This window comes from Triturus cristatus, chromosome 5_1, assembly GCF_964204655.1.
Source record: "Triturus cristatus chromosome 5_1, aTriCri1.1, whole genome shotgun sequence".
In the NCBI taxonomy this organism is placed as follows: domain Eukaryota; kingdom Metazoa; phylum Chordata; class Amphibia; order Caudata; family Salamandridae; genus Triturus; species Triturus cristatus.
The window spans coordinates 161,287,722-161,431,900 of record NC_140587.1 but is presented as its reverse complement, the minus strand read 5'-3'; the positions used below and the strand labels follow the sequence as shown (position 1 = coordinate 161,431,900).

Below are 144,179 nucleotides of genomic sequence, written 5' to 3'. Positions count from 1 at the left end.
ATATACAAGATACACCACATTGTTGAAGAAACAAGACATACTTAAATAAGTAGTGGGTATGATGATACTACAGGCTAACTAATATATTGAGGTATAAATAATAGCAGTGACATATCAAACATGAAACAGAATAGTGTATGTTCATAATTTTCATTATCTGGGTGTGTCTTTGCATGTATTATTGATCCACTGGCAAAAGCTGTACAGCTGGCAACACTGATATCAAGTCCTAAAGATGCTCGGTGCTGAAGTGCCTCAATATAGTTATCGAGGTCCACAGTTTTGTTGAAGAACGTACTTTTTCCATTATGAAAAATTCTCAATTTCGATGGGGCCGCAAAAAGGAAAGTTATGTTTCTTGATTTCAAAATCAGAAAACTTTTCAGTCTCATAATGGTGGCTTTGGCGCAGTACTTTTTTGGCTCCATTCCATTCAGTTATTTTGATTTTCTGCATGCAGTTAAGAATTGCTTCCAAGTGTTGAAATCTAAGTTGGCGAAAGAGCAGCGGTCTTGGCAAACGATGGCTAAGTGTTTGTTGAGAAGGTATCCTGTGTGCTCATTCAATCTCGAAGTCTTTATCAAAGGTAATACCAAGAATGTGGGATACGAGCTTGCAGGAGCGAAGCACAACTTTTGTCATTTGTTTCTGAGTTTTCGGATAAGCCAAAGATTCTGACATGCCCTTGCCTATTTTTGTCTTCTAATTTCGTGAGGTCTCATTACAGAGTGTCTACTTTCCAACACAGAAGGGAGGTTTCTGTTCAGACTGAAAATCTTCGGTTTTACTTATTCTAGATCAGAGGTCTTCAAACTTTTGGATGCCGAGACCCCCCTGTCAACATTTTGAGGCGTAAGGACCCCCTCCTGACAAAAATGTCTAAACCTGTTGACTAAATTGCGTGGGATGAAAATGTAAATGAGGTTATGTGATGCCGCGTATTTTTGGATAGTATTGCTTCATTATTTTGATATTTGTTACACACAGTAACGCTGAGGAAAGATTTCACCCAATCAGTACCCATTTATAACCAAAATACAGCAATTATCATCAGAAAGAATTCAAGTCAACCTTTGTGAAGGGCCTTCCACTCTGCAGCAATACGTGCTGCCACATTAGAAGCTCACCTGGCCCTGACCGGAAGAAGCAGGGGTCCCTTAAAACCCTGGCGGTTTTGTGTAGAGTTAAGCCGTTTACCCATGCTGCTTTCCTCTCACCCCCTCCCTTCCATCCCTCTCTCCTCTCCTAACCCCGGATCCCTCTCTCACTTTGCAGGTCATTTTCTTTCACCCCTTTTTACAACTTCTGAACTCTCCCCATTCAACCTCTCACTTCACCTTTAATCACCTCTTGCCATTCTGTCCTTTCACTGCCCTCATCTCTAACAGTCTCTCACATTTATCTCATGGCCTCTCTGGCCCTGTCACCTCCCGTGCCCCTCAGCACTTCTCATTCACCTAGTCTCTTCATTCAAATTTTTGTCTATTTGTATCTTACACCTCTACACCTCTTTCACATCTCCCCTTTGTTCTAACAGAAGCCCTCACCTTTGGATCACACTCACTTCTTGCGTGTCCACACTTCTCTTCGGCAATTCACATTTCTCCTTATCCCTGACCTCTTCAATCAAATTCTCTCACTCCCTTGCTGTCCTCTCTCATTTTGGGTGTGGATGCAAGTTCAGAATAGGATGAATGAATGTATGATTACTGATGGGCTTGTTTGAGTGAGTTGCATATTGAGTAGTGAGGGGGACAGGTGAGTGAAGTGTCACATGAGTGCAGGATGAGTAGTGTACTCGTGTGACTGCAGGTTGAGGTATAGTGTGAGCAGGACAAGTGCATTTTGAGTGCAGAGTGATCACTGTGAGTGCAAGGTGAGCGGGTGAATGGTGCAAGTGCATGGTGATCAGTGTGAGTGCATTGTGATCACTGTGAGTGCAAGGTGAGCGTGACAATAAAGGGCGAGAATGAGGCATGAGTTGTCTGAATGCAGGGTGCATTCCCAGACCCATGAAGTAACTCAGCAGGTTATTGACGGGGGCGTAGACTTTAAGATCTAAGTTAAACTATTGCTGCATTAATCGGGGATCGAGGGTGAAGGAAATAAATAATGTGCTGATCCTGCAACAAACTTCCAGTCCTATGGTTAGGGTAGCCAGCAGATTATTTTGATGGCCCAGTCGGTACAAAAAAAAGCAGTCACCTAAAGCGGTATTTTCAACGCTTATCTGTGCATACTTCCCAGGGCCGGCTTTAGTGCTGGTGGTGCCCTGTGCGACAATGTTTGTTGGTGCCCCCCCAATGACCACCCCCACCACGGATTCTCTCACTAGCACCCTTTAACAGTGACCAAGTCTCCATAACCAAACCCTCGCAGATGCATTGAATTAGTTATATAGTGCCACTCATACCAGTGTAGGGTGTCCGAGCACTTTGCATCACACACATTACACAGAGACAATCAATCATAAGTGTGTAAATCAGTGTATAGGAAATGTTACATAAGCCAAAGGACTAAAATTATAGGAGTCACATGTCATCCATACTGGTAGGCAGTATAGTTCAAGAGTGCTTGGTGTGGAGAAGCACAAACTCAGAGTCGAAAAAGAAACAGCATAGTTGGGAGTTTCCTTTAATAATAAGAATTGATTTCTAGCCAAATTAACCCTTTTTGCAACATTAATCAATGGTCTAATAATGTATTCTTTGTAGTGTGCATGCAGTTCTGGGATGAAAGTTAATAGCTCACTATTCTATATTAGGACTTTAAGTTATAAATTGCAAGTAACAAAAGGATGTCTCTTTTGAAAGCAGTAACCTGCTGATCTCTTCACATCATACGCACTCTGTAATCTACTTGGTACACGTTCTTTGCAGCAGGCAATTAACCCTCTGCACTAACTTCACCTAAGTCAAAACCTCAACTATACAAAATTCTGATCTCTCTCCAGGAAGATAATTAATCACACAAGTTATCTTGACATTTATGTGAGGCCTGGTAATTGCCGGGGAAAGAAACGCTGCAGCAGGTGCTTCAAAAGCACAATAAACTTTCACTCACGGCGCCCCCAGGAAGCCAACTTTGTATTCCTTTCCATGAAATGCATTCTCACACTATGGCAGTGAATGTAAAATCCAAATGTAAGGAATAGGCACAGTGGGGACCCAGGGGGTACTGGAACCAGCAAAAAAACCTAAGCCTCTGTAAGCAGTTTACAAAGGCATGTTAAAATGCAAATGGTCTTTAAAGACCTGTGAAAAAACACGGGGGTGCCGGAGATAGGAATCCAGACACTGCCCAGCTGAGCCCCCAGCAGCTCAAGTTTCACTGCAGCAGCCCGGGCTGAGACACAGGACGGGGGAAGTGTGGGGGGGGGGGGGGGGGCTGAAGCCCTTGGGCCTGGGCAGAAGTGTGACTGGGAAGGCGCGACCCCCTTTGCATCACTCCACGGCCCCCCTGGGGGTCGCGCCCCACAGTTTGAAGACCCCTGTTCTAGATTCTGCTTCTTCAAGATGACTGGCCAGTGCTTTAAAGCATTTCTAAGGTCTACCATCTCAGTTTGTAATGTGCCAGTGTTTGTCTTAGTACTTAGTGTGAGATTTTGAAGGGAGTTTAGACGTTGAAGGATTATTTCAGTAATGGCCGCCATGTCTTGTTTTCCTCTTATGGGTGCATCTAGTAGCAGTGGTTCCCTTTCACTTCTTTTCAACCCAGAATTTTGTTCTTTTGTATCTTTAGTATTTTTTTGAGTCTCTCTCTTTGGTGTCCACAATTTAATAACAAGATTAGTATAAAAGCAGAAAGTTGTCATGTTTGTGGTCTTGACGGAAAAGGCAGTGTTATAGGGTATTCCCAGGTATATGGTAGATAATATTGCAGGACTCAAGATGGCCCTAGACAAAGAGATCAGCCATCCACCATTGGATAGAATGACGTGTGCGAACCCTTGTACCTCACGGGCTTTTAGTAGCCAAACTCACATATGGGCTCATATAACAATGTAAATACACAGTTTCAGATAATGAACAGATCGCAGAGGGATACTATTATAGATCCAACACAATGATATTTATTACGATTAATGACTTTGTGAGAAGCAACCTATAAGGAATTCGGAGGTCATGATAGTAATATAAGCCGCCATTTTGTTTTTCACTCATTTTCGATCTCGGGCGTAGAGCAAAAGCAATACACGTGGGGAAATAATGGGGCTATTATAGATGGTAGTCCCAGATGTTAAGTTAGTAGAACTGCATCTTTCCAGGTGGGTGAGAGAGCTATAAGTCTCAATGATAACATTCCACTGAATTAACAAATGTTGCAAATATGCAAGCGATACCTGGAAATCCGATCGTCATTGAGGTACACTGGCACAGGGTTGAAGAATCATAAGGTCCGATAATCAATTTTTAAACTTTCTGAAAGTAAATCCGAATTGTGGAATGGAGATCCGCAGAGTGAAGGCAAGTTGCAGTGGATGAAACATGGTAGAGCTGGAGAATCAGGGCATCATGGCACCTCCCATTCCAATATGTTTTGGTCATGGAATTCAGCAATGAGCCCTTGCCTGAGCTCACAATGTGTTCCGCTTTATCGGTCTTCCTCTTTTTTTGGATAGGGATTCAGGATTCTGCTAAAGGAGCAGGAGAGTTTCTCCTGTCTGCTGGAGCTATGATCTTAGGCGGTAATGTTGCAAATGCTAGCCACCCCCCCTTAGCCGTCTCCATTTTACATCGTCTGACCACATTCTAACCTCCCTGACCTTCAAAACATATGCAAAATTCCACATTAACTATTCTTTAGCTTTGTTCTCAAAATGTTTTTCACATGTTCCATTTCTTGAAAGGTATGTATGTGGGGAGTCCTACCACGGCATTCCATCGTACAAAATCTCCTGGCCTGATATGAAATGTTGTCGATGTACTGAGCTTGTAATAACAACACACCTATCCCTAGGTCTGCTGCTTGCCCAAATCCTCCTGCATCGCTTTTACCTATGCTCTTTTGACCCATTTTCCTTTTTCCATTTCCTACGTCCAAAGTCTCAAACTTACAAACAAAACTGCAGTTGTCATAATAATTTTGAAATGTTGGCAGAGGGAGAGCTTGCACTGAGGTACTTTGCAACATTGTATCACAAGCAAAATATATGCCCCAATTGTTCGGTAATCGAAATGTTCCATAACTTTACCACTGGATCATAATATTATCATTGACTCGTCCACTTGCCAAATGGGATCCAACTCAAACTTTGATGCAATAAAAGAATGCGCTTTAAAAAAGTTGTGCATGGCTACACAAGAACTGGGCCACATTATCTACCAAAATTGGTATGGTGGTATAACCCCCTCAGTGATCCAGTCCTCTTGTGTTTTCTTAGATCTTAGAATACTTGTGCAAGAGTTAATCCGTGCTCAGCCACAGAAGTGCGAAGTATTGAAATGGATGGATGATCGTGTTGCTCGGGTAGGAGGTAAGAAAAGAGGTGTAGGTTGAGCAGAGAAATGAATTTGTTCATGGCGAGGCACTCTATGCTCATGCAGACCTGATCCATAAATGGGGAACTATTCTTTCATACATCTTTGTCATTTCATCTGTGCACATTTCAAATAAATGTGTTAATTAAAATCGATATTTCATTGAAAACCATCTTGAAAGTGGTATTGATTTTGAATGATATATCAGACTTTTTGATATTAGTTGTACATTTTTTATAAAATATTGTGCATAATATCTGACACCCTAATTTATTCAGCTAGCCCCAGAACTTATCCTAGCCAGACTGTAGCCTTGTTCCTACCTCACACCTGTGACATCATCCAAACCTTGCCTTTAACTCCAACATTACGTATGTAGTGTTACTAATCCTAGCACAAACCCCACCCCTAAACCCCTACACTAAACTTGGTTTAAACTCCTACCCGGACTCTTACATAGCCCCTATGCAAAACCTACTTCAAACCCTGACCCTAAGACACCTTGAACCCTGCCTTAACATTGTCTATCCTTATACTATCACTGACCAGAACATAACACAAATCCTGACCATGACCCTTACACATCATTGACGCTGACCTTTGCACATATTCTGTGCCTGCTCTTCAAAATGACCTTTACTGTAGATCTGTCCTGGACACAGTTCTTTACCCGATGCTTGTCCTTGAAACTGACCTCTGCTTTAAGACTATCATTAGCACTGACCTTTGCCCTTAGTCTAAACTTGCAGCTAACCCTTAACCTCATCTTATTTTCCTAATTTCGACTATATATTTTTCTCATTTAAATTCCTAAGGATTTGTTTTTTATTTCAATGTTTTTCTCCAAGATGTATTGCATCGAAGGGACTTGACAGTCTCTTATGCCTGGATCACAACCGGACAACAATACTATTTGACTCAGTCAAATTAAATAGGCAGAGGTGGATGTCAGCAAAACACTAACGATAATTTCCATTCTATTTCATTAAATTTCATATTCTAAAAACCAGTACAGAAGAGCAGAGGAAGAGAAGAATGAGTATGCAATACCATCCTGAAAGGTATTCACCTATGACCAAACTTGATAGTGTTAGGGCCACATGTATGACCGTCAGGTTTTGCGACTCGCAAATTGCGATTTATAGCGACTCACAATTTGCGAGTCACAAAACCTGGTTGCATTGGGTCTGCCTCATTAATATTATTAATATTCATGAGGTAGGTCGCACTTTGTGACCCATTGGGAACAGCCAGTGCTCACACGGATGGTGGTGGGCTGGGGTCAGCAGACCACCATGTCTGAGACTGCTCTTTAAATAAAACAGTTTTTTTTTTAAATGCCTTGAAGGAAAACAGGATGCATTTAAAAAAAATTAAAAAATGTAACATTTCCTTTCCATTTTTTAAGAGTAGGCAGTGGTCTCATGGGGACCACCTACTTGAAGTAGGCGATAAACTGAGATTGTTCTGCAACCGCATAGCCGTTGCAAAACAATCGTACATCCCCTGCAACTTGCTATTAGGAACGGATGCCCTTGGCACGCCCCTTCCTAATAGCGACTTACAAAGCCTAATTTACAAGTCAGTAATAGATTACAGTCTCGCAAAATAGGGTTGGTACATGGCAAAAGCTGTTTTAGCAGTCACAAATGGGCCAAATCTACATTTGCAAAACAAAACGGTCGTACAGGTGCCCCTGAGTTAAGTTTGATGTCCTTTTCTGGAAATAATTATAGCTTTCATTTTAAACAAGACTCAATAAAGCACTTTGAGTCTTATATTGTGCAGATTCTGTGGACTTTGTGTTACTTAACTAATTAAGAGCCAAAGTAATTAGTTAATGCCGCATCATACAAAAAGTACCTACAATAGCAATGGCATTTATATCTGAGATATATTAAGCACTGGACTATCCTTGATGGATATCGCTGCAACGTTTCCTTACCTCGATAATGGTGTCTCCCGACAGGATGCAACAGTGCTGCTCTGCATCTAATGCACAGTCTCCATGCAAGACGGGCACAAACCCTGAGATCAAGGAGTCCTTCACAGCCTCGGTGCCTGCCTGCAACACCTGTCTGCCGGACATCTTCCAGCCTCCAAAGGGCTAAGCAAATAAAGAGAAGAAAAGAAACTTCAGAGCAGACATTCTTTTTTAAACACATATTATGTTGTTTTGTATAGACACTGTTAGACCTGGCATCATTGGCGCGGGTCTCCCTTCCTCTTTTCGCTTCCTATCTTTTATGTTGGCTGGATTTAGATGCTCTGGGTGCTGTGCCACTGCTAATCAGTGCCGCAGCGCGAATGCTCCCTGTGTAAAGAAGACTGTATGAATTGGAGTAACCATAATTGCTTGTTTGGTTTACCTGTCAGTCCCTAGTATAAGTGCACTGTGTGTGCCCAGGGGTGGTAGACCCAATACTGCTGGTGGACCTGCAGCGCTGATTTGCGCTACCCACCGAAGCAGCTTTTAAAGTATGTCTGTGTAGCATGTTCTCATAGCGAGTTACCCTCCATTTCACCGTTTCCTATTGTGAAGCTATCCGTTCTCATAAACCAGAATGGGCAGGCTGAGTATTACATTCCATAATCCTACCTGCCCCCAGGAACCTGATAGGAAATTCGAATTTGATATGTTTAAGCTCAGGACATTGAGATACATCTTTTAGTAAGGATAATTTGCATATCCAGTGTTCGAAAATGCCTCTTCTAGAAGCTAGGTATTTTCTTGCCTAAGCTTTCCTGTAGGCTTTGCTAGTATGCGTATTGGCCGTCTGGTTCTGGAGCAGCAGGGCCAGCTGGGTCAGACCTGACTGGAGAGAGAGAGAGATCGGCATTCAGAGCATGGGAAGGGGTGACTCTTTGATCTGAGCAGAGCCGTGCCTGGCAAGGTGAATGATGGCTCCACCTCCCACTGGGCGTCTGATAGCAGACCCCCTGATTCTCAAAGGGCAGGATGTCGCCTCGTAAACCAAGTGCTCCCCGACCCCACCGAACTGGTTCTGGCTGGATTCAGTGATTTATGACTTTAGAAAACAAAGACTTTTAGGTATAAAAAGCTGCGCTGAAACTTTTTTTAAGTGTGTTCCTTCTGGATGTCAAGACGAAACTCTGTCCGAGTGAACAGAGGAAAGGACTTTGAAACTTTCACCAAGCTTGCTGAAGAAACTACCCGAGGGCCTGAATTGAAAGAGCCTCCTGCTGAAGTCTCAGGGACATTAGTCTTCACCCCATCAGCCATCTGAATTCCTGTGCGAGGGATTCTACTTGCAGGTGAGGCCTCCGTCGAGTAATCTGGAGCCTCTAGTTCTACTGTGAGGAACGCCGACTGGTAACCCTTGTTAACTCTGTGTGGGCCGCCGCAGCTAAGAGAGAGCTGCTGCCGCTGAGAGCCCACCTTAATTTGAACCTTCGGAACCTTCGTTGAATCTGTGTGGGCCGCCGCAGTTAAGAGAGCTGTAGCCGCTGAGTGCCCGCCGCTGTGCCAGCCTGGTCGAGATCATCCTTTGCCCTGTGGGCCACCGCAGCTAAGAGAGAGCTGCTGCAGCTGAGTGCCCGCACCTTTGCCAACTTTGCATCATCGTGATTCGTCCTGTGGGCCGCAGCAGCTAAGAGAGAGCTGCTGCCTCTGAGTGCCCGCACCTTTGCCAACTTTGCATCATCGTGATTCGTCCTGTGGGCCGCCGCAGCCAAGAGAGAGCATCTGCCGCTGAGTGCCCGCACTTTTTTGCCGACTTTGCATCATCGTGATTTGTCCTGTGGGCCGCCACAGCTAAGAGAGAGCTGCTGCCGCTGAGTGCCCGCACCTTTGCCGACTTTGCATCATCATGATTTGTCCTGTGGGCCGCCGCAGCTAAAAAGAGAGCTGCTGCCGCTTTGTGCCCGCACCTTTGCCAACTTTGCATCATCGTGATTTGTCCTATGGGCCGCCGCAGCTAAGAGATCTGCTGCCGCTGTGAGCCCATCACAGAGCTGCACGATGAGAGTCATCGCCACCACCAGCCCGGGCCACCGCAGCCGCGTGCTGCTGCGGCTGAGAGCCCACCTGTCCCCGAGTGCCCGAATCATTGTGAGTGCACGTTGCGGACCACTGCAGTCAAGAGTTGTGGTCGCTGGGAATCCGCCTGTCACCGTCTCCGCTTCTCCGAGAAGCTGCGTGCTGTGTCCCCGTCCAACGGCAGGTATCTGGTACGCAACGGGTCGCATAGATCCAGGCCTTGAATTCAGTTAGTGCCACGTTCTGGTGAATACGTTATTGCCTTTTTAAGTCCATACTGATTTACGTGCATTGTTGCTTGTTAAAACGGTTTGAGAGTCTTGTGTTAAACCTTAGATAAAGATACAATTTTTCTATACCTACTTGAGTTACTGCCTTATTGTGCATGGTCATAAATGCTTCACACACTGCCTCTGAGATAGGCCGAACTGCTCGTGCTACGTTACCACAGGGTTGAGCAGGGGTTATCAAAGGGGGTAGCCCACTTGCCCTGACTTAGGAAGAAGAGTCCCTATTTGGACATTGGCGCCAGCCATTGCCAACTAGAGACCCCCATTTCTAACAGACACAATAAATCTAAGTCAAACCAGCACAGTATACAATGTATGTCCTGGACATTACTATCAGGATATCATTTTGAGGACGCAACCAATCTTATAGTTGCCGCGGAATAGATTGTTATCAGAATATCGTGTTACCACTGAGACATAGCAGCAGTACCTAGATATACATATCAAGAAGCTGTACTTTAATAACTAATAATAAACAACAAATAAGACAATGAACCCATGCTCTTCCCCTTCCCTTCTCGGTCCTACGTGGTACCTAGCGCTAAAAGGAAATGTAGTATTACATGAATCAGTGCTGTCATGGGGGCAGTGGCGTAGCAAGGGGGGGTGGGGGGAGGTCCGCCCTGGGCGGTACGAGTTTTGGGGGTGGCGCCCCCCCCCAGTTAATACCCACGGGGCAACGGCCATAGGATTCGCCAGCACCCCATCCCACCTCTGCTTGTACATTCGGCTGCCGCAAGGCAGCATACGTCGGGGCTGCCATGGGCGGCCTAAGGCCTAGCTACACTACTGCATGGGAGTATCTGTGTGACTATGACTCGGTTATTTAGAGTGCGGTGAAGGCACTTCTCGCAGAAATTCCCAGGTGTTTGTGCATTGTATGGAAGCTAGCAAAGCATGGAGTGCAAGATAGTAGCCTTGAGGTCTATCAGTTTGCGAGTGGGGGTAACGGGGGGAAGGGTGTAGTTCGCTAACAGCGCATCTTTCTCAAGCATTGTGTCAGTCAATCAACCCTCCCACACAACGGCCCCTTTTGGCATCCCTAAAGAGGGTGCCACTTATGCACTCTACCCATTTACGCCTACCGCCTCCCCATAACAAGTTAAGTATTATGGTATTCAACTCTCGAAATTTGCTTCTGGGGAAAATCACCGATAATGTAGCAAACTCGTACAGCAGCCGTTGCGGGGCTACCATCTTGGCGATCGCTATCTGACCTGCTACCAATATTGGGAAAGACTTCCAGAAGGCAACACTGGATATCAGGACTGCAATGGCTGCTCCTGTATTCAGTTTCTGCCTTATATATGCGGACTCCCAGGTATTTTTTCAATGTTGGCTCGCAAAACATTCTAAACGCATCAGGAGTCTCATTCTGGAAGAATGTGATGTACAACATTATAGTTTCTGCCAATATATGAGCAGCCCGGAGATGTCCCAAAAGTTGCTTAGTAGCTGCTCTGCCCTCATTTGGTCTGTTTACCTTTTGTTGAGTAAAAGCAACATATCCTCAGCATACAGGGAAAAATAATGTGTAGAGCTGCGAGTCTGTATGCCTGTGAAGTGAAATCAGAGTTGAGCCCTGCTCACCAGTGGTTCCACCGCAATGGCAAGCAGCAACCGGCATCCCTGTCTCGTACCTCGCTCCATTTGATGCTGCTCAGAAATCACTCTGACCCTTGCTGTTGGAGCAGAGTATAATAGTCTTGTCCACGCAATGAACTCCGGCCCCAGACTCAGGCCGTCCATCACAGTGTAAAGGTATCCTGGTATAGGCCTTCTCAAAATCTACTGACTTCAACCAGACCTCCATAATTATGTTCGGAGCATCCATCAGTGTAGGAAGTAAACTCCTTATGTTTCATGATATATTGTGGCCAAGGACGAGCCCAGACTGGTCAGGGTGGAGTAGCCTTACGATGTGTGGTAATAGCCTCGTGGTCAGCACTCCACTGAGTATCTTATTATCGGCGTTCAGCATCGATAAAGTTCTATAGGCTGCCACGTCGGTTGGGTTTTTCTCAGGCTAGGGTAAGGGGATTACCAATACCTCCCTTATCGGTTGTGGTACAGCATGACCCTCCTCTGCTGCTCAGCAGACAGCCATGAGTTGGGGTTAGCGTTTTGACATAAGCTGCATAAAATTCCACCCAATGTCCATCGAGCCCTGGTATTTTCCCTAGGCCGTCCTCTTGACCACCCCTTTAACCTCTTCTACTGTTATTTAAGCCCCTAGATCCTCCGCCTCCTCTGGTGTGATATGGGTCAAGGAAAGGTCTCCCGGGAATAGTTGTAAAGGGACCTCTCACCAGTTGCTAGAGTATAGCTTAGCCTAATATTGTACAAAGGTCTCATTTATATCTTCCTGCTTATAAACTCTGTCACCAGATTTTGAGAGCCCCTGTTGTTGAGGTTAGCTAACCAAGTCAGTAGCATCCCCGAATTGTCCTGCTCTGCATTTGCCCTTATCATGTATTCCTTGTAGTCAACGCAGCAGAGGTACTCAACGTGCTCCACCAACTTATCTTTCGTGTCCAGCAGCTCTTGCTGCAATTCCAGTTTCCCAGGTCTTTCTTTTTTGATGGCTCTAAGGGTTGCTTTTTGTGTTTCTACTTCTTTAATCAGCATTAGATGGAGCACAAGTGATTCCCATGTACACTGTTGTCTTATTACTTTCTTGAACACCTCCCACTCGCAAAGCACTGCCAAAGTAATTCTGGATGCCCTCACCTATCTAATCGTGAAAGATTGGGTAATTTAAACTTTCGACTTTCAGTCTCCAGGTCAGTAGGAGCATAGGTGTTCTATCCCATGCTTGAGTCAGAAGTAATGGGTTATGATCCGAGATGATCTTAGTCAGGTATTTAGAGTTTGTCACCGCTTCATAGATGCCCCATGTGGACAGGAAAGTATCCAACTGACATGTACCTTGTGCAGTGCAGGGAAGTAGGAGTCACATTCCCTTGGGTGACCCATCCTAAATGTATCTATAATCTCCCATTGCAGTCGCAGAATTTCTTTGCCAGTCGTTTGGTGGGAGACTCCAACAGGGGTGGCTGGGATCCGTCCAGTATCGTATCAACAACACTTATAAAGTCTCCCCCCAGACATGACAGAGTGGGGCATATAAGGCGGTAGCTTTTGTGAAATATCTAGAATTGTACCCCATTCCGTGATCCGATTCTGATAGGTTTACACCGTTAGTTCTAGGCCTTTTAAACCAATATGGCTGCTGCGCTCGGGGCACAGGTCCAGTGGTCGCTAGAACATCCTCTTCTGCGACCCCAGACTACTCTCCTGGAACCCACTCATGATGTGGCTGGGGATACCCTATATGTTGTTTTTGGACCCCACAAAGACTGATCGAGCCCACTGGTCCATCTACAGTCATGCAGCTGGTGAGTGGGGGGGGACTGGGCGTGGGGGAATACATAGCTGCCAAGCAAGGTTTCAGATTGCTATGTGTGAGTGACATTTCTACGACTATGTGTGACACTTTCTCCCGAGCAAAATCAAGCAATGAAGAAGACAGAAACATAAATATCACAAATTACACCTATTTGAGCAACGAGAAACTCTAAGGAGCGCTTAAAACAGCTGCAAAGCACCAGAAATGGAAGGGAACAGACACTCTGCATCAGGGCAAGGCTCAGGAGATTGAGGGCAAGGCACAAAAGTTACAGCAAGCCAGGGCATTGTTGTGTGTAAAATGGTATGTCCCCCTATGACAAAATCCAAACATATGGCAGAAGCTGACACTCCAAAAGATAGCGGGTTAATCTTTGACATGGGCAAAAAAAGGAGTTTGCAGTTTCATTTTTTTGTTTTTTATTAGTCCACCATTTGTTTTTGGCAGGAGGAGCTCTTCTTTATCAGTTTCCCAGCTGAGGACGCATGTCCCATTCATATCAAAACACAAAAGCCTGGAACAACTACTAAAGTCAGAAAGAGTCATGGTAATAATGTGGAAAGTGTCTAGACTAATGCCCATTCAGAAATGACATCCCCCATTTGTAACATTGAAGAAAAGTCATTAGCACAAAGGAAGCTCTATATAAATGTACTGTAACACACACAGGTAAGAGCTTTCAGCCAAACAAAGAGAATGAAAGAGCTGCACTCCAGAGACAGTGAGTTCAGGTACCTGCAGGTCTGTGGCTGATGCTGGGTTACATCTGTTGCCTTAGGTGATAAAATAGAACGTGTACGGTTTTAAACAGTTGTTTGAGCATGGATTCAACAAGAATTACTTTTCAAATTATGTTGCTCAACAACACTAACGTATGTTACGAATTTCAGTGCTACAGGATTGTGAATGCAAAAGAGCTAATAAAATACAATACGGTCTTGTTTTAAATTAATTTAGGAAGCAGTCACTGCATGGGACCTCTATTCCGGAAAAGCACAAACCTTTCCCTCGCAAAGCTCGAGGTTAGCACTTCAGTATGCAAGTGAAGTCACAATATCAACTTATGTAAAAAGTGTCTTACCATCATGAAGTATACATATCAAGAGCCTGCTGACGAGACCCTGAACACCTTCAGAGGCAACAGTTTGGTTGCCTGGCTCCCATAACGGTTAACCCTCTCAACCAATTCTGGCCTTGTGCTTTCAGTGCTCTATAACTGAAGGGGTCGACTCTGGCCTGCAGAGGTGCAAGGCTGGCTGCAGGCAGGCTCATGCCGCGAGTCACAGCGGGCCGCTGCAATTAGAGTTTGCCTCCCGGGGGTCCGGCCCGCCTGCCTCCGGTCATAGTCATGTTGGCCGGTCAGCTGTCCTGACTCCTGTGAGTCCTGGGCAAAGCCGTCCAGGCGGTCACTGGGACACTGACTTCTTCTCTCCATCTCCCCCGGCTGCTGTAATATACTGAATGAAGCGGGGGAGAAGTAATAGCTACAGCCAATAGGTGGCTGTGGCCAGGGCCGGTGCGACCTGCAGGAAACAGGGCTGTGAGCGCCTCGGCCAACGCCATGACTATTTGCAGCGCTCTGGCCATGACTATTATATGCTCTGCAAACTAGCCAGCCGAGCCGTCTTCTAGCTCCCAAAATAAACTCCCCGTGCTCTGGCAACAGGATGTGACGTCTCCTTGCAATGACGTCAGGCTGCTAGTGAGAGCTGTGGGGATTGGAAGCACAGAGATACACTGTAGCAGTTGAGTGAGGGCTGCCAGCAACCTTAGCTCAGCTGCAAGCCCAAGCCTGTTGCAGCAGCATGGGGAAGCCATGAGCCGCACGCTGCCACAGACTCTGTTTTATCAGCCATTTTAGTGTCAGCTGACACACAACATATGCGTGACAATGTATTTCAGTGCTGTAATGCGGAGTACCACACTGAAAGCGTTAGTCTAACGCATGATGCATGCAACTTGGCAGGACTGGGAATATCTGCAGTTCCTCTACTCAAGGCTCAATCCTGGAGTTTCCACCTGTTTTCAGCCAGCTCCATTCCGGACACACAATTGAGCAAGAACCCACCACCTGAGCTCAGGTTACCTTTCCACAGGGGGGCTCACCACAACTGCAGATTCAAGCTCCCCCGCCAGGCCCACAACAGCCGAGGAACTCTGTTCATGGGTTTCCCACGGCTAGCCAGAATGCTTTCACTACCTTTTGATGCTCTCTGTGAACCCACACACCCACGGCCTCCGGGCCATCACCTACGCGGCTGCCCCGGTCAGTCAACTATGGCTGAGGTGTCAAGTCGCTAGAACACCAAGGCTAGGCTTGGCTACAGGTACCAGATAGGGCACTGCACTCCCAGGTAAAGGATGCTCAGCAGCTCACCTACTGCCCTGGCACAGAGCCTCCAATTCCGCTTTCAAGGCGTCTGTCTTTAAACCACGTTTTGTCTCGTCAGTTCGGGCCTGCAGCGAAGGTACTAGTACGTCTGACAATGAGACCAGGACAATTGCAGTGGCAGGCTGCCTTGATTACTAACTAGTAATCTCATTAATCAAAATATTCTACCGCGCCTTAGTCCATACGACCCACATAATGTATGGGATGATGAGTTAATAGCCATTATGCATCCATGTAATAACGTGTTATGTAGGAGGTTGTCGAACCATAGCAAAACGTTATAGAATAGGTGGTTGAAAGTTTGATCAACTCAAAACGGGATAATGCAATCTGCATAGGGATACTGATCTATAAAATTACCGGACTTAAGAAAGTCTGTAAAGCAGCTGCCTAATTATCTTTGAACTAAAGATATTTGATTCCACTTTACTATGTGAATGAGAGCTCCAGTAGATGCCAGTCCCCAAATTAATACTTTTAAAGAACATTTTCTAGAAATTTATGGGCATTCATGGACAAGGCTCTTGGTATTTGGGGCTGAAATGCCTCAGTTTAGAACCCTAGATCTACTGATGTGGGACTTTGCAATTTCACATTTTAAAAGCCAGGAGGAAATTACATTTATAGTGTGTGCCAGTGAATTAAAATAATAATGTAATTAAGATCTTTGGGCGCCTCTCTCAGGACAATGCCATGGAACCTACCAAGCTCAAGGGAAGCAGAACCTTCTCAGTCCTGTAACTCACATTATGGACTATATGCTTGAAACTTTGGATGAGAGATTTGGTACCTCATGGGTTTATTAAAGATGATCATACAGAAGGTCGTTTTGCCTATTAATGTGTTCCATCTTGTGAGTCTGATCTTCAAGCAACCTAAAGAGTTTCATGAGAAACTGCATAAAGATTCATTTTGCAGCTGCTGTCCTGCACATTAATGACCACCGGTTCAACTCCAGTCTCAATTAGACACGACACCGACACAGGGGTATGAATCTTTTGAATTACAAATCTCCGTTTATGCTATCACGAGTTGTTACGCGTATTACCTACTGGCGGTCGCCAGTAGGTAGTTATAGTTAGGACCCCTTTTCCATAGCAAATCCGCAACATTCTATTTTGAATAACTTTGGCGCCGGTCGACGAATCCTCGCGAATGTTTCAAAATAGGTGGGGCGCTATGCTCCGCTCCTACCCTGAAAGTCTCGGGGGGATTCGTCAAGCGGGGGCTGAGATAAAAGGGGGGTCCCAAAACGCGTTTTTCCCATGCATTTTTCCATAGGACCTTTAGACAGGGCTACAGCCCGAACGGCTGAACAGATTTACTTAAAATTTGGCAGAGAGGTAGTCCTCAGGTCAAGGAAGTGCCTTTTGTAGGTTTGGTGTAAATCTGTTCGGTAGAATCTGAGAAAATAGCCTTTAAATCAATATATATATATCTGAGCCAGCTTACGGTGCGCTTACGGTACGCTTACCGTACGCGTACGGTGGCGTGCGCGAGCGCGATTCTGATTGGCTCTTAGATCTTAGTAAACATTCGAATCGGCCGAAACCAGGAAGCGGCGTCCGCCATTTTGTCTCTCGCACTGAGAGGGATTTTTAAAATATGAAGCCCAAAAACATGTAAAGGGGCTGTTTTGACAACTCCCACCCACATAGCCATGTTGAGGGAGTCCCCAAAGATCCCCCAAGAGCAAAAACGGAATTTTTATTTTTTCGGCAATTTCGCCGAGTACGCTTACCGTACGCGTACGGTAAAAAAATTGAAATAAAAAAAACACTATCCACACTTACCCCACCCCCTGTGCTTTTGGTGGCCGCAGGCCACCAAATGTTCAGGGCTTTTCAGAGCTGTTAAAAATTAAATATTTTAAACATGGAATTATAAACTAGAAATAAAAAACACACTATCCCCACTCACCCCACCCCCTGTGCTTTTGGTGGCCGAAGTCCACCAAATGTTCAGGGCTTATAACAGGTGTTAAAAACCGTGCACGGAACGAACTGCGTTAAGTGGGCGCGCACGCCACGAATGGCGTAAAGTAACTTAGCATTTAAAAAACCGTACAAATTCACTGAAAAAACCATAGGTTTCACACACGTTATAGTTAGGAATTAGCATTTAAAAAACCTTGCAAATTCACTGAAAAAACCATAGGTTTCACACATGTTATAGTTAGCGGAAATTTTACTGATAAAAAACCAGTGAAATTGCCCCGTTATAGTTAGTGCTGGCAACTATAACTCACGCGACCGCAATCTTCTGCTGATGACATATGTGTCTTTATGAAAAAAAAATATTTGTAATATATGTATAGCTAAAAATGTATGGAAGAAGACCTGGGCAAATAAGTGTCTAAATACAGTATTAGCATCAGCAGAGGATTGCGGTCGCGTGAGTTATAGTTGCCAGCACTAACTATAACGGGGCAATTTCACTGGTTTTTTATCAGTAAAATTTCCGCTAACTATAACATGTGTGAAACCTATGGTTTTTTCAGTGTATATATATATATATATTCACTGAAAAAACCATAGGTTTCAGGGGCGTTATAGTTAGCTGGACTTTTCACTCGTACAAAACTATTGAAATTTCCCCGTTATAGTTAGTTCAGCTAACTATAACTCGCGCGCCCGCAATGCACTGCTGAGGACGTCACATATTACATCACTCATGACATGGTCAGTGACATCACTCATGACATCACTCATGACATCTCAAATGACATCACTCATGACATCACTGATGACATCATCCAGTGAATGTGTGTTTTTCTGAAAATTACATATGTTTTATATATGTATATCTCAAGGTCGATGGAAGAATAAATGGGTATATAAGTGTCTAAATGGATGATTTGTTTTTGAAAAATTGATTGTATAACTGACTGATTAAGTGTGTCTTAGTGAATACATGGCTTAGTGAGTAAGGTTTAAATATGTAAATATCTGTATCAGTCTCTCACTTTGTGTATAAGTGGCTGCATGGGTTGGTGAGTAGCTACATGAGTGTCTATATAGGTTATTAGTTGGTTTTTTGAGTATCAGTATGAGTGTCTGAGTGTCTGTATGGTTCGGTGGGGGGTATTATGTAGTGCAGTGCGTAGTCCCCCGTTATAGTTAGCTGAACTAACTATAACGGGGGAATTTCAATAGTTTTGTACGAGTGAAAAGTCTAGCTAACTATAACGCCCCTGAAACCTATGGTTTTTTCAGTGAATATATATATATATATATATATATATATATATATATATCCTGGTACCAACCAAACTTAGCATTTCTCATGCAGCTGCAAAAAGAAAGAGAAAGTAGCTACATTTGATGATCTCTCAGTCTGCTGTTAAAAGGTGAGGAAGGTCCTTACTGAAATCCCGACAGCTGCAACACCTTCTTTTACCAACTGCTCTGTCACCAAGTGGTTCAACTGGAAAACAGAAAAAGAAATGTGGAGTTGAGTTCATGCGAGCTGCCCCAGTTTGCCAATACAAGAAGTTAATACAGACAGGGTGTAAGGCGAATGGTTGCAGCTGTTTTTTTCCACCTGTCTTATTCCACCATTGTTCACTGTTTCCCCCTGATGATCATCTGGGTTTTTGTATCTTTGGATGTGCTCTGAAGCCTACTAATCATGAACCCCAAAGTATGGGCCAGATGTACAAAATATTTTCACACTCTCAAAATGCTCCAATTTAGATTTTGCAATTGCAAAAATGCTTTTTATAAAGTACTAAATGAATTGTAAGAGTCTGTAACTTTCTTTCAACTCCTCAAATGGGTTTACAATTGGATAAAGTTCCGCGAATGGAAAGGGGTGCGTTGTACATATCCCTTCCAAATAGCAATTCTAGCCATATGTATCAATGGTTTAGGAAAGACACAGTAGTCGCAAACCACTGAAAGGTTGCCCCAGGATGGGGAGGGTACCCACTTGCAAAAGTGAGGGGGTGCTGTTGTGGTGCCTTACCTTATGTGAAAATTTTAAAAAAATGTTGGGGAGCAGGCAGTATTTCAATGGACCACATATAACTCTCAAACATACTTTAAAAAAATGTAAACGTTTCTCTTTAAACACATTCCTGTGTTCTTTAAGGAAAGCGGGTTGCATTTAAAAAATAAGTTTACTTTATTGAAAATCAATTACAGACATGGTGGCCTGCTTGGCTTTTCAGGGCACCATTCCTTGTCATTGTGGCCAATTATATTAAATTGCAATTTACAACTTACCTAATGAATAAAAATTAGGCAGGTTGTATTCCGATTAAATCGGATTCTTTTTTTCTTTTGTAGAAACCAATCTAATGCTACATAGATTGTAAAAATATTTTCCGCTCACAAAATTGCGCCCTGTATTTTGTAACCAGTAAACAGTACATCTGGACCTGGGTTCTACCCTTGACTTGGTGTCTTGTTAAAGGTAATGGCAGGTGTCCTGCAGAAATGATTTCACATCATTCACTTTTAAATTGGTACCGCCACATTCTCAACTCTATTGTTGCGTACTTGATTTTAGTTGGACCAGCGGGCTGGTTGGTAGCTGCAAATCTAGACTTCATCCCCTTAGTGAAGCTTACAAGCCCCAGTCCTGCCGACATATTCTCCCATACAAAAGTGCATACACATGCACTTTAACACAAGTGTCATGTTGAGCGTGTACAAAAAAATGACGGATGCTTGCAGTGGTGATGGGAACACAGATGACATCAGGCAGGTGTGTCTATTATGGTTTTTATTACAACCACTTCCTTTCTAGTAATCGTTCTTCTACAAGTCTACCTCTACCATTGCACCCAGGTCGTGTCCTACATTTTAGTGTGATCTTCTTCCATGTCAACTTCTTGTCCTCCTCACATCCTTGCAGGTGGTCTGTGGAGTCCGATGGATACTGGTTCCTAATACTTCCAACTATCTTGCCTGCCTGCATAGAGAAACCGCAGTCTGCCCATCTCTCCTTGAGAAGCATCATTTAGGACTCCATATTTTATTCATCCAAATACTTATGCATGTGATCAAATATTCATCTGTGTGCAAACGTAATAATCACTGTGTTAGTACGCGGCTGTAGTTACCTGTAGTAGAAGTCACATTTATATGACTGAACTTTAATCAAGATGTGTGCTAATGTTAACTGTATCCAGTTGACTAAATAGTCTCTTGTTTATGCTGAGAAACTGATAGGTTAGAGTCTTAACAGAAATTAAAAAATGTGGCCGTGGAAGAGCATTGCATGAAGATGGGAGAGAGCCTTCTGCTCCAGGCAGACCTGGCCATTGGTCCTCTCCATGGCTGTGCAGCTGTGGGCTTCTTTGTGTGTTGGTGAGAATACGGGGAGTGTACCTGCTTCCATCAGACTGTGTACTCTGATTGGCTCATCTTGAAGGAGTTGGCGGAGAGAAGCTTACAGAACCCTCCATTGCTTATTAATCGTGTGTCTCTTAGAATAGCTTTGCAGATTCCACCCTGGCTTCACAGAGGGAAGAACTTTCCTGAACTCTGCTGATTTCCCCTGCTTTGTGGGGATTGAACTTCATGCTTGAACACCTGAGCCGATCCTCCTCGGAACCTTAACTTGGTTTGTCTGATACAGACCCCTTCCACTTAGAATATCCCCTTGCCATTTACGATGCCTTATTTAGCGTAGGGAAGTTCCTTTATGGAATCTATCTACTTCCTGTTCTGGACTCTGTATATCATTATATTGTGCTTCATTTTGATCCTAATGCACAAATTTAGCTTACATGACTGAATTGATACATATGCGTATCTTATAAATTGATCTACTGATTGATTAAATTCGTCAATAAAACCTTCATGGTTTGGACACCATCCTCTATATTCTTTTTGTGTAGCCAAATCGTGTTCACTGTGATTGGAATAAGTTGCTAATGCTAGCTCCTTTCAAACATTTTCAGTTTATTTATTTATTTTTATAATTTTATATAGCGCTGAATCACCCCGAGGGGTATCTCTGCGCTTGAAACCGATGACTATCTAGGCCCTAGAATTAGAAAAGATGGGTTTTCAGCAGCTTTCTGAACTGTAAAAGGGGCATTTCGCCGCGAAGGTGCTGGGGGAGACTGTTCCAAAAGCTCAGAGCCAAATAAGAAAAAGCTTTGCCTCCCGTGCGTGCCCTGTTAATTCTCAGAATCGAGAGAAGCCTTTTTGTACCCGATCTGAGTGAACTACCAGGAATGTAGATGTTCAGTTTCCTAGCAAGATAGGAGGGACTGAGCCTATTCAGTGCCTTAAATATCATACAGCCCATTTTAAATTCTACTCTTTTTTTAACTGGTAACCAATGCAGTTTGGACAGCAAAGGCAAAGAGGGGGTCCTAGCTGGTGACCCGGTTACCAAGCGGGCTGCCGTGTTTTGTATGACTTGTAATTTACCCAGTGAGGCTACATGCGTGGAGAGTAGCAAGGCATTACAGTAATCAATCCTGCTCATGATGAGTGCCTGTATCAGGGTTTTTCTGGTGGAGATGGGGAGCAAAGGAAAGATTCTCCTAAGCAGACTCAAAATATGGTAGCAGGTGCTGACAGTAGTATTGATGTGGGTATCCAGAGTGAGTTTAAGATAAGTATAAGTATAAGTGAGTTGATAACTAAAGGTCAATTGGACCAGTGGCGACTTCTGTATGATGACTATACTAAAGCCTTTAGGTACACATAGGTCTGCTGGAGCAACTGTTACAGAAAATGATGGTTTGTCCCTGAACTGTACAGAGTAGGAAATATTCCGGAAAGAGCTAGAACTTGCCCAGCCCATGGTCCATGGCCAAAATTTGGAGTATTGGAAGTATTTTGGCGGTTCTGAATGCGGTTGCAGTGTCCAGGAGGGAGTATAAGCAGGGATGTGGATCACAAATTGTGTGTGTGAAGCTTGTGCTATTTGTGTTGAAGCAGTGTGCCTCATGGCGAGTTGTCTACTTGAAGTCAGAGAAGGCAGCGAAGCTGGACGGAGAGCTAATTTGTTTCTTTATGTATATTACTTGTTTATGTTAATGCACACAAGGTTATTGTTGAGAAAAGGAATGGATAACAAACATACTGTTGTTCAACTTGTCTTTCAAGATTTATGATGTTGGTCGATGAAGTACCATCTGCAACACAATTAAGATATGGAACTATAACTTACTACTGTGAGTGTACTTATAGTGATTGGTGGTAGATCCTATTGCACAAAGGAGAAGCTGCACTAGTCATGATGATTTCCTAGTGGTCGAGATTTCACTACTGTGTGAGTGAAAGTTGGAAAGTGTTATTAACGGTTTACCCCTTGAGTGAGTGATAACTAGGAATTTCTTTGTAGAACATCGTAGAGTTATTTGTGCTTTCTTTGGCGTAGTAAAGGAGGGAGAGCCACTGCAAGGTGCTCCAACCTACATCATCTGGTGCCGCACTGGTATTGATCAGTTGGTGTGAGTTCCACTCTGGCATTGGTCGCTGCATCATCTGGTGCCGCACTGGTATTGATCAGTTGGTGTGAGTTCCACTCCGGCATTGGTCGCTGCATCATCAGGTGCCACACTGTGAAATGCTCTCGCAGATGGTACTATGCTGAGATTGGACACCAATATTGTTATGTACTGAATTCATGATTTGCTGGAACTGCTGGTTCTTTAAAACCAATATAGTTTACTCATGTTTGTCTGAAATCAGTGCAAAAATGAAATGTTTTAGGGTTTTGAGAGATTTTGCGAGGGGTGATGGAAGGGTTCCTTTCCGAGAGGGCAAGGAGGCTCATTTGGAAGGAATGCTAGGTCATTACATGGCCAGTGTCATGCCCCACACATGTATTTAGCTTACCCGATGGAACAAGATCACGGAGAAAGAAGTGTCTTTGCAATGTCCTCGATATGATACGTTTATACTGAATATAATTTCAAACTTGAGACAAGTGTTATATGAGGTGAAGCCCCACCTAGACCAGCACGGCATGAGCCTTTGAATGCCTCGGAGAATGCTGCAAATGCTCAAAGTAAGGAAAAGTATCAGACTTGAGCCAAGAGGGCAGTTTGTAGTAGGATGGATGCAAAGTGGGATGCAGAACAGCAGGTGCACAGAAGAGATATGGTGGCGGGAGTTAGATTATACCTAGGGCCCCTTGTTTTCCGTTCTTACTGGTTTTTACAGATAAATACAGACAGAAAAACATTTATTTCCGGGTCTGTAAAAACGCGAATTGGGTTGTTTTTATCATAATTCTGATTTCTGTGTGCCGTGACTGTCAAGCCAATAGCTGTGTGGGTTGATGGGAAAGGGGGTTAAAAAGGAAAGGCCTTTTAGTAAAGAGGCTTCAACAGCAGTAGATATACACAAGGCTGATACTGAAATTTGCATGTTTTCATACAAGTGGATTGATTTACCTTCAGTGGGTGTTCACAGCACTGAAACCTGGCAGGCGGTCAAGCATGAGTGCATAGTTAGCAGCTACATAAATGTGGAAATATACTAATTTCAACTTCATTTTTTCACAAAGTCCAAAATAAATATGGATAACTATAGATAAAATTAGCAAAAAATAAATATGAATAAATACTGACGGAAATGTCAAAAAATATAATACCATAAAACCGGGAGCACTAATTATACCCAGTATTGCCAAATGACAGGCCGAAGAAGAAAGCACAAGGAGATAAGGATACAGGTACCCAGAGTGAATCGAGCACAGATACTGACTCTTGGGTGATTTACTGTCCTTCCGACCACCTACATACAACATAGTCCAATCTGCTGGTAGAACTGGTGGACATCCCCCAGAAAACGGTAATGAAACGAACACGCCTGTTAGCCCCGCTCTGACTCAGGTTAGCCCAACAGCTACAGCTCGGACAGCCCAGACTCAGGTGGACCCACTTGTGACAAAGCTAATTGTTACCACTGGCCCAACCAATCCATTACAATCCGTGACCACCCCTATTATAACAGCCCAAACTGGAACTAGTCCCATTGTGACTTCCCGGACTGAGATAGCTCCGGGTCCTGGAGAGTCAGGCATAAGAGCAGGAGACCCTGTTACTGCTACTGTGCCCACGACTCAGAACTCGCAAACTGCTGCATGGAGCCCCAATCGAGTATCCGAAGCTTTTGCCCCGAAACCCACCTCAGTGTCCACTGACCCAATTTCTCGAGGTTCCACTGGGTTTTTGCATACGAGAGCAAGACCTTCAAGGGAGGGAACTTCCACAGCAAGTGCAGAGAGTGAGAGGAGGCTGGTAACAAGTGAAAGGATGATGGCATGCATGAGGAGAACCAAGACCGGCCCTGCTGTTCTTCCTCCCCTCATCTTGGTTGGGACTGTGGCCTACGGACACCAGCCTGGTGCTAAGATGGGTCCCAAGTAATTGCACAATCTCTGGCAGGTGACACACCAGTCTGGCTTTGCCCATATCTTGGGCTGTGTCTCTCCTCTCTTGTCTGAGGCACTTACCTTTGTCACAGACAATCTGGTGAGGCAGAGACCCTGTCGCAGACGGTCCATCTCCGTTGGGAGGTGTCCTGTGGTCCCCTTTGATACACCATAATCTTTAGCTTGAAAGTGTCCATAGGAACTGCAGGCAGAAAATAAAAGGTTGTGATGAAAATGCAGCAAGTCAGCAAACAATTTACAAAAACACAAGACCTTAAACGCGTGCTGGGGACTGTTGGTTTGGCGAGAAACACTCTGCCTAGGAAGTGTGAAGGAACACTGCATCAGACGCTGGTGTACATCATGGCTTGTGACCAAGAAAGTGACCAGTTAGCCGAAGAAAGCTGAAAAAATTCTTCAATTTTTATCTCATAATGTTGCTAAATTTTGTTTCAATAAATTTTTGTTTAGTCTTAACACAAGCCGGCGTTGATAATATTCTGCTCCTAGACATTAAAAAGCACACTGTCTGCATCTCTGACCACACTATAGATGTAAAGGTTCCATGACCACGTGTTTGCTTTTGACTCATATATTTTCAATGGTTTCCCGCTCAAATGTAACCACATACTTCAGCCTCTGCTCTCAAGCCCTACAGATCAACCAGCCTACTTAAGATCTCATCCTTTCAGGCTTTGGGGTCTCCATTGCATCCAACTTGCCTTCTCACGAACGTACCGCCGGGGTACAATCGTTTCCAAGACACTATTCATTCAATCAATCAATTCACTTTGTTCGTTTTTTGCATAAAACAATAAAAGTCAGATAGAAACAGAATATACAAGAAAGTCTATCATAAAACGAGTCTGCCAAATAACAACAGGTGCTGTACATCAAAATTAAAATATACATAAACTCAATGTATAATTTATGTTTCAAAAATAATAAAAAGACCATACAAAGACTAAGTACAGGGTAACAAAACATCCCAGGACACCAATCAATCACGTGCGAATCTAAAGCCATTGGCAGCCCCCACTTTTAATGGCAATATCACTTGCCTTCAGAGTACATAAGGAAAGGGCTAGATATCCAGCAGGTCATATGTTACAAGAACATTAGAGCACATTGTTAACAATCTACAATGTTCAAAGCTGCAGAACAAGAGCTATACAAAGGGATTCACAGTCACCTCCCAAAATAGCCTGGTAAACTCTGCAAGAGCTTCAGCAATGTCAGTGAAACCATGTAGGAAAAGCTTTTTAATGCAAGCAGCACCTCTCTGTCCACATAATGAACTGACGACTGAAGGAATCCACATGCTCAGGTGGTCCCTAGAATCTTGACACTATTACGGACAACATCATTAGGCATTTGAAACAGGCCACTAACTACATAGGGTTAGAAAACTTTACACAAAACTCGGGCTGCCAGACTGGTTGACAAGAAAGACAGACAGCACCTCAGGGCCAGTCCACCCCAAAAGGACCGAATTCTTCTTAAAAGTAGTGGGTACTTTAGGCAGCACACAGCGCTTTACTAAATTCATATTTTCTGGCGCAATGCTGGCAGCTTCCTTTTGGGATGGAGTTTCTAGCCTCCTCTTCTAAATAGCAAGATGATCCTGAGACACAGTGACTGGCAGAAGCACTGAAGGATGGAAACCCTTAGCCACTGAAGAAAGGCTACTGTTCCTATTGTTTCAAAAATCTGTATCAGAACACTCCCTCTTTATTCAAAACCGATGCGTTTGGAGCGCGCCTTAAATAAAATCATCCACAGACCTATACACAGATAATATCCAAGATGGCTTGGAAAAGGCTCCCCACATTAGAGCTCCTCCAGGTCTCCAACACCCCTACTCCATGTATTTATGCCAATCTGCTACATAACTGATAGAACCTTCACGCTGTCCTGGCGGGACAAGAAACATGGATCTATGGGAGATATTGAAAACATGGATGGAAAGCGAAGCATGTGGGATTCCTCATAATATGTCTCTTTCCAATGTATTCCTATATAATAATGCACACACCTATGGTAGTAGCTTAGGCTAGCAAGTAAACTGTAAGAAATGAAAGCTCTACAGATAAAGGGGAGAGTCTAATCACAAATATGTTTGCACGCTGTAAACTCCAATGATCTAAAAATAGTGTTATATATTTGGAGCTTTATGCGGGCATGTGTGCCATATATTATCCATACATTTAAAGCTAATTCTAGAAGAGGACCATGAATGCCTCATTGCCCCACTCTCCTTGCTAAAGCTACTTGAACTTGCAGCAGCCAAAGAAAGCTGGTCAGTCCCTCTTTCTTGTTCACCAAGGTCATGGAAACAAGAAAGACCACCAATCACAAGAAAGACCATCAATACAGCAATCAATCATTCAGTGTGCTGGCAGCCCTTCTATTGCCACAACCCTCCATGAAAAAGCTGCTCCCGGCCAAGCCGACTGAGGAGCAGCCAAGAGACTTATCAGAAGGGATTGGAGGAACGGGGTTTGTCAGGAGAAGGCTCGCTGGTGGGATCAGAGCTGACGTTGCTGGGCGAAGGTCTCCCTCACTGGCCTAAATTCCCACTTCGTGTAGACTCTCAATAATTCTGCGGACAAGTATTTTATTTTTATTTTTTCAATAAAGCACTTACTTATCATTAAAAGCTTTAAACTACAGGCTGCCTGATGGTCCATCTCATAAAAGGCCTGTTTGGTGCAGGATTGAAAAGGACTTTCTTAAAACATTTTGATTTGTGTATGGAGAGGCACAATCTGTGTCCACCTATTCCACATACAATGAAACGTAGAAGGGATGCGTGAATCTGCTAGAAGATAAATCCTGCTATTCTGGATGAACTAGTATTCTTAGTGACAGAGTACTGGAAAACTCAGAATATAAATGACGTTTGGAATGGGAATTATTTACAAGTTTCTGGATACCTGCAGGCCCGGAATTCTTGATGCCATTATTCCAGGCCTGGACACACCGAACTCGAATTTGCAGGTGGATCAGTAATGCAGCCTGCATGGAGAACAGGGAAAGTGCGCATGACTGTTTTGAGCGGCCCAAGAGGGCTGGCCAAACAGTCATGTGCACTTAGGAGTGGGTAAACCACTCCTCCCCTGCCCTGCTCCGAGAGAAGAGCAGCCCGCCCACCAAAAGCAGCACAGAAGCATAAAATGATAATAACTTAAAGTTATTATCATTTAATGTTTCCTTTATGTTGCACTGCTTAAAAGCAGTGGGGCGATGCTCCTCCGCCATAGGGCAGGAGCTGCCACTGGACAGTGGGATGTACACAAATAAACCTCTAACAGGACATTGAGAATCCATGATTTGAGGTGTTTTGCTAGCATGGAACCTGTTTAAAGAAGTCTTCGTGACAACAGTAGATAAAACCATTTCTGTGCTCAACAGGAGTCAGAGAAGGGAGATTTGAACCACTGATCAGTATACACTCACAATGTTTTGGAAAATAATAAAGGAAACGGAAGATTTTGGAAACCAGGTTTTTCCAACTCGTGAAAAGAGTACACAGAACGACCTACTTTGTGTATGCATGTAAAAGGTACTGACGTTTGATCAGAAGTGTTGTACACGACAGGTTTCTATTTTAGAGCGTAGGGCTATAATAGACGGATTGAGAAACTTACAAAAACTAATATAGTTATAAATGGTTGGGGTTAAATCCACCACTATACGAGAGCAGAAATAGCAAGAAAAAACTGACGTGAATACTGTGTAGAATATACTGTCTGTACACAGACCAACATAAAGAGTGAATGTCTCCTAACTTGGAGGTATACGGGTATATTTTGTAACTCTGTGGGAATAGCCAACTTCCATGACTTCCGGGTTTCCTGTGGTGGATTTTTACTGTTGGTTAAAGTTCCTATATTGCTGGACAGACTGATATATTCAGTGGAAGAGCATACAAGTGTGTGGATTCCAGAGGAGGAAAGACCACGATCTGGGCAGTGCGCAGGTAGGTGGGTTCGGTAGGCATGTGGGGGGGAACAATCTGGTTGTGCCTGGGGGCTGGTCTCTGATCACTGTAAGTGTTGTCTTGGGGCGGTTTACGGGCCGGGTTTATAGTCTGGTGTGCCATTTATTGTGTTGATTTCTCTGATATTGCCACAAACATTGCATGCAGCAATTACAAATGTATACAGACCCTCATACCTTGTAAGGCACGTACAGTGTCATGTCTTCACAAGTTGAAAAGGGCCCGGACTTGCAAATGTGGCCCACTTTTCTAGTTATCGGATTCGCTAATAGCGCCACATTTGTACATTTTGTGCCCATTCTATTGTCTGTCCCAGTATCAACTGTACGGGGGACGGGAGAGTGTTAGGAAGTACCCTTATTGGGATGTGGTATGCAAATGACAATGTAAGGAAGTCCCCTGAATGACTTGCTTTGAACACTAGTGTTAGGAGTATGTTAATAGCCCTATTCTTAGTAGCAAACCTGCCAAGTTGACCCCGAAAGTGTGAATTCTGGGGAGATGGTGGTATACTTCTATAGTGGTGACATTTGAGGTCTTGTCAAGAGGAATTATGGCACATACAAGTCTGATTCAAACCGTCTTCTTAAAGGTCAAGCCTTTAAATATTTGCTCTTAAGTGCATTAGTATTATTCTGGGTCTGATACAGCAAAATAAATGAAATACCACTCCAGGGTAGAGTCAGTACACTCCTGCACTGACACAACCATTGAAAAGGCTGATAGCAGCCCTGGCAGTGCAAAATAAACAAAGGGAAACACCAGCGCCCTCACCTATGCTGCAATAACAATACGTGTCTACCTACCAGCTTTTGAAAACAAGCATTTGCAATGCAATATGTCTCGCATTACTGAAAGTTTCAGCTAAATGCGTTGCTAATGAAAATGTTAGTTAGATTTTATTTTGTTAGAAAATATCCCAGCAGTAGCATAAGTAATAAAAGAAAATCAACAAGAAAAGGTTGCAGTACCACAGGCTGCTACTAGCTGTCTTTGTGGAGTTGTAAAGGGACCTCTGTTAGCCATATAAGGTACTGCACTCTTACTTATGCTACTGCTGGGATATTTTTCAACACAAAAAGCAATCAGTCTCGCATTAGTTTGAGTTAGAGCTATTGGCATTGTGTAAATGGCAATGTCTTTTACCTATGTGTTAGGGAGTGTATGTATGTGGTGTGTAGTGGAATTATGTGGGTTATATTGGATTAGTTAGTTGTGTAATTGTGTGGCGTGGAATTGTGTGGTGTGGATAGGATTTGTGTAGTGGAATTATGTGGCATGGTGTACTGTGGAATTATGTGGACAGTAATTATGTGGTATTTAGTGTACTGGTATCATGTGGAGTGGGATTCTGTGTTATGGAGTGTAATTATGTGGAATGGTAATTTGTGTTGTGGAGTGGTATGTTAGGGAGTTTAATTATGTGGCATGCTGTTGAATTTTGTGACATGATGCGGAATTGTGTGGTGTGGATTGGATTTGTGAGGTGTGAACTGTATATATGTGGTGTGTTGTGCAATTGTGTTGTTGAGTTGTAGTGGAATGATGTTTGGGAGTGGAATAATGTGGTTTGGAGTTGAATTATGTGGTGTGCATTGGAAATGTGTAAAGTTGAATTGTGTGGAGTGCAACTGAGTGGATAGCGTTGCATTTTTGTTACAAAAAAGAACAAATAGTTAATAGCTAAGCTCCAGATCTGTGTGTTTGGGTGTTAAAAAAAGAAAGAGTTAGAGGTATTGGTGTTGTAAATGTAAATATCTTACGTATGTGTTATGGACTGGAGTGGATGTATGTGGTGTGTAGTGGAATTATGTGAATTGGATTGGAATTGTTAATTGTGGCATTGTTGTGTGGCGTGGATTGGTGTAGTGGAATTATGTGGCATGGTGTGCAGTTGTATTATGTGAATAGTAATTTGGTGTATTGGAATGGCATTTTGTGTTGTGGATTGTTATGCAGTGGAGTTTAATTATGTGGCGTGCTGTTGAATTTTGTGGTATGATGTTGAATTCTGTGTTCTAAATGTAATATATGTGGTGTGCAGTGGTATTGTGCTGTGGAGTGGAATAATGTGGTTTAGTGTTGAGTTATGTAGTGTGGAATGGATTTGTGTGGAGTTGAATAGTGTGGCATGGAACAGTAATAATAATAATCCGTAATAATAATCCACATTTGTAAAGCGTGAACAATCACCCGTAAGTGTCTCTAGGCGCTGGGCCGTCGGGAAGATTAAGCAAGCTATTGCCCAGAGTCACATGGTGCTGGGCTAATCTGCTGCTGGTACTGGGGATCGAACCGTGATCCCCAGATTCCGGAGTCAGTCGCCCTGGCCGCGGCGCCACACCTCTTCCGTTTGTGTGGTGGTGCGGGAAAATATGTTAAATGGAATTATGTGGCATGGTGTGGAGTGTATTTATGTGGAGTGTATTTATGTGGTATTGAGTAGCATGCAATTAGGTGAAGTTGAATAATGTGGTGTTGAGTGGTATTATGTGGATTGTAATTATGTTGTGTGGTGTGGAATTGTGTGGCTCTGAATTGGGTGTTGTGGAATTGTGTCGCATTGTTTGGATTTATGTGGCGGTGAATGCTTGTCTATCTACAACAGTGGTGGCTGAGTACATATAAAAAGGCCTTCCCTTTAAAAACGTCAAAAACATCAGACAAACGCGTCAGAAAAACAATGTTAACATTCGTACATTTTCTAGAAAGAAAGCTGCGCTGTTTATAGTTCCTGAGTGAGCAGAATTATTTTTTTTATTCCAGTAAAGGAGGTGTCCTTTTGTAGGAACATGTGGGTTATGGTTGTTTGCTTATAACAAATAGCCCAGATGTATTGGTTACATCTAATATGCCCTGTTTACAGGTCTTGAGTTCCCTTGGATTTTCAATTATATTGTCGACACTTTAGAAAATAAAGAGATTAAAACAGGAACCTTTTTACAAAAGCAACACACTATTAAAGAAAAAAAGCCTTGCAAGTTATCACAAATATTTGTTTATGATAAACTATCAATCAATCAATCAAGGAAATTTATAGAGCGCACTACCTACCCGTAGGGTCTCGAGGCGCTTGGGGGGGGGGGGGGGTGCCGCTACTGCTCGAACAGCCAGGTCTTGAGCTTCTTCCTGAAGGAGAGGTGGTCTTGGGTCAGGCGCAGGTCGGCCGGGAGGGAGTTCCAGGTCTTGGCGGCCAGGTAGGAGAAGGACCTTCCTCCAACAGTGGTTCTGCGGATGCGTGGGACGGTGGCGAGGGCGTGGCTGGCGGATCGGAGGTGGCGTCTGGGAGCGTAGAAGTTGATTCGGTTGTTGAGGTAGCTCGGGCCTTGGTCGTGGAGAGCTTTGTGTGCGTGGGTAAGGAGGCGGAAGGTGATTCTCTTGTTGATCGGGAGCCAGTGCAGGTCTCTAAGGTGTCCGGAGATGTGGCTGTGACGTGGGATGTCGAGGATGAGTCTGGCTGAGGCGTTCTGGATGCGCTGGAGTCTCTTCTGGATCTTGGCGGTGGTTCCGGCGTAGAGTGCGTTGCCGTAGTCCAGTCGGCTGGTGACGAGGGCCTGGGTGACGGTCTTCCTGGTCTCCGTGGGGATCCACCAGAAGATCTTCCGAAGCATGCGCAGGATGTTGAAGCACGATGAGGAGACGGCGTTGACTTGCCTGGTCATGGAGAGGGAGGAGTCCAGGATGAAACCCAGGTTGCGTGCGTGGTCTGTCGGTTTGGGTGCGGTGCCCAGGGCGGGGGGCCACCAGGAGTCGTCCCAGGCAGAGGGCGTGGAGCCCAGGATGAGGACCTCCGTCTTATCTGAGTTCAGCTTCAGGCGGCTCGTCGTCATCCACTCGGCTACCTCTCTCATCCCTTTGTGCAGGTTGGCTCTGGCGGCGGCGGGGTCGTCGTTGGTCAGGGAGAGGATCAGCTGGGTGTCGTCGGCGTAGGAGATTATGTTGAGGTTGTGTTGGCGTGCGATGGCCGCGAGAGGGCTCATGTAGACGTTGAAGAGAGTCGGGCTCAGTGAGGATCCCTGAGGGACGCCGCAGATGACTTCGGTGGCCTCTGACTTGTACGGTGGTAGGCGGACTCTTTGTGTTCTTCCGTTGAGAAAGGAGACGATCCATTCCAGCGCCTTCTCCTGGATTCCGACGTTGCTGAGGCGCTGTACTAGGGTGCGGTGGCAGACCGTGTCGAAAGCCGCGGAGAGGTCTAGGAGGATGAGGGCCGCTGTTTCCCCGTTGTCCATCAGGGCTCGGATGTCGTCAGTGGCGGCGATGAGGGCGGTCTCGGTGCTGTGGTTGGCACGGAATCCGGACTGTGATGGGTCGAGGGATCCATTCGTCTCGAGGAAGGCGGCCAGCTGTTTGTTGACGGTTTTCTCGATGACTTTGGCTGGAAACGGTAGTAGAGAGATGGGGCGGTAGTTCTTGAGTTCGGTGGGGTCTGCTGTGGGTTTCTTGAGTAGAGCGCTGAGTTCGGCGTGCTTCCAGCTCTCGGGGAAGGTGGCGGTGTCGAATGAGGTGTTGATGATGTCCCGCAGGTGGGGAGCGATGACAGCGTCGGCTTTGTTGAAGACGTGGTGAGGGCAGGGGTCGGTCGGAGATCCGGAGAGGACGGAGTTCATCGTGTGGACGGTGTCTTCGGTGTTGACCGGGGTCCAGGCGCGGAGGATGGTGGTGGGTGGCGTTGCTGCGGTCGTGGCGTGGGTCGGATGGGTGCTGAAGCTGTTGTGTATGTCCTCGATCTTGTTGTGGAAGTAGGAGGCGAGGGAGTTGCAGAGGTCTTGCGAAGGGGTGATGTCGTTGCTTCCGGCGTTGGGGTTGGAGAGCTCTTTCACGATGTTGAAGAGTTCCTTGCAGTTGTGAGCGTTGTTGTCCAGTCGGTTCTTGAAAGCCGTCTTCTTGGCGATGCGGATCAGTTGGTGGTGTTTCCGGGTGGCAAGCCTGAGGGTGGTCCTGTTGTCCGGCGTGGGTTCCCTTCTCCAGGCTTTCTCGAGGGCGCGGCAGTACTTCTTGGAGCTCTTGAGTTCGTCGGTGAACCAAGGGGCTCTCTTGCTGCCGGGTCTGCTGGGCGGGGTCCTCAGTGGGGCGAGTTCGTCCGCGCAGTCGCTGATCCACTTCTTGAGGTTGTCGGCGGCCTGGCTGGGGTTCGCTGAGCTGGCCGGAGGGTGCTGGCTCAGGGAGGCGGCGAGCTGGTCGGCTGTGATCTTGTTCCAGCTTCTTCGGGCAGCCTGTTGCTGGTGGTGGTGGATCGTCGTTCTTCTGAAGGTGAAGTGGATGCATCTGTGATCCGTCCAGTGGAGTTCTGTGGCGTGGCTGAAGGCGATGTCTTTGCTGAATGAGAAGATGGCGTCGAGTGTGTGTCCGGCGAGGTGGGTGGGGGTGGACACCAGCTGCTTGAGTCCAAGGTTGGCGAGGTTGTCGAGCAGGGTGCTGGTGTTGCAGTCGTTGTTGTTCTCCAGGTGGAAGTTGAAGTCCCCCAGGAGGATGTAGTCGGCGGAGGGGAGGGAGTGCGGGCTGACGAAGTCGGCGATGTCCTCGCTGAATTGAGTGCGTGGTCCCGGAGGTCGGTAGATCAGGGTGCCTCTGAGGGTGGTCTTCGGGTCGGTGTGGATCTGGAAGTGCAGGTGTTCGGCGGAGGGTGGGGAGTTGTCGGTGCTGGTCGTGATGCGGATGGTGTTCTTGTGGATGATGGCGATGCCTCCTCCCACCTGGTTGGCGTTGCGATCCTTCCGGGTGATCTTGTATCCTTCTGGGATGGCGATGGCGATGTCGGGCGTTGATGAGGCGTTCATCCAGGTCTCCGTGATGAAGGCGACGTCGGGGGCTGTGGTGTCGATGAGGTTCCAGAGTTCGATGGCGTGTCTGTGGACGGAGCGGGTGTTGAGCAGGATGCACTTGAGGTGGTTGCTGCTGGTGTTCGGCATGGCAGGTGCTGGTGTCGGGCAGGTCCGGATGCAGGTGAACTTGCAGGCGTGGCAGCTGAAGGGCCCGTGGGTGTGCTTCGGAGTAGCTCGGTAGCATCCCTGGGTTCCGCCGGTGTTGAGTGCGATGAGGGTGGCGGCGTTGTACGTCAGGCGGGTCGGTCGGGGTCCTCGGGGGCCAGGGGTCCTGGCACTGGGCGCGGTCCAGGTGCGGACGGGCGTAGACGGGCTTGCCTTTGGCGCGCCTTCGGCGCACAAACGGCGCGCCCGCTGCGCGTGATCGCTGCGCGTTCGCACGGTCGCCATATATGGCGAAGTGCGCGGGTGGGCGGGGCAGCTGGGAGGCGGGAGCGGGGAGGGATACAGAAGGCAAAAAGGGGAGGGCTTAGCGGCGGTGGCGGGAAGCGGGGAGCGGGGAGGGAACAGAGGGACGGAATATGACAAAGCTGGCACTTAAGGAAAAAAGACGAAAACACACAGAAAAATGCAAACAGAACAAAATATGGTAGACAGACGACAGCAGGGCACAGGAGCAGCCACGGACCTCGGGCTCGAGGGAGGGGGCGTGGTCAAGCGGCAGCAGCCGGGCAGCGAGGCACAGGCGGAAGGGGCACACGCAGCAGCTGGTGGCCGTGCGGCGCGGGGGTGTCCCACAAGTAGGTCACACTCACCTGCGTCGCACGGTCGCCATATATGGCCAAGTGCGCGGGTGGGCGGGGCAGCTGGGAGGCGGGAGCGGGGAGGGATACAGAAGGCAAAAAGGGGCGGGGCTTAGCGGCGGTGGCGGGGAGCGGGGAGGGAACAGAGGGACGGAATATGACAAAGCTGGCACTTAAGGAAAAAAGACGAAAACACAGAAAAATGCAAACAGAACAAAGTATGGTAGACAGACGACAGCAGGGCACAGGAGCAGCCACGGACCTCGGGCTCGAGGGAGGGGGCGTGGTCAAGCGGCAGCAGCCGGGCAGCGAGGCACAGGCGGAAGGGGCACACGCAGCAGCTGGTGGCCGTGCGGCGCGGGGGTGTCCCACAAGTAAACTAGTAAAGTTGGGATTATTTTGTAAATGTTTGTTAAAAAAATTAATATAAAAATAAATTGATTATTTCACCAAAAATCCACACTATCATATTATAGTAACAGAAAAGCAGCAAGTTTCTTGAAAACAGACATAGCCTTTGACTGCTGATCCTTATCTTAGAAGGGCTGTCTCCTTCCTGGAGCACCCATAAAAAGCTTGCGAGAAGCATGAACGCTTAGTAATAAACTCTATTTAAGAATAACAAAAGCCTGGCTCTCACAGAGCAGGGACACTTGTATTTTCCAAAGCTTTGTGTTCTAGCAACTGAAAGGTGTGCTTCAGAAAAACATTTCCTTTGCATTAAAGCCAGAAAACTGCAATAAGTGACAGTAAATGAAAGATGCAAGAGGCTGTTACTGCACATATAAGAGGTATAACAAGATTATTTATAAAGTGCCCTCCCTCCCTCCTATGTCCGCAGAGACAGAGCGTTTTGGACACCTTGTGTCTTTAATGCAGCGCTAAACTGTCTCTGCAGACATAGAAGGAGAGGGTATTTCATAAATAATATGGTTCTTTGAAAAGTGTCACACTTCACCTTAGTGGAAGTTGTTTTTAACATCTAAATGGCTGCAAAACTCTCGTTTTTGAGAAAGAAAAGTTGACTGTGGGGAAAACTACATTTAATGGATGTTTGCCAAAAAAACACTTTTTTTCCACGTTTAATCTTTCTCTGCCAACATGCATTACTAAACCCTCCATTTACAACTCCAATTTCTCAGGGCAATTTAAACATGCAACAGGAGGGAGGGATGTTGGCGCTAATTAAAGCTGGGTGGGGGTGTCAATGTAAAACTCGCAGCAGACAGCATCGATTAAAGAAGCAGGAGGGAGCGGGGGGGGAGGGAAGGAGCGTCTGTCAGTAGTAAATTGTAAACAAGCAGTTGCAGATTGCAGGAAAGCATGTCGTGCCTATGAAAAGAGAAAGCCATTTAAGAAAATAGTGCCCACAGACAGTAAGTAAAACATACTGCGTAACGCCACAGTAAGAGGGCCAGTCCTCCTGGGAGGTTACAAAGAGAGACAAGGAGGTACTAAGGAGGAACTACTAAGCCTATTGACGAATCAAAAGCCATCATTTACAAACTACAGGTAGAGAAGCCAAATGTAATGATGGGCGGAACATGGGCGGAGCTTAATGCACATATACTGAATACTCATGTCTCGAAGAGACAGCGCAAGCGCTGCTCTAAGCAAGACCTAAACATACAGTGGTACTCACTAGGAAATGGGGTCTCCAGTGTACAAAGGCATGTACGAATCCATAATGGAAAACCGGTGGCCATGGCACTGTCGAGTTAAGGGCAGTTTTTCGACACCGTGCCTCACATGACTATCACTGCCAGCTAAAAGGAATGGTAGGTGTCAACCACTGTGGTCAAGACGTATCCTCTCTGCAGACATGCTCAGGTGTGCATGAAGACATACTTGCCCAGGGCATCGTCTTGGGAAGCTTAGGGGGGTACAATGAGCTACTGCTTGATCTGCACACATAGTGCAGCCCGTAGCCGACTAGATTTGGTGTTCAGAAATGCTACTCAGAATATACACACAACGACAAAACATGGAGAAGACAGCACCCATCATAGTCAATAAATGGTCATCTTGAGACTGCAATGGATTGCACTCACATCGATTCTGCCACTTTCTTGCCTACTGCAGAGCCTTAAGACGATCGGCCAGCAGCAGAGCTCAGTGGATTGATAACGCTTGATAAAGCAACGGAGAGGCACCTGCCAGCCGTAGGGTTCAACACTAGCACATCCAACTCCCTCAGAAAATCCCCCATTTCTCTGCTGGGTCGCACGGGCAGGAACAAGTTGGTGATTAAACCAGCTCCTGCTCAGAGGTGTGCAATGGAACCAAATTACATTCTGGCTCTCAGAATAGACGAATGATGTAAACTGAAATGAGGCAAACTGACACACTGGATTAGGCACCTGTTAGATCTAGGGGTCTCTAGTTGGCAGAGGTAGGTACCACTGTCCAAATAGGGAACCTTGCTTCTAGTCAGGGTAAGGGGGATACACTCTTTAGATAACCCCTGTTCACCCTCTTGGTAGCTTGGCACGAGCAGACAGGCTTATCAAAGGCAATGTGTAAAGTATTTGTACCAACACTCACAGTAACACAGTGAAAACACCACAAATGGACTCCACACCAGTGTAGATAAATAAAGTACTTTTATATAAACTACACAAGACCAAAACGACAAAAATCCAACAAACACACTTCAAGAATATGGTTTCAAAAAGAGTTCTTAACTTAGCGACAAAATCATCCACCTTAGCATCAATTTTAGCCAACAGTACCTGGTGATTCGATAAAAGTTCCTAGCGGCTCTCAGGCGTTGAAAAACATGCATGCAGCGGGCGTGTGCGACGAATCGGTCTGTATGGGGAGTGAGGCGATACTTGTATGGATTCCAAGGCGTAGCTTCTCCGGTAGAAATTTACTCGCAAAGGCACAATGCGACAAAATTCGGCCCGCTAACGAGCGGGGCGACAATTTCACCAGCGATGATCTGGGCTGGCTCTGCGACGATGTTCACAGCGATAAAATTCGGCCCGCTAACGAGCGGTGCGAGGATCCTGGCTGGCTCTGCGACGATGTTCGCAGCGACAAAATTCGGCCCGCTAACGAGCGGGGCGACAATTTCACCAGCGATGATCTTGGGTGGCTCTGCGACGATGTTGGCAGTGACAAAATTCGGCCCGCTAACGAGCGGGGCGAGAATTTCACCAGCGATGATTTTGGCTGGCTCTGCGACGATGTTCTCAGCGATAGAAATTTGGAGCGACTGAAATTTTCTCGCTAAGCCGGCGGTGCGTGCGTGAAAAAGTGTAGATCCTTTGCTTCTTTCTTCTTGGTCAGCTTCCCAACAGCAGGCACAACTTCCAGAGGCCCCACAATTGGATTAAGCACTCTAGGAAGGGCAGAACTCACACAGCAGAGTTCAAGGGGAAACTGGGGTGAAGGCCTTTTGTTCCTGGGACTTCTTAACAGGAGGCCAGCTCTACTCAGGCCCTTGGAGATTCCTTCAAGCCAGGGGACACAGCACACAGCAAAGTCCTTCCCCTCTCCTTGGCATCAAAGCAACTGCAGGTCAGCCTTACAGCAGGTCAGTCCTTCTTCTTCAGTCTTCCAGCTTTCTCCTTGGCAGAGGTTCCTTCTTGATTCCCAGATGATCTAATTTTCTGTAGTCTGGGTCCCAATACTTATACCCCAAAATCCTTTGTCCTCTGAAGGCAGAGGGGCCTTGGCCTAGTCAGAACCAGTTCTGGCCAGTCCTGGAGCACTCTGTTTACTTGGTTTCTTCTTTCCTTTGAGAGAGAGGGGCAGGGTCGTCAGCCGCCCAGCAGGGGGTGGAGCCAGCATTGTGGAAGGCAGGCACAGCCCTATTCAGGCCCAGGTGCTACTTCTCCCACCCATCTACAGGGGAATTTCCCTATTCAGCCCTGGGCTGACTAATTCTGCCTCTGGGAGCCACCCCTGTCACTGTCACTCACAAACCAGACAGTCAATTCACAAACAGGCCAAGGCACACAGAAAGGGCAGAAAAGGAAAACAGCCACCTTCTAAAAGTGCTGTTTTCACACACAGGATTTAAAAAACATCCTTCCTAAAAGATGTGTTATTAAATTCTGAATTCAGGGATACCAGACTTTAGCTTTCTGTCTTGCTCCTATGGGAAGATATGCAGGTAAACATTATACTCAGCAAACCCCATTATAGCCTATGGGCAAGTTAGCCTTTCAATAGTGAAAAACGAAATTGGCCGTAATTCACTACCAGAGCATGTCACCTACACCAATACATGCTCTACCTTTCACATACACTGCACCCTGCCCAAGGGGGTACCTAGGGCCTTCCATAAGGGTGTCCAAGGTGTACAGAACGGGAAGGGTTAGGCCTCACCAGTGTGGACACTGGTCAGGTCAGCATGGCAGTTAGCAACTGCACCCAGGCACTGCGGTGGCAGGCCTGTGACACCATTTTAGGGCTACTCCTGTGGGTGGCACAATCAGTGCTGCAGGCCCACTAGTAGCATTTGAATCACCAGCCCTGGCACACATGGTGCACTTTACTAGGGATTTCCTGGAAACACAAATATGCCAATCATGGATAACCAATTACAATATAAATTTACCTAGGGAGCACTTGCACTTTGACACTGATCAGCAGTGGCAAAGTGCCCAAAGCATCTAAACCAGCAAAAACGAAATCCAGCACAGCGTAAAAAATACAGGAGGTAGAGGCAAAAAGTCAAGGGAAACCACGCCAAAGAGGTCAGGTCTAACAGCACCAATGTCTGACAATTTATTACAGAAAATATATGATATGTTAGAGATTTGAATGAATTTTAGACATTGTTTTTTGCTCATCACTGAGGATGGCTCAGTGGGATGGTGCCGCTGCTCCCAGAGGTAGAAGAAGCCCCGACTGTGAAAGGGCACAGTAAGGAGTATTGGATTATGCAGTCCAGGTTTGGATCTACCTTTAAACCTTGCATGACTTGTGTTCCTCATGAGCCAGAATGTATGGTTGCTTGTACAGTTTTGCCTGACTGCAACAGATGACTGCAAATATTAAAAAACTGTGATATACGTTTAAGAGAAAGCAATGTATAGATAGATACAAGTTATTTAGGTTTGCACAAAAGATGGAGGTGCCAGACATCATGGACGCCGTTGTCATATGCAGAACATGAACCATGGCAAGTAGCAAGGAGTGCTGTCAAGAAATGATGGCAACAGCGATTACCACCCTGTGCATTCAGCACGAGCAGGATCCGATGAAGTGCACTACCATTCTCTGCTTCATTAACTGTGCATCATGTATTCCAGTGTTCCCCTTACATTTCTGAATAGGTTTCAGCTGGTTACAAAGGAGCTCGTAGGCCACACTTTGATGTAGGGAACCTGTAATTTAAAGTCCCAAAAGACTTATATTAGTAAGTAAGGAAAACAATTCTCATTTATGCACAAAGTGTTCTACGCCAGTGCTCAAAATAACTGTTTTAGGATTTCCCACCATTGCCCCTTTGCTAGATTTGCGCCATAGAAATACATGCATTCACACACATCCTCATACAGGGTCGGCTTTAGGGCAGTGCGGCTGGTGTGGCCGCACTGGGCGCTGTCCTGTGGAGGGGGCACCAAACTCAGGGGGGCTCTGTGTTTAGCAATAACTTAGGATAGGAGAGATGAGGGGCACTTATGCTCCGTGGACGTGAGAGAATCCGAGGAGGTGGTCATGGGGGTTGGGGCGCCAAAAACGTATTCTCGCGCTGGGCGCCACCAGCGCTAAAGCCGGCCCTGTCCTCATACATGCATACAGAGAGATATCAGAAACATGGCGTATTTCCTGAAAAGTACTTTCGATCGCCAGCCAGTGTCAAGGATCTAGAGATATTAAGCTCGATTGTTGCATTTTACCGATACATTTGTGATTAAATTGAATAGGTGGGAACAAACTGTTTTCACTATGGATTAGAATATTCAGTTCCGGAAATTTGATATGCCAGAAGAAAGCAGGGACAACCAGAAAGGGATTCCATACCGCTATAATCTTATCAATTCATCTAGATTTAAAGTACAGCACAAAACCCTGCTGCCAACAAAACATGATCAACATTTCAGGGCCAATGTATACTTGAAAAACCTTCCTGACCAATGTTTAATCCCACCAGGAAATGTTAAATGTAGGTCTAATCTCATTAAAACAGCTGAGAACAAAAGTCCCTCTTCTCCCAAGACTCACGATTGATCACGTCTCTCGGAGGCAGGAACATGGGCTGCAAAAAATGATCTTGTTTGAAACACTTTTGTTTCAAACAAGTGGGTTCTAATTCCTACGGGTCAAATGAAAAGCATTTATTATCTATGATACATTTGTTTAATGACCGTTCAGGTATAAACATGTCCTTCGCTGCACACACACCATATATTGAAATAACTTCACATGAGACAGTTGAATTAGAAAAGAATTGAAATTTGCAAACAAAGGAGGCACGAAAGACAATACATTGAACAACTGAAAAAACATTTTTAGGTATACAGGCGCATGATTGAATGTATGTGGTACATAAGAATCAGCGTATTAATATATGTCCTCATACTACACTACCTTTCTCGAATTTACCTAAACAAAAAAAATTACACTTTATCCCACTATCCGACTATAAAAATGGCAATTTATAAAATGATATAAAAAAATTACACTGCCAATGACTGAATGCAGAACAAGTGCTTTTGGTCTTGACCTGGCCTGAGAGAGATAGGGGCAAAGTGGCTCTGTAGCACTTAGCTCCACATCTGAAATACACATGTTAAGATTTGGAGTCTGAACAAAGGGATACCATTGTTTTTTGGTCTTGCTAACATCTTTTTTCTTTCTAGGTTGTCAAATCTCTTCTCCAGCATACATGGCAATCTTCTGGATCGTGGACACTCCTTTCTAAAGTGGGCAGTCATGAAGGCTGAACAAAGTTGTTATAGATTTAACCTACGTTTTTAGCTTTGAGTTTATTAGGATTAATGGAAAATGACTTGGTTCAACTTTCCGGCCTTGTGTTACTTGTTTTCAGATTTTTCAAACCTGATGGGGTTCACCTTTTGGTTATACCAAAAGAATTGTATTTGGTGAATATTAAAGAAAGTTACTTGATATATTGGGATGGCAACTTGGGGTTGAGGGCAGTATTAGCGACAGTCCCTTGCTTGTGTCTTGACAAAAAGATTTTATGTTCTGGCGTTTTCATCTAAATCAGCTAAAATGATAATATTTTATTATCATTTTATCTCTCCTTTCCCTCTGCTGGTCAACGGGGATTGAGGGAGGGGGGGGGGCAAGGCTCTTCCGCTATAGCGGAGGGGCCGCCGCTGCCAGACTCCCTGCCAGAGTTAGACTCTGATACCATTTTGTTGCAGAGTTGATTTTGGTATAAAATAATCCTTGGAAGGGGACTACAACAGACAGGCTAGTGCTGAAACCCAAGCCTCCCTGTGTGGCTGCAGAGTGCTCCCTCCTTTCCACTTACAAGCCTTCACAGTTAACCAACAGTAACGCCTGTTGTAGTTCTTTAAGGTTTTAGGGGTTTACTATCAGAAAGTTAGTTGTTACAATACACGCGGGCGTTTAAGGATTCTTAAAAAGTCAAGCCTGGGAGCAGACACCTTTCAACATGTCCACCAAGAACGCTCAGCGGGTTAATGTGTCTGATGCACTGCATGGTGTTTTTTTTAATTGTTATTTTTTTATTTCTTTTTACAGAGTTTTATATAACGCAAACTTGACCCAAATCGGGTACCAGAGCGCTTTACATGGCACCAGTTGCATTACATGAGAACACATTAATTTTTTTTTTGTTAGGCACGGGGAGAATACGTGATTTGCCCAGAATCACGGGATGTAATTCACCAAAACACCAAATTAGCCCAGTCTCTAAATATAAACAGCCCAGTTCTTTTACATTTGTATGTGAAAACAAACAGATGATAAGATAAAATAGTGCATGGATTTCAAACGTGAGGTAGGCCCCTTAGGTAACCTTTGTGCTAACAACAGGTTTGAATCCAATCAGATTGACAAACTGTTATGCTCTGAAAGGTGATAATAATGCATACCGCCGAGTTGCAAATAGCAACACATGTTAGTTACAATGCTGGTAATCTGCTAGAGTAGACTATCGCAGAAACTGATACATAACAAGCATTGGCAAAGCCAATAGGTCTCGCCTATGCAACATCTACTGGCTTTGTCAATGTTTACAGTAATTTTGGACAGCAGCATAACTGCACTGTACAATCGCTAAAGGTTTTTTAGGAAAGTTCTGCGACATGGTCAACGCTGGCCTCTTTATAGTGCTCTTTAGGTCTCGCTGAGCCAGCAAATGCGCTGCTCTGCGAGAAATTTAGTGAGTGGGTTTTGAAAGTGCTACCAGAGGCTTTTGCTGGCCTCAAGCTTGCGTGCACGCGCGCAGCCGCCATGTGGGTTTCTGTTAAGGCTCATTAAGCCTTGCGTGCCTCTCTCCGCCTTGCTTGTGCTTCAATTCCCTCCCCCTCCCCCACCACAGATCGCGTCACAACCCGCGTGTTTTTTTTTATTTCTGTATAGCGCACACAGCTCCCGGGCTTGTCATATTCAGCATTGCGTCACCACTTGCGTGTTATTTCTACCCGCACCCCCTCCAATTCTCAGCCGTGCCCGCGCAGCCGTAACTGCCTCAGTGAAGTAAAAGTGATGCCAATGCTGTGCCCCTGAGCATCTGCAGCAACATAACAATGGACCTGGAGTCAGTTTGCAACTAAATTGCTCCTCTTCGCCCTGTGGGGATGACTCATTGAAGCACTACAAATTCCATTTATTTTCTTTACACTGCCCAGGCCCCGTGTGAAAATAGAATGCACGCACATTCTAACGATAAGCCAAGCTGCGAGCCACCACTATGTTCATAACTGAGACATATTTAAATGAATTGCTGGATTAAGATTTCGTGTAATATTTGTAGATTTCCTGTTTGTTTACTTCACCTCGCTGCTCACTAGTACTCTCAGACTGCAACATTAGACAGAGACGACTTTTATGGGTTTTCCACTCTTCGTCTATTTGCAATGCGATTTATACTTGGTCGCAGCTCTGCGTCTCACACACCGCTGTGGCCTACACTGAACTCAACATAATTGAGTTTTCATTCAAGTCAAACATTGAGATACGACTGGGCAGTTTTTAAAAGCATTATTAGCTTAGACGCGGAGGAAACAAGCATTGGCATAGCCAATAGGTCTCGCCTTTGGGGCCTTATAAGTGTTTAGCCATGCAACAGTTGATGTTGTTGCACCAAGGATATTGTGATGCATAACTAAATACTTATAAGGTCCCAAAAGCAAGAGCTATTGGCTATGCCAATGCTTGTTTTTTACTTTCAACCAGGCTTCACAGCAGCCACACAGCTGTGCAACATGGCAAAGAAAACACTGACAAAGCCAAATAGCCTTACTATTTGGCTATACAATGTTTTTTGAGCCTTGTTGTACAGCTGCGTGGCTGCTGTGCGGTATGGTTGAAAGTAGTACAACTTCGCTATGACAGGGGCTATAGCACTTTTTTATGTTATACTTTCAGCCGCTGCACTGCAGGTAGGCTTTTGTACAACATGCTTAAGAACATTGACAAAGCCAATAGGTCTCACACAGGTGGGATTAGCTTTGCCAATGCTTGTTTGACCTAGGACCTTCTGTCAGGGGCAGGGCACATCGGATTGAACGAGTTTACAATGGCCGACGAGGGACACGTTTTGCAGGAGCTGGGTGCGGCATGGACAGACTTTTTAAGGCCCTGCAGGGGGCATGTCGAGCTCGAGTGTGCCCATTAACCGCTATTGCCGTCTTCAATAAAAATAAGAAATGTAATGAAACAATGACTCAAAGAGAACAGGAAGTGCGTAGGCTTGCTTCTGATTTTACTCAAAGTGAAAGTGTCATTAAGGTTGATGGGCTACATTCTCTGACAATAGGTTAAAGTGCTGTTTTTTAATGTGTGCATGTTTTTTTTAAACTACAGACACCGTAAAGTTTCTCACGATTTTGAGCACTTGCTCTCCTATAAAACGACTTGATGTCTATCGCCCCGCGCGCGGTGCCTAAGCATGAAAAGAATACAAGGAAGCTCTCTATATGAACTCGGGCGAAGATGAAATCCCACTGCAGCCGGGCCCCCAGAGGCCATCTCTGGCTCACCCTGCTCCGTGCACCACGATGCAGCGCTTCCCCTCGGCATGCAGGCGCTTCACGGAGCTCTCTATATGAACTTGGGCGAAGATTAAATCCCACTGCAGCCGGGCCCCCAGCGGCCATCTCTGGCTTACCCTGCTCCGTGCACCACGATGCAGCGCTTCCCCTCGGCATGCAGGCGCTTCACGGAGCTCTCTATATGAACTTGGGCGAAGATTAAATCCCACTGCAGCCGGGCCCCCAGAGGCCATCTCTGGCTCACCCTGCTCCGTGCACCACGATGCAGCGCTTCCCTTCGGCATGCAGGCGCTTCACGGTGGCGGCTGCGCTCTGGAGGGCGTCCGGCCGCACAGTTTCCAGCTGCCCTTTGTGTGTCAGAGCGCTACCGCCAAGCTTCACTACACAGTCCACGCCAGCCATGCCGTCGCGGGGTTCACCGGAGGCAGAAACAGCACTAGTGCGGATTTACCGTCACAGTGACATGAAAAGGGGCGTGGCCAAAGAAGCTGGATTAGACCCGTTGAAATCAAGGACGTGCAGGTTTTTTAATTTGTTTACCTTCTGTACATATGAAATGTGCATGCTGTGTTAGAACGTTTGATGGTTTCCTTTTATGGGGCAACTCACCCACATGCACTGCACCAGAGCGCTCTGCATCTCACGCACAGTTCCTTGTCAGAGGTAGTAAATGCATTTTAAACACAGACTAAAGATGCAATCAATCCTTTAACTGTGTAAATCAATGTCAATGCAATGTTACGTACGCAAACGAGGCTTAAAAGGTGTAGGAATCACATGCAGTCCATGCTGAAAGTCATATGTCAAGAGTGCAATATGAAGAGATACATAAAGACGATATAAAATGTAACGCATTGGCTGGGTTTATATGCACCAAAAATACTTTATTACTAACCAAAGGAACTGTTTTTAGAAGCATTGGAAAATGACAGATTGCAGAAAAAAAGAATACGGTTCCATACCTATGCCTTGCAGTTTGCACGCAGCTCCTGGTTCCTAGCTCACTGTACTATACTGGAAGTATGTGAACTTACGAACTGCAAGTAACAAAAGGATCTCTGTGTCAAAAGCAATAATCCACTTACCTATCTACATAAAATACAAATATGTGATTTGCATGTTACACAATATGATTTTCAGCAGACTCGTTAAACCTCTATTCAGCTTTAAGAGTCAAAACTATGATGAGACATTCTTGTGTTGTGCTGCATGCCTGCTGCTCAGCATGTGTTAAGAAGCTGAGCTCATCGCGTGCTCGAGGCATTGTGTGTTGGGCAGCTCGAGCGCGTGGAGTAGAGTGTGCAGCGAGAGCGAACAGCATAGTATTGCAATAAGCACCCCTCAGTCCCCCCTCCAACAAAATACATTACCCAATAATAACACACACTCAGACTGTTTGATTGGGTACAAAATGCTGCAGGTTTATTACATACACGTTATGTAATAGGTGGGTTATCTTACGGGCGATCCAAGGGCAGGCAACCAACTGGGCCGCCTGCCCGCCTGACGAGCCGGGCAGCACTGGGGCGAACCCCGCCTTTGCTGCCGTCCAAGTGATTCTCTTACAGGATCACGTGACCGTTGGTAACTTCTACTCACGCCCCTTCCTGGGGCGGAGCGTAGCATAGCAAACCCCCGGTTGTTCAGGCCCACAACCGCCCGAAGGACTAGCGGGGCGCCGACACGGCTTCCGGGACCCTCCCCTGAGGCTCCTCGGATTTGGCTCTGGCACCCCCTATGGTGCCGCGCAGAGGTACCCTTGGTACCGGCCTGCTTCCAGATCGCCCTGTAACTCCGCCACAGCTCTGGAGGCGGCCACCGTCGCCGCCAGAGCCCCCCACCCAAACAGCTATAGCCTTACCTGCCACCTCTCCTGTCTGGAACTTCCTGCAATCCAGATAAAAGAGAACCATCCCTGCTGGTTATAGATGGCCCCATCTACATCCCAGCCCTTGACGCTATCCTGGGTCAGATAGCATCTGCTGAAACAAGAGGCCTGTCAGGCCTGCGGAGTTGTGCCAAGGGCAGTTCACCCCCATGCGTGAAAGTTCACTAATAATAATCCACATTTGTAAAACGCGAACACTCACCCGCAAGGGTCTCTAGGCGCTGGGGCCCGTCGGAAAGATTAAGCAAGCTATTGCCCAGAGTCACCTGGTGCTAGGCTAATCTGCCGCAGGCGCAGGGATCGAACCGTGATCCCCAGATTCTGGAGCCAGCTGCCCTGGCCGCGGCCCCACCCCTCTTCCCGCTTCACTAGCCTCAGCCCTGAGCCAGCTCTGGTCGGGGTGGCCGCCGACCCCCAGGCTCGCAAGGCCCCATCTATGTGCTGGCCTCACCTAGCTGCCGTTCTCCTGGCACCGGGCGCGCCTGAAACCTGCGTGCCCATCTGTGGGACGGCAGCCCGCTAGCTAGGTGACCACTCCCCCACCCGCCTGGCTGCTCTGGCTATTCTGGCGAGAGGGATTCTATTTAAACTTTGACAGTCACTTTGGTTGATACATCCTGCCGCACAGGAGTGTTCATGACTGAAAGAGTGTGGCCCTGGGTAAGGGACCCTCATGCCCTTGCCATGTGTCCCTCATTCCTTATGGGAATTATGCCCGTTCATCTCCTTCTGTGGTGAAACCCCCCCGGCATACTGGCTTATAGAATCTGTCTGCTTTAAGCAGGCGCATTGCCTGCGGCATGGTCCAAGCATTCCGGATTGGCTAAGTCCTACTTTACCCCTCCTAGAATGCCCCCAGATAAGAGGGTGTCCCGGGGGGGGACCCACCGCCAGCCCAGGGCCTCCCAAGCGGTGACAAATTACCTGCTCCCTTGAAGTTTAGTTTTAGTTACGCACTGGGCGTGCCAAAAGTTCTATTGACATAGTGTCCCATTGTGTTTGACACGCTGCTACCCCCGCTCTCGGGACGGCAGCACACTATGTTGGCTGACCGCAACCCCCCCAAGCGAGGTACAAGTGTCAGTATCCTAGGTTCCCAGTTCCCTGCTAGCTCCAGTACACTACCAGTGGTTCCGCTGGAAGATTCCACAAACCGCAGGGGTCCTCCGAACCTTAAGGAGCGCCCCATTCTCACCTGGGCGCCCCTCTAACGATAGTGGTTTCACACCGCTGTAAGGCTAGAGACATCTCTTAAACCTATTTACTGGTTTTGCTCTGTGTTTACGCAGCACGCATGCCCCCCTGGCACGATGTTGCTGAAGAGCTGCGGTCTGTTCCCTTTAAATATCTGAGGTGAGGGTTGAGGAACACAAAACAGGTAATAAAGGAGGATGTATGTACTACTGCCAATGCCTGGCAGGGGCCCTGCTGTGCCCCAAGACCTCGCAGAACTCATACCCTTGGGCTGTTGGCCGGTGGCATGGCAGGCTGTAGTTTAGCCGCTCATGACATTGCCTCCGTGTACAAACTCAAACACCATGCCTCACTACACGCCAGTACCTTTCGCTTGACAATGCTTGTCAGTTGTATAAGAAAAATGAAGCAAAATTCTGGCTTCCCTGCGTAGCCTACTGCGGATGCTTCAATGCTGACATGGTGGGACTGTCCCCTTAACGTGTTGAACTTCCTTAACTGTCTCCCTTTGATGAATAGCAAGCTCAACCGCAAATGAAACCACCCACTAATCAACTTCACAACAGCCAGACCGGTCACCTACGCGTGATCATGGTGCGGGAAGCGGGAGCCCATTGGAAACGGAATGGCGGCGCACAATCCCTGCCTTGGAGACAAAATGTTTACCTCATACTGCGAGATCGGTGCATGCAGGAACAACATAACTGTCCTTTCCCAACCCTTAGCCAGACCGAAACTTTAGTCTAAATTGGGACAAGGGAAGACCCGGGTGATATCACTGATCAAGTCTGTGATGTCATATACGACCTCCCCCCTGTGCTTTGTGTGACGTTGGTCCTCCTGGGCGTGGGCAGATCGCCGGGAAGTATACATGGGTTTCTGGGCCGATAATGCCCTCTTGTTCGTGGAGAAAGCTGAAACCAAGCTTGCCGGTTCCCGGCCGAGACAGACAACCCCTTTTACCTTTTTCCAACCGCAGTACCTGCATAAAAGACATTGCTAAGGACCACATGCCCAGCTTCTGATGTCCAAAGGACCTAGTATGCCAAGCAGTGAAACATCACTTGAATGGAATAATACGAAACAGTCTTCTCACGGCGCACGCCTCCCAGGCGCCGGCAGGACACCGAGGTCTACATCGCACAACCCGATTCCAAAGTAAACCCAATGTGACCTTGGCTGTAGCAGAGCTATCCCTGTACATACAGGAATGAAAACTTGGAGTTGAAGCCACGAGAGCTAACTAAATGAAGACCAGAGACCGGGGTACTCCACAGGCGTTTGTACTCGCCAAGCCGGAGACATGAAACACGACACGTATAGGATACCAGAGCCTGTCCAGTGGACAGCGAGTCAACCGATACTCAGTTAAATATAAATGGGTTTTGAGACACAGGCACCTTCCAAACTACTGAAACCCAGTTGGCGAGACTAGTTCTATGGAGAAAAGCATTGAAAGAAACGCTCCTCAATGTCAAATGACACAACTACCCGCTTACGTCTACCTTTCTGGGAAAGGTGGAGCGATGCCCATTAACGGAATAGTGGATGAATGATTCATCCCTGCTGCCAAATTGTGAGAAACTGCCCCCGGAGTGGTCTTTCCCCTTAATGGCCCCCTGGCAGTGCAATTGGTTAGGGCACCAATAATTAACCCCAACTGGTATGCTGTTATGCCCCACCCAGGACACCCTGTCCGGTAACAACCAAGGCAGACGTACCCCAATGCCAACTGAAGGCAGAGTAAAACCTTTTCTGACCTAGAGTTGTTCGCGGCGACACATACATCGTGACGCTCGGTGCGGCGCAAAACTAGGATCGGCATATGCGCGCGCTACATACCTCAAGGCAGTCCTAAGGACCATCTGACAATTGTGACACTATAAGCCAGGACTCCTGTCCGACGCCACTTCCTCATGCACCACACCTTGACACTTAACACCTCAACTACGGACCGGGGTACTCGTGCAACGTGAAAAATTCAGCCTGTTTCAAGCCCTCAAACTAAAAGGATGGCTTGGGCAGCTGGCCACAGTGATTTTAATGCCAATTGCGTTAATCCATGCCACCGGGGTCCTCTCTACACCTGCCCCCTTTTCACCGTCGCGGCCCCCTCTCCCACTTCACTACCAAGTCCTTGCAACACAACAAGAACATCACACACATTTCTACCATTGGCAAAACATTTGGGAAGGGCACAGGAACACCGCAACAAGCTGGATTATTTCCAAGAACCTGCGCATGACATCGACGTGGAGCAGCATTGGAAGGATCTCTTCCCAAGGGAACAATGCAGAAAAACAACGGGCGCAGAGTCCTGTGATCTGTGACATGCTGAGCTCATGGTGCATCCAATGGCGTGTAATGTGGGCGTCACATCCCGAGACGAACCAATTACACAAACGTGCGTAGAAACTGCGCGCAGAGGAACGGGATGGGCCGGCGACGCTGACATGTGGTAGGAGCGTAAACACTACACTGCCGACTAGTGCACAAGGAGTCGAGGAGAGTCGCAAGTGTGCACCTGTCTAGGTGATCACAACGCTGATCATGCTCTGGGTAATCAATCGCCGCAATGGACTGTGTTTACAAGTGAGGCCACTGCGATAACACGCCAGAAAGTGTCCTAATAATAAGCAAACCTCAAAAGGTGGGGGGGGGGGGGGTGAATCACATCAAGTTCATTGGGATCTCAACCATTTCAATCATGAGAGCTGCTTGTGCCCAATGAAGCTTGTCCCGAGCCACAACCTTATTTACACTATATTGAGGATCACATCAAACATGGTTACCTTGGTGGCCCCCCCCTAATACAAGCACAGGGCGACTTACATGCTCGCCAGAACCCACGTAAGTGCCCGAACAGACTGCACTGCCTTACCATTATAATTCACCCGCGCCCTCATTACAGCCCTTAGCATAGTAGCCTGGGCTCCTCATGCCGCGGGCCTTCCCCCTGCGTTGCTCTTATTGCCTCTGCCACGGGACAGAGCAGTCAATTATAGGGTGGCCCAAGCCGCCCCCTCGGCCTGCAGATAAAACGCCCGTCGCATAACCGTTAGGGGTCCCAGGGCGCACAGGTCAACCTAAAGACTCTCCCCCCCGGGAAACCACCGGATCAGGGCCACGTGGTACACCACAGGGGTGGAATATTAGCCCGCACTTACCGCAGCTAGCCCGACGCCCGCTGCATCTCAGTGCCATGCGATGCGACCACCCCCTGTTTGCAGTTCAAAAGGAGTTGGAAACAAAGCAAGCCGCCACCTCCAAGCGGCTGCCACGGCGAGCAAACCCGATCCCAGGGGACACACAGGCCGTGCAGGACCACATTGCGGTTCCTCTCCATGCAGTCCCCCAAGCAACACAAAATCACCCTTCCGACCTAGGCGGCAAAATTGTATATACGGTGCGACTCGACCCGAAGGGTATGGAGCGCTCTGCTAGACACCAGTTGCGTCACACGAAATGTAATTTGGTATACGCGCGTTTTGTTTTGTTGCATAGTATATAGCGCGAACTCGACCGGAAGGTATTGGAGCGCTTTGCAAGAGCACCGTATTTACTTCACCCATTTCAGGCACGGCGCTATTACGTCAATTGCCCGTAAACGCAAGGTTCTACCCCGAGGCTCGAACTCTGACTTCCAGCACCAAAGTCGGCCGCGTCGCAGGAGGGAGGCCTAAATACCCCTCCTTGGCAGCGTGACCAGGTGCGGCAGACCGAAGAGGCCATGCCATGCAGCTGTGAGGTCACTTAGTCACTGTGCGTTGCGCGCCGTGCCACTCGCTACCTCAGCACGCGCTGAGGGCGTCCTGGCGACTGGCTCCTGGCCAACTGCTGTAAGCTGCCCGTCTAGGACCTCCAACAGATTCGTTCTCTGGGGATAGGTGCGCCAGCATGGACTCCGTGATCACTCGACGATGAAACGCCTCTGCCCTGCGCTGTCTGCAGTATGGTTGGGGAGGGGGCGGCAGGGATCACAATTGATCCGATGGCCGCCACACCGCTAAGGGACCTCATTCCTGGCTCCCAGCAGCCATTATTGATGTAGTGGTGGCACCCACACATCTCTGCTAAGACACCTCACTCTTGGCTCATGGCAGCCATCATTGGTCTAGTGGTGGCGCACACACATCTCTGCTAGAGCACCACAATCCCCCCCCGCAAAGCACCCCTCGGTGTGTGCCCCACCGCAAAGCACCCTACTGGGCGTCGCGTGCTAGCCGGCAATATCGCGCACCTCTGGCAGGCGCTACCCCGAACAATTCCGTATTCTTTTATGTTTTAACATAAATAAGCCCGACCCGAAGGTAATGAAACAGCTGTGCATGGGCCCGTATTTACATTACACATTCACGCACGGGGGGATGGCGTGATCACCCGGAACCACAAAATGGATGCGACCTCGAAGCTCGGACCCTGGTTACCTGCGCCGGAGGCGGCAGCGCCGCTGACGGACCACATACTCCTTGGGGTGTACTGAGTGCGCGCCGGGCATACACGCCCAGGACGGGCCACATCCAGGCGCTACCCCCAAACACTTCCGTTTTCTGTTTCGTTTTTTAAAATAAGCTGGCGCGAGCACAACCCGAAGGTATTGGAGCAGCTGTGCCTGGGCCTGTATTTACATTACACATTCAAGCACGGGGGATGGCGTGATTACCCGGGACCACAAAATGGATGCGACCTCGAACACTCGCATCCTCTGAAACCCCCAGTCCTTGCGGGAGTAGCCTAGCGGCGGCAGGCATGGTGTAGGCTCAGGTGCCATTTGCACGTTGCAAGCCGCCTTATGAATTTTGAGAGACACCCAGACCCCGCACGGCCCCGGCTTTTTCATGCATTGCTTATCTGCAGCTCCATCTGACAGAAATTGCATAAGAGGGGACCGTGTTGACTACAGCTTACACACGGTATGTGTCGGTCATTCCCCAGTGCACAGCGCAGAAGTTCGCTCCAGGATCTAACTCCAGGATCCAACTCGAACCCGGGCCACTAACGTGGCATGAAAGTCAGGTCATCCGAGTGCTCCGCTTCGAGCACGGGGGTTAGAGGGCTTTGCCCAGCTCCCGGAGGTGGCCCCTGGTTTCGGCCTCAAGTCGGCAGTCTAGCCGCCGGACCACAGCCCACACTTGGCCTTATGGCTCCGCCCCCACCTCACGCTATTCGTGTGCTTGCCTCGCCAAAGCTGGTCTAGGGCCAGTGTGGCTCGTGCCCCCCCCCCCGTGCCACAGGGCCCCGTTCACCTGGTACTGCCCAGGGACAGGGCCGGGGCGGTGGCGGGGTGCATCGGGACTCACCGGTATTTAGATCCCGAGCGACACGAACGACCCTCCGGCGCGTGGACACGACGCTGCCGACGGGACGACACACGGCCTCTCCATGAGGCGTGCGAGGCGACAAGAGGTCGCCGGCATGGTGGGGGAGGGCTATATAGCCTCCCCCCACGCCCAGAGGAGCCCCGGAAGTGACGCCCCTTGCGTCACTTCCGGGCAGGAAAAAGGAGGGGGACACCGGCCGGAGTCCCTGCCCCCCAGGAAGGGGGGGGGTTGGGGAGGGGTGACCGGTGCCCAGGCGACACTAGGGTGCCGACCGCTCTAGTGGCCCCCTGCGGGGGCCGCGGTCAGCGGCATATGGAGCAGAACGCGCAGGAGAGTGCCGCGTGCTACTGTCAAGTCTCAAGTCGAAAGATAGTATGTGGTTGGCAGTGACTGCGCGTGTTGTGGGGTGCGTGTCAGATCATGCGCTAATAAACAAACGGCGGTGCAGTGGATGCTAAGTATAAAATCAGCACACTGGTAGAAGAAAAAATATAGCGGCGTGGCATGGCAGGGGATAATTAACGTCTGGAATCCTTGTGTCCAGGTGTCGGCACATCTGACCGTGCGTTGGCCAATTTTCAACACCTGTCAGACCGCATACTGACAAAAGTAAATAAGGAGGTGTGCTGCACTCTTTTGAACAAGTCAAAAGTCAAAGGAATTAAATGAAGTGAACATTCGTACCTTATCAAGAATACATGCTCTAGAGAATTCGAGAAGGTAGTGCTGCAACAGCATTCATTCAGTGTTCTTAGGCTGCTATGTCATCAACATAGACAGAGGACCAAGCAAAGGAAGGGTATCTAGCAGTGGCGGCTGGTGACATTTGAAAGTGGTAAGGCGTAAAATTGCCATACTGCACTTTGGCGAGCGATCGTGAGCCGAAAATTCCTCAAAAGTGCCGTACATTCATCTGCTCTCACTCTCATATACAAATAACAAATATGTTAGGTTTGATGCTAGCCGAATCACAATGTGGTGGTGTCTGCAGTAATTAATGACCACATTAATTTTATCGCCTATAACTACGTCCTTTGTTTTAATTAGACACCCTGGCACTCTCCGTGATCTGCAGTCACCCCCGTCAACTTATATCACACCATATACCAGGGTCAGAATACACAACAATATACACAGACCCACATTATGAATTCCTCGACAAAACAAATCACAGCACACTGTAGAGCTTCACTTCAGTCTTACAAAAAAAGTGCCAAGCCGTAACTCATTGAAAAGTACGACATTGTGACATCCAGATCACAACACACAGCTAAAATAAATCCACGTTCACTTTACCCGTTTACTTTGGCTATCACATGATTCCACCTTAGGACACTAAATAAAGAACAATTTAACCTGTATCACAACACACTGTTATATAAAACCTCATACTGTTAACACAATCATTGTATATCTGCAACACCAAATCGCTAGTTGTAGTGGTACGTCTACAGAGTGAAGCAGAGGAGCAGAAACAGAGAGCCTCAGCTCATATTCTTGCTTTCTCTGTGTCTCCGTCTTGGAATTCTCTGAACACCACGCATTGTTCAATAATCCTGCACACGATCCACGTGGCCCAAACCCGGCCCTTTTATACGATGGAGATCATGTTAAACCTGTCTACCCCTGCTTTATTTGCGCAAGTCCAGTTAACTGCTCCAGCAGTTTGGCGCACGCCGCATCTTCACTCTCCTGGCTTGCGTGCCAGCTGCCCTGCCATGCTTGCACGGTGCTTTGGCTACCTGCCATGCTTGCACGGTGCTTTGGCTACCTGCCATGCTTGCACAGTGCTTTGGCTACCTGCCATGCTTGCACAGTGCTTTGGCTACCTGCCATGCTTGCACGGTGCTTTGGCTACCTGCCATGCTTGCACGGTGCTTTGGCTACCTGCCATGCTTGCACGGTGCTTTGGCTACCTGCCATGCTTGCACAGTGCTTTGGCTACCTGCCATGCTTGCACGGTGCTTTGGCTACCTGCCATGCTTGCACGGTGCTTTGGCTACCTGCCATGCTTGCACGGTGCTTTGGCTACCTGCCATGCTTGCACGGTGCTTTTGCTACCTGCCATGCTTGCACAGTGCTTTGGCTACCTGGGCTTGCCATACATCTCGTGCTGATGCCACGTGGGATACCATTATGAAGGTCGGCAAACTGCTAGTTTGGAGACCTGCAGCGCTTCCGATTAGTAAGGGCCATCTTGTGAAGCGCTTGATTGCCACAGTAATATACACACCAGGCTTTAGGTCAAACGTTATCGTGGTGGCTTATGATTAAGCTTAAATTGATATTGCAATGACTTCAGAAAACAACCAATGAGATTTAGGCCCATATTTCAGTCTGTATTCAACCTCCTCGCTCCCGTTTTGCAAGCATTTCGTTGTCTTTAATGGACTAGAGGAAAAGGACACAATAATGCTGACCTGAAAATGCCTAAACAGCACGCGAGCAGCTGTTATTGGCAACACTTGTGTTTTTGGAAAAGATTTCAACCAAAAAATGCATCCTCATATCAACAAATGTACACAAGCAGATATTTTAAACTAAAATATAACTCTATGTGATGTATTTGCATTTGGTAGACTTACGAGTAATTTCATGCAGTTTGGCAAAAATTCTGATATAATTATACGAAATTCTCACATCCCTAAGAGCAGTCGAGGCCAGCCTTACGGGCAGGTGGGGGGGTGGGGGAAATGGGGTTGTTGCACCGCGGGGGATAGGGGATAAGGCAGGAGGGGTTTAATGGGAAAAAAATATAAAAAATAAAACTTACCATCCCGCGCCATCTTCTGGATGGGTCCTGACTCCCGCCTTCTGGTTCTGACTCGTTTTCCAGTTCCGGCCCGGGCCGGCTGCAGCTCTCCCTGCGTCATTAGGAAAGGCAGCCTCCCTCCTCTCCGCCAATCAGAACTGGTGAGGCGAATCTGAGCGCGCCCTACCTGGGCCATTTTCTCTATGTAGGCTGCTGCATGCAGCAGCCTACATAGAGAAAAGGGAGAGTGGGCGGTCCTGCTCGAGGGCAGGGGGGAGTGGCTTGCCCACATTTGTACATACTGACTGTTTGGTCAGCCCTGGGGCCGGCCAGTCAGTATGCAGAACAGTGGGCAAGCCACTCCCTCCCTGCCCTCGAGCAGAACCGCCCACCCCAAACCAGGCACTGGGAGTTTACCTCACATACAAAAGTGCAGTACAAACAACAGTAGTACAAGCGTCCCTCACACACAAAAGAGGTGCGACACAGACACCAGCAGTGCAAGCTTCCTTCACACAGAAGAGATGCAGCACAAACAACAGCAGTGGAAGCGTCCCTCACACACAGAAGTGCAGCACAAGAAACAGCAGTGCCGGTTTCCCTCACACACAGAAGAGGTGCACCACAAGCAACAGCAGTGCAAGCTTCCCTCACACACAGAAGTGCAGCGCAAGCAGTGCAAGCTACCCCGCGCACTGAAGGGTACAGCACAAGCAGCAGCAGTGCAATCTTCCCTCACACACAGAACTGTTAATCACAGGCAGTGGCTACAATCTTCTCTTAAACACAAAACTTCAAATGTAAAGGCATCAACAAGTGAACATGTACAAAGTACAGGTGGAGTTGCGATCTGATCTGGACGGTTATTTACTGGCCTGACTAGTATTTGTATGCATGGCTGGAATAGATTAAAAAACATGAAGCAAAAGCAGGTACTTTGCAGGCTTTAAAATCTTAAGGTAAAATTGCAAATGCAGAAAGAAATTGCCTAAAAAGTATTTTTAAATATGTACAATTCTTAAACAATGATTACAATCAACATATTTAAAAAATACAAAGGATTTTACAGAACATCGTTTTTAAGTGCAGCTCCTGAGACCTGCAGAAAGTGAGAACAAAACCAAGTGGCAGTTCCCTCCTGCTCTGTGACTGTAACATGAACCCGGAAGTCCCAGCGCAGCCAGAGAGAGGCAGACGCACAGACACACCCACCCACTTCACACAGAGAGAGAAATGAAACTTAAGTTTACTTCCTGCATCTCTGAATCATGGCGGCAGCAGCTCAGCTCGGGAACCTAAAGGAAGAGGCCACTTGTTCCATCTGTTTGGAATATTTTACTGGTCCGGTGACTATTGATTGTGGACACAACTTCTGCCGCTCCTGCATCACTCAGAGCTGGGAGGGAAGAGATGGAAACTTCCCCTGTCCACAGTGCAGGGAAACATCTGGGAAAAGCCTCCGACCCAACCGGCAACTGGGGAACATGGTGGAAATGTTAAAACAGCTTCATCTGCCCCCCCGTGAGGCCCCCGGAGGAGAATCTGTGTGAGAAACATCACGAGAAACTGAATCTGTTCTGTGCAGAGGATCAAAGGATGATATGTGTGGTGTGCTGGGAGTCCAAGGAGCATAAAACACACTCAGCAAGTCCTCTAGAGAAGGCTGCAGAGGAGTACAAGGTATGTCTGTAGGCATTCAGGGATCACAGTTTCACACTATGATCCCCATTGAGGAACCTGCATATGACTATAAGGGTGTGTGTGTGTGTGTGTGTGTGCCAATTGAAGATCACAGGGCATGTCTGTGGACATTCAGGGATCACAATGTCACTCTGTGAGCCCCATCAAGGAGGCAGTCAGAAAGCACAAGCCATGTGTGCACGTACTTAGAGGTCACAAGTCACTCTGTGTACCTCATAGAGTCGGCTGCAGAAGTGCACAGGGTATGTGTGTGCTCAGGATTCACTAGTGAATACACTCCTGGAGGCTTTCAGAAGTTACAGTGTCTCTGGGTCTTCAGTGATCAAAGGCGCCCTGTGAGTCCCATAAAGATAGTTGTCCAAGAGCACAAGTTATGTGAGTGGGTGCTCAGAGCTCACTAATGAAGACATGCAATGAGTCATACAAAGGAATACAAGGTAAATAAGTTGGATTTTAGGAAATCACAGGTTGTTCAAGCCTCAAAGAAGGGTCTGGAAAAGAGGACAAGGCACGTCTGTGGGCATTCAGGGATCACAAAGGCACACTGAGCCCCAATGAAAAACCTACAAACAAGCACAAGGTGCGTGTGGGTGTTTAGGAACGACAAGTGAAGAGCACAAGGTATGGCTGTGAATATTCAGGGAACACAAAGTCATTTGGTGAGCCACACCAAGGGGCAGCCGGAGAGCACAAGCTATGTGTGTGAGTGTTCAGAGGTCAAAAGTCACCCTTTGTATAGGGTGACCAGATGGCTCTGTGTCACTGGAATGCCGTTTTTCTCTTCCTGGACTTTGCTATTATATATATTTTTTATCTGGTGTGTTGAAGCAATAGGATTCAGTAAAATGAACCAAGACCACAACTCCCAGAATGCACTAATATGTTAAATCAAAAGGTCAGAAATGGAAAGTTTGAGTACCTGTGTGCGCCATTGAGGAGACTGCTGAAGAGAACAGGGTATGTCTGTGGATGTTCAGAGAATCAAAAGTCACCGGAGAGTCCATAGAGGAGGCTACTAACAGCTCTCGGTATGTCTGTGATTGTTTATAGGTCATAATGTGCCAGTGGTCCCCAAAGAGAAGTCTGTGCAAGGAGTGTATGTGGGTGTTCAGGACTTACAAGTGAAGACACTCTGTAAGTTACCCAGAGGAAGAACCTGCAGAGGAGCACAAGGTAGGTGTGTTGGTGTTCAGGTACCACAAGTTAAGTCACTTGTTAAGTCCTTAAGAGGATACAAAGTATGTTTTCGGGTGTTAAGAGATCGCAATTCACCCTGTGGATCCAATAGAGAAGTGTGCCCAAGAGCACATGGTATATATGTGGGAGGTCAGGATTCACAAGTAAAGACATCCTCCAAGTCTCACAGGGGAATACAAGTTATGTATGTCTGCTTTTAGGGATCAGAGGTGGAGCACTATGAGCCTCATGGAAGAGGCTGCAGAAGAGCACAAGATATGTCTGTGGGTATTCAGGGATCAAAGTGGACTCCGTGGATCCCCTGGAGAAGACTGGCCAAAGTCACAAGGTATATTTGTGGGTGCTTAGGGATCGTAAGCAAAGGCACTCTGTGAAACCTATATAAAAAACTGGAAAAGAGCACACAGTGTGGCCGTCGGAACGCTGAGACCACAGGTATATATACCTTGAGCCACAGAGGCGGATGCAGAAGATCAGAAGGGATGTGTGTGGGTGTTTTTGGATCTCACGTGGTACTCAAAGGGTTCAGTGTGGCAGTGACAGTTGTTGGTGTCAGAAGGCTTGATGCAGCAATGTAGGGTGTAGCACACAGGCCCACAAGGGTATCAGACACAGCAGAAGATGTGTGGCAATGCAATGTGTAGTAAACAGGCTCCCAAGGGTATCAGACACAGCAGAAGATGTGCAGCAATGCAATGTGTAGTACACAGGCTCCCAATGGTATCAGACACAGCAGAAGATGTGCAGCAAGGTAATGTGTAGTACACAGGCTCCCAAGGGTATCAGACACAGCAGAAGATGTGCAGCAATGTAATGTGTAGTACACAGGCTCCCAAGGGTATCAGAGACAGCAGAAGATGTGCAGCAATGTAATGTGTAGTACACAGGCTCCCAAGAGCATCAGACCCAGCAGAAGATGTGCAGCAATGCAATGTGTAGTACACAGGCTCCCAAGGGTATCAGACCCAGCAGAAGATGTGCAGCAATGCAATGTGTAGTACACAGGCTCCCAAGGGTATCAGACACAGCAGAAGATGTGCAGCAATGCAATGTGTAGCACACAGGCCCACAAGGGTATCAGACACAGCAGAAGATGTGCAGCAATGCAGTGTGTAGTACACAGGCTCCCAATGGTATCAGACACAGCAGAAGATGTGCAGCAATGCAATGTGTAGCACACAGGCTCCCAAGGGTATCAGACACAGCAGGAGATGTGCAGCAATGCAATGTGTAGCACACAGGCTCCCGAGGGTATCAGACACAGCAGAAGATGTGCAGCAATGCAATGGGTAGTACACAGGCTCCCAAGAGCATCGGTGCAGGTGACTCCCCGCAATGCAGGGTTCATCAGGCAGAGGTTCAGCTGGAATGGTTGCTTGTCACAGACCCCGTAGGAGCCTGTTGCCTCTTTTCTGTTGCAAACTCTGTAAGGGGCTCGTGTCTGAATTGTATTTCAGATGCTGGAAAGGGTTGGAACCTGCCCTGATGTAAACTCTCAGGGCAACTCCCTGATTCCGGTCATAGGCCCTGAGAGTGGCTGATGTCTGCTCCCTATCTCTGGCTGTCTGTTTCTTGCCTTCTACTTTGTGTGGTGTCTGCTGACTGTTCTCTCTCACAGACCCTGTATGAGTCTGGCACCTGACCTGCCCTGTTAATGTAAATGTGTGTTTTCTGTATACATGGCGCTGGTGTCTGCTCTCTCACTTTGGCTGTCTGTTTTCTCTGTCACAGACCCTTTATGAGGCTGGTTGCTCTCCTGCTGTGCTTGTCTGTTCTCCATCTGAGATCCTGTAGGAGTCTGTGACCCGCTACCTCAATATGTCTATTATCAGTCACGGACCCTTTATGAGGTCGGTTGCTCTCCTTCTGTGCCTGTCTGTTCTCCATCTGAGATCCTGTAGAAGTCGGGTACCTGCTCTCTCAATATGTCTATTCTCAGTCACAGACCCTTTATGAGGCTGGTTGCTCGCCTGCTGTGCCTGTCTGTTCTCCATCTGAGATCCTGTAGGAGTCTGTGACCCGCTACCTCAATATGTCTATTATCAGTCACGGACCCTTTATGAGGTCGGTTGCTCTCCTTCTGTGCCTGTCTGTTCTCCATCTGAGATCCTGTAGAAGTCGGGTACCTGCTCTCTCAATATGTCTATTCTCAGTCACAGACCCTTTATGAGGCTGGTTGCTCTCCTGCTGTGCCTGTCTGTTATCCATCTGAGATCCTGTAGAAGTCGGGTACCTGCTCTCTCAATATGTCTATTCTCAGTCACAGACCCTTTATGAGGCTGATTGCTCTCCTGCTGTGTATGTCTGTTCTCCATCTGAGATCCTGTAGGAGTCTGGTACCCGCTCCCTCAATATGTCTTTTCTCAGTCACGGATCCTTTATGAGGCTGGTTGCTCTCCTGCCGTGCCTGTCTGTTCTCCATCTGAGATCCTGTAGGAGTCGGGTACCCGCTCCCTCAATATGTCTATTCTCAGTCACAGACAGACCCTTTATGAGGCTCGTTGCACTCCTGCTGTGCCTGTCTGTTCTTCATCTGAGATCCTGTATATTCTCAGCCACAGACCCTTTATGAGGCTGGTTGCTCTCCTGCTGTGCCTGTCTGTTCTCCATCTGAGATCTTGTAGGAGTCGGGTACCCGCTCCCTCAATATGTCTATTCTCAGTCACAGACAGACCCTTTATGAGGCTGGTTGCACTCCTGCTGTGCCTGTCTGTTCTTCATCCGAGATCCTGTATATTCTCAGTCACAGACCCTTTATGAGGCTGGTTGCTCTCCTGCTGTGCCTGTCGGTTCTCCATCTGAGATCATGTAGGAGTCTGTTACCCACTCCCTCAAAATGTCTTTTCGTAGTCACAGACCCTTTATGAGGCTGGTTGCTCTCCTGCTATGCCTGTCTGTTCTCCATCTGAGATCCTGTATATTCTCAGTCATAGACCCTTTATGAGACTGATATCTGCTCTCGTCCTGTGACTGTTCTCTGTCATAGACCATGTAAACGCTTGGTGCCCGCTCTCTCGTTTTGGTTGTCTCTTCTCTGTTGCATACTCTCTATGGGGCTGGCACCTGCTCTGTCACTCTGTTCTCTGTCACAGACCCTGCCTGGGGTTGGGACCTGCACTCTTCCTGTGCCTGTCACAGACTGATCATTTCTTTGGTTGTCTGTTCTCTCTCACAGGCCCTGCATGGGGCTGGCACCTGCTCTCTCGCTGTATCTCTCTATTCTCTGTCACAGACCCTGCCTGGGGTTGGGACCTGCACTCTTCCTGTGCCTGTCACAGACTGATCATTTCTTTGGTTGTCTGTTCTCTCTCACAGGCCCTGCATGGGGCTGGCACCTGCTCTCTCGCTGTGTCTCTCTATTCTCTGTCACAGACCCTGCGTGGGGTTGGGGACTGCACTCTTCCTGTGCCTGTCACAGACTGTGATAATTTCTTTGGTTGTCCGTTCTCTCTCACAGGCCCTGCATGGGGCTGGCACCTGCTCTCTCGCTGTGTCTCTCTATTCTCTGTCACAGACCTTGCTTGGGGTTGGGGACTGCACTCTTCCTGTGCCTGTCACAGACTGATCATTTCTTTGGTTGTCTGTTCTCTCTCACAGGCCCTGCATGGGGCTGGCACCTGCTCTCTCGCTGTGTCTCTCTATTCTCTGTCACAGACCTTGCTTGGGGTTGGGGAATGCACTCTTCCTGTGCCTGTCACAGACTGATCATTTCTTTGGTTGTCTGTTCTCTCTCACAGGCCCTGCATGGGGCCGGCACCTGCTCTCTCGCTGTGTCTTTCTGTTCTCTGTCACAGACCCTGCCTGGGGTTGGGGCCTGCACTCTTCCTGTGCCTGTCACAGGCTTTGATCATTTCTTTGGTTGTCTGTTCTCTCTCACAGGCCCTGCATGGGGCTGGCACCTGCATGGGACAAGGTCAAGAGATGGTTCATCAGTCAAGGGGGTGCATGTTATGTTATATCCCTTTATTAAAGCTCAAGGAATCACACCTGGAGGTGCATCTTGGCACTCGGCCTGTACATAACTCGCACCTAATAACTGAAACAGTCAGGTTTCCAACAGTTTTTTTAATTTAGCAAAATCCGATGAGCAGCAGCGATAGAATGGAAGCTGATTCCGTGCCGCCGTGCAGTGTCGTAGAACGCTCTGCCCCCATATGTCGAGGCACGAATGCGAGGAATGGAGCACCTTGTCGCTGGTTCTGAGTGTGCGAGCAGGACAATGATAACATAATGCGCCTTTCAGATACAAAGGACAAATGCCCATGAAAGCTTTGTGGGTAACGCAGCATCTTTTGAAAGCAATGCGCTTTCTGATCGGAAGCCGGTGGAGGGCCCTGTAGATGGGGACAGAAGGAGAGCCTGACGGGGGGCTACTAACCAAACAGGCAGCCGTATTGTGCACCACCTGTAGGTGGGACAGAAGGGTATCGTTCGCTGCCATAAGCAAAGCGTCGCTATTATCCAGACAGCTTTTTGAACAAAATCCGGACCAAATGTTTCCTAGCCGGAGATTGAAGTCGGGGAAACACTTTCCTCAGAAGCCGCGTGATAGCAAAGCTTGTTCGTCTTGTAGTGGCTATGTGGCTTCTCATAGCCAATTCCTGGTCTATTTTAATTAAGTTTCTTGCAGATTGTCTTGGAGAGGGGACTGACCCCAGTTCAGGAGGCCACCAGTCAGGAGACCAGAGATGCGGGGCTTTGCCAAACTGCAGGACCTGCGTCTTCTGGCTGTTCAACTGAAGACGGTTCTTAGACATCCGCGCGGCCATAATCCTCATACAATCTCGAAATCGGCGTATGGCACCGTCAATGTCGAGTCCCAGGGAGATGATCACCTGGGTATGTTGGGTATAAGAACTGTCTTCAAAAGCAGAGGCTTTAACGATCTGAGCCAAAGGAGCGGCATAGATGTTAAACAGCGTCGGGCTCAATGATGAGCCCCGCGGTCCTCCTTTGGGGATGGAACCAGATGATATTTAAATGGACCCAGGGTGATTATTTGAGTCCAGCCATCTAAAAAGTCTAACAATTTAAGGAGAAATTTGGTTGCTGGAGGTGAAATTAGCACAAGACACTCAAGATTACCTGTGTATGATGAATACACATTTGAATTCCATTTTAGAAAATGTTTATCAATGATTGCCAATGGCTGTGAGATGTAGACGCTCATATTAATTTTGACATGGCATTGAAGTACGTTTTTTTTTATATGTTATTTTTTATTTTACAGAGTTTTATGCTGGGGGTCTTGTTATTGACGTCTTTATAAGTGATGCAAAGGATCTGAAGATGATCTGGGCTGGAAGGAGCAGCCAGTGTAGGTCTTTTAATGTGAAGGTGATATGATTTCTTCAAGCCCTCGATGAGCTGCGCCGCTTCCTATATGCTACCGTTCAGGGGTGCTAGGGTGGTGTTGACATTGAAATCAACCTTTCTTAGTCTTCTTTGCAATGTGTTTCTTGAATGAGAGGTCTGTGTTGAGGGTGAGGGTAAACCCTGGTAGGTTTAAGGTGGAGACCCAGGCTTAAATCTGGGGCTGTTGTGATACAGAAAGAATTCAGTCTTTTTGGGGTTTAACTTTAATACATTTGTTGACATCCAAGACGGGCGGGATTTGAGGCTGTGGTTGGGTGAGGATATTTTACGTCTGCAGTCTGATGGGTCTTGATGCTGCTGTCTGTAAGGATGGATCCCAGAGATCCCATGTAGAGGTTAAAGATGAAGAGAGAAAGGATGGAGCTCTGAGGTACTTTGCGGGAGACGGGGATTTTCTGTGATCTTGCAGAACCTAATTGCATGAACTGGTACCAGTTGGTGAGGTTGGATGTGAACCATTTCAAGACCGGGTCTGAAAATCCCACTTGTTGTTTCCAGGTGTTGATCAAAGCTGGATGGTCATCTTTGTTGAAGGCAGCAGAGAGGTCCAGGAACAGGACCATGATGTCAGGGGTTTTTTCTTGTTGTTGATGAGATGGGTGTTGTCGTCTGCTTGGAGTGGGGCTGTCTAAGTGCTGCTGCATGGTCTGAAGACAGATTGGTCATCCTGTAGAGTAGTAGCCTTGCAGAAGTGCTCCTGTAGAGTTTGGCAACTGCTTTCTTGTTTATCTTGCCTATAAATGGAAGGTGCTTAATGGGCCAGAAGTTTGTGAAGTCGGCTGGGCCCAGGGATGGTTTCTTTTGCAGTGGAAAGATCTGACTTCTCTTAACAGTGCTTGAAAGTGTCCTATGGCTGAGGGAGATGTTGACAATGTGGTAGAAGGGCTTAAGGGCCTCTCCTTGAAGCAATTTGATGATGGATGAAGGAAGGGTCTCGTCTTCATCGGAGGTTTCTTAGACTAGAGTTTTAGGTTATTGGGGAGATCCATGCGTGAGACTGGATTGAAGAAGATCCATTGGGTTGGGGGATGGTTGGAAGCGGAGCGAGTGTGGAAGTGGTGATAATGTTGATCTGATTTGTGTGATGGCATTGCATTTGTCGACTGATGCAGGGACTGTGGGTTCTGAGAGAGGATTGGTTCAATGCTTGACAGCCTTGAAGAGGGCTTTGCTTCTGATGGTTGCCTCACTGATGGTGGTTTGGTAGTAAAAGAATATAGCTGCTATGATGAAGGACCTGCAGTTATAGTTAGTGTTTTTAGTAGGGTGTTTGACTTGTCCTGTTTTCGTATGGCAGGTTTGTTTTCGTTACGCTCTGACATCTGTGGTGGTCTGAAGTGTCTGGCAGGTCATTGAATGTATTACAGAAGGAAGTCTGATGGAGTGGAAGGTGACTATTCTTCTTTTCGATTGTCCTTGATACTCAGGTGTAGTATATGCATTGGTGGAGGGGATGGCAAGGTGGTCTGTCCAGTTGAGGACGGAGAGGTGGTCTGTCCAGTTGAGGACGGAGAGGTGGTCTGTCCAGTTGAGGATGGAAAGGAGGTCGGTCCAGTTGAGGACGGAGAGGTGGTCTGTCCAGTTGAGGATGGAAAGGAGGTCGGTCCAGTTGAGGATGGAAAGGAGGTCGGTCCAGTTGAGGACGGAGAGGTGGTCGGTCCAGATGAGGATGGAAAGGTGGTCTGTCCAGTTGAGGATGGAAAGGTGGTCAGTCCAGTCGAGGGCTATAGGTGTGTAGCCGCAGATATTGGGAGATGCTGATAGAAAGAGGCCTGGTGTGTTGACTTTGTGTTGGGTTATTGATAGCTGTTTCATTTCTAGTGTCTTTAGAAGTGTGTAGAATGCGTCCTTCATGTATTTTGTGTTGGAGGTGGAAGTCTTCGAAGAATGTGCGGTGGCTGCGTTGAATGGAGGCCGTTAGTGTATACCGAGGATGCTGTTTTGGAGATTGCTAGAGGTCAATAGCAGGAGAGGAGCTTGAAAGAGTTGGGTCTTGTAGAATTACTAACAGTGAGGGTCAGAGTGTCTGGTGTGTGACTGCAAGCCTCCCGCGTCCTGGTTTGAGTGTGTGATCTATGTATGGAAGCATCTAATTTTAGGGCTGAGGACGCCCAGGATGTGCGTGAAGGAGGGTGTGAACCAGGCTGAATGTTGAAACTAGGTTGTATCACTGCACAGTACGCATTAATGAACATCAATTAAGAAATTCACATATAGTGTACCTTTTTCCATTCTTTTAGCCAAAAATGCTTCCTGTTTATTCTTGGTATATGGGCTGCACACATGGTTATTGCACTTATAAAAATGTGTTAGATTAGATTAGATATTTTCACTGGTTTGTGTGTTGTTCTAAAATATGTCATAATGTCTCTAGGACAAAGTTTGTTTTTTAAAGTAGTTCCAAGTCTAAATCTTTCCATGCAGTTAGGCTCAAAGTGAGAACAGTGACTTTCAAGGCAAGAACAGGACCAAAGAAGTGACACCGTTGTCTGTGACACTGGCGCTCACAATCCTGATATGTGCGACTGGTACTTGCAATCTGCATATGTGTGGCTGGTACTTACAACATTAATGTATGACTGGTATATACAGTCTGGGCATGTGTGGCAGATACTGTAGTGACTCTTTTTTTGTGAGTAAGACTACACTCTACAAATATACACTTATTTCTTGCAATCTCATCTCTGCAGGTAAAACTTCAAGAGTGGCGGCGTCTTCTGAAGAAAGAGGAGGAATATATTCTGGAGTCTAAAGTCAAGGAAGAGGAACAGTATAAAACCATGAGGGTGAGAGGCTGCAGTGAGTGCTGTGTCTCTGTGTGTCTGTATGTGTCTGTGCCCGTGTGTTTGTGGTGACAGACAGAGGCTGATGAGTCACCCTACAGACTGGGTCATGGTCCGCACCAAATAGATATACTGACTGGAGTCAATGTGCTTGGATATTGGGACTGAAATCAGCCAAGGGCTTGTCCAAAAATAAATAAAAACAAGAATTACTCTTCTGACCTTAAGTTAGTACTTACATACTGGTGTGTGTTAGTGTGTGTGTGCACAGATATCACATTAGCTGGCTGTGAGTATATACCAGTGTGTGTGTTTGTGCGTGCACCCGTATGTGTGTGGCTGCATATTCATGCTTAGGTGTACGTGTTTAATTATGTATTCATGTATGGATGACCCTGGAGTTATTCATGGGAGTGCATGCATGTCTACTCATCTCTGTGTTTTTGTGGGCTTGAACAAATGTTTCTGTGTGTCTTTGTATGCATGTATACATGTTGAGCCATAGAGTATCCAGATGCATGTGCTCATATCTGTACATGTGTGTTTTAGGGTTGTGTATGGTTCAGTCTGGATTTATTGGATGTGGGTTTGTACTTGCATATGTGAATGCCTGTCTAGGGGTTTGCTTATCACATATTCTGGTGGTATTTGTGAGTGGGCAAAACCATGGCATCTCTGTGTGTGTGCATCTGTGAGCTTGTGTGTGCATAGGTCTGGAGTTATACATCAGCCTGTATGTGTGTGCGTCTGTGAGCTTGCGTGTGCATAGGTCTGGAGTTATACATCAGTCTGTAAGTGTGTGCATCTGTGAGCTTGTGTGTGTATAGGTCTGGAGTTATACATCATTCTGTAATTTTGTGCGTCTGTGAGCTTGTGTGTGCATAGGTCTGGAGTTATACATCAGTCTGTATGTGTGTGCGTCTGTGAGCTTGTGTGTGCGCACAGGTCTGGAGTTATACATCAGTCTGTATGGTGTGCATCTGTGAGCTTGTGTGTGCACAGGTCTGGAGTTATACATCAGTCTGTATGTGTGTGCGTCTGTGAGCTTGTGTGTGTGCACAGGTCTGGAGTTATACATCAGTCTGTATGTGTGTGTGTCTGTGAGCTTGTGTGTGCATAGGTCTGGAGTTATACATCAGTCTGTATGTGTGTGCATCTGTGAGCTTGTGTGTGCATAGGTCTGGAGTTATACATCAGTCTGTATGTGTGTGTGTCTGTGAGCTTGTGTGTGCGCACAGGTCTGGAGTTATACATCAGTCTGTATGGTGTGCATCTGTGAGCTTGTGTGTGCACAGGTCTGGAGTTATACACCAGTCTGTATGTGTGTGTGTCTGTGAGCTTGTGTGTGCATAGGTCTGGAGTTATACATCAGCCTGTATGTGTGTGCGTTTGTGAGCTTGTGTGTGCATAGGTCTGGAGTTATACATCACTCTGTAAGTGTGTGAATCTGTGAGCTTGTGTGTGTATAGGTCTGGAGTTATACATCAGTCTGTTAGTTTGTGCGTCTGTGAGCTTGTGTGTGCATAGGTCTGGAGTTATACATCAGTCTGTATGTGTGTGTGTGTCTGTGAGCTTGTGTGTGCGCACAGGTCTGGAGTTATACATCAGTCTGTATGGTGTGCATCTGTGAGCTTCTGTGTGCACACGTCTGGAGTTAAACATCAGTCTGTATGTGTGTGCGTCTGTGAGCTTGTGTGTGCGCACAGGTCTGGAGTTATACATCAGTCTGTATGTGTGTGCATCTGTGAGCTTGTGTGTGCATAGGTCTGGAGTTATACATCAGTCTGTATGTGTGTGCATCTGTGAGCCTGTGTGTGCACAAGTCTGGAGTTATACATCAGTCTGTATGTGTGTGCGTCTGTGAGCTTGTGTGTGCATAGGTCTGGAGTTATACATCAGTCTGTATGTGTGTGCATCTGTGAGCTTGTGTGTGCACAGGTCTGGAGTTATACATCAGTCTGTATGTGTGTGCGTCTGTGAGCTTGGGTGTGCATAGGTCTGGAGTTATACATCAGACTGTATGTGTGTGCATCTGTGAGCTTGTGTGTGCATAGGTCTGGAGTTATACATCAGTCTGTATGTGTGTTCGTCTGTGAGCTTGTGTGTGCACAGGTCTGGAGTTATACATCAGTCTGTATGTGTGTCCGTCTGTGAGCTTGTGTGTGCACTGGTCTGGAGTTATACATCAGTCTGTACGTGTGTGCGTCTGTGAGCTTGTGTGTACATAGGTCTGGAGTTACACATCAGTCTGTAAGTGTGTGCGTCTGAGCTTGTGTGTGCACAGGTCTGGAGTTATACATCAGTCTGTATGTGTGTGCGTCTGTGAGCTTGTGTGTGCATAGGTCTGGAGTTATACATCAGTCTGTATGCGTGTATTTCTGTGAGCTTGTGTGTGCACAGGTCTGGAGTTATACATCAGTCTGTATGTGTGTGCGTCTGTGAGCTTGTGTGTTCATAGGTCTGGAGTTATACATCAGTCTGTATGTGTGTGCGTCTGTGAGCTTGTGTGTGCATAGGTCTGGAGTTATACATCAGTCTGTGTGTGCATGTGTGAGCTTGTGTGTGCACAAGTCTGGAGTTATACATCCGTCTGTATGTGTGTGCGTCTGTGAGCTTGTGTGTGCATAGTTCTGGAGTTATACATCAGTGTGTATGTGTGTGCATCTGTGAGCTTGTGTGTGCACAGGTCTGGAGTTATACATCAGTCTGTATGTGTGTGCGTCTCTGAGCTTGTGTGTGCATAGGTCTGGAGTTATACATCAGTCTGTATGTGTGTGTGTGTCTGTGAGCTTGTGTGTGCGCACAGGTCTGGAGTTATACATCAGTCTGTACATCTGTGAACTTGTGTGTACATAGGTCTGGAGTTTTACATCAGTGAGATTACATATGCACCTCTGTGTGATTATGTGTATGCATGGGTGTGCCTATGTGAGAGTGAATCTGCTGGGTTTGTTTATACACAGTCTGGAGATATTCATCTGTGAATGTGTACTACTGAGGTCATTTGCCTCTGGTGTCCTGAGGTCTGTCCTACTATGGCTCGACACTGGGTCAAGGACATCCCTCTCTGCACTTGACTCCCAGGATAGCGAGGTCGAGCAGTCAAAGGCTTCTCACGGAGGTAGAGGGCGGGCAGGCATTCAGAACTCAACAGTCAACCAACAGATGCAATATTGTTATGTCTAGCCCTGTTCTTAAGAAATAAAGTCCTTTAAGCCCAAATAAAGGGAAACACCAGCAGTTTAATAAAAATATAGTTGCAGGGTTGCAATGTACAATCCCCCAAAAAGCACAGCACCCTCTCTGGTGCCCTACTAGAATTTTTAATGTCTGTGGTCTCCTGTATGTTCTCAGTGCCGGCATACCCTTGTAGGTGATTAGCCGTGTTCTATAAATCCTGTTTGTTTGGTTGATGTCATAGGGCATAGGGTTTATTCAAGCACAGACTCCGTTCAATCTGGGTCACTCCACTTGCTGCTGCGTAGATCAGTTCAATGGCTTTTGCCTCAAAGAGTTCACACGGGCATAAGCTATACTGCTCAGACTGCAGATTTCTCTGCCCTGCTATACCTACTCTGCGGTGGGGTGCTCAGAGTGCCCATTCCTGTATCAGCGGAGTCAGCTACGCGGATCTGTAGGGAAGCCTCATTTGGGACTAGGACTGCTGGTGATAATCAGTTCAGCAGGCCTGCACGGCGACACTCGTCTTTGGCCGCTGTGGCCTCTTAGGCTCGTTGCACACAGATACTCGCTCATAGCAGTTGCAGCCTCAGGGTCTAGTATTCAGCGGATGGTCATCATTGGCAGTTGCAGCTTCCCAGGCCGTATCAGTTCTTTCCATCAACGTTGCTGGTGGTTCTTCCTAGGCAGGTATGATATCAGGCAGCGGCAGGCACTTATCAGGGCATCATACGACCCAATGGTGATTCTCACTTGAATGATTCAGCGCTGCTCAGGGAGATCCCACACAACACAGATAACTCTTGTCCTCTCTCTGACCGGCAGTCGCTTTCTCTGGATGTTGCTCATGCCAAGAATATGCTGGGCTTCTCTCCTTGACAGGCAGTACTCTTTCAGCACGTGACACTCTCCTTCCCTCTCTCACTGGCAGACTCCTAGGTGCTAGGCAGGTCCTCAGCGCTTCCTGAAAGTGATGCAGGCTCCTAGGTGCTAGGCAGGTCCTCAGCTCTTCCTGAAAGTGATGCAGACTCCTAGGTGCTAGGCAGGTCCTCAGCGCTTCCTGAAAGTGATGCAGGCTCCTAGGTGCTAGGCAGGTCCTCAGCTCTTCCTGAAAGTGATGCAGGCTCCTAGGTGCTAGGCAGGTCCTTAGCGCTTCCTGAAAGTGATGCAGGCTCCTAGGTGCTAGACAGATCCTCAGCGCTTCCTGAAAGTGATGCAGGCTCCTAGGTGCTAGGCAGGTCCTCAGTCCTTCCTTTTTTGTAAAACATTTTTATTGGCATTTATAAACAATAATACGCGCAGGCACAGACGGTATCGCCATCATCACAGAGACTTACATAGCATAAGCGCCCGGTCACAGCCCTTTCGGTCTCGCAGCCTCGTGGGCCCTCAGGCCGTTCGCCTCTACCCTGATTGGGGCTGCCGGTGTGTGTCCGCGACCAGTCTCTGGATATGCCTCACTAGGGCACGCAGTGATCGCCTCGCCGCAGGGGTGCCGTGCAATGTGATTGAACCCCTGTGAGGGATGTCGTATAGGCTATAGGAGTGCAGCCATTAAATAACCGTGAACTAACTGGGAGCAGAGAACTAGGGAATGGGGGTGCACTATGTCGCCTATCAGAAATACGTGTATCTATGCGCTCGAGTGCTGGACCATCGTGTGGGGGAAGGTCGGGGTGGTCGCGGGCGCGAAGGGGGGAGGGGGCAGGGGGTGTGGGGGCATCGATCATAGCCTATAAGGAATCTGGCGGTGGGACCTGTGGTGTCCGCCTCTGCGAGGCACCGGGTGCTTGGACTGCCTGCGCATTTCCCGGGGTGGGCTCCGGAGTCGCGGGCGCCCCCGAGGGGTCAATCGGTCCTGAGCTCGCCACAGCCGCTGTTTCCTGCGCGAAAGCGTGCATTAACATGGCCCAGGGCATGGAGATCGGGTGTTTGCGCATCCCCGGGCCTCCTCCGTTCTGAGTGTGGTTTCCTCCGCCTTGCCCCACTTCTTGACTGCTCCCACCCATGCCGCTAGAGGGGGCCCCCCCGGCGCCTTCCAATGCATAGCAATGCATCGTTTGGCGAGGAGCAACACCAGGAAAGCAAATTTCCTCTCCACTTTCTGCGGTTTATGTCGCCCATGAATACCCAACGCGCTCGCCTCCCATGTGTCCAGGTCCTGGAACCCTGTAACCGTTTTGAGGGCAGTGTGAATTGTGTGCCAGTAACTATAGAGCGTCGGACAATCCCAAAACATGTGCCTAAACGAGGCAGCAGGCTCCGGGCATCTAGGGCAACCAAACACACCGTTAGGGAAATATTTCTGCAACTTTTCGGGGGTTAGATACGCCCTGTGCCATATATGCAACTGTATGTTCTTAAACCGATAGTTGCGGGACACTTTTTTGTGTATTCCAGAGCCCTGGTCCACTCCCTGTCATGTAGAGGCCGTTGGAAGTCATCCTCCCAGTGTTCTCTAAGGGTCGCTAATGTGGGACTCCGCAGGGTCCTTACCGCTTTGTAGATCCAAGTGACAAGATGGCGACCTGACCCCATCTGCAGTATCGCATGGATGACCGGGTGCGTGGGGGGTTCCGTATCGAGCCCCCCCCCCACTGCCTGCGGCAGTCCGTGAGAAGCTGCCTGTGCCGAAGGAATTGCCCCCCGGGAAGCTCGAAGTCCCCGATCAGTGCATCGAAGGTCTGCAGGCTCTCCCCGGAGAACAACATCCCCGCCTCCGTCACCGCATGATCCGTCCACACCCGCATCATTTGCTCTGTGTAATACGCCCGACCCCTAGGGAGCCCCACCAACGGCAGCAGTGGAGAGTACAGGGGAGTACCCCGACTGAGTCGGTGAACATGCGCCAAGCAGGCGCGCGCCGTCATGACCTGGAGGGGCCGGGATAACGGCGGTGCCGCACCCGGCAGCAGCATGCGATGGACAGCGGGGATTGGAATCCGCCCCGTCTCCGTGAGCAGCTCCTCTTGTGCCCGGCCTGCCGTCCAACGCGACACCCACTGTAATTGGGCGGCAAGGAAATACGCCTCGAATGAGGGAGCCGCCAACCCACCCTGATCAAGGGGCAATTGCAGTTTTGCCAGGGCAATACGCCGGCGGCCGTTGCCCCAAATGAGGGTCCCAAGCAGGGTATCCAACTCCCGGAACAGGGATCTCGGGGGAACCACCGGAAGATTGGAGAAGAGGTAAAGCAGGCGCGGGACCAGGATCATCTTCGCGGCGGCTATCTTTCCCGGGACAGCCAAGTGGAGGCCCTTCCAGAAATGAACCAGGGATCGGATGTTACCCATCAGTGTGCGGTAATTCCCCTCATATATATCCTGCGGCGTATGATATAATTTAACGCCGAGATATCGAACCGCTTGGGGGCTCCACGAGATGTCAACATCTCCTATGCGTATCGGACCCTGCGGCACGACTTGCGTTAAGGGATAGACGGTGGACTTGGCCCAATTCACTAAGGCCCGTCACCTCCGCAAAATCATGCAGGATGCGTGAGATAGTGGCCAAGTCGATCGTGATGTCCCAGACATATATGAGTACGTCATCAGTGTACAGGGATAGTGCGTGGATAGAATCGCCTATCGGGATGCCCCATTCCTCGCCCACCCCGCGCAACAGGGTCGCCAGCGGCTCCATCGCCAATGCGAATTGCCTGGTACAACGCTGGATCGGGAAGGAGTCCGAGATGAGAGGGCCTATGCGCACTCTGGAACTGGGCGAGGAGTAACTGAGCCGAGTGTAAGCCAGCAGCTTGGGTCCGAAGCCCATGCGTAGCAGGACCTGAAACAGGTAGGCCCAGGAGAGCGTGTCAAACGCTTTCTCGAGATCCAGCACCAGACACGCTGCCCGAGAGAACCGTTCTCGCACCTGGTCCTGCACGTGGAACAACCGCCGGATGTTAGAAGAGGTGTGCCTACCAGGCACGAATCCATTCTGATCCGGGTGGACAAGTCGTGGGAGGATCGTGGTGTACCTGTCCGCCAGGGCCTTCCCATAGATTTTATAATCCGCCGACAATAGAGTTATGGGTCGGTAGGAGCCTAGCTGATGCGGGTCTCTATCTGGTTTAAGGAGGGATACTATCAAGGATTCGCGCATGGAGTGAGGTAGGACTCCCGCGTCTAGAGCTGCCTGGAGCTGCAATTCTAGTTGAGGGACCAGCTGGGACGCAAAAGTCTGGTAAAATTCAAGGGGGAAGCCATCCAGGCCAGGGGCCTTGTGATTGGCCAGCGCCTTCATGGCGTGCCGAATCTCGGCCGCCTTGAGAGGGCGATCTAGGTCCAGACGCGTATCGCGGTCTATGCGGGGAAGCTGAACACGGTCCAGGAACTCAGCCCGGGCGTCATTCGACACCGGGGGATGGGGCCTAGTGTACAAGCGCATATAAAGCTCTTGAAAGGCCTTGAGTATCCGCCCCTGCGAATACACCAAGGTACCCTGGACGTCACGAATGGCCGTGATGGTCGGAAGGCTCGAGTCCTGCTGTAAGAGCCACGCCAATAGGGTGCCCGCGCGATCGCCTTCTGTGTGGGCCCTAACAGCGTATGCCGCGAAATTGAACCGACGCATGCTTGCCAATGCTGCGTTGTACGCAGTCTCGGCACTAGCTAACGCTGCCGGTGTGGCTTTAGCGGGGTCTGTCTCCTTAGTGAGCGCGGCCAGTGCCCCTTCCGTCCGCTGAATGTCCCCCTCCAGAACCCGTCAGACCCCCGCAATATGACGAATGCAATTGCCACGCGTTACAACCTTAAAAGCATCCCATTCCAACGCTCATGTACTGGCTGTGCCGGCGTTCTCCCTGAAATATTGACTGATGTGATCCGCCAAGGTTTGTCGGAAGACCGGGTCTTCAAGACTGTCCTGTGGAAGGCGCCAAGCGGGGACGGGGGGATGCGGCGGGCGCCATTGCAATGTTATCATGTGGGCGTCATGGTCTGATATAGTTCTACCCAGGTAGTCAGCGTCCAGAACGGTAGGGAGAATGGTGGGGGAACAAAGGAAACAGTCCAGGCGCACTCTAAGGTTATGCGGTCTGGAGTGGAACGAGTAAAGTTTAGCGGTGGGGTTCCGCGTCCGCCAAGCATCCGCCAGAGACCAATGACGCATCCAGGTTGTGAACCGTTTGGCCTGCGTGACAATGGGGGAGGTGGGGAGGGGCGGGTGAGATCTGTCTAAGATTATGTCTTGTATGCAATTGTAATTGCCCCCCAAGATCCACGGCACCTGCATGTATGTGCTCAAGGGGTTGGACAGCGTGTCCCAGAATGCGGATTGATCGACGTTCGGCCCATGGATGCTGCCTAGTAATATCGTCTGGCCGTCTAACCGGCCGAGTAATAGTACATAGCGACCCTCCGGATCTATTACGTGTGACAGTTCCTGAAACGGTACTCCCGGGCGCACCCATATGAGGGCACCGAATGCGGAGTAAGTTGTGGCATAAATGGCCCCCCGCCTGCGCCTACGCAGTTTCGTCACCTCCCCCGCCGTTAGGTGTGTCTCCTGCAGGATTGCAATTTGTGCCTGGTGACGCTTAATGTATGCGTAAATGGAGTATCGCTTGCGCGCTGTATGCATGCCTCGCACATTCAGTGTAAGAAGTGTGGTTTTACCGGCTTGCGCCATCAATACATGTGTCTAGTGCACGTCTCAGGACGGGTCAGTCGGGTCCCCCCAGGGGCCCCCGGCGCTAATCCCCGCGTCCCGCCCCCGTGGGTCCAGCACATCAATGCAGCAGCTCAGCGGCGCGTGGGTAGGGACATAGTGCAGAAGGTGTGCGTAGGAAGGGAAGGGGAAACTAGGGTGAGGCAAACGTAACTTGCCCCAACACGGGGGACATATCGCCAAGCACGATACGTCCAAACTGACTCCCGAATTGCATGAGAGCATGAACCTATTAGTGAAGGGGGGTCGGCTGGCGGCTGCTGAAGGCTCTACAAGCGGGCTATGTGCAATATCTATGGCTAGCCACTTGGGCAATGTGAGCGCTGCAGGGGATGCAAGTGCCCGAGGCAACGGGGGAAACGCCAGGAGCGCCGGGCCGGCAAATGCACGGGGCGGGGAGTATCACCCTACGCTGCGGATGTGTGGCCCTCTATACAGAGCTAGTCATATCAGATCGTCAGCTGTTCGCGGGGTGACTGAAGGCAGAGCCCCCGAGTCCACTCCGGACTGTGTCGCCTCACTGTCCTCTTCCTCCTCTGACGTGAAGACATGGGGGGCACGCTCCAAGTCCGTTGCCGGAGAGGCCGGGCAAAGGCCCATCCGCCGCTTTGAGGGCCTGGCGCCGTGCCTGGACGATCTGCTCTAAGTCCGGTGATCCCAAAGTATGTGGCGGCCCCCCGGGGGTACCTGGGCGGTGTCGTCTCCGCGAGCGCTGCCTCCTGCGTCCCCCCACAGTCGCTCGTTGTTCTTGAGGACGCCCGGTCCGCCGGCCCACCGTGCAGTTCTGGTCCGCCCAGTCGTGCGCCTCCTCCGGCACCGCGAAGAAGTGGGTGACACCGCCGTGGATGATCTTCAGACAGGCCGGGAATAGGAGAGAGTACTGTATGTTTTCTGCTCTAAGGTGCCGTTTCACCTCCAGGAAGGACGCCCGTTGGCGTTGGACCGCACGTGAGTAGTCGGGAAAGATCATGACAGTCTTATTCTCGATGCGTAGCGGGCCGGGCCGCCCGTAGCACCGCGTCCCGGTCCCTGAAGTGGAGGAATTTGGCCAGCATCGGGCGAGGTGGGGCTCCCGGCTGCGTCCGACGGGCCGGCACGCGGTGCGCCCGCTCGACAGAGAAGTAGGCCGTGCGGTCCTCGCCAGGAGTGAACGATTTAGTCCAGGTTTCAACGTACTCCACCGCATCCGCCCGTTCAATTCCCTCCGGCAGCCTGAGGACGCGAATGTTGCAGCGTCGAGACCGCCCCTCCAGGTCATCAACGCGTTCTTCCATGGTGGACATGCGACTCATCAAAGCGTGCATCGATTCCCGGTGTGTGTCCACCATAGGTTGGATGTCGGCGACCGCTTTGGCGTTGTCCGTGACTCTATCCGCTAGTTTACGGTGGTTATCACGGAGGAGACTGACGTCCGTAGTTAGGGTGCCCAACTACTGCTCCAAGGAGAGCCGCGACTGTTCAATCGCCTCCAGGACCTGATCCAGTTTGGTCGACAAGGAGGGCTCCCCATTCGATCCTGCGGCCACCGGGGCCCCTCCACGCGTGCCGGCCGGGACCCCTGACGCTGCCCCCGGGGTCGACAGCACCGCCCTGGACTTGCCCATGGTGTCCACCAGGAGGGCTATCGCAGACGCGGAACAGGCGCAGTATCCGGGCTAGGTGTGGTTGTGGCTGGCCTTGAGCCCTCTGGCGCTCCGCCGCTACTCGTCTTCAACTGGCGTTGCTGCCGGGCCGTATCGCTTGTGGGGTAGTTAGGGCCGCGGAGGGCAAGGCAGCCGCTCATGCGGTAGAGGTCTCCCACGGCGCCGTCGCCAGTCCCTGCTCACCTGCGGCCAGAGTCCTCCGCCGTGTGCCCCCGGGCCCGACTCCGCCGCCGGATCAGCAGTACTCTGTCTGGGAGACTGTGTCGATTTCCGCGCCTCGTGGATCTCCCGCCGTCTCCCCTGTACTCTGGACAGACCCCCGGGGGTCGCTGCTATTAGTGCGGGATCCGGGCAGCACCCCCGGGCCTCAGGAACTGGCGTGCAACACTCTACGGTCTCGCCGCTCCACCTCCCAAGTCACGATGCCAGGATGCCTTCGGCCGCCATCTGAAAGTCAGGCAGACGTCTCCATGGTCACCACCGGAGGCCTCCCCACGCGGGAGTCCCCCCCCCGGCGCCGCTTTCAGACCTGGGCACCGCTGCGCAAGCCCACCTGCACCACAGCCTCCAGAGTCTCACTGCACGGTCACGTTCCGGTCTCCTGCCGATCACCTCCCTGCCGCGCTGGTCGATAGTGGCGGCAGTCCCCGCCGGCCAATGCTTGCGTCCACAGCACCCCTCGTCGGGTCTCACCTCTTCTCAGCGTCGGTGGCGCCCCGACGCACCGCCAATGTCCACCACACGGGGGGGGTTCATGGGGGGCTCACCGGCACCCCCGAGGCACCGGAACCCGTGGTTTGCCACAGCATCGCCCTCACTCCGGGCAATCCGCTCCCGGGGCAGTCAGCCGGCTCCTGCGGGGAGCGGGATCTCCGCCTCCAGCGCTTTGACCCCGGGCTCGTAGGTCATCAGTGGTTGCGGCGGAGCCGGGCGGGCGCCATTTTGCGGTCCGCGCCTCCTCGTCCGGCCAGCTCCCGCCTCGGAGTCTTGGCACCCAGGTGCCGTTCCACTACCGTGCCGCCAGCACCGGACTCCCCGCACCTCAGGGCAGCCTCAGAGGTTTGTAAATTGCTCCCAGGCTCCACGAGAACAGGCGAGGTGAAAGCCCGATCTCGGAGCCTCAGCAAGCCGCGTCCGTCTCGGCGGCCATCTTAGCCACGCCCCCCAGGTCCTCAGTCCTTCCTGAAAGTGATGCAGGCTCCTAGGTGCTAGACAGATCCTCAGCGCTTCCTGAAAGTGATGCAAGCTCCTAGGTGCTAGGCAGGTCCTCAGCTCTTCCTGAAAGTGATGCAGGCTCCTAGGTGCTAGACAGATCCTCAGCGCTTCCTGAAAGTGATGCAGGCTCCTAGGTGCTAGGCAGGTCCTCAGTCCTTCCTGAAAGTGATGCAGGCTCCTAGGTGCTAGACAGATCCTCAGCGCTTCCTGAAAGTGATGCAAGCTCCTAGGTGCTAGGCAGGTCCTCAGCTCTTCTTGAAACTGATGCAGGCTCCAAGGTGCTAGACAGATCCTCAGCGCTTCCTGAAAGTGATGCAGGCTCCTAGGTGCTAGGCAGGTCCTCAGCTCTTCCTGAAAGTGATGCAGGCTCCTAGGTGCTAGGCAGCTCCTCAGCTCTTCCTGAAAGTGATGCAGGCTCCTAGGTGCTAGGCAGGTCCTCAGTCCTTCCTGAAAGTGATGCAGGCTCCTAGGTGCTAGACAGATCCTCAGCGCTTCCTGAAAGTGATGCAAGCTCCTAGGTGCTAGGCAGGTCCTCAGCTCTTCCTGAAAGTGATGCAGGCTCCTAGGTGCTAGGCAGGTCCTCAGCTCTTCCTGAAAGTGATGCAGGCTCCTAGGTGCTAGGCAGGTCCTCAGCTCTTCCTGAAAGTGATGCAGGCTCCTGGGTGCTAGGCAGATCCTCAGCTCTTCCTGAAAGTGATGCAGGCTCCTAGGTGCTAGGAAGGTCCTCGGCTTCTCCTGAAAGTGATGCAGGCTCCTAGGTGCTAGGAATGTCCTCGGCTCTTCCTGAAAGTGATGCAGGCTCCTAGGTGCTAGGCAGGTCCTCAGCTCTTCCTGAAAGTGATGCAGGATCCTAGGTGCTAGGCAGGTCCTCAGCTCTTCCTGAAAGTGATGCAGGCTCCTAGGTGCTAGGAAGGTCCTCGGCTCCTCCTGAAAGTGATGCAGGCTCCTAGGTGCTAGGAAGGTCCTCGGCTCTTCCTGAAAGTGATGCAGGCTCCTAGGTGCTAGGCAGGTCCTCAGCTCTTCCTGAAAGTGATGCAGGATCCTAGGTACTAGACAGGTCCTCAGCTCTTCCTGAAAGTGATGCAGGATCCTAGGTGCTAGGCAGGTCCTCAGCGCTTCCTGAAAGTGATGCAGGCTCCTAGGTGCTTGGCAGGTCCTCAGCTCTTCCTGAAAGTGATGCAGGCTCCTAGGTGCTACGCAGGTCCTCAGTCCTTCCTGAAAGTGATGCAGGCTCCTTGGTGCTAGGCAGGTCCTCAGCTCTTCCTAAAGTGATGCAGGCTCCTAGGTGCTACGAAGGTCCTCAGTCCTTCCTGAAAGTGATGCAGGCTCCTTGGTGCTAGGCAGGTCCTCAGCTCTTCCTGAAAGTGATGCAGGCTCCTGGGTGCTAGGAAGGTCCTCTGCTCTTCCTGAAAGTGATGCAGGCTCCTAGGTGCTAGGCAGGTCCTCAGCTCTTTCTCAATGTGATGCAGGCTTCGGGTGCTTTTCCCTCAGCTCTGGGAGACGGTCTGTTGTGCAGATACCAGCCCTGGTCACATAGTGATCCGGGTACAGTACAAAGCACTCCCGTCCTTGGTCAAGATGATCTCGTAAGCGGGGGATTTGGGTCCTATTTTATTCTACTCATTTTGGTGACTGGGAAGCAGATCCGCTCTCAGGCTTTGGAACTGTTTTTTGTTGATTCTTTTTCAAATGTAATATTCAAGCTGTCTCTAAGACACTGTCTTTGTGCAAGGTGATGACACACACAGGGAGTGGCAAAGATTCTGGCGTCAAGCAGGAGTGTCCAAAACAGAGGCACAATGAAGTGTGAGGTCTCTGGCCCTGGCTGTCATCAGATTTCCTGAAGCAGTAATGAGAGACAAAAGGGCAGGTCCTGCTAAAATAATTCTCGTCCTAACAACAAAAACTGCTGTCCCTCCCTTCACTATTACCATCTACTCAAAGGCAGTGCATAGGAAGAACTAATCAGCAGCGCTTTGCTAGTAAGGACTTAAACTTCAATCCCAAGGGTAGCCCTGTCTCCGTCCTCACTCACTTTAGTGCCTGGATATCCACCCTCAAGCCACAGGAATGCAGTCAATGCACTTCCATGTCTTGGAAAGCTGTACCCACCCTCCATCTTGTGCCAGAGGGAGACAAAATGGATGCCACTGGACCCACTACTCGGACTCTCACTATACACAGATTTCTATTACCACACATGTGCTGCACATCCACTGTACACACGTGCACTGGACAGGCACACGGAAGGTTAGCGCATGGGTCTGGGGCTCACACCAAAGCAGTACAATAGACTGCAATCTCATCGGACATGGAAAGAGGTCAGGTCATAACTAATGAAACACAAAACTTAGTACGCTGCCACCACCACATTAGGTGGCTAACTCAGGACAAGGGAAGTAGTGTCATCTCGGTCATGAGTGCACACTTGGCGCGCCCCTCCACATCAGCAAACAGGGTTTGAAACTCCCATTATCAGGGATAGGCCAAGGATTCTGCACAAGTTATAGTAGCAGGATTACACGGCCAGGCAAGGTCAGGACACCAGTTTCACAAACAGTCAGGCACTCACTGCGGGCATACACCCCTGTTTATCATTCTGAAGACATTCCCGTCCTAACATACCCTACCGTACAGATCACTGACTACCTTCTGTGGCTTTCCCTGGTGCAGGACAATAATTACCCAATCACGCTCTGGGACTCAGTTGGTAGAATTTTCACATTGCCAACAGATCCCCCAACTCCCTGTCCTGATGAAGGCTGCTACAGAAGTCCACAAAGGGTAGAAACGCTGTGTCCAAAACATGACGGAGAACTATGGTTGTCATTGGCAGTTGCCCCTTACCCTATTGCAGGACATTATTTGTCCAGTCACTCTCTAGGATGCAGACTGTGAACAGGTCCTGAAGCTTGGAACCCTGTCCTGACGAAGACCCTTCTAGGCCCACAGAGGGTCGAAACAACAAGGAAGAGGACTCTGAATTCAAAATTGACTATGAGAGGGGATTCCTTTAGATCAACAGTGAAGCATATAATTGATATGCCCCTCCCCCCGCTGATGTCACAAAAGACCTTTCCTTCATCTTGAGCGGGCTAAAGGTTCCTGCATTGTATCAAACTCACAGAACGTTAATTAATCATGGTAGTGATGAGGTATACGTTTCTCAATTTAATAACATAAACTTTCATTATTACAATTCTGTATGCAACATATATGCCAATAATATTAAAATCTTAGCAAAATAGGCTGCATATTAGATTTGTCATGGTTCACACCTTTAAATATCTCAAACAATTAATGCAAACGTGTTGTTTCCTTTAGAGACTATGACTGATCCGTGTTTCTTCAGCAATTTCTTTAAGATGACTTAATTGGCACTACCTGTATACTAGTGCCCAGCACAGGAGCAGAACCCTCTACCTGTATATTAGTGACACATCACAGGAGCACAACTGTCTACCTGTATACTAGTGACACACCACAGGAGTGAAATACCTCACCTGATAACACACAGGCTCCCGCTCCAAGCTACAGTGTGACTTACCTTACCTGATAACACATAGGCTCCCGCTCCAAGCTACAGTGTGACTTACCTCACCTGATAACACACAGGCTCCTGCTCTAAGCTTCAGTGTGACATACCTCACCTAATAATACCCAGGCCCCTGCTCTAAGGAACAGTGTGACATACCTCACCTGATAACACACAGGCTCCTGCTCTAAGCTACAGTGTGACATACCTCACCTGATAACACAGAAGCTCCTGCTCTAAGGTACAGTGTGACATACCTCACCTAATAATACCCAGGCCCCTGCTCTAATGAACAGTGTGATGTACCTCACCTAATAACACACAGGCTCCCGCTCTAAGCTACAGTGTAACATACTTCACATGATAACACACAGGCTTCCGCTCTAAGCCACAGTGTGACATACTTCACCTGATAACACACAGCTCCTGCTCTAAGCTACAGTGTGACAAACCTCACCTGATTACACACAGGCTTCCGCTCTAAGCCACAGTGTGACATACCTCACCTGATAACACACAGGCTCCTAGCTACAGTGTGACATACCTCACCTGACAACACACAGGCTCCAGCTCTAAACTACAGTGTGACAAACCTCACCTGATAACACACAGGCTTCTGCCCTAATCCACAGTGTGATGTACCTCACCTGATAACACACAGGCTTCTGCCCTAAGTCACAGTGTGACGTACCTCACCTGATAACACACAGGTTCCTATCAACAGTGTGACATACCCCACCTGATAACACACTTTCCTAGCAACAGTGTGACATACCTCACCTGATAACACACACAATCCTGCCTTAAGCTACAGTGTGATATACTTCACCTGATAACACACCGGCTCCTGCTCTAAGCTTCAGTGTGACATACCTCACCTGATAACACACCGGCTCCTGCTCTAACCTTCAGTGTGACATACCTCACCTGATAACACACAGGCTCCTGCTCTAAGCCGCAGTGTGACAAACCTCACCTAATAACACACAGCCTCCGAAGCTGCAATGTGACATACCTCACCTGATAACACACAGGCTCCTAGCTACAGTGACATACCTCACCGGATAACACACAGGCTCCTGCTCTAGGCTGCAGTGTGACATACGTCATCTGATATCATACAAGCTCCTGCTCGATGCCACAATGTGACATACCTCACTGGATAACACACATGCTCCCGCTCTAAGCTACAGTGTGACATACCTCACCTGATAACACACTGGTTCCTGCTGCAAGCTACAGTGTGACGTACCTCACCTGATAACACACAGGCTTCTGTTTTAAGCTACAATGTGACACACCTCACCTGATAACACACAGGCCCCTGCTCTAAGCCACAGTGTGACATACCTCACCTGATAACACACAGGCTCCTGCTGTAAGGTACAGTGTGACATACCTCACCTGATAGCACACAGGCTTCCGCTCGAAGCCACAGTGTGACGTACCTCACCTGATAACACACAGGCTTCTGCTCTTAGCTACAGTGTGGCATACCCCACCTGATAACACACAGGTTCCTAGCAACAGTGTGACATACCCCACCTGATAACACACAGGTTCCTAGCAACAGTGTGACATACCTCACCTGATAGCACACACAATCCTGCCTTAAGCTACAGTGTGACATACTTCACCTGATAAGACACAGGTTCCTAGCAACAGTGTGACATACCTCACCTCATAACACACAAGCTCCTGCTCTAGGCCACAGTGTGACATACCTCACCTGATAACACACAGGCCCCTAGCTAAGGTGTGACATACCTCACCTGATAACACACAGGCTCCTGATCTAAGCCATAGTGTGACATACCTCACCTGATAACACACAGGCTCCTGCTCTAAGCTAAAGTATGACATACCTCACCTGATAACACACAGGCTCCTATCTTGGGATAGGACAAGATTTCTAACCAAACTCCTCACCCATCTTCTATAGGAATTGCTGAATTACTGACAGAAACTAGTGCAGTAACATTGATTTATCTGGTAGTTCTCCATTCAATAACAGAATACACATAATGTTTTTATGATTCTGAATGGGAAATAACCACACCAGTGATTCCTCCTCACTCTGTATGAGAGCCTTAGTAGGACACACCCTGTGCGTCTCCTTCTGAGCAAACATTTCCAGTGTCCTGGCAGGACCGGGGCAGCATGCACACCACCTACATCCTCTCTTTCATCCCAAGGGTTCAAACTTCCTGCCCCCCCTCATTTAAATTCTATTGTGCTAGTCACATCCACTCACATTTGACTTCAGCCAGTCTCCAGTCTGGGTCTTTGACTTTCTCTGTCTGTGGTGGGTTCGCTTCCTTGCACTTTCTTCATGGATCTAACTTCTCTGCAGCCTCACAAATTCTGACCTCCCCACAGTTTGTGAGGTGTCTGAGGACAGGGGGAGGGCAGGAGTGGGAGAAGGATGCAAGATTGTTAAAGTGAAGGTAGTAAGAGGCTGCAGTTCAGAAATAGGGAAAAGCACGCTAGTGTTCTGATTTTTTAAAGTAGCTATTAACCCCTCGACCCTCCCCCTGAACTTTTTAATAACTAACCAGCTTTTGTGTCTTTGCTTACGACAGGACAAGTTAAGAACTGAGAAGAATAAAATTGAATCTGGGTTTGAAAAACTGCGGCAACTCCTGAAAGAACATGAGCAAACACTTTGTGAAAAACTGGAGGAGATGGAGAGGAAAATCACCATGGTAGAAAATGCAAATATCACCAAACTGTCCAATCAAATCACCTCTCTCAACGCCCTGATAACAGTAATAGAAAAGAAGTGTGAGGAGCCAGCGTGGGAACTCCTGAAGGTGAGATATCAATCAATCAATCAATCAATCAATCAATCAATCTACTTGGATTTGTAGAGCACGGCTAATCACCCGTGAGGGTATCCAGGCCCTGGGCTCTTGCTGGGATCAGCTGAAAAGCCAGGTCTCGATTCCTGTTCTGAAAACAGGGAGAGAGGATGATGTTCGGAGGTGCAGGGGAGGTTGTTCCAGGACTTTGCAGTGAGGTAGGAGAAGGAACGTCCTCCACTGTTGCTTCGGTGGATGTGGAGAGTGTGAGTGAGGGCGAGGGAGGTGAAGGGCAAGTGTCTGGAGGGTTTGTGGAAGTTCAGGCGTTGGTTGATGTATGCTGGTCCTTGGTCGTGGATGGCCTTATAGGTGTCGGTCAACATCTTGAATTGGGATATTTTACAGATGGGGAGCCAGTGGAGGTTCCTGGGTGGGGGGGGGGGGGATATGGTTCCTCCCGGGGAGGTCCAGGATGAGTCTGGCAGTTGAGTTCTGTATCGTCTGGAATCCATTCAGGAGTTGGATGATGAGTCCTGCGTAGAACGCGCTGCCGTAGTCCAGCCAGCTGGTGACTTGAACTTGAGTAACAGCTTACCTGGTGTTGATGGGGAGCCATCTGAAGATCTTTTGGAGCATGCGAAGGGTGAGGATTCAGACGGAGGAGACTGCATTCGTCTGGTCTTTCATGGCGAGTTTGGTGTCCAGGATGATGCTGAGGTTGCGTGTGTGGTCTGTCGGTGTGGGTGTGCGTCTGGGTTAGGAGAGCCATCAGGTGTCGTTCCACAGGGAGGTGTTATTCCCAGAAAATTGGCACTTCCGTCTTATCCGTGTTGAGCTTCAGGCAGTTGGTCGTTATCCAGTCGGTGACGCTCGTGATGCAGTTGTGGAAGATGGCCCTGGTGGTGGAAGGGTTTTCTGTGAGCGAGAGGATGGGCATCGTCTGTGTAGGATATGAAGTTGAGGCCGTGGGTTCTGATGATGTCGGCCATAGGCGTCATGTATGTGTTGAACAGGGTGGGGCTGATTGAGCAGCCTTGAAGGACGCCGCAGCTTATGCTCTTGGGTTCCTAAGCAAAGGGTGGTTGGAAGATCTTTTGGGTTCGTCCTGTGAGGAAGGATGTGATCCATTTGAGGGCGTCTCCCTGGATCCGGATGTGGCAGATTCTTTTGATGAGGGTGTGGTGAGATACAGTGTCGAACGCTGCTGAGAGGTCGAGAGGGATCACGGCCGCTGTCTTCCCACGGTTGAGGAGGGACCTACTGTCAGCGGTGGCGGTGATCAGGGCGGTCTTGGTGCTGTGGTGGGCGTGGAAGCCAGTTTGGGAGGTGTCCAGCAGATTTCTGCTCTCCAGCTGCTCGGTGAATTGGTGATTGATCACCTTCACAAGGACTTTGGCTGGGAAGGGGAGCAGAGAGATGGGGCGGTAGTTCTTGAGTTTGCTGGGTTCCTCGGAGGGTATCTCGAGAAGCGGTCTGACCTCTGCATGTTTCCATTGATCAGTAAAGGTGGCTGTGGTGATTAATGTGTTGAGAATAGAGGTGGTGGGGGCAGGTGTCCGTGGGTGCTCCAGAGTGGATGGAGTTCATGATTGCTGTGGTGCTCTGTGTGGTGAGCAGTTGCATGTGGTGAGCGGATGGTTGGGTTTGTCATTATTTGACAGGAGGAGACTGTAGACGTTGTTGTTAATGCAACACACCATGCAATTCCAGTGAAAGTTAATAACATGGAAATGAAAGAGCAAATTGTGAAAAAAGCTGAGCCAGCATCTTAGAGAATAAAAAAAAAAACGAATTCCTCCTTTTCTAAGAAGTTTGAAAATATTTCTGTTCTAAAGCAGTTACTTTTTTCCTGAGACAGATGACCACTTACGTTTGCGTTCACCGATCTTTTGTTAGGGTGAACAGCCATATAACTAGGCATTTGGAATAAGTAGTGAAAAGCTCACTGTTTTTTTTCCGCCCAAGATAAAGATTGCCACAGAAAACGCTTTAGTTTGAAGAAGAATGACAATTATATATCACAAGTAACCCTTGGTCATATTACAGAGTGTGTGACATGAAAGTCATCCACTCCCCTGGGGGTATAATTCCTGTAAATAATCTTCCCATATCCCCTCTTCCACTACGCAACTCATTGGGGTAACAGAAGATTCAGTTACTGATTTTATTAACAACCAAAACTGACGAATATTCTTAGATTCTATTGCCTCCAATAATTTGAAAGTCCGCAGGATGCTGGCAGAGGCAGTGTACGCACATCCAAGACTGCATATCCCACCTTGTATGTCAACCAATGAGAAGAGGCCAACATGGACTGGAAGCGCACCAGTCACTGATGGTGGGCGGTCTAACACTGCTCATGCAGGACTGATGTTACTCGCTTTGCCCCACCACTCCCCAGCGAAGCTTAATAGCCAATGGAAGCAGTTGGTGTGTGCGACAGCGAGCAAGAATGGATAAGAAGCAAAAAAAGGCCTAAAAATAAACAAAACTGCAATGACAGAATACAAAAGTGGAGTCAGGCTGCAGGCTACTGACAGGTTGTCGGCGAGCTACCAATAGCTCGCGATCGATCGGTTGAAGACCCCTGCTTTATATGTTTGTTGATTTTTCTCCCTCATCATTCTAGATAGTAATTTCATTAAACATTAGCCAACATACCACCACAGGACGCTTGCTTATTATTAAATATTTATCATCCTGAACTCCTACTGTAATGAACCAACATACGGCCATGGGACGCTTGCTTATTACTTTAAAATTTTACCATCCTGAAGTCATACTTTATTACCGTTTTAGTGCTGCATGGCCTTGTTAGATCATCTCCGAGGTTTCATGGTGCACTTAAATGATGAAGTCTGCATTTTACCAATCAGAAAATGTATATTTCTGTGCCTCACTCATCTGGCTTCCCCATGTGATTTTATTTTTCACTCCTCTTTTGTTTAGCTCTCTACACCCTTTAATTCCATGGTCCGTTTTCATGATGTTTTTATACCATATTCTGAACATCTTTTCAGGAATCTCTTATGTCTGTTTACCAGGTTAATTTTCTGTCTTGTAAAACATCTTGAGAAAACATTAATCCTGTAAAATAGTTTATTACCATAACTGTTACTTATTTGCAGCGCTTCTCGCCCTCGTCTTTGCTACTCCCTGGGCTGGGCATGATGATGAGGCGGTAACAGTAGAGGGACTGAAGGAAAGGCAGCAAGGGATAGAAAATGACCCATCACTGCATGGCTTCATAGTAAAGCCATACTCTGATTGGCCATGTCCTTCTGTAAAGCCAAACCTGCTGCCTCCGAGACTAGGCCTACTGATCGCCTCTTGAGCCAATCCAGAAGCTGCTTCACAGCATAAGAGCAGCGTGGGGATTGGCTATAGGAGGCAAAGTCAGCTCTCCTTAGGAGACCGGGGAGGCTGCAGATGTGATCCCTGGCTCCCTAACGTTGTGCGGGTAGGAGAGGCCTTATGTGCACATGTCAGGTTGGTCATAGGAAGACACCCATCCATCCTGACATGCGCACTTACACATCTTTAGACCCAGACATTCTTCTGGTGACGTCTATAATGATGCCACGCTCCCCGCCCACTCATAAATTGAAAGTCTGCTGCTTGCAATGTGCAGCCGGCCCGCGGCTGTAAAATAAGCACCGTGGCCAGTAATATAAACTTTATAAATGCATATTAGGGTCCGGGGGGCAGCAAATACAGGGAGGCAATGTCCCCATAGATAAACCGCCGCTGGGTGGTATTACATCTAGTACATCAGGACTAGAATTTTGTGATTGTTGCCCCGGTATGTCATAGTTTTCCTCCCTTATGCCAAGAAGCATCTCCAATGAGCTAGTGCCAGTATTTAGTCACAGTTACCCCCTATGCCAACAATTGCCTACCGTGTGCCAGTAGCAGTGGTTTTCACAGGTGCCTGCCCATGCCGACAATTGCCTCCAGTGTGCCAGTAGCAGTGGTTTTCACAGATGCCTGCCCATGCCAAACATTGCCTGCCGTGTGCCAATAGCAGTGGTTTTCACAGGTGCCTGCCCATGCCGACAATTCCCTCCAGTGTGCCAGTAGCAGTGGTTTTCACAGGTGCCTGTCCATGCTAACAATTGCCTCCAGTGTGCCAGTAGCAGTGGTTTTCACTGGTGCCTGTCCATGCCAAACATTACCTGCCGTGTGCCAGTAGCAGTGGTTTTCACAGGTGCCTGTCCATGCCTACAATTGCCTTCAGAGTGCCAGTAGCAGTGGTTTTCACAGGACCTGCACATGCCAACAACTGCCTCCAGTGTGCCAGTAGCAGTGGTTTTCATAGGTGCCTGTCCATGCCAACAGTTCCCTCCAGTGTCCCAGTGGCAGTGGTTTTCACAGGTGCCTGTCCATGCCTACAATTGCCTCCAGTATTCCAGCAGTAGCATTTTTCCATAGGTCCCTTTATAAGCCACAAATTACCTTCAGTATGTAAGGGCCAATGGCAGACTAGCAAGCATTACATCATATTCTCACTCACATTCAATCAGCCACACTCAATCATTCATTCTCACTTAGTCTACCTCACTCTCACTCATTTTTACTCTGACTCCAACATACTTACTCATATTCACTTGCTCTAACTGTCATTCTCACACACTCTGTATCACTCAGTCTCTCTCCTTCATTCACACTCACTCCAACTCCTACTCACTCATACTTTTTCACTTGTGCACTCACTCTGACTCTCATGCTCACTGCCACTCATTCTCACTTATTCTCACTTACTACCTTTTAGTGGCTCTCACACACTACCTGTCACTGACACTCACTTTTACTTACAAACACTCATGCTCACACATACAAACACTCACAAACAGACAACCACACTCCGATCCCCAAGCACGTTCCCTACATACATTTAAAAGCATTTTTTTATTTATGACATCTGCTACAGAAGTTCTCATTCTAGATCCTTGTGCCCCATTTTTTACTACACTAACAGTGAATAGTAATCTATTATTCACTATTAGTTTAATATAAAATTGGCTGAAAACAAAGGGGGAGAACGACTCCCATAAGGGCGAGCGTCCGCTGTGTTCTCGGTACTCATTTTGCTACCACTGAAGCCAGAGGTCGCACAAGCAGTACCAGGGGTCACAAGCGGCAAGCCAGGAGTCACAGGTGCGACCCCTGGCAATCCCTAAATGATGCCCATGCATGTGACCCTGTTGCGAACATCATAAAATGTGTCAGGTGACTCCATTCATAATATCAGAATGTGCTGTGTTTTTGTGACTCCATTCAGAATTACTCTGTGCTATGTCATTACCATTCCGAAGATCAGTTTCTGTTATATCATGTGACCTCATTCAGAATCCCTCATTCTGTGCTTAGTCATGCGATACCCCAGAATGTGCTGTGTCACGTGACCCCAGTCACTGTTTTTTAACCATAGATAGAAGTGTGTCACTCCTAAAAATATCGCCAAAGCTTTGACATCTCCTGTGGAAACTGATTTCACTGTGTTTGTTTCTCTGTTTTGCAGGATGTCAGAAGCACCCTAAGCAGGTAAGGCTGGTTTATTATCCTCCTGTCAGTGTGTAAGGAGCAGGTCTCACTGCTGCTGTGTGTAAACACCGCTACTGAGCTCACACAAAGTGTTAGGAAACTTTCAGATCCTCATAAAATCACTTCACATTCTGAAAAATACCTTTAAGTCCTCAGACTCTCCTGAAAACTTAATTTCTCAGTAAACTCCCCTGTGTCATCAGGAAACTCTTAAATGTTCATAAATCCCTGCGAGTTGTCAGAAGACTCCTGTGAGTCCTGAAATAATTGCAACAAAAATGAGTTGCTTTCCTCACAAAACCTATTTGCATCTTTAAAGCTTAACTGAAGTCTTAAGAAGAGTAACCTGAACACACAGAAAACGCAAGCACATTCTGGAAAGATCTCTTTACGTTTTACTCAAATCAGAGTTGTGCAAAAACTAAGTCATAATTTCCTACCTACACAAACACAAATGGTGGCTATGCACACGACAATTGCAGATCCACTTTTCAGCACTATTGTTAGGGATGTTGGATCATACACATATATCTTCATGTGGGGTAAAGGTGCTATCATGGTACTGCAGGCACCCTGCCACCTAGGGTGTTCACCTGCTTAGGACAATGTCCTTGGCAAAAATTACAAAAAATAATAAGTACTAGAGCACACATAGAAAGTCCATTTAATAAAGAAAGTAGTCCTAATGTGAAGTCCATCAAATTATTTGCCCTTTTTTGTGAAGTTATCTTATTCCATTTGTAGTTTCCACAATGTTTGGTTTATATATAAGCAGGAACAGCCAATATCTGGTCTATACGAGCAAAAGCAGCCGACGCGTGTTTCGTCCATTGGACCCTTTCAAGGCTGCAGAAAATATACATACATTGGTATGGAACATCATCTCTCATGAAATCTTTTACGTAAAATTCATATGTGTCAACCTCATATAGCAGTGATGAGGCGAAGGAAAATAGTGACATGAAATTATATATGCCGGTCACAACGCACTGAGAATATTGTGTAAAAATGCATTGTAGCGTCAGCTCACCCAAAGCCATAAAAAGCGGTACCCATGATAGGTGATGTTGACCGAAAGAAGAGAACCCATGGAGGCCACAGGGAATGCCAGTATATATTATAATACAAGTGAAAAACTAGATTTTGCATGCATTGTGCTCTCTAAGATACAAAGAAATATGTGTATTTGGTGTTCCTTTTTGCATGCAAGGAAAGAATATATATTAGTTGTGAGATTTAATAATAATATAGAATAGCTGAGCGCCCTGTAGCAAGGACAATGTCCAAACGTAGTCCGATAGATACAGAGAAGATCTTGTCGGAATCTATTTAAAATATATATAAAACTGCATGTATATGCAACCATGCTGAGGAAAATATAGGATTGTGCAGAATAGTAAAAATCAGTACACCGTAAGGAGAGCAAAGTCTCCTGAGTAGTAAAAAGGGAAGTGCAAATAACAACATATAAAAGTAGACCAGTTTAGAATGAAAACTGGTCACCCAGGTGAAACGACGGAAGTGATTCCATGTGTAGCGGAATACAATGAAAAGGGCCAATGTACGAATAGTTGTCTCGTGAATTTCCGGATGCAGTATATAATTCCATTTCTAGGGCCTTGAAAAAGTCACTCTTGTTACTGCTTTAAGCAAGCAGATATTCCGGCCATTCAATAGGTTGTGTATGAGTATGTAACATCCTGTCACGTCCGCAACCCGGCCACTCAGCTGAAACAAGAGCCCCGAGCCACCCATATGGATACCTCTCTGGCATAGGATGAATAAGTGGATGAGTAAAGCTGTCCCCTCCATTTTTTGTGGAGTTTCTGGGCTTCTGTCTCCAACATATGTGTCTCTCGGAGGAGAGCTAAATGAACTCAAATCCTTCTAAGATAGATGTGTGTTCTGTACTGTTTCACAAAGGAGTTTAGACCCCTCACATTCCATGTGGCAAATTTAAAATTTCACCCATTTCGTAACATCCCACCCCCCCTCGCTCTCCTCCTTCGCAGACACACCTCCCCACACCATTCCCAAACCCCCGCCACCCTCAGACACAACTGATGCTTTAACAACGATTATAACCTCAAACCATATGCGACTCCCATTATACCACCCGGGTAAACACCTTTCAACTTAGCTAGTGTACTCCCACACATAATGCTACTCCCACCCACCCAATTGAACTACAGTGTGCGTACAATCCCTCTACTGGGTATAAACTGGTATTATATCTTAGGGGCAGAAAACATTCAGCTCTCACCCCAGGGGGCGGCTCAATCAGCAGTTTCGCTCCCTAATACTCTGAGGTTCTCACACTGGTATTCAGGTAATCAGTCACACCACAGAAAAGTAGAAATGGGAGAAGGTATGGGAGAAAAACAAGAAGTAAAGTATAATAGAACAACGGAAAAAGGGAGGGTTGGCAGCTTGGTGGGTGAAAGACCCGGGCCCTCTATCAGTGCCGCCACCTCATCTTATCACACCTCACTTAAAGTCCGTACAACAATGACCGAGTGTCCCAGGGGGAGCCTCTACAAGCAGACTAATCAGTCCCGTCGTACTACTGGGTGGCATTCCCCCTCCAGCCCTCCTCATACCTGTCACTCCAGGGGCAAGTGCAACATCATTCTACAGCACCTTCAGTGTGGTCCATAAATATGTGTCCATATTCGACCATCTGCTCGCTCAGTTGTTCGTGAGTCCCCAACAGATCCGATTCTGTGCTTGAGGAAGCGGCAGAAGTAACTGCCTCAACTAAGGCCCTGGCTGCTTCTCACTCCTGTCATTGTTTTGCTAGGTCCAGAGTACCATCAGATTGCACCACCGTTCTCGCAGCAGACCTGGAACGGCGTCTACGTTGGCTTTGTCTCCTTAGAGTAGCCGAGGGGCCTTCTCCCTGCCACAGTGAATCCCGAGCCCGTCCCATAGATGTCGAAGGCTGACATTCAGCACTATGGACCTCCAGCCAGTCCCAAGTGTTCTCTGGCATTATGATAATATGAGAACGTCCATCCCGCAGCACCTTCAGTTTGGCAGGATGAGGCATCATATACTTCAAGCCAATCATTCTTAGCTTTTGTTTGACACTACTAAAGGACTGCCATTGCAATTGGACAGCTCTTGTATAGTCTGGGAATATTCGTATACTGCTATTTACAAATATCGGGTCTCCATGGCTCCGAACCCCTATTAGTAGTTTATCCTGTTCTCTGTAGTTGAGAAATTTCCCTATTATGCTTCGGGGTCGAGCTCCTGGTTGCGGCGGTGGGACCAATGACTTGTGGGCCCTTTCTACCACAAAAAATAGTGTCACGTGCCGTCTTGATCCAGTCTTCCATGAAGGTCTCTGGGACGTTACCCTCGGCGCCCTCGGTGATTCCCTTAAATCATAGGTTACATCTGCAGGACCAGCCCTCCACATATTCCATCCGAGCCTCCAATCGACTCAAGCAGACCGCCTGGGCGGACACCATCACCTTCAATGTGGAGATCTCCCCCTGCACTTCCGTGACCTGTGTCTCCGTTTCCACTGATCGCTCCGCTGCCGTGCGAAGGTCGGTGCGGAGGAGGTTCATGTCTATGGCCATGGCTTCGGTTTTGGCCTGAGGCTTCAATTGCTGCCAGAATCTGGGCCCCTGAGGACTCCATTGCAGGTTGTGTCGCCTCTTCAAGAGACTGTGATGTGGTGGTACCCGCTCCCTGTACCGTGAACTGGTCAATCTTTGTCTGCTTGCTTCCCCTGCGCAGTTTGTCCTTACCCATGCCACCTTGAGGACCTGCAACTTTCTCTCCCTCAATATCTCCAGGATTTCTGGCGGCAGCGCTGCAGTTGTGGTCGCTCCCCACACCTTGTGTGTTTAATGAATGCCGCCAGTGGTACCAGTCCAATTCTCCACAGGTAAACTGTGTGAGGGACTCCAGGAGTAGCAGCGGGGTGCAGCAGCACAGAGGATACAGAGTTCCCACCTCCTGGTGTCACCTACAATTCGGATTCAAATCCAGGGTCCGGTGTTCGGATGCCTGTGCAGGGATTGCACCAGGCAGTCATGTGACTGTGGAGGCCATGCTCCTAGTTCAGAGCTAGTTACCAGCGAAAATCCTTCCGGAGGAGAATGCCAGGATCAATGGCAGGTTGCAAGTCACACAGCCCACTCAGCAGTCAATGGGACCGGCCATCAAGAGTGTGGGTTCACGTCCAGTCCAGTTCACCTCCACGCTGCCAAGACTGACTACTAGTCTCCTCTCGCTCCTCTGCACGACCCTCAATCCTGGGGTGGGACGAATAAACAATTGCTGGCAGCCTCTCGCTTGTGTGTGCAGCCACATTTATTATACCCTCCAGGCATACCCCTGCACAGCACCTGGGGGGGGGGGTCCACAGAAAAGCTCCTCCTCAAGCACCATGGGTCCACCAGGGCCTCCACTGGATCCGTCCCCAGCATCCTACCGAGGGCCCCTTGCATCAACCAGGGCGCACCATTGTCGCGGCTCATCTCCACCACGGCATGTAGGAGTGCCTGCAATGTCCAGGGGATCAGCGGTCACAGTCTCTCTTGCACTCGGCCTCATGAGGGGGATAAACCAATGCAGCCACCATGTTGGGGGGTCTCTCCGTGGCGAGGCAGTCACCAAGAGCGGTGGCGTGCCGGGGCTCCATTACAGGCTGCAGGTTCTGTCAGCAGGCCGGCCCCACCACTATCGGGGTATCAGCCATCCCGCTTTACCCCCCACACTCCATTCACCTCCTTGCGGCAGCTCCCCAGGTCCTCCCCACAGCTTCGGCAGGCCACCTGGTCTCCAGCAGAGAGGTAGTGACTTGTAGGCCTCTCCTCGGTTTGTGCATCAGCGCGTTGCAGACAGCTCCGGGGGTGTCACTATTTCCATGCCCCCTGGCGCCGCCCTATCCGGAGATCAGTTTCAAGATTTTCAGAGTCGAGGGGGCGGCAGGAGGATGGAGTATGCCTGTGTCTGGGCTGGAGGTCTCTTTTAGTGCTGCCTCCCGGCCATCTTGTTGGCCACGCCCCCCAATCTTATCTATCATTAATAAAATGAATGGCCATGCTGATCCTATGAATCCACCATAGGCTAAGTGAACAGCTAGATCCTATGGATGCCGGAGCCAAAGATGAAAAGAAGAATCCTAAGTAGTAACAGTGCCTAGAGGTTGCAGCGTATAGTGACATGACTTCTCCTCTCTGCAGCGATAGTATGGGGCACTAATCATCTACTGAGGCCGACTTGCGCTCCAAGTCCAGTCTACTGACATCTCTTACAGATCTGATCCATTCTGATACCTTTAGTGGGTCGGGAGTAATCAATTTCTTACAGATTTCCGTTCTTGCTAGCGATATCAGAAAAAATATCAGTGAGGCCTGATCCGAGTTTAACTCGTCCCAGTACGGGCACAAGTCCATCCCAAATCGGATCCGGCAGGGGCTTACGTTAACTTCGCAGCCATTAATTTCTTAAAAAGCCTGACTTACATACCACCAGAAGAAGGCAAATAACGGGCAGTCCACGAACATGCGTATATCATCCGCCTCTGTGTCACCGCACTTCTAATATTTTAATGGTTCCTGTGTGATCTTAGCCAACTTCGTTGGTGACCAATAAGGTCTATGGAGAGTAAACAAATGATTCTTTTTAAGTGGTACTGGTTTGATCAGAGTGTATTACAGATTTAAAGATACTCGCTATAATTGCTCTTTAGCTAGCGCTAGAAGATCCTTTTCCCAGTGCAGGTATGGGACTCCCATTTTCACATCTGTTACGGAAATGAATACCCAATACCACTGGGAAACCCCGTTTTTAGGTTGTTACTTGGCCCTCACCCACTTGAGAAAATCCCCCTGCACCGACTCGCTCACCTCTGACTACGTTTGGGATGACCACTAACAACAAAGCTGCAGGCATTTACATTTTGGAAGCCCCGCTTCAAAAGTTTAGAGAGCGCTTGTCATGTCACTCCAGATGGAAAGGTTGCCATGCTGGAGAGGGTAACTAAGTTTATCTTTAAGTCACTTGAGGGTTCCAGGAGAGCCCCAAAGTGGTGCCAGGTCCGCATAGTAATCTATCCCGAGAATTCTCCTAAAGGATTCCCACACCCTCAGGATTGTTAAGAGTACCATTAACCTACCTTGTTTAAAAACTTTAGGTCCCCAAACTTAAACAAAAAACGTTTTCAGGCTTAAATGCTTCAACATAGCTCTACACAATTGACCCATGTGAGAATGATCTAGCTCTCCAGCTAAGAACCAGGAATTCTTGAACTGGAAAGGATAACAATAGGCTTGAAAACCCGGAAGAGCGAGCCCCCCTTGCTTCAGTCTCCTCCTTCTTTCATAGATCCTGGCTCCCCCGGACGCCCATATAAAGCTGCCGACCCTCCCTTGCTTCAGTCTCCTCCTTCTTTCATGAGATCCTGTCTCCCCTGGACGCTCATATAAAACTGCTGACCCTCTCTTGCATCAGTCTCCTCCGGAGCTTCTTTCATGAGATCCTGGCTCCCCTCAATGCCCATATAAAGCTGCCGACCCTCCCTTGCTTCAGTCTCCTCCAGAGCTTCTTTCATGAGATCCTGGCTCCCCTGGACGCCCATATAAAGCTGCCGACCCTCCCTTGATTCAGTCTCCTCCATCTTTCATGAGATCCTGGCTCCCCTGGATGCCCATATAAAGCTGCCGACCCTCCCTTGCTTCAGTCTCCTCCAGAGCTTCTTTCGTGAGATCCTGGCTCCCCTCCATGCCCATATGAAGCTGCTGACCCTCCCTTGCATCAGTGTCCTCCGGGGCTTCTTTCGTGAGATCCTGGCTCCCCTGGATGCCCATATAAAGCTGCCGACCCTCCCTTGCTCCAGTCTCGTCCGGAGCTTCTTTCATGAGATCCTGGCTCCCCTGGATGCCCATATGAAGCTGCTTACCCTCCCTTGCATCAGTGTCCTCCGGGGCTTCTTTCGTGAGATCCTGGCTCCCCTCAATGCCCATAAAAAACTGCTGACCCTCCCTTGCTTCAGTCTCCTCTGGAGCTTCTTTCATGAGATCCTGGCTCCCCTGGATGCCCATATAAAGCTGCTTGACCCTCCCTTGCTTCAGTCTCCTCCGGAGCTTCTTTCATGAGATCCTGGCTCCCCTCGATGCCCATATAAAGCTGCTGACCCTCCCTTGATTCAGTCTCCTCCATCTTTCATGAGATCCTGGCTCCCCAGGATGCCCATATAAAGCTGCCGACCCTCCCTTGCTTCAGTCTCCTCCAGAGCTTCTTTCGTGAGATCCTGGCTCCCCTCCATGGCCATATGAAGCTGCTGACCGTCCCTTGCATCAGTCTCCTTTGGAGCTTCTTTCATGAGATCCTGGCTCCCCTCGATGCCCATATAAAGCTGCCGACCCTCCCTTGCTTCAGTCTCCTCCGGAGCTTCTTTCATGAGAATCTGGCTCCCCTGGATGCCAATATAAAGCTGCCGACCCTCCCTGGCTTCGGTCTCCTCCGGAGCTTCTGTCATGAGATCCTGGCTCCCCTCGATGCCCATATGAAGCTGCTGACCCTCCCTTGCATCAGTGTCCTCCGGGGCTTCTTTCGTGAGATCCTGGCTCCCCTGGATGCCCATATAAAGCTGCCGACTCTCCCTTGCTCCAGTCTCCTCCGGAGCTTCTTTCATGAGATCCTGGCTCCCCTGGATGCCCATATGAAGCTGCTGACCCTCCCTTGCATCAGTGTCCTCCGGGGCTTCTTTCGTGAGATCCTGGCTCCTTTGGATGCTCATATAAAGCTGATGACCCTCCCTTGCAATTTCTGCAAAAGCTTTTTGGGGAAAGGAAGTGGTTTAGTGTTAAACAAGACAATCACCTTCGGAAGAACCAGCATCTTAATGGTGTTCACCCTCCATAGATACCGAGGGGCAGATTTTCCCTCCATCTTGTAAGGCGAGCATCTATATCACGGTGTTTCTTGAACATGAAATACCTTTGAAAAACCTTTGGCAAAACAGGAACGGTTTGTTTAATTAAACATAGCGGCCGGGAGAAAAGTTACAGGCACAGGGTCTGAGGAATGTCTCAAATTACAATCAATCTGTAGCATTCTTATATACAATTCATTATAGGCAATAAAATGTTTCTGGAGATCCTTGTAGGGAGAGGAATGTACGTTGCTCCCTCTAGATTCATAAATTAATTTTAATTGATAATCCAGGTGGGCCTCGACCTTGCAAGGACAAAATGCGGCCAGTAGTAAAAGTGTCCAGATGTCTGGCACGGGGAGCACGTGATCACTGAGTGTGCTGTGTTCTAATTTGCTCTATGGTTCTAACTCATGTAGCATCTGACTTTCTGGTGTTTTTGGAGTGCGCGTACCCCCTCCAGCCATGCTCGGCCAATCTCCCTTAACAATTGTAGTGTCTCTTCACTAATCTGTGGGATTGATCTCGGATTTCCCCGCCATTCATTTGTCTGCCAGCTACGTGCCACCCCACCTGTGGCCTGTCAATCAGTAACCTTGGGCCTCGGTCTCAGTGCTTGCCAGGCTACGTATATGCAAGTCGGGTTGATGCGGCGTTCACATCGGGTGAATTTGTTAATAAGGACGTGATTTTGTTCACATAAATAAATGTATAATTTGTCATAGCAGCATCGATTTTTTCCAAATTAACAGTGGGATACCTTAGTTAAATTTACATCTGATACTTCCTCCAAACTCTGAGTTACGATGATCCTAGGATTCCTAATCTGGTTTCTGGTTTGAAGCCCTACCTCCTCTTTAGCCCATGTCATAATCTCTGTCTTCCCCTATTGATTAGATATCCTGAGAGACTCCCAGAATCTCTGGCATGCGTCTCAAGCTGTGGAGCAGAGAGCTCTGGCTTCGATGCATACAGAACTATGTCATCAGCATGCAGTGCTAGTCTGGTTGGTAACCCTGCAGCTTCAAAGGGAAGCATGGTCTAATCCTGCCGAATCATCTGGGAAAAGGGCTCAATATATACACAGAATTGGCGACACAGGACACCACTGCCTAGCTCCCCTGGATATCTGAAACAAAGCTGTAAGTTTGCCATCCAAAATCTAAACTGCCGGCACCATATATAGCATTTGCACAACGTCAGTAACATTGCTGCTGAAACGATAATCCTGCAATACCTACCAAAGATAGACCCAATTAACCCTATCAAATGCTTTAGCAGCATCAATTCTTGCGATTGTCAACAGGAGATTAGAGGCCTCGGCCATATCATTCGCACCAATGTCATTGGGTTAATTCATACAGCTTCCTTCCAGGCACAAACCCCTTATGATCGAAATGGATCAACTTTTGAAGGACATCTGACAACCTCTTAGCCAAGATTCCTCTAATCATTTTGTAATCACAGTTCAAGTAAGATATAGGTCTGTAGGATTCCACTAACCTGGCGTCTTTACCCGGCTTAAGGATCATAACTACAGTTGCCTCATATTAGTAAGGTGGAATTTAACAGCCTTCCAGAGAAATCTCATTAAAAAAAGATACCCAGAAACAGAAAGAGGATTCAGATGGGATCCCGTCTGGGCCTGCTGCTTTCCCTTTACTGCGCCTCCTAACCTGTTCCCTTATCTCTCCCTCTGTGATCCCTTCTGGGCCTGCTGCTTTCCCTTTACTGAGCCTCCTAACATGCTCCTTATCTCTCCGTCTGTGATTCCGTCTGGCTCTGCTGCTTTCCCTTTACTGAGCCTCCTAACCTGTTTCCTTATCTCTCCCACTGTGATCCATTCTGGGCCTGCTGCTTTCCCTTTACTGAGCCTCCTAACCTGCTCCCTTATCTCTCCCTCTGTGATCCCGCCTGGCTCTGCTGCTTTCCCTTTACTGATCCTCCTAACCTGTTCCCTTATGTCTCCCTCTGTGATCCCGCCTGGGCCTGCTGCTTTCCCTTTACAGAGCCCCCTAACCTGTTCCCTTATGTCTCCCTCTGTGATCCCGCCTGGGCCTGCTGCTTTCCCTTTACAGAGCCTCCTAATCTGCTCCTTATCTCTCCCTCTGTGATCCCCTCTGGTCCCGCTGCTTTCCCTTTACTGAGCCTCCTAACCTGCTCCTAATCTCTCCCTCTGTGATCCCGTCTGGCCTCATGCTTTCCCTTTACTGAGCCTCCTAACCTGTTCCTTATCTCTCCCTCTGTGATCCCGCCTGGCTCTGCTGCTTTCCCTTTACTGATCCTCCTAACCTGTTTCCTTATCTCTCCCTCTGTGATCCCGCCTGGGCCTGCTGCTTTCCCTTTACTGATCCTCCTAACCTGTTCCCTTATCTCTCCCTCTGTGATCCCGCCTGGGCCTGCTGCTTTCCCTTTACTGATCCTCCTAACCTGTTCCCTTATCTCTCCCTCTGTGATCCCGCCTGGGCCTGCTGCTTTCCCTTTACAGAGCCCCCTAACCTGTTCCCTTATCTCTCCATCTATGATCCTTCCCCCACGGCCTAAAATCTACTGTTCCGTAAGACTTGGGAGTTTTTGTTTCGAACCAGTTTTTTATTACTTAGCGGTCTGGGTTCATATCTTCCTTATATATCCCAATAAGGCTCTTCAATATCTTAGCTGTAGAGAATGGTGACAAGGTTTACACTGGCAGGGATTGGATGTGACAATGTTGTGTTGTGGGTGTTGTCAGGAATTCACGTGGACCTCAAGTATGAAGGTATTTATTAAGTATATACACGAGACCCGACCAGGAGCAGATGTAATCTGTTACTCAACCGCCCCCCCCCTCACTCAGCCAACGGCCGCTCCTAGAAGACCCATGCTGAGGTACTCCATAGCATCACATGAAGCGCACTGGTCTCACCGAGCTATCTGCCTTAGAACACCCACATCCTGTCAGAAGATGTTAAAGGTACTTTTGGATATCGCTAGAGCTTTGACTGTTGTGTATGAACAGTAACTCACACTGAGCTCTAGTCCGCAGGCGCTGCTCTTAATGCTGAATCTTATTTAAGGAGGAACCCAAGGATGCTTTGGAAGTGGAGACTGGAATATGGGAGAAGTGTTCAAGGCACCAAGCTCTGTTCTGGGAACTGGAAAACAAATAATGATGTGGATGAGGTCATGTTTTCTCGAATGTTCTTTGTGAATTTTTAATTAGTAAACCCATTTGGGTTTATACAGATTCCCTTTGGTCCTAGAGAGGTGCAGACCACTCCTGACATCTCTGATTCTGTGGATTCCTGCTATACATGACTCCTAACTTCTAGAGCTTTTATGAAGGTTCTGAGGCTAACACCTTTCCTGCTTCCTTGACTTAATAGGGGTTTCCCTATCCAAAGGTTAGTGTAGGGTTACTAGATGCTACAATTCTTTTCCCTGTATTGGGAGAAGGATTGGAATTATTCGTCCAGTCATCAAGTTCTTTTCCTCGTATTTTATTCGCGGCTATAGAGATTCTTATATGTTCTTCGTTATTGAGCACCAATATTGTTAGATGTTTTGGTCTAGCTTTGATAGTTCTCTATTTTTACAGTATGTTCTTGAGATTGATATATATTAGTTTGGCTTTGAGTTTGTAATAAATCCTTTAGCTTAAAAAAATACAGAATATTTTTTTAACTACAGGTCCCATGTGATGTTCATCCTTTGTTCCTGTAGCTGTCATTGTTCTTTAATACAAAGATGATGTGTGTGTTATTACAGGTGTAATAATGTGAAGATTCAGTGCCCAGAGGTGGTGAAGAGTTATAAAGGTAAATACCATTGTGATGATTAGCTCTGAATATTACTGTTCATGAAAATGATATGGTATGATATGGTGTGGTGTGCTATGATAGCGTGTGGTGTGGTGTGGTATGCTATGGTGTGTTACGGAATGGTATGTTATGGGATGTTATGTTGGGATGGGATTGGATTGGATGGGATGGTATGGACTGGTATGGTATGGAATCCTATGATGGTATGTATGGTGTGGTGTACTATACGATGAGATCATGGTATAATATGGTATAGTGGTATGGGATGGTTTGGTATGGTGGTAATGGATTGAATGGGATGGTGATATGGTATGCTGTGGTGTGGTGTGCTATGATATGGTGTGATATGGTATGCTATGCTATAGTGCGGTGTGGTTTGCTACAGAATGGTATGTATGGTATGTTATGGTGGGATGGGATTGGATTGGATGGGATGGTGTGGACTGGTATGTATGGAATGTTATGATGGTATGGTGGGTGTACTATAGGGTGAGATCATGGTTTAATGTTGTATAGTGTTATGGGAGGGTGTGGTATGGTGGTAATGGATAGAATGGGATGGCGATATGGTATGATGTGGTATGGTATGGTATGGTGTGGTATGGTATTGTATGGCAGTTAGTGGTAATGTGCACTCACGTCAGGGTACAGTTACTTGATTTGTGTCTCTAAACTTTGTCTTTTCCCGATTGTCCTAGATTTCTACTAATTTCCATTCTGTTTACGTGCTGCCGCATTTCCTTTGTTTAAATCATTCTTCCCCTTGGACATTCATGCTAAGTTTATTGGAAATTCAGATGCGGTAATTTCACACCTCACATTAATGATACTGCTAGGCTGGACAACTGCGAGCAACTCAGTTCCTGCAGTATTCTGGGACTATTGAATGGGAAATTACCTCAGAATTTGGTATTTACCACATAACATTCTATTTCCCAGAGTTTTAGCACCAACAGGGACCTAGATCATGCATCTACACGGACCCAATGCATGCATCCAAAATGACCTGGCACATGCACCCACACTAACCTAGCGCATGCATCTACACAGACCCAACGCATACAACTACACTGACCTAACGCATGCATCTACACGGATCCAACGCATGCATCTAAACTGACCTGGCACATGCACCCGCACTAACCTAGCGCAAGTATCTACACGGACCTAGCTCATGCAACTACACTGACCTAACACATGCATCTACACTGAGCTAGTGCCTGTACCTGCACCTACTTAATGCATGCATTCACACTAACCTAGCGTAAGCATCTACTCTGACCTAGTGCATGCACCTACACTGACCTAGTGCATGCACCTACACTGACCTAGAGCATGCACCAACACTGACCTAGAGCATGGACCTACACTGACCTAGCGCATGCACCTACACTGACCGAGTGCATGCACTTACACTGAGCTAGCGCATGCATCTACACTGACCTAGCGCATGCACCTACACTGACCTAGAGCATGCACCTACACTGACCTTGCACATGCATCTACACTGGCCTAGAACATGCATCTACACTGAGCTAGCACATGCATCTACACTGACCTAGTGCATGCTCCTACACTGACCTAGAGCATGCATCTACACTGATCTAGCGCATGCACCTACACTGACCTAGTGCATGCTCCTACACTGACACTGACCTAGTGCATGCACCTACACTGACCTAGTGTATGCACCTACACTGACCTAGAGCATGCACCTACACTGACCTAGCGCATGCACCTACACTGACCTAGAGCATGCACCTACACTGACCTAGCACATGCACCTACACTGACCTAGAGCATGCACCTACACTGACCTAGAGCATGCACCTACACTGACCTAGCGCATGCACCTACACTGACCTAGAGCATGCACCTACACTGACCTAGAGCATGCACCTACACTGACCTAGCACGTGCATCTACACTGGCCTAGCGCATGCACCTACACTGACCTAGCGCATGCACCTACACTGACCTAGCGCATGCACCTACACTGACCTAGCGCATGCACCTACACTGACCTAGTGCATGCACCCACACTGACCTAGAGCAAGCACCTACACTGACCTAGTGCATGCACCTACACTGACCTTGCTTGTGACCCTACACTGACCTAGTGCATACATTTACACTGGCCTAGCACATGCATCCACACTGACCTAGCACATACATCTACACTGACCTAGTGCATGCACCTACACTGACCTAGTGCATGCACCTACACTTACCTAGTGCATGCACCTACACTGACCTAGTGCATGCACCTACACTGACCTAGCGCATGCACTGACACTGACCTAAACATACGTCTGCACTGACCTAGCGCATGGAGCTACACTGACCTATTGCACGCACACAGTTTATAAGATCTTCTCTCACACTCTACACTCACACCATGCACTCGTAGTTAGGCCCGTCGTGTCACGCACATATGCACTCATGCCATGCATGCACACACAACAAAAGACAACAGTAGAGTACTTTTGCACTTTTATTTCTGCAGATAATTCCTGAATACTATTTGTCCTTTTCCTGCTACAATTCTGTAATTTCAGCCAAAGTGGAATGTGTCCCCAGTAATATCTGGTTGAGTGGAATCGCATGTGGTTATACTGCATGTGGTTATACTGCATGTGGTAATACTGCATGTGGTTATGCTGCACAAGACAATCATGCATGTGGGAATACTGCATGTGGTAATCCTGCATGTGGTTATATTGCATGTGGTAATCCTGCATGTTGTAATACTGCATGTGGTAATACTGCATGTGGCTATGCTTCATGTGGTAATACTGCATGTGGCTATGCTGCATGTGGTAATACTGCATGTGGCTATGCTGCATGTGGTTATGTTGGATGTGGCTATACTGCATGTGGTAATCCTGCATGTAGTAATACTGCATGTGGTTATGTTTCACATGGCAATACTGCGTGTGTTAATACTGCATGTGGTAATACTGTCACCTGGAATACCAGTTGGGCAGAAACTTCATTTTGTTGTCAAATTAGTGTTGACGCAAAACTGGAAATAGGAATCTTTGGACTGTGGCTTCTGACAGGGCGGTAGAGTTCAGTAAGATATTTTGGCTCAGCCCCTGTAGTGTTTCTACAAGATACCTTAGTCTCAAATATGTCTGTAAATAATCAGACACCCAAATTGTAATGTTGCTTTGTTTCCACTGTAACTTTCTAACCCACAAATGATGTGCGGTGGTTTATTTCCCTAAATACTGGGATTTTTAAATAAGTGTATTGGGAAAAGTGAAAACCCTCCCAGACAACACTGTAATCTTGACTTCACTAGAGCTTAGCTCAGGCCTGGGACCGGCCCCTGCTGGAAGTGAATCAGATTAAAATGATCCTCTCTCCAGCTGCAGTGACCTGAGGTAGAAATGTTTATTCCCTCTCAGACATTCCTAAGGCTAGACAGGGGCCCTGGGAATATGGACCTGAGATTGGACATCCCAAGAGATGGACCTCGGCTTTCCGGCCTTCACGTCACAACCAAATGTCTTTCGTCCACAGCACTTCTGATCAGAAACTTAACTGTGACCCCCAAATCCTGGCTGAGGTCTAGTAGGAATAGGGAGGCGGCATCTGTGGACAGCTAAAGCCAAAGGCAGTGTCTGCAAAGTCTGTGGGAATCTAAAATACACAGCAAGATGTGCAGAGTGGTATCTGTGCATGAGTTGACCTGCTGTGGCCTTACACCTGGAATAACAGCTGTATCTACACTCATTAATTCTACTAATGCCAACCAATCGAAGCATCTCTAAAGGGTGGTGTCTACCTGGGCCACTAAACTAGTACAGTATACCTTCTAGTAGCTCCGTCATTCTGTACCATCTGATACTGTGTGCTCACTAGTGCAGTATACATTGTAGTAGCTAATTTACTCTCTTCCATCTAATGCAGTGTACTGACTAGTACAGTATACCTTGGGGTAGCTCTAGCACTCTGTACCATCTAATATAGTGTACTTACTAGTTTGCAACAAAATGTTAGGCTAGGATGCGTGAGTGGCCAAAGTTTATCTTGGTATGTTGATAAAATAGATCAAGTAGTTAAATGTATAACAATAAAATTAAGAACAGATGTAAGAGCAGCCAAGGATAATGAAAGGAGGCAGGCCAAACAAGGAAATTGGTTCAATATAGATTGCTTAAATAAGAAAAAAGAACTAAGAAGAGAAAAATGTAGTCTATGTAAAAAATTTGACCAGGCAAGGGCTGAAACTCTTGCCAAAATTAAGAAAGATTATACTTTATTAATCCGTAATGCAAAAAGGGCGCATAAAGAATCATGCTGGGGAAAATTATTGGAGGCAATAGAATCTAAGAATATTCGTCAGTTTTGGTTGTTAATAAAATCAGCTACAGAATCTTCTGCTGCCCCAATGAGTTGCGTAGTGGAAGAGGGGATATGGGAAGATTATTTACAGGAATTATACCCCCAGGGGAGTGGAATCGAGGAGGAGAGACCAAGGGTTTGGAGTGGCCTAGTAGAGAACTTAAAATTGGATTGCTCAATAGTAAATGTTCTTAGTACAATAAGGACGTTGAATTTAACAAGAGCAGCAGGCCCAGACAACCTCCAAGTTATGATAATAAATTCAAATCAGTCCTGGTGGGCAGAATTCTTCTCTAAGATGTTTTTAGTAATCTTGGAATCAGGGAACATACCCACAAATTGGAAGGGTGCAATAATCAGGCCAATTCACAAGAAAGGGGATGTATACGCACCTAAGAACTACAGACTTATTAACCTGTTAGATATAGGACAAAAGATCTTTGCACAAATAATTTTAAGCAGATTAAGAGATTGGGTTGAAGAGGGATCTATTGTTCCAGTTGAACAAGGAGGGTTTAAAGAAGGTCATTCTACAATAGCCAGGAAGTCGATTGAACAAAATGGTAAATTGTTCTGTTGCTTTGTTGATTTTCGGGCATCTTTTGATTCTGTGGATCGTAATAGCATCTGGGGAGTACTGGAAAATTATGGCATTTCAGTTGGCATTTTGAATATTTTAAAAGAGTTACACAGTGATAACTGGGCCCAGGTCATTAGAGATTCAAACGGGTCATTAACTCATAAAATACCTGTAAAGAATGGTCTTAGACAGGGGTGCGTTCTGGCACCCCTGCTTTTTTCTATTTTTCTGGCAGATCTCCCTGCAGCGCTGGAAATAGAAAAAAGTGCGAGTCCACGTATGAATAGAAATAAAGTGTCCTGTCTTTTCTACGCTGACGATCTTGTGATCCTTGACCAAACTGAAATGGGACTTCAAAGAAAATTAAATGTGTTTAAAAATCATTGTGATAAAAAGTTTTTAATTGTAAATATGGATAAAACAAAGGTCTTACAGTTTGGGAAACGGGCAAAAAAAAAAAATTGTAATTGGTTTTTAGGACAAGACAAACTAAAAAGTGTAAGGGAATATAAATACCTAGGCCTTTGGTTTGACAGTACATTGAAGTGGGATACCCATTTGGAGGCACAAGTTGCAAAAGCCTCCTCGTCAGTGTGTGGCCTGAAAAAATGTAATAAAGAATATGGCGATATGTCTCACAGACCCTTGTTAAATGCATTTGAAGCCATGATCCCTCCACAAGTTCTGTACGGAGCAGAAGTGCTCTATTTGAGTGGTAAAAGGAGTTGGAATCGTGAAGAAGGAAAGACTATAAAAACGCTGCTGTCCTTACCAAGTAGTGCTATGATCCAAGCAATTAGAATGGAGGTAGGGCTAATAGCCTGGAATGTGCAGACTCAAATGTCCTTATTAAGATTTTGGAACCGCCAGGCGTTAGGGGGTATGCAAAAGATCTCAACATGGTGTAGAGAAGAAATTATAACTAGTAGCCTACGTTGGGCACGAGATGTAAGGAAAACCCTTCAGTCCGTAGCGGCGCATCTAAAGTTGAGTCTCTCGCAGCCATCCATGGACGCACTCTTTACAAAGAAAATACTTAGGGTTCAAGGCCTAAAATTCTCTAGATCACAAGACCTTGAGTATCTGAGGGTGAAAAAAATCAGTTAATTGGGTAAGGAGCGCATGGGAAAGGGAGGACCGGTTCCCATATTTGGACTTTTTGCCCAATAAATGGTTAAGACACTACATTTTACGAGTACGAGTGGGTATTAACCCTTGGAAGGTGGATGGAAAAACAAAAGCAGCATTGATCCAAATGGATGGTATTTGTAAATGTGGAATAGGGGTAAGAAATGATATTTTGCATATATTGCTTGATTGCACTTTGATTTTAGCGATACGAAAAGTATTTTTACGACCAATAATTTTAAAATATAAGGTGAACTCACGTGCGCAAGCGGCTTGTCTTTTTATGGATATGTCATCCCTTGATACTACAATTGCTTTAGAGAAGTTCCTGAAAGCAACACATGACTTTATAAAGGAGAAATTAAAAGAGAGATGATGATTTATAATTTATTTTTTAATGTCCTCCCAAAAGTGAGAATTTTATGGTCGAGAATTTTAGGGATCTATATATCTTTTGTAAATTGTGATAAAATATATTGTGTTTTTTTTTGTTGTTAATTTATTACTATGAGGATCTTATGCTGTGTATGGTTTTAAAGACTATGGTCTAAATAAACATTGTTTATCTCTCTCTACTAGTACAGTAGACTTTCGAGTAGCTCTGACACTCCGTACCATCTAATGCCGAGTACTGATTAGGACAGTATACCTCCAAGCAGCTCTGTCACTCTGTTCCATCTAATGCAGTGAACTGACTTGTACAGTATACCTTGGACTAGCTCTGCCACTCCGTACCATCTAATACAGTGTATTGACTAGTACAGTATACCTTCTAGAAGCTCTGTTACCCTGTGCCATCTAATACAGTGTACTGACAAGTACAGAATGCCTTCTAGTACCTCTGTAATTTTGTGCCATCTAATTCAGTCTACTGACTACTACAGTATGCCTTTCAGTAGCTATGTCACTCTGTGCCATCTAATACAGTGTACTGACTAGTACAGTATATGTTCTAGTAGCTCTGTTGCTCGATTACATCTAATGCAGTGTACTGACTACCACAGTATACCTTAGAGTAGCTGTCAGTTACTCTATACCATCTAATACAGCGTACTGACTAGTATAGTATACTTTTTACTAGTTTGGTCACTCTATTGCAACTAATGCAGTGTACTGACTAGTACAGTATACCCTCAAGTAGCTCTGTCACTCTGTACCTTATAATACAGTGTACTTACTAGTACAGTATAACTTCTAGTAGCTCTGCCACTCTGTACCATCTAATGCAGTGTACTTACTTATACAGTATACCATCTCGTTGCTCTGTCACACTGTACCATCCAATGCGGTGTACCGACTAGTACTGTATGCCTTGGAGTAGATCTGCCACTCTGTGTCATCTAATACAATGTACTGACTCGTACAGTATATTTTCAAGTAACTCTGTACCATCTAATGCAGTGTACTGACTAGTACAGTATACCTTCTAGTAGCTCTCCTACTCTGTACTATCTAATTTAGAGTACTGACTAGTACAGAATACCTTGGGGTAGCCATCTTACTATGTACCATTGAATGCAGTCCATTGACTAGTACAGTATTCCTTCCAGTAGCTGTGGTACTCTGTTCTATCTAATACAGTCCATTGACTAGTACAGTATGCCTTGGTGTAGCTCTGTCACTCTGTGGCATCGAATGCAGTGTACTGACTAGTACAGTATGCCTAGGAACTATCTAATGCATTGTACTGACTAGTACTGTATACCTTGGAGTAGATCTGCCACTCTGTGTCATCTAATACAATGTACTGACTCGTACAGTATATTTTCAAGTAACTCTGTACCATCTAATGCAGTGTACTAACTAGTTCAGTACAACTTCTAGCAGTGCTGTTACTCTGTACCATCTAATGAAGTCTACTGAGTAGTACTGTATACCTTGGATTAGCTTTGTCACTCTGTACCATCTAATACAGTGCACTGACTAGTACAGTATTCCTTCTAGTAGCTCTGTTACTCTGTGCCATCTAATATAGAGTACTGACAAGTACAGTATGCCATGGAGCGGCTCTGTCACACTGTAACATCCAATACAGTGTACTAACTGGTACAGTGCACCTTCGAGTAGCTTTGTCACTCTGTACCATCTAATGCAGTGTACCGGCTAGCACAGTATGCTTTCTAGTAGCCCGATTGCTCTGTTCAATCTAATACAGTGTACTGACTACTACTGTATACCTTGGAGTAGCTCTGTTACTCTGTGCCATCTAATGCAGTGTACTGACTAGTACAGTATACCTTCTAGTAGCTCTCCTACTCTGTACTATCTAATTTAGAGTACTGACTAGTACAGAATACCTTGGGGTAGCCATCTTACTATGTACCATTGAATGCAGTCCATTGACTAGTACAGTATTCCTTCTAGTAGCTGTGGTACTCTGTTCTATCTAATACAGTGTACTGACGAGTACAGTATGCCTTGGTGTAGCTCTGTCACTCTGTGCCATCGAATGCAGTGTACTGACTAGTCCTTTATCCCTTCTTGTAGCCCTCCTACTCTGTGCCATCTAATGCGGTGTACTGACTAGTACAGTATACTTTCTTGTAGCTCTGTCACTCTTTATCATATAATGCAGTGTACTGACTAGTACTTTATACCTTCTAGTACCTCTCTTGCTCTGTATCATCTAATATAGAGTACTGACTAGTACACTATGCCTTGGAGCTGCTCTGTTACTCTGTACCATCTAATACAGAGTACTGACTAGTACAGTATGCCTAGGAGCGATCTAATGCAGTGTACTGACTAGTACTGTATACCTTCTAGTACCTCTCTTACTATGCACCATCTAATACAGTGCACCGATTAGTACAGTATACCTCCTAATAGCTCTGTCACTCTGTGCCATCTGATTCAGTGTACTGACTAATACATTACACCTTTGGGTAGGTCTGTCAGTCTGTACCATCTAATACAATGTACTGAGTAGCACTGTATACCTTGGAATAGCCCTGTCACTCTGTATCATCTAATGCAGTGTACTGACCCTTACTTTATACCTTCTTTTAAAAAAAATAATCTTTATTCATTTTATTTTAAATACCTGTCGATCCACCCCCTCTCGTGACCCTCAACCCCCACCTCAGACAGGTAAAACATCATTGCATCAAACATAATTAATCAAGTGCAGTGCAATACATGACATCATTTCATATTTAAAATACATATAAACTCCCAAGGATCTGTCAATCCGATACAATCCTGTTAAAGAGCAATTTGTGTGACGCCCATAAAAAATTCCTAAAGTGACGTGTGCAGATTTCCTCTTAAAATATAAACACCATTATTCAGCCAGAAAAAACCACAGGGGAAAATAAATACATATACTCTATCATGACACGCTTTGACCTTGACTCCAAGTAATCAGGAGGTCCCAGATTTTCATGCCTTTTCAGCGTAAGCGGCTCCCTTTCCGTCTATATGTAGCTATTTCCAAACTATACGTTGCTAATAATGTGGCTAGCCATTGTTGAAAAGCAGGTGACCTAGAGTCCAGCCAGGCGGAAGCAATACACATTCTTAAGACCGCCATAGATATAAAAATGAATTCATGACCCTTCCCCATTCGATTTGCTTCAGAAATCCCTAACAATATTACATCCTTTCACAATATTATTTCAGTTTTTAACACCGCCGATAAAAAATCTTATATATCCTTGATTCATTTTTGCAATACGTTACAAGACGCAACGATGTGAATGATATCAGCATTATAAAGTGCACAACGTGGACAGAATGTTTCCTTTCCAGCCCCCCATTTTGCTATCTTGTCGGGCGCATAGTATAAAGAAAAACGGGTCTTATAAAATTGTGCTTGTAGCCTAGTGGACATTAAAATATTTATTTATTTATTTATAAAGTTTTATATAGCGCGAACAAGATCCCAAGGGATATCAGAGCGCTTTACAATCAAACTAGAGCTAGAAGGATAATAATGTAAACAACAAGAAGTTAAAAACACAAATGATGATAAGGTACACAAAAATTCAAATGGAAGTTATGTTAAACAAAGTACGAAGGATAATAATGTAAAGAACAACAAGTTAAAAACACAGATGATCAGAAGGTGCTCGAAAATTCAAATGGAAGTTATGTTAAACAAAGTACAGTGTAACGACAGAGGGACACAGTATGTCAAAAAAAAAAAAGTGTAGTAGTAAATGTTGAGACAATGTATGTAAGAACAATGTCAACGGGCCAAGGGGCTAGCCCAATTACTGAAGGAGTTTATTCATCAGGAATCTTTTGACTTCCAGTTTGAACACCGTTGTTCTGGAGATTCTGCATATTTCTGGAGGAAGAGAGTTCCATATCTTTGGAGCCGCGCCAGAGAAAGCTCTGTGACAGGTTCTCTTTTTGTTAAGGATAGGTGGTTTCAAGAGTAAGGTAGTGGCGCTTCTAGAGGCTCTTACACCACAAGATAGTTCAAGTTTTTGTGCCAGGTACCTGGGCGTCTTGAAGTGGATAGCTTTGTGCGTCATAGTGGCAATTTTTAGCTGGATTCGTGCTTCGTAGGGGAGCCAATTTTTAGGACTGGCAATATGCACTCATTGTGTTTGGTGCCTGTAACCAGTCTAGCAGCAGCGTTCAATGAGGCCCTTAGCGGAGCCAGGGTGTATTTGGGCAGGCCACAGAGGGTTCCACTGCCATAATCTAGCCTCGGTAGGACAAGCGCTTGAACCACCTGCTTGAAATCCTTAAGTGGAAGGAAAGGTTTGAGGTTTCTGAGTGTTCTTATCAAGTGATTTGCTCCTTTACAAGTATTGCTGATATGATTTTTCATATTCAGATTCTTGTCCATGGTGACTCCTAGAGATTTGGCTGAGTCTACGATGAGCGGAGTGCAGTTGAAAGCAGTGAGGTGGCACAGCCAGAGGTCAAGATTGGGGGTGTAATTTTGAGGGGAGACGAGCAGGAATTCTGTTTTTGAGGTGTTGAGCAGGAGATGGTTCTCAGTTAACCAGTTTTGAGTATACGTTAGGGTGGTGTTGAGTGATATGAGGTTTTCCGGGGATGAGATTTTCAAGTAGAGTTGCGTGTCGTCGGCATACATGTGGAAATAAATATCCATGGAGTTAAGTGCTTTAGCTAATGGTTCCAAGAAAAGGTTGAAGAGGATAGGAGATAACGCAGATCCTTGGGGGACCGCCATGAGAACTGGAGAGGGCTGGGAGAGAGAGTGATTTGCCTTGACTCTTTGTGATCTGTGATGGAGGAAGGACGAGAACCACTGTAGCACCTGATCACCAAAACCCATCCTGTTTTGCAGGATGGCTAAGAGGTTGTCATGATTGACCGTGTCAAAAGCAGAGGAAAGGTCAAGGAGGATCAGGAGGCAGGATTCGTTTTGATCGAGAATCTTTAGAATGTCATCCATAACATGAGTGAGGGCCGATTCAGTGCTGGGCCCCGTCCGAAAGCCGGATTGATGTTGGTCCAAGAGCTGGTAGTTCCCAATGTGAGCACAGAGTTGGGATTGAACGCATTTTTCAAGGAGTTTCGCAAGGGTGGGGATGTTGGAGATAGGTCGGAAATTATTGAGATCTGTCCTATCAGCGTTAGGTTTTTTTAGTATAGGGGATACTTGAGCTGCTCTTAGGCAATCCGGGATTGTGCCTTGTGAAAGAGACGCATTTACAATCCTTGTCCAGGTAGGGATGAGTGCATTCTTGATTTCCTTGAAAATGGATGGGGGTAACGGGTCACTGAAGTGGTTGGACGGGTTGATATTCCGGAGGATCCTTTTGATGTCTTGTTCACTGAGTGGGGTAAAGGTGTCCCAAGCCGCATTGTTCTTAGGGATCAGGGGGGTAGAGTTGAGCTTTTCAAAGAGGTCAGGTGGAGAGGCTGCCCTGGAGGAGAGGAGTATAGCCTTCTTAGCAGCGAGGTCAGAGGATATGAGTTTTGATTTCTCAATGAAGAAAGAAGCAAGATCGTCACAAGAGGGTGGACTGCTTCCAGGTTCCGATAGGTTTGGACCTACAATTGATTGCTGTTTGACCAATTCGAAAAGTTTCTTCGGACGGTTTGCCGCTTGATCTAATTGGTGTCTGAAATAGTTAGACTTGGCGTTCCTGATTTGTTTGTAGTAAAGGCTCCTAGCGTCTCTTAGGAGTTTAAGTTGGTGCGAGGAGGGATTTGATCGCCAGGAGCGTTCCACTGCCCTAAGGTTGCGACGTTCGGTGTTTAGGTTATCATTATACCACGGTTTGGATATTTTTGTTGAGGCATTTTTATGTTTGAGTGGAGCAATGTCATTCATGATGTTGGAGATGGTCGCATTGTAGGAGTCATTGAGTAACTGTACCTCAGTCAGGTCCGCTTGAGAGGAGAGGGCAGACGTACAGTGGGCAGGTAGCTCAACAGGGTTTATTAGTCTGAGGTCCCTTTTCCATATCTTTGATTTCATTGGTTGGGCCTTCCACAACTGTACCTCCTTGTTGATATAAAAAAAAAAGGATGCAGTGGTGGTCTGACCAGTCACATGGGGTAATAGAATCCAAGGTGACGGTCTACCCTTTCGAAATAATGAGGTCTAGAATTTTTCTTTTATTATGGGTTGGTTGGTCACAGTGCTGGGTCAGATTCTGATCATTTAGAAAGGCTTTAAGGCTTGAGACTGCAGGGTCTATGGAGTTAGCCCAGTGCAGATTAAAGTCACCAAGGAAGATTTGGGACACAGCTGAGTCAACATTGCTAGAAATGATTTCAAATAATTGCTCAATGAAGGGGAAATTGTCTCCTGGGGGGTGGTAGAAGGTGTGAAGTTTGCAGACCGGTAAGTTCTTACTTGAGATGTTGTGACAGAGATTTTCACAGGAGGAGGGCGCAGAGGACTCAACGGGAGAGATCGAAAGTGTGTTTCTATGACTACAGGCTAAGCCCCCGCCCAGTTTCCCAGCTCTGTCTAACCTAATTATATCATGAGTGGGAGGTACTAGGATGTCTAGAATCGGAGTGGAAGCGGGATTTAACCAAGTTTCAGTAAGGATGATAATGTCTAAGTCCAGGTGTTGTATGAGATCGAAGATATCAGTGGCGTGTTTACTGGCTGATCTGCAATTTAGAAGTACACATTTAATTCGTAGTGTCTTTGTGGTGGGAGGAGTCTGGGTGATATTCACGTGAGTGAGGTTGATCTTATTGCTGCCTCAGGTATTGATAGGCGGTCCTCTATTTGGGTTAGGAAGGATGGACTGTATTTGTCTCGGCGGGCTCCTGTTAGGGTTGGACCAGGTAGGGTAGGAGTTGAGCAGGTCCTGTAGATCTGAGGACGCAAGGCAGGTCTCATATCTTCTAGGGCGGGAGGTGTCATTAGGTAGGGGAAGGGATTTCCCGATGGAGGAAGGTAAAGGCTTGACCATTGAATATCTATCGCAAGATGGAGCATTAGACAGGTTTGCAGCGGTGAGGAAAGATCTTAGCATGGGGAAAAGGTCAATTGAGAGGGCTTTCAAGCCATGTAGCTCCGACGTTAGAAGGTGCAACTGAAGAGAAATCTCATCTAGGCGTGCCGCCAAGTCTGGGTGTTGAGCGAGAGGAGGAGGGTGTGAAAGGGAATCTATCAGTAAGGGGAGGTCTCGGTGTCTACCTACAAGGTCCGAGGTGGTGAGCGGGAGATCCTGTGGAGGAAGATGGTAATTTAAGACTAGCTGAGATCCAGGTGCTTTTGAAAGTGAGGTAGGTGTCTTAGTGAGGGGGAGTGATCATTAGGCTGAGGGTTAGCACCAGGACTCATCAGATTGATTGACGCTGACCGATCATGATCGGTGGTGGGCATTTGCTTGGATTCCAACCTCTTATGAGACACCGGGGGAGGGCTGGGGGAAGATGACTCAATCATTGGAGGCAAGGCAAGATGGATATCATGGGTACTCTAGTCGGGGAACAGATAGGCTCGGACTGGCTAGATGTTCGTCGGGACTAGATAGTTGGGGTGCAGCAACCTGGGATGTGACCCCTCTGTGGTGAACAGGTGGTGAGGCGTGATTTAGAAGGAGATGGGGAAATGGGCTTCCTAACGTAGCGGGGAGTGGACTCGACGGGTCATGAGAGATGTGAGGGTGAGACTGGGTGACATTGGGTTTTGAGGAAGCCGCGTTTTTGAGTAACGGGAAGATGTTGGTTATCTTAAATAGATTGACATTTGACGCTTGGATTAGGATGATACCATTGTTATAAAGGGTGATGGTGGTATTAGCGTTGAGTGAGGACGAAGGAGCTGTTGTGAGCTTGATACCATGAGGTGTTTTCCTAGAGCTTGTTATTCGGAGCATAGAGTAGAAGACTTTTCGCCAGCAAGCTCTTTTCCTGGTGTAGAAAATAAGGTAATTAACTCTGGTACCGTTGATAGTGGAAAAATAGACATCAGAGATTAAGGTTTCGGGCCAGGCTCTGAGAAAGTGATGCTTATATTTCTTGGCCGCATTTTTCGATAGGTTGGGTCGGTATTTGAAAGCGTTGGAACCAGAGGGATCAGGAATCAGAACCATTGTGAGAAATGTGACTATTGACCCATGGATATGAATTGATGGTGGGGGGAGGATGTTGTTAACGTGAGGAAAGCTGGCACCAAAGAATGGGAAGACACCAACCAAAGAGCAGTGGGAAGACACCAACCAAAAAGCAGTGTGTGTGGGCAACGACAGCAGGACCACTCCCGGAAGCAACCCAACCGCAGGGGATGATGAAAGAATTTTTCTCTTAATATGCACAGCCAAGATGTATTGCTATTAATTCAAATGCCCATTCCAAGATGGCCACCAAACTAAGCTGGTGACGGTTGAGCCGGCTCCTTTCTATTTCCATGCTCAGTTGAACAAAGGGACCGGGGAGGAGGGGTAACCTGCTTCCAGCCCAGAAACAAGATGGTCACCAAGAACAGGAGCAATCAAAACCCAAATCAAAACACAAATGGCAAAAAATTCAGCAAGAAGTCGTGGGGGCATAAAGAAACAGTTGCTCCAGTGCAGATTTCAAGCAGTGCCCACGAGCAAACAGTGCATTAATCCAAGGAACAGAGAGCGCCCCGCTATCAGCGCGCAGACTCTCCAGGCTTCCCCCCGTACATGTGGAGCGATATCCGCAGTCAAACCCAGCTCTTCATCCAGCTCCCGCAATGTGGGAAGCTGCAAGGCGGAAGGGAGGGACGCGGGAGATCGGGAGATAAGGAATCTCCTACCTGTGCACGATATTGCATATATTGTGACATCTCATACGCATACAGAAAAGTCGCAGCTGAAACCCCCAATTTCAGCTGCCATCTTTGAGAACACTTGTCCAAATCATCGGGCAGAGACGCATTTATAAGGCCATAGATCTCCCTGATAGAACTTACTTTATCTTTAACTATACTTTTAATTGTTTCCACTCTCTCAAACTTGGCCCGTCCACTTCCTTTTCGTAAGAGAAAATCCCAAATCTGGAGAAACTAAAATCCCACTAATAAAGAGTATTTTCTTCTTTCATCTCATCAAAGGACCGGAGCCCTGAGGGGGAGTAAAAACAGCCAAACTGATCTATTCCAGCCCTAATCCATTTATCCATAAACAAATCTCCAAAGAGCCCGGGAAGATTGCAATTATTAGATATAGGTGTATAAAAAGATAATCTACCAATTCCCAGGGTTCTACGTATAGCACTCCATACTTTAAAGGCACTAAAAAGAGTTTTAAAGCAAACTTTTTTGTAATAACTGTTGTATTGTTGTCGCCAAAAACATCCTCCCGTCTCTCCCCCCATAATAAGTTCAAACGGAGAAGGAACCTGCATTCGTCCTGAGCAGCTCGCGACTATATATCAGTGTGGAGGCCCAATAGTATAGTTTCAGGTTCGGGGGAGCCAAACCCCCCCCTGTCCCTCGGTAGGATGAGAAACCTAAGGGCTCGGCGAGGTCGCGAATATGCCCATATAAACTGGGAGAATATATTTTCTATTGCTTTAAACCATTGAGGAGTGAATTCTAAACAGATGACCCTAAAAAGATATAAACATTTCGGGAAAAAGAGCATTTTTATCACATTACACCTACCCCCTACGGATAAATGTAGGTTATTTAACCTTGCAAGATCTTTTTTAGTATTCTCCGTTAGAGGCTCCATATTGTCCTTGACCACATTATCCAACCTGGAGGTTATACTAATACGTGGCCTTTTCGACTACCCGGTTGTCTATCATCTTGACTTTATCATTAAGCACCAGCTGCGTCTTATCTTGATTCAGAGCATATCCAGAGATATGCCCGAAGCGCTCCGCCGCATCTTCGATTACCTTTATGGCAGAATTATGGATCTGATGTAACAAGGACAATATCGTCTGCATAGGCCAAGGTCTTAGTTGCCCAGTTCTCTGACCATATTGCCGGTATAAGCACATTATTTTCTAACCTGCGGATAAAAGGATCAATACACATTGCATAGAAAAGAGGGGAGCACGGGCAACCCTGCCTGGTCCCCCGGGAAATTAAACAAATTTCAGAGAGTGTTTGTTCACTATTTCTACCACTGATGGTTCGACGTTTAATGTTTTGACTGCTTCAATAAAACCATCCCTAATACCAATTCTAGACTTGGCCGTCCATAGACATTGGGAGGAGACCCTATCAAAAGATTTTTCTGCATCCAATTGGATAAGAGCCATAGGGTCTCCCGCAACATTGGTGATATCAAATAGTGTGATAACTCTCTGGACATGGTCAATTATAGATCTCCCGGGAACAAACCCATGTTGGCGCTCCGAGATAACCTTATGAATTATTGGCGCAAGTCGGATGGCCAATAAATTTGAATAGATTTTAGAGTCATCGTTAATCAAGGTAATAGGATGGTAGGAGCCCAATTGTAAGGGAGATTTATTCTTTTTTCAGAAAACCACTATTTTAACCAAAGACCATGATCCCGAGGCCGTCAACCATTGAAAAAATTTACAAATAATTTATTTACAATTCCTTTTAGGTGACGGGAAGTAGTATAGAATTAAATCTGGGTTGGTAATCCGCCCTGCCACAGGGTCATTAATGTCTCGGATTCTGTTAGATGTTATTTGCTGCCTGGTAAGAACTGCCAAATGGTGACCAATCTGCTCGCTAAACTCATAAACTGTTTCTTTTTGGGTTGTTGCTTTACTCATTACTTTATCCGCCAGAATATCAGTGATGGCGGATTTAGCGACCGCCACCTGCCGTTGTTCTACCTCCAGATCCCGTCCCTCAGCCCTTACCAAACCTTCCTCTGCCACCCCTAAATTATCCTGAAGAGCCTTCATTGTTTGCTTGGCACATTTGTTAGGATTTAAGGAATACCTCCATGTTTCTCCCCTAATACCTGCTTTCAAAGCATCCCACACCACCTCAATTGATGTACTCCCCATATTATCCTCCACGAACATTGGGATCCATTGTCTCATGTGTATACAATATTCCTCATTTAGTAGCATTGATCTCTCAAATGTCCATGATCTTAAGTTTGGCCTGGATAATTCTAATTCTAAATTGAGGACCAACCGGTTATGGTCTGATAGTACCCACGGTAGCTTTTTTATATGATATTTCGAGCTCAGCGTATTTGAAAGAAACATGTAGTCCAGTCTAGCATGAGTCATATACGCGTTAGACGAATAAGTGTACCCTGGGTCATTTGGTTTGATCAGGTGCCAGCAATCAATCAGAGCATGGGTCTGGCATAGACTCCTTAATGCCTGAAACGCATTTGGTTTCCTACCCGTATATCTCCATCCGGCCTCTAGACACCAATCACTGAGTAAGTTAATAATATAGTCCCCGCACAGAATAAGTGGAAGAGGCCAATGAGCGAGTTCACTGGAGATAGTATTGAATACACAAGGATCGCCGCTATTACATCCATATACTGTACATAGTGTCAGTTTCTTACCCATACTATATTGACATTCAGTATTCGCCCACCGGCCAAACTTATCAGAGCATGACAGTGTGCATTGGATCCCGCCTCCTTTAGCCAATATAGCAACGCCCGAACCCTGGCCCTCTGCGTTGTTGCACTAACCACCCTATACCCCAGTGTTTTTAATACATGCAATTGTGATCCTTCAATATGTGTCTCTTGGAGGCAAATAATATTTGCCATAAACGCTACCCTCTGCCTTTTCTTGATGTCATTGAGACCACAGATAGTTGCGATTCTAAGTCTGCCCATGTCGGCTTATAACATTAACCAGATTGTGGCACCACATCGCTGTACAGCAATCGCACCACACCGATCCCGCACTCTTTTCATCTAATGTGACAAATGTGATAAATGTGACAAAAACCACAATTGAACCTGCCCCTTTTATCACTCGTCTGAGGATCCCATTCCAACACCCTTTCCCCGCCCCCCACCCACCGCCACAACCTAGGCAATCAGGCTCAACCATGAGCCTGCGCGAGGACGTCCGGACCACTCCTCTTCCCCCTCCACCTCTCTCCCCCCCACCAGTGATCAAATATACATTAAAAAAATACAGCCCTCCCATAAAGAGGGATCTCCAGCCTCTATCCAGCATTTTCCTTAGCATGTTACAAACTTTTTTTACCTCTGATGGCCACTGCTAAGATATCATCCAGTAGCTTATGAGCTTGGATTTCAGACGTCAAGCTACTATTCTGACCCTGAAAGGCAACTTTCAGCCTAGCTGAATTTTGCAAAAACACTGCAGCCCCTGCTGTCTGGAGAGGGGTTATAAGCTGTCTAAGCTGCCATCAGGAGCGTGTGCGAAATCTGGTTTGGCAAAAAAGGAGAAACCCTCACAACTTCTTTCAGCATTAGGTCTGGCAAGGTCATACACAGCCTGGCGTAACAAAAAAGTTCCAAAATAGACCAATATAGCATGGGCAGGGCCCGCTCACTGGACGAGTGCCTTGCAGGTGACAAGGGAAATCGATGGACTCATTGTACTTCCTTGTCCCAATCCCAGTGAGAAAGTTCGGGTAGGGAACCTTTCAGCCGGGTTCACAGCGAAGATGTCCACAATAGATCACATTTTAGGTTACAACTATTACATTGGAAGACAGTGTGTATAGAGGGTGGCAGCCTCTAACTCATTTTTGTGGACCTATCTGCATCTGACTTGGTGTCGAGGGACAAACTGTGGGCTGTTTTATTGGACTTTGGGGCTCCACCTTAACTTTGCCACCAGCTGAAATGACTGCATGAATGCAATTTTGCCCAAATTAGGTGTGGCAAAAATGGTGAACTTACAGCCCCCATACCTGTAGACAGAGGTGTACCCAAGGCTGCGTCTTGCCTCGACCCTTTTTTGCCTTTTTATTAATGGCCTAGTTGAGGCTTTGATTGCTGGGAAGGATTTTGATGCCCCTAAGCTGGCGAACCGTGAAGAACCTGCCATGATGTTCGCAGACAACACCCTTCTGCTCTCAAAGTCACCTATGGGAATTCAGAGGGCCTGAGACAGCTTTATGTTTTTTGCAAAAATAGGGGGTTGGACATCAATTTGCAGAAAACCAAATACATGGTATTTAATGCAGGTAATAGTGTTCGGTCAAATCCTTGCCTAGATGGGTAACCCCTTGAGAGGGTGACCGTCTTTGAATATCTTGGAATCACGCTCAGTGAAAAAATGGACGGGGGTCAAATCAAGAAAGCAAGCTTAAAGCTGGCCCAGACAACGGGGGTACTAACAAAGGTATGCAGACATTGTATCCATAAATCTGTTGTGCCGTTGGTGGAAATCTACTAAGCACAAGCTAGGGGTGCTGCCCTGTATGGGGCTGATATATGGGGTCACCATCCATCTGGCTCTATAGGGAAAATTGAGAATTCCTTTGCCAAGCAATTGTTGGGTCTTCCCTTAAGCTCCCCGCTTACACCGCTTCGTATGGACCTTGGGATTAGTCCAATTGCAGACGATGCCACTCTTAGACCACTTGTATTCTGGCGATGTCTGTGGAGTACCCCAGAACTGGCTGTACACAGGGTAGAGCTGAGCGAAGTGTTGAGCTTACAGGATGCAAGCAAACTACCATGGCTGGCCTTCATCAAGAATACTTTTGCAGCCATAGGAAGGGGTAATTTGTGGAACAATGCAGAAATCTGCCTGTCTGCCTGATAGTATCTAGGAAGGACCTGTTAGAGAGCTACAGAGAGCACAAACTTACCCGGATAGAGAGGAGTTCTGCGACTGGCTCATTAATTGCAGTGTTTTTAGAGATAAGAAAACAGTACAGATTAGATCCTGCCTGGATGATAGCCATCTGGCTCTTGCCAAGAAGTTATACCTGCAGTTTAGGCATGGGGTGCTCCCGTTGCGTGCTTTCACAAATAAATGGGCGGGTTCATCCAATTTGGGATGTTCGGCATGTAGCAATTTGGGATGTTCGGCATGTAGCAATGCAGAGACGGAATATCATGTAATATTTTTCTGTCAAGGGTATAAGAAGGCGAGACACCGATGACTATTACAGCTACGCAGAAATCTGGGAACTAAGCACTGCGCTGAGGTTTGTAGTATTTTGAAATATGACACCCACATGCCCACTGTGAGAAGTTGGCCTGGTATATGATGTTCACTAATTAAAGTGACCACCTTGTACCATGCCAAGCAACCCTTATGGTGTGGTTGTAAGTCAACCTTTTCGGACCAGCTGCCCTAGTGGTAGCGTAGGCTAAGCAGTCTTTGAGGCTAAACTCGTTAAGGCATGTTAAGCAAGCTGTTTTACCATATGTAACCCCCCTTTATACCAATGAAAGGACACCACACAGATATATATTCAAAATATATATGTATTTATTACTCAAAGTATCCCCTAGACTCTTTATGAGCACAGGAGCACAAATCGTTAAACAAGAAAGTATCACAATATACGAAAGTTGCACTTTATATGGATAGGCCCTGGTGGCCGCTCAAACCATATACTAAAATAGTGGTATAAGTACCACGAACAGGAAAGGGAGAAGGCCTAGGGCCTCTAGAATCGCTGGGCCTACAAGGAGCTAACTTTAGTTAGTGACCAGGAGGTCCACGGGTCGCGTGTGCAGTGAGGAAACTTACACGCGGGCGCCCATAGGTTTTCAATGGGTGCGTAATTGTTCAAAAGTTACTGCTAGAAGGGTCTTCTGGTTGGACTACGAATTCAAGACTTCAAACCTAGACATTAGAGATGTTACTCTACACTTGTGCACCGGAGTGCCAGCTTTACCTCACCCACAGGAAGCGGGTGCATAGGGCTCGAAGTGCGTCGGGTTTCGTCTATCTATTCAATGGAGCCTGACGACAAAGATGCTGCAGGCGGTCGGTCCAGAAGAGATGCGGTGGATCCAAGGATGGATCGGAAGTGTAGAAGACCTGTAAGCAGAGGGGACAGTGTTCACAGTCACTAGCCAGTGACCGGCGTGGCACCAGGTAGGTACCAGGCGATGTCGGGTGCAAACAGGTGAAGAGGTGTAGCTTGTCTCTGCAGCCACGTGGTCCCTGAAGGTCGACGACGTCCAGGAGTCGGTTCACGAGCTGTCCCACGCAGGCTCTCGCTGTTGGCAGTGTCGGCGACTCAGAAGAAGCAAACAAGCCTTGGCAAAAGCAGGAGTCGCAGGAATCGAGGAAAGCTGTTAGTTCTGACCAGCAAGGTCAGAGGGGCTGCCCCTTTGGAGGGAAGCAGGGGCCAGTCTGGAGCAACCAGACCAGCATCGTAGTTTTTCAAGATGGTCGCCAAGATGGCCACTAGTCAATGGACCAGTAACCGGTTAGGCGCGTCGAGTCGCGAAGTGCAGAGGGGCCCCACGCAGATCGTGGAGATGCTGGAGGGCTCACCTTTGATGCAGATGCTGCTCGAATGTTGGGCTTCTCAGGACCCAAAGCACAACTTGGAGGGAGCCTCTGTTGTCGTGCTTTCAGCTAGTCGAGTGTCTTTCAAGACGGCTGGCTTCACGGGTCTCGGTGCCTCCACGGGTTCCTTCTTTGCAGGGACTGTGGATCGGGCGGTGAGAGGTCTGGAGGTCCAGTTCCTGTCGGTCCCTGGGCTCGGGCTCCGGCGGGAGGCGGCGGCAAAGCAGACGTCGATTTGCTGGATGGTGCTTGCATTAGCAAGATGGTCACTCCCTGACCATAGGGGAGATTTCCTTTAGTCTTCTGTGCAGCAGAACGTCGAAGTTCCCGTCTTCTTCTTAGTTGTAAGTTGATTCCAGGATGTCTGAAGTCTTAGGACACAGCTCCTACCTTTAAGCGGATTCTAGGGGCCGGACTACCTGCTAGGTCCCTCCCTAAGGGTGAGACCAGGACGGGGGTGGTTACACCCCCAATCCTTTGTCCAGCTCGCCCCAGGTCTGGGGCTGGTGTGCCCCAGGACCGGTTTGAACTGGCATATGCACCGAGGCCCCTTGTGAGCCTCAGGCATGTCTATTTCTTTTCAAGCCCTACCTGACCAATACACAAAATCCTGTCTGGGGTGGTGCTCGCACCTCCCCTGGCAGGAAACCCTCTGTCCACGTCTCCCAAGCTGGAAGGACTCCCAGCAGCAGGAGGGTAGACTTGTGTCTGTGGTGGCAGCGTCCATTTTGTGGAGCTGAGGCTATGTCTGATTGTACCCGGGTTTCAGGTTCTGTACATGTCGTGTCCCTCTAGGAGGGTAGAATGCTAACCCCGTCGCCAGAATTGGCGAAGGGTTAGTATTCCAATTCGTATGACACCTTACTCGACATGTTTTGATAAAGCCAAACCAAAGATAGCATTTAACCGCGTGGTTCATAATGCACTTAAGAGTATATGGTATGGCGATATCTGGAAACGGTAGAAGGAAGTTGTTCCGACTACTGCAGACAGGCTCAGCTCATGCCAGAGCACCATCTCACATGAAACCAAGCACTCTGCCTTCAGGATTGTTAAGGCCTGCCATAGGAGTGACTTATAGGTTAACATGTGTCCCATTTAAGGTTAGGTATAGGCATACTACACCTAAGTAAGAGGTGGATACACCAACTTACCCCAGCTGAGTGATCAGCCAGTTGTGTCAAATTGCTAGGCCAGGCCAGGGGTGGCACAATACATGCTTCAGCCCCTGGTAGGCCTCAGATACACCAATGCCCTGGGTACCTAGGGTACACTACTACAGGGGCTCACAGGGTGATCCAGTTCCAATGGGTTATGCACCTAAAGTGCATAGTGTCAATTTTGGCAGAGAGAACAGCAGGCTGGGGGTCTGATTAGCAGGCCCACAGCCTCAATACGTCAAAAACCAGTGAAGCAAAAAGCAAACATTTGGGGTGACCATAGGATAGCAGACCCTACTCTCCTACACCCACTGTGTATTCAATATCACGTTTTTTATTCTCCATGTGGTGTGCACATCGAGCTATCCCATAGGTTCTGACTGATTATTTTATCATATCTTATCAACTGGGTTTGAAATTTTTTTAATTAGCATTTTTTTAAGCTTAAAATGTGCAAAGTTTGCATCTTGTACCTTGTTAATCAGTATATTCTTTTAAATTTGTGATCAAGTGACGGCTGTGATATTAGCAACACAAACTTTGGTTTCTTGGATATTTTGTCAAGGCCTAATATTGCTCAAGTATTGCACACCCATTGTAATTGGTATTTTATGAAATAACAATGTAATGCACATGCACTTTTTGAGTAACTCTACCCCTTATTTAGAGCAATTAGAGTTTTTTACATTCATGAAAGGAAAATTCAATCGAATGAAATGTATTTTATTTCTATCTGTGCTTTTAAAATCATACTAACCGAAATAAAGATTTCTATCTCTCCCTCTCTCTCATATTAATTATAAATGTCCTTATGTCATTGCCCTCACACTTTTCGGGGATTCCTAGCATCCTTAGATTATTGTGGTGCTGGTGATTCTCATAATCCTCAAGTTTCCACATCCCATCTTTCAGGGTGCTCTCCTGCGACGTAACCTGAACCTTCAGCATTTTAACTGTATTTTCGAAATGCCTTAGTACGTGTCTCTACCATATTTCCGAGATATCAGTACAGATTTTCCCAGTCTTGCGTACGGATCCTTGGAGTGTTTTAGAGTCCAGCCATGCTTGATGATTATCCGACTTGACATCATCCTGGAATAGTCGCAGGGATGGTAAGATTAAAGCTAGGGAGGATTCATCCACCTTTCTATCGTTTGATTGCTCCATTTCACCCCCTGGATTCCCAATTGATAGTTTCTCTTTTCCATTTACATCTTCAGGGGGTAACAGTTGTGCAGCTAAATAATCCCAACCCAATTCCTCCTCAACCTCATTATCACCTGGGTTTTTCTTGAACTCAGATGTCCATTTGGGTTTCTTAGAGATGGCACCTTTCTCTTGTCGGCTACTATTACTTGAGGAAGAGCCTCCGCCATCGCTACAAGCAAATATGTTGGTGTCAGATCCCTCTGATTCCTCAGTAGAGAAAAAAGAATTTCCAAAGAATCCGGGATAAACAACGAGTGTCCATAGTTTTTCTTTGGGATTCGCTCCCTCTAGATGCGCCTTGCTTACTTTTTATTGTCGTATCTGGTGTACTAACACCCTTCTCATCATTTTATTTATCGGGAGGTATATCGGGGGGCAGTTATCATTACTTCCAGTCTCATCCGCCGGGCAGATATGTGAAGGTGCTTCCAGAATAGTATTATCACAGTTTGCCAGCCAAGGGGTCACACTTTTAGCTAGGAGATTCTCATTTTCCTCCTCTTGTATACCGGGTATTGCAGTATGTGTAGGGCTGTTCACAAAGTTACACACTTCCCCATTACCATCACCATTTCCTTGATTTTGGTGTCTTTCCGGCGCAGCCTTTTCCTTTTCGCTCATGTCTCGGGGTAGAAACATGCTCAAGATGGAAGGTTGAGACCTCCCTACCTTTCCGGAAGCCGGTAAGCGTCGGGGAATTGTCTTTACGTGAGGCTCTATTTTCTCTTTTTCCTGCTTTCCTGTTTGTCCCCCTTACTAGTACGAGGGTCTCCTTTCCTGCCTTCCAATTTGGCATCTGTCCCTTTACGGCGTCACAGTCCGTGGTTTCCCTTTTTCGCGAGCAGCCATCACCGCTAACTCTGTGTTCAAGCCTGTGGAGCGTTGCTGTATCCAGGCTGTCAGCAGCATCCGCATTAGAGCGGCCAAAGCAGGATCCCGGTCTTCCCCAGCACGAATGTGTCCAGCGCCCGCCTCGGTGCTCTGTAGTATCTAATATAGAATACTGACCAGCAACCCCAGCCAGCCCACCATCTCCTCCTGGACCGCAGTCACCACCGAAGACACCACTTCATCCATGAAAGGCATCCACTCAGGGGCCCCCCCGGACCTCTGCCCTCCACACATCTACCACAGAGCCACCACCACCATCTCTCCAGAACTACGACGCACCATCAAACCCACCTTCAAGACCGGCATCTTCCCCGATGACTGGAAATGCGCAGAAGTCATACCCCCTGGTCAAGAAGCCCTCAGCAGACCCCACGGACCTCAAGAACTACCAACCCATCTCCCTCCTCCCCTTCCTGGCCAAAGTTTCGAGAAGACCTTCAATGCACAACTAATGAGATTCATCGGAGAAAACTCCATCCTCGACCCCTCCCAATCTGGATTCTACAGCACCGAGACTGCTCTACTCGCCACCACAGACGACATCCGCACTCTCCTTGACCAAGGACACACCGCAGCCCTGATCCTACTCAACCTCTCGACAGCGTTCGACACCATCTCCCACCGCACACTCACTGCCAGACCCCACGACGCCGGCATACAAGAAACCTCCCTCGTCCTCACCAGCAGAACCCAAAGAGTCAGACCCTTCCTCTCCGAACCCACAGAAATCAACTGCTGAGTACCCCAAGGATTACCGCTCAGCCCCACGCTCTTCAACATCTACATGGCCCCCCTCGCCGCCATCCTCAGACAGCATGGACTCAGCATAGTATCCTACCCCAACGACACCCAGCTCATCCTCTCCCTCACCAAGGACCCCTTCACCACCAGACTCAACTTCCAGGAAGGAATGAAAGGTGTTGAATCCTGGATGAGCAGCAGCTGCCTAAAGCTCAACTCGGAGAAGACAGAGGTCCTCTTCCTCGGACCCTCCCCCTCTGCATGGGACAACACTTGGTGTCCCACCACCCTCGGCAGCCCTCCCATCCCCACAGACCACGCCCAAAACTTCGGCATCATACTTGACTCCTCCCTCTCCATGAACCATCAGGTCAACGCCGTCACCTCCAGCTGCTTCAACACCCTCCGCATCCTCCGAAAAACCTTCAAATGGATCCCCCCGAATCAAGAAAGGCTGTCACCCACGCACTCTTAATCAGGAGACTGGACTACGGAAACACCCTCTACGCCGGGATCAACAAGTCTCTGCTCCGCAAGCTCTAGACCATACAGAACACTGCAGCCAGACTCGTCCTCGGCATCCCGCGACATGAACACATCACTTAACACCTGCTGAACCTCCACTGGCTTCCTATACAGAAGAGAATACCCTTCAAGATACTCACCCACGCCTTCAAATGCCTCCACAACTCCAGACCCCAATACCTCAACGAGAGAATCTCCTTTCACGTACCCAAGAGAAACCTCCGATCTGCCGACCTCACCCTCGCCAGAACCCAATCTACCTTGGAGTAGTTCTGTCATTCTGTGCCATCTAATGCAGTGTACTAACTAGTACAGTATAGCTTAAAGTAGCTCTGGTACTGTGTACCATCTAATGTAGGGTACTGACCTGTACAGTATGCCTTAGACTGACTTTGTTGCTGTGTACTATTTATTGCAGTGTACGGAGTAGTACAGTATACCTTGAAGTAGCTCTGCTACTTTGTTCCATCTACTGCAGTGTACTAACTAGTGTAGTATGCCTTGGAGTTGCTCTGTTTCTTTGTAACATACAATTCAGTGTACTGACCAATACAGTACAAATCTGGTAGCTCTGTCGCACTGTACCATCTAATACAGTGTGGGGACTACTACAGTGTACCTCCTAGTAGGTCCTCCACTCCATACCATTGAATGCAGTGTACTGGGTAGTACTGTGTCCCTTGGATTAGCTCTGTCACTCTGCGCCATCTAATGAAGTGTACTGACTAGCACATCGCACTTCTAGTAGCTCTGTTACTCTTTACCTTGTAGTGCAGTGTACTGACTAGTACAGTGTGGCTTGGAGGGTCTCTGTTACTCTGTAACATCTAATGCAGTGTACTGAAAAGTATATGTTCGAGGCATATGAGCTGCAGATCACACACTTAGGATATATCGCCATCTGGTGTTGGGCTCGGATGCTTGCAGGTTGTTGTTGTCTTCGGAAGAAGTCTTTGGTCACGAGATAGGTGACTCCTCCCTTGGACTACAGTACGCATGGGCATCCACTCCATCCTAAGATTCTTTTTTTACGCCATTGGGTTCGGATGTAACTTTTCCACTCCGGTAGAAAACTTCAAAAACAAGCTTTCGAAGTGAAAAACCTTTACAAAACTACATCGAGGCACCTTCACTCGACGCGGACGATTGGACCTATCCACGCCGTGAGGCCTACGGCTCATGGAAATAACGCCGTTTAAAAAATGTCCCCAGTGTGGAGCAAAATTCCCACACAGTGACCATCACAAGGTCTGCAACCTGTGCCTGTCGCCGGAACACGATGAGTCCAGCTGTCCAGCCTGCGCCGCATTTTGATCCAAAAAGACCATTCGGGATCGAAGAGCTCGACGCCATATCATGGCACACAGACCAGCCCTGGAACTAGAAAACATCTTCGATGAGGGTCCCGATGTCCCGGAAGAAGATTCCGAGGAACTTCAAATTATCTCAGAAGCAGACGACTCAGACGACCCCATTACTCCGGGGCAACGCGTGAGTACCACTGCCCCTACCCCAACCCCTCCAAAACCAAAGGCATTGGTCAAGACTTCGCCAGCTGGCCCCAGTCGAGACCGAAAACACCCTTCAGAAGCCCCGCCTTCAGGCTCGGCTCCGAAGAAACACAAGCCTTCCGGTGGCTTGGGCCCGTGCAAACCACATATCATTGTGCCACCGCCACCTTCGGCACCGAAGACACAAGTCCTCTCGGCACCGAAACCGGCTCCGGCGCCTTTGGCACCGAAAACATCGAGGCCCATAGACAAACCGGCACCGAAAGCTCCCAGGCTCAAAGACTCAACTTCGGCACCGAAAACTTCATCGGCACCAAAACCTTCATCGGCACCGAAACCACCGGCTAAGGACTATAATACACCTCCTAAAGCCAAAGACTCTACCGATCACCCAAAACCTCTATCGGAACCGAAAAAATCAGCGCCAAAGTCTGTTCCTGAAGACCAAGAACTTTTCCACCCAGATCCAACACAAAAAAAGATCTATATTAATCCAAAAACTGGACATGTCACTGCTGTACCTTGTAGGAAACGGAAACTGGACACAACACCTACCCCAGTTCCTATAAAGAAGAAGGACTCGGCAACGTCACCAATTCCTCCTTCCTCTCCTGTACCACCTCCTACCCCACCCCCTCTGCCTACACCACCATTACCTCTACCATCTGCATCACATACACCACCCCCACAGGATGATGATGATGACCTAGGGGGAGGGGGTGATCCGGGTGATCCTAATGATCTTAATGATCCGTTCACAAAAAAGGGAAAACTTATCTCAAATGCCTCAATTAAATGTGCACTTGACGCCGCAGACACTGCCTCTAGAGCAATAAACACAAGTGTACTCCATAGACGCCATGCATAGCTACGCATTTCAGGCTTTAAGCCAGAAGTACAAAGTACTATACTTAGCCAACCATTTAATCAAGAACAACTGTTTGGACAAGCAGTTGACACTGCACTTGAAAAAATGAAAAAAGACACCGAGTCTGCTAAGTCCATGGGAGCATTGCAGTCTCCACATCCACGTGGCTCCTTTCGACGCTCCTTTTACAGAGGAGCCTCCAAAAACATGGGAGCAGAAACCTCCTCCACATTCAAACCCTCTACGCAAACATCCCCCAGTAGAGGATATTTTAGAGGAGGATATAGAGGAAACAACACCAAGGGACGAGGTCGAGGCAGTACCGACACTCGTACCTCTCCCGCCACAAAACAGTGACTTTCATCCACTCCCCCCAGACCATTCCACTCCAGTCGGGGGAAGACTCAAACAGTTCCTACCTGTCTGGAACTCCATCACAACAGACAAGTGGGTAAGACAAATTATCCAGTATGGTTACTGCCTGTAACTCACCTCTACCCCCCCACACATTCTACCCAAGCAACGCTATATGTCACCATACCATCTTACGCTCCTCAAACAAGAAGTGCTATCATTGCTTCAAAAACACGCAATTGAACCAGTTCCCTTACAATATCAGGGTACAGGGGTATACTCACTGTACTTTCTAATCCCCAAAAAGGACGAGACGCTAAGACCAATACTAGACCTCAGACTCCTAAATCAGTACATAAACTCAGATCATTTCCATATGATCACTCTTCAACAAGTACTCCCACTACTACAACAAGGTGATTTCCTTGCCACATTAGACCTTAAGGACGCCTATTTTCACATCCCCATGCATCCTGCTCACAGGAAGTATCTAAGATGTGTGGTGGACGGACAACACTATCAGTTTACAGTCCTTCCATTCGGGGTAACAACTGCGCCCAGAGTATTCACCAAATGCCTAGCAGTAGTAGCAGCAGCGCATCTCAGAAGACAACAAATTCATGTCTTCCCGTATCTAGACGACTGGCTAATAAAAGCCAACTCATTCAACAAATGTGTTCTACACACTCACCGAACTATTCAAATTTTACACAACTTGGGATTCACAATAAACTATCCCAAATCTCATCTCCAACCCTCCCACATACATCAGTATCTGGGAGCCACCATAAATACCTACAAAGCACTAGCATATCCCAGCCCAGCCAGGATAGCCAAAATACAAGCTCTGATCACAAAATTTCAAACCCAACACTCTCTTCCAGCAAGAGTGTTCATGCAACTCATAGGCATGATGGCGTCATGCATCTTCATTGTGCCTTATGCAAGACTTCAAATGCGTCCCTTGCAACAATGTCTAGCACGTCAGTGGAACCAGGCTCAAGGACAACTGGCAGATCTGGTGTTGGTGGACAGCCGCTCACATCGCTCTCTAAAATGGTGGAACACTATAAACCTGTCCAAAGGGCGGCCGTTCTTAGAGCCTCTTCCACAAATAGTGCTGACAACCGACGCATCTCTCACAGGATGGGGAGCCCATCTCCTAACACACACCACTCAGGGCACATGGGCCACTCAACAAAAAGTGCTCCATATCAATTACCTGGAACTACTGGCAGTATTCCTAGCACTAAAATCATTCCAATTACATCTCCAGAACAAAACTGTCCTCGTCCGGACGGACAACATGACAGCCATGTATTACATACAAAAACAGGGGGGCACACATTCTCTCCAGCTGTCCCAGCTCGCACAGAGCATTTGGAGATGGGCAGTTCCCCTAAACATCTACCTGCTAGCAGAACACCTTCCAGGGGTTCACAATCAGATTGCCGACCTGTTGAGTCAACAAACTCAACAGATCCACGAATGGGAATTACACCCACAAGTCCTACTCCCATTCTTCCAAAAATGGGGCCAACCAGACATAGATCTGTTCGCCACACACGAAAACGCAAAATGCCCAACCTTCGCCGCCAGGTTTCCCCACCCACAGTCGAAGGGCAATGCAATATGGATGAACTGGTCAGGCAGATTTGCGTACGCTTTTCCGCCTCTCCCACTCATTCCATTCGTGGTACGCAAACTCAGGCAACAGTCTCTCAACCTGATACTAATAGCTCCCACATGGGCACGTCAACCCTGGTTCACAACACTGCTGGAACTCTCTCTAGTTCCACACCAAAAACTGCGCCTCTCCCCGTCCTTATTAACCCAGAACCATGGAGAAATCAGACATCCAGATCCACATCAACTGAACCTAGCGATCTGGCTCCTGAAGTCCTAGAGTTCGGTTACCTCAACCTACCACTAGACTGCATGAATATTATAAAAGAGGCCAGACGGCCTACCACTAGAGCCTGTTACGCTGCAAAATGGAAGAGATTTGCCATTTACTGCACTAACAATGATATACGCCCACTGGATGCATCCATCCAGAACATCATTTGTTACTTACTACACTTGCAAAGATGTAATTTAGCGTATTCATCCATACGTCTCCACCTAGCAGCATTAGCAGCCTACTTACAAAATCGACAACACTTGTCATTATTTAGAGTGCCAGCGATCAAAGCCTTCATGGAAGGACTTAAAAGGATTATTCCTCCCAGATTACCACCCTCTCCAGTGTGGAACCTAAATATTGTTCTCACAAGGCTCATGGGTCCCCCATTTGAACCCCTGCATAAATGTGAACTACAATTCCTTACATGGAAAGTAGCTTTCCTTATTGCTATCACATCCCTCAGAAGGGTACGTGAGATCCAGGCTTTAACCATACAAGAACCATTCCTACAGCTACACCGTAACAAAGTGGTTCTTAGAACAAATCCTAAATTCCTACCAAAAGTCATATCTCCGTTCCATCTTAACCAATCAGTCGAGCTGCCAGTCTTCTTCCCAAATCCAGACTCGGTAGCTGAAAGAGCTCTTCATACCTTAGATGTTAAAAGAGCCCTGCTTTATTACATTGATAGAACCAAATAATTCCGCAAAACCAAACAATTGTTTGTTGCTTTCTCTCCACCACATAAAGGCAACCCCATTTCCAAATCAGGGATAGCCAGGTGGATAGTTAAATATATCCAAATATGCTACCACAAGGCTAAACGCACACTGACAGTTCCCCCTAGAGCGCATTCCACACGCAAAATAGGGGCTTCCATGGCACTCTTAGGAAACATTCCCTTAGAAGATATTTGTAAGACAGCCACATGGTCTACAACACACACCTTCACTAAACACTACTGTGTTAACGTGCAAGCAAAGCAACAAGCTTCTGTGGGTCAGGCTGTCCTTAAACTTTATTCCAAACTGCTGCAACTGATACAGGCGACCACCGCTAGGGGAGATACTGCTGTATAGTCTATCCTAAGTGTGTGATCTGCAGCTCATATGCCTCGAACAGAATATGCTACTTACCAGTATGCATCTCTTCTTGGCATGTAGAGCTGCAGAGCCACACACGCCCACCCACCTCCCCGGGACCTGGATCTGTTCCAGCATCGTGTTACTTAGACATTACACATGGACATCCTTTCTTTATTTTTACAAACTCCATCATTTCCCATCATGCCGAAAAACAATCTGAGGATGGAGTGGATGCCCATGCGCACTGTAGTCCAAGGGAGGAGTCACCTATCTCGTGACCAAAGACTTCTTCCAAAGACAACAAGAACCTGCAAGCATCCGAGCCCAACACCAGATGGCGATCTACTATCCTAAGTGTGTGGCTCTGCAGCTCTACATGCCAAGAACAGATGCATACTGGTAAGTAGCATATTCCTATTCGAGTAGTTGTCTTACTCTGTACTATCGTATATATAGTACTGACCAGTACAGTATGCCTTGGAGTAACTCTGTACTATGTAATGCAGTATACTGACAAGTACAGTACACCTTGGAGTAGCTCTGTTACCTGGTACCATCTAAAGTATGCCTTGGATGGGCTATGTCATTCTGTAACATCTAATGCAGTTTATCTTCGATTGCGCTCTGTACCATCTAATATAGAGTACAGACTATTACAGAATGCCTTGGAGTAGCTCTGTCACTGTGCCAGCTCATGCAGTGTACTGACCAGTACTGTATACCGTCTAGTAGCTCTCTCACTCCGTACCATCTATTGAAGTGTATTGACTAGTACAGTATACTTCAGTAGTACTGACAAGTAATGTATGCCACTCTTTGCCATCTGATGCAGTGTACTGACTAGTACTGTATACCTTCTAGTAGCTCTCCTACTCTACACCATCCAATGTAGTGTCCTGGCGCTAGTACGATACCTTGGGGTAGCTCTGTCAATCTGTACCATCTAATGGGGTGTACTGACTAGTACAGTAGACCTTCTAGTAGCTCTGTCACTCAGAGCCATATATTGCAGTGTACTGACTAGTACAATATACCTTGCAGTATCTGTGTCACTCTGTACCATCTAATGGAGTGTACTGACTAGTACTGCATACCTTCTAGTAGCTCTCCTACTCTGCACCATCCAATGAAGAGTAGTGCCTAGTACTGCATACCTTGGAGTAACTCTGTTGCTCTGTGCCGTCTCAAGCAGTGTCCTGAATAGTACTGTACACCTCCTAGCAGCTTTCTCGCTCTGTACAATGTAATCCAGTGTGCTGACTAGTCCTGCTTTCCTTGTAGTAGCTCTGTTACTGTTTACCATCGAATGGAGTGTACTGACTAGTAATGAACACTGCTAGTACCTCTGTCACTCTGTGACAGGTAATGCCGTGTACTGACTAGTACTGAATACCTTCTAGTAGCTGTTTCACTCCGTACCATCTAATTCAGTGTATTGACTAGTACAGTACACTTTTAGTACCTCTCTTACTCTGTGCGTCTCATGCAGTGTACTGACTAGTACTGTTTTCCTTGTTGCAGCTCTGTTACTCTGTACTATCTATTATAGAGCGCTGACTAGTGCAGTATGCCTTGGAGTATCTCTGTCACTCTACACCTTCCAATGCAGTGTACTGACTAGTATGGTATACTGTGGAGTAGCTCTGTCACTGTACCATCTAAAGAAGTGTACTGACTAGTACTGTATACCTTCCCATAGCTCTCTCACTAATGTACTGACTAGTACTGTTTCCTTGGAGTAGCTCTGTCACTCTGTACCATCTAATGCAGTGTACTGACTAGTACTGTATACCTTCTGGTAGCTCTGTTACTCTACACCATCCAGTGCAGTGTACTGACTAGTACTGTTTTCCTTGTAGCAGCTCTGTTACTCTGTACTATCTATTATAGAACGCTGACTAGTGCAGTATGCCTTGGAGTATCCCTGTCACTCTACACCTTCCAATGCAGTGTACTGACTAGTATGGTATACCTTCTCATAGCTCTCTCACTAGTGTACTGACTAGTACTGTTTCCTTGTAGTGGTTCTGTCACTCTGTGCCATCTAATGCACTGTACTGACTAGTACTGTATACCTTCTGGTAGCTCTGTTACTCTGTACTATCTATTAGAGAGTACTGATTAGTACAGTAAACCTTGGAGTAGCTATCACTCCGTACCATCTAATCAAGTTGCTGTTACTCTCTGCTATTGTAGTGTGTGTCATGTGTGATAGTGCAATGTAGTATGCTGCGTGGTGCAGTGTAGTGTGTAGTAGAATGTCCTATGCAGTGCAGTGTGCTCTTCGGTGTACTGTGTGCTCTAGATTAATGCGCGCTTTAGTGTAGTGAGCAGTCTAGTGCCGCACGCTTTAGTGTAGTGAGCAGTCCAGTGCCGTGCGCTTTAGAGTAGTGAGCAGTCTAGTGCCGCGCTCTCTAGCGCCGCGTGCTCCTTCCAGGTGTGGTGTACATTAATCATTTATAAAACAGAAGCAGTAATTACAGCCTTTTTTTGTGTCATTAAATCTCTAATTCTGAATCTCTTCTCTGCAGTGATGGTGACTCTGGATCCTGACACGGCTCATCTTCAGCTCCTCCTGTCTGAGGGGGGGCGACGTGTGAGAGACACGGGCAGAGCACAGACCCTGCCGGACACCCCCAAGAGATTCACCTCCTACTACCCCTGTGTGGTGGGGGGCGAGGGGTTCACCTCCGGCAGACATTACTGGGAGGTGCAGCTGCTGCGGGAGAGGGTAGGGTGGTGTGTGGGGGTCGCAGCAGAGTCTGTCAACAGGAAGGGAGAGATCACATGGTCACCTGAGGGGGGAGTCTAGGCTGTAGGGTGGTGAAAGGGTCAGTACACGGCTCTCACCTCCCCTGAGACTCCTCTGTCCCCGCGTGAGAAGCCCCTGAAGCTGGGGGTGTATCTGGACTACGAGGGGGGGCGGCTGTCCCTGTACAATGCTGACTCCATGGAGCTTCTCTACTCCTTCCCGCAGACGCCCTTCACACAGAGGCTCTTCCCGATCTTCTGGCTCTGGGGAAGAGCGGAGCTGAGGCTGGTGTGAGCCCCCCCTCCACCCCCTCAACTGTCATCCACGGTTTAAACACCAACATTCCAAAGAATCTTCAAACACCAACATTCCAAAGGACCTTCTTCACAATTACCCTCTCACCTGTTGCCATGACAACCAGAAGCCTCACCTGACACTATGTATCTCTTTTCCTTGTACATTTTTAAAACAAGGGCAGACAATGTTTGCCGTGTGAATCATACACCAAACAACATGTAACATATGATAAAGTCTCTGCAGAATCAAACAAGCATTGGCATAGCCAACAGGTCTCGCCTTTAGGAGCTTGTAAGTGTTTAGGTATGTTGTAGAGCAGTGTGGCTGCTGTGCTCTGTACTGCAAACTTGATGTCTAGTTTAGTGACGTGGGGCAGTGGCATGGTGTGGTGTGTTGTTATAAGGTGTGTGTTGGTGGGATGCATGTGGGTAGTGTGCTGGGGTGCATGTGGGTGGCATATGCATCTTTACAACAAAAATCCCCAATTGTAATTAGATTAATAATGCTTGTCTGCAAACTATTGAAAGGCAATAAGGGTAAATGTAATATACATGGCCCCATGAACCAATCTGACATGTTTATAATAGTAAAATATCGATTGAAAACAACGAAACTACCGGCCTGTCCTTAACTCTTACGTTTACTGTTTGTGTTTCCAAATTGTTAAATCCATAACCACATCGATTGGCGGCAATTTCCCAGAGCACATAGTCACTCATTGCAATGATCTAGCAACTTTCTTTTTTTTAAATCTCCGAAATTTACTGTTCCTCATAAAGTACAATAAATACACGAAATTCTTCCCCAAAGAGAAAGACTCTGGACTCACCCGACCGTTTGCCTCACAAACGCCCCCTCCCTATTACCACATAAACTCTTCCAACACTTTTTAGTAAAGTGAAATCTAGTTCCGCTGTAGACCCCACACATCCCCACATACTCCTTCAAGGGTACAGCCACTAGCTACAACTTCCTTCTCTCTCTCGCAGGAACCTTAATTCCTAAAGTTACATTTACCTTTTTATTGTCGCCTGAAAACCTCAGAACACACAAGGACATGTTCTTTACAGCAGGCATCTTGATCCTCTGTGCTTCTTAAGCATGAGTGGAAACAGCCACAAGATAAAACTTCCATCTCTCTCCCACAGAAACATTAATAGCCAAGGTTACCTTTAAATTTTTATTGTTGCCTGAAAACCTCTGGACACACTAGGACATGTTCTTTGCAGCAGGGCTCTTGATCCTCTACGTCACTTTAACATGAGTCGGAACAGCCACTAGATTAAACTCTAATGTCTCTCTCCAACAGGAACCTTAATTGCCAAAGTTACCTTTACATTTTTATTCTTGCCAGGAAACCTCTGACCACACAGAGATATGTTCTTTGCAGCAGGCATCTTGATCCTCTGTGCTTCTTTAGCATGAGTGGAAACAGCCACAAGATAAAACTTCCATCTCTCTCCCACAGAAACATTAATAGCCAAGGTTACCTTTAAATTTTTATTGTTGCCTGGAAACCTCTGACCACACGGAGATATGTTCTTTGCAGCAGGCATCTTAATCCTCTGCGCTACTTTACCATGAGTGGAAACAGCCACTAGATAAAATTTCCATTTCCGTCCTGCAGGAACCTTAATCGCCACAGTTACCTTTACATTTTTATTGTTGCCTGAAAACCTCTGAACACACAAGAGCATGTTCTTTGCAGCAGGCATCTTAATCCTTTGCACTACTTCAGCATGAGTGAAAACAGCCACTAGATAAAACTTCCGATCTCTCTCCCACAGAAACATTAATTGCCGAGGTCACCTTTACATTTTTATTGTTGCCTGAAAACCTCTGAACACACAAGGACATGTTCTCTGCAAAAGGTATCTTAATCCTCTGCGCTACTTTAGCATGAGTGGAAACAGCCACTAGATAAAATTTCCATTTCCGTCCTGCAGGAACCTTAATTGCCACAGTTACCTTTACATTTTTATTGTTGCCTGAAAACCACTGAACACACAAGGACATTTTCTTTGCAGCAGGCATGCATCTTAATCCTCTGCGCTACTTTAGCATCACTGGAAACAGCCACTAAATTAAACTCCCATCTCTCTCCAGCAGGAACATTAATCGCCAAAGTTCCCTTTACATTTTTACTGTCGCCTGAAAACGTATGAACACACAAGGACATGTTCTTTGCAGCAGGCATCTGAATCCTCTGTGATCCTTTAGCATCAGTGGAAACAGCCACTAGATAAAACTTCAATTTCCGTCCTGCAGGAACCTTAATCGCCAAATTACTTTAAACATTTTATTGTTGCCTGAATACCTCTGAACACACAAGAGCATGTTCTTTGCAGCAGGCATCTTAATCCTCTGCACTACTTTAGCGTGAGTGGAAACAGCCACTAGATAAAACTCTGATCTCTCTCCCGCAGACACATTATTTGCCAAGGTTAACTTTACATTTTTATTGACGCCTGAAAACCTCGACGTGAGTCCCTTGCTCTCCATGCCACTGGAATCAAGCTATCCTGGCTGATGAGGGCTGAAAGCCCGAAACCGGTCCTAGGATGCTTGTTTCCAGTCCAGGGAGGACCTGGCTTGGCAGTTCGGGCTGGACTGTTCCCATGGGGCACAGTGTCAAGACTGATTTGCATATGGCTGGGTTCAAACTGGAATGGCATGGTGAGCAAAAAAACGATGGATTTAGGCCCAGATCTCTGTACTGGGTTGAATGTATGACATTGTTCTGCATTCTGTCCATCAATTGTTATTTTTGCATTTGTCACCCCGAGTGGGAAGGGTATGCTCAGACGTGAGTCCCTTGCTCTCCATGCCACTGGAATCAAGCTATCCTGGCTGATGAGGGCTGAAAGCCCGAAACCGGTCCTAGGATGCTTGTTTCCAGTCCAGGGAGGACCTGGCTTGGCAGTTCGGGCTGGACTGTTCCCATGGGGCACAGGGTCAAGACTGATTTGCATATGGCTGGGTTCAAACTGGAATGGCATGGTGAGCAAAAAAACGATGGATTTAGGCCCAGATCTCTGTACTGGGTTGAATGTATGACATTGTTCTGCATTCTGTCCATCAATTGTTATTTTTGCATTTGTCACCCCGAGTGGGAAGGGTATGCTCAGACGTGAGTCCCTTGCTCTCCATGCCACTGGAATCAAGCTATCCTGGCTGATGAGGGCTGAAAGCCCGAAACCGGTCCTAGGATGCTTGTTTCCAGTCCAGGGAGGACCTGGCTTGGCAGTTCGGGCTGGACTGTTCCCATGGGGCACAGGGTCAAGACTGATTTGCATATGGCTGGGTTCAAACTGGAATGGCATGGTGAGCAAAAAAACGATGGATTTAGGCCCAGATCTCTGTACTGGGTTGAATGTATGACATTGTTCTGCATTCTGTCCATCAATTGTTATTTTTTAAAACCTCTGAACACACAAGGAAATGTTCTTTGCAGCAGGCATCTTAATCCTCTACGCTACTTTAGCATGAGTGGAAACAGCCACTGAATAAAACTTCCGTTCTCTCTCCCACAGAAACATTATTTGCCGAGGTTACCTTTACATTTTTCTTGTCGCCTGAAAACCTCACGATACACAAGGACATATTCTTTGCAGCAGGCATCTTAATCCTCTGTGCTACTTCAGCATGAGTGGAAACAGTCACTAGATAAAACTTAACTCTCTCTCCAACAGGAACTTTAATCGCCAAAGTTATCTTTACATTTTTATTGTTGCCTGAAAACCTCTGAACACACAAAAACATGTACTTTGCAGCTGGCATCTTAATCCTCTGTGCTACTTCAGCATGAGTGGAAACAGTCACTAGATAAAGCTTAACTCTCTCTCCAACAGGAACTTTAATCGCCAAAGTTACCTTTACATTTTTATTGTTGCCTGAGAAACCTCTGAACACACAAGGACATGTTCTTTGCAGCAGGCATGCATCTTAATCCTCTGCACTACTTTAGCATCACTGGAAACAGCCACTAAATTAAACTCCCATCTCTCTCCAGCAGGAACATTAATCGCCAAAGTTTCCTTTACATTTTTATTGTCGCCTGAAAATGTATGAACACACAAGGACATGTTCTTTGCAGCAGGCATCTTAATCCTCTGCGAGACTTTAGCTTGAGTGGAAATAGCCACTGGATACAACTCCGATCTGTCTCCTGCAGGAACATTAATCAGCCAAAGTTAAATGTACATTTTTATTGTTGCTTAAAAACTTACAGACACACAAGGACATGTTCTTTGCAGCAGGCACCTTAATCCTCTGCGCTACTTTAACATGAGTGGAAACAGCCACTAGATAAAACTCCCCTCTCTCTCCAGCAGGAACATTAATCCCCAAAGGTACCTTTACATTTTTATTGTTGCAGAAAACCCCTGAACACACAAAGACATTTTCTTTGCAGCAGGCATCTTAATCCTCTGTGCTACTTTAGCATCAGTGAAAACAGCCACTGGATAGTCAAGTCAAAAGTTTATTGTATATAATTACTTAAAATCGTTACAATTTACACTTTAAAAAAGTATTAAACTTTTTCTTCCATTAAATATCATTTTATAAGCAATGAGCTCGGCAAACTTTTAAAATCTGAATAACATTAATAAAGATCATAAAATGTTGGCTAACTGGTTAAACAATCTGTGAAAGTTCTATTATTCTCAACTTTCCAAGGAGCTCAAGGGACCAAAATTATCCAAAGGTTAAATTATTTAAGATAGAATGTCCATATAAAATGCCAAACTTTCCAGTAAGGTTTGGTCAGCTGCCGTTTTTCTGTATTGTTCCTGTTATCTTGTGAAATGGGATCGCAGTCCTTTTGCTACTTGGGCTAGTGAAGGAGAGCCATATTTGAAGCCCCTGCCGTCTGTGTTCATACTTTATCAATGTCCTCTAAATAGGCTTGCCTTAGAAGTTCCCTTACTTTTGCCAGATATTTTACCCCCGGCACGCCAAGATTATAGAGGAACCTTCCAACCAACGTATCACGGCTTTCCTGCACGTGCGAATGTTCAATTCATTAAAAATCGGTTTTAAAAGCCCCCTCCTTATTTCCTTAACTGGAGGGCAGGCACACAAGAGATGAGTTAACGTTTCATTACAAAAACCGCATAGTCGACAGTGTGCTGCTTGTTGGTTGCGTTTCCAGGACGGTTGAAGATCTTTTGAGTCATGCATGCCCACGCGGTAATTGGTGAAACTCTTTTTTAACTCCACACTAAAATGAGTTACTAAATAGGCCTGAGGCTTTGTTGATATGTAGGAGTTAATCAGTCCACCCATGCCTACGTTTCGAGGTTGTTATTTTATCTTCTAAGAAGGACTTCTTCTTTGCCGTCTTATTTGCCAATTTGCCAAAAACTGCCCGGTCCATCTGGCTGTCCCATGTCGTTTGTATATCAAGTTCCGCCAATGATTTTCTCAGATAGGCTCCCCATGAGTGTGGGATGTCCTGATCCATCTGGATTTTGATTTCTTTCCAGCATAGATTGTTTAATGTCCCCTGTTCAGATTTACAGAATTTGTGGCATAGTTTCACGAAGCCGCTCATGCTCCGGAATTTCTGATTTTGAAGGCCGAATTCCAGCCGGATCTGAGCTGGTGCAGAGGACCTTGGTATATTAAAAACAGCTTTATAAACCTTCGTCTGAAGTTCGTTTAGCAGTTCCACCTCTTTACCACACCAAACTACTAGGGCATATGACAATGTCGGTACTATTTGTGCAGCCATCACTTTTAAAAGATGTGCATGGTTCGGGCACCCCAGTTTTTTGTTCAATAATCTGTACGCAAAAATTAACGATTGAGATTTTGCGTTTAGGTCCATATTGTGTTCCTTGTGTGGGGGGCCTCTCC

At 47.3% G+C, this 144,179-nt stretch overlaps 1 protein-coding gene and 1 pseudogene across 3 annotated transcripts in view; one reads left to right on the top strand and one right to left on the bottom strand.

Moving 5' to 3' along the window:
• The window catches only part of LOC146830509 (uncharacterized), a 74,413-nt gene extending 28,290 nt beyond the window's left edge, over nt 1–46,123 (bottom strand). Inside the window, exons 1-4 of one of the 2 annotated variants that reach the window (XM_085604707.1) lie at nt 45,910–46,122; nt 25,004–25,124; nt 18,938–18,997; nt 7,426–7,587 (exon numbers count right to left, since the gene is read on the bottom strand). In XM_085604707.1, coding sequence (XP_085460833.1) covers nt 7,426–7,587; nt 18,938–18,997; nt 25,004–25,124; nt 45,910–46,067 — 501 coding nt within the window. In that variant the 5' untranslated portion in view covers nt 46,068–46,122. Of the gene's footprint in view, nt 1–7,425; nt 7,588–18,937; nt 18,998–25,003; nt 25,125–45,909 lie in introns of both variants that reach the window. The other variant, XM_085604708.1, reaches the window with a different exon arrangement.
• An 11,937-nt stretch (nt 46,124–58,060) lies between these two features.
• On the top strand, nt 58,061–138,213 carry LOC146830508 (E3 ubiquitin-protein ligase TRIM39-like; annotated as a pseudogene). Its single transcript, XR_014961431.1, has 6 exons — nt 58,061–58,500; nt 67,785–67,880; nt 85,703–85,933; nt 91,443–91,465; nt 103,110–103,159; nt 137,800–138,213. The product of XR_014961431.1 is annotated as an E3 ubiquitin-protein ligase TRIM39-like (transcript).
• The last annotated feature ends 5,966 nt before the right edge of the window (nt 138,214–144,179 follow it).